This window comes from Pseudonaja textilis, chromosome 2 (genome assembly GCF_049901715.1).
Source record: "Pseudonaja textilis isolate UNSWEBS1 chromosome 2, rPseTex1.2, whole genome shotgun sequence".
Lineage (NCBI taxonomy): Eukaryota > Metazoa > Chordata > Lepidosauria > Squamata > Elapidae > Pseudonaja > Pseudonaja textilis.
The window spans coordinates 74,731,947-74,840,354 of record NC_141991.1 but is presented as its reverse complement, the minus strand read 5'-3'; the positions used below and the strand labels follow the sequence as shown (position 1 = coordinate 74,840,354).

General features: G+C 36.9%; 2 protein-coding genes across 9 annotated transcripts; both read right to left on the bottom strand.

Annotated features, from left to right (window-relative positions):
- Positions 1-18,896: 18,896 nt before the first annotated feature.
- On the bottom strand, positions 18,897-62,626 carry MAPK9 (mitogen-activated protein kinase 9). 8 transcript variants are annotated; one of them, XM_087924332.1, is made up of 13 exons: positions 62,485-62,615; positions 52,284-52,392; positions 44,630-44,800; positions 42,463-42,592; positions 40,221-40,279; positions 37,997-38,135; positions 36,533-36,698; positions 35,042-35,113; positions 30,224-30,406; positions 29,497-29,621; positions 28,955-29,018; positions 28,460-28,531; positions 18,897-26,697 (listed from the first exon to the last, which is right to left on the bottom strand). In XM_087924332.1, the coding sequence occupies exons 3-13, from the start codon at positions 44,749-44,751 to the stop codon at positions 26,555-26,557; spliced, it is 1,275 nt and encodes a 424-aa protein (XP_087780458.1). In that variant the 5' UTR covers positions 44,752-44,800; positions 52,284-52,392; positions 62,485-62,615; the 3' UTR covers positions 18,897-26,554. The 8 variants fall into 8 exon arrangements, with proteins under 8 accessions (XP_087780458.1, XP_087780457.1, XP_026552338.1 ...); XM_087924331.1 differs by having other exon boundaries at positions 52,287-52,392; XM_026696553.2 differs by lacking the exon at positions 35,042-35,113 and adding an exon at positions 34,637-34,708 and having other exon boundaries at positions 18,897-26,702; positions 62,485-62,614.
- Positions 62,627-67,999: 5,373 nt separating this feature from the next.
- Positions 68,000-94,541, bottom strand: GFPT2 (glutamine--fructose-6-phosphate transaminase 2). Its single transcript, XM_026696554.2, has 19 exons — positions 94,303-94,541; positions 87,973-88,080; positions 85,675-85,773; positions 84,232-84,357; positions 83,360-83,418; positions 82,597-82,731; positions 81,922-81,983; positions 81,682-81,761; positions 81,204-81,321; positions 80,468-80,631; positions 78,991-79,086; positions 78,786-78,883; positions 77,620-77,740; positions 76,897-77,054; positions 76,154-76,268; positions 75,458-75,585; positions 74,774-74,941; positions 70,636-70,797; positions 68,000-69,906 (listed from the first exon to the last, which is right to left on the bottom strand). The coding sequence occupies exons 1-19, from the start codon at positions 94,307-94,309 to the stop codon at positions 69,862-69,864; spliced, it is 2,049 nt and encodes a 682-aa protein (XP_026552339.1). The 5' UTR covers positions 94,310-94,541; the 3' UTR covers positions 68,000-69,861.
- Positions 94,542-108,408: the final 13,867 nt, after the last annotated feature.

Genomic DNA, 108,408 nt, shown 5'->3' with positions numbered 1-108,408 from the left:
GACAGGGGGAGAGGGAGAGGGAGAGGGAGGGAGAGAGAGAGAGAGAGAGAGACAGGGGAGAGGGAGAGGGAGAGGGAGGGAGAGCGAGAGACAGAGACAGGGAATGAGGGGAGGGAGAGAGAGAGAGAGAGAGAGAGAGAGAGAGAGAGAGAGAGAGAGAAACAGATAGATCAGAATATTTTAAACACCTGAGGGCAGGACAAGAAGCAATGGATGGAAACTAATCAAGGAGAGAAGAACCTAGAACAAAGGAGAAATTTCCTGACAGTGAGAACAATTAATCAGTGAAACGACTTTGCCTCCAGAAGAGGGTGATCCAACACTGGAAGAGTTTTTAAGGAGAGATTGGACAGCCATTTTTCTGAAATGGTATAGGGTTTCCTGCCTGAGCAGGGTTTGAACTAGAAGACCTATCCTACTCTGTTATTCTGTCATAATTTTTCCATATCAGTCTTCTTAAACATTTAAATATTTATGAAAGGATTTATAATACGGACAGCACATCATAATATTCAGTGGATATATTCTCACATGAAAAAGATCTCTGCTCCCATTTTAAAGACTCAAAGCAGGCTGTGTATTCTAAGGGTAATTTCACAGGAAATTCATATATCTCTTAGACTAATTTCTTCACAAAATAATGCAGCTGTGGTCAATTTGCTTACAAGATTTCCATATTCCATATAGGTTTATTTATTTATAGCCACCTTTATTATTTTACAAATAACTCAAGGCAGCAAACATATCCAATAAACCTTACTTCTATTTTCTCTGCAACAACCCTGTGAGGTAGGCTGGGTAACTGGCCCAAGGTCACACAGCTGACTTTCATGGTTAAGGCAGGACTTCACAGTCTCCTGCTTTCTAGCCCACCGCCTTAACCACCAAACCAAATTGGGTCTCTCTCTATAGAAGGATTTTTCTTCCTTTCCATAACAAAAACATACCAATCATTATGTCATGGTGAAACTAGAAAAACACATTTAGCCAAGGCATATTCTAAAAATAATTTTAAAAACTGTACTGTTGTTAGCAGTGTTGGGATTCAATTTTTTTTTACTGCTGATTCTGTGGGCATGGCTTGGTGGGCATGGCAGGGGATGGATACTGCAAAATCCCCATTCCCTCCCCACCCCACCAACCTGCTTTCCAGCTCCGTTCTCCTGTACAGGGCAACAACAAAAAAGACCCAGCCAATCAGCTGTGACTGAGGAGGCAGAGAATAGATGGGGGCGGAGCCAATCAGAGGTGGTATTTGCAAGTTCTCTGAACTACTCAAATTTCCGCTACCGGTTCTCCAGAACCGGTCAGAACCTTCTGAGTAACACCTCTGCACAGAAGGTCTGATCACAGGGCTAGAAGCAGGGAGAACCTGGAATAGGACACCACAGGAATACAGACTGGAAGCTGAAGTGTAATTTCCAACAAGAAGAGGGATCTGGAGCACAATCAAAATCCCTGCCTCTTTTTCTGCTGCTGCTGGACCACTTTAACATTCTCCCAAGGACAAGCTACAACTCCTTACCTATTGGAGTTAGTCACCAATTGGACTAAGTCAGTCACATCACTTGGAGGAGGTCGCTGACTGTCTGTTGCATCTTGAACTGCTGATGGAGTCTGCTTGTTCTTCCTCTTCAGCATTGCAATCAGAGAAATCCCTAACAACCAGATGTGGTATTCAGCAGGTTCTGACCAATTCTGGAGAACCGGTAGGGGAAACTTTGAGTAGTTCAGAGAACTGGCAAATACCACCTGACTGGCCCCACCCCATCTATTCTCTACCTTCTGAATCCCGGCTGATTGGCTGGGTCTTTTTTTGTTGCCCTGCACAGGAGAACAGAACTGGAAAGCTGGTTAGTGGGGTGGGGTGCGGATGGGGATTTTGCAGTAACCTTCCCCTACCACACCTATCAAGCCACATCCACCAAGCCACACCCACAGAACTGGTAGCAAAAAAATTTGAATTCCACCACTGCTAGCAACAGTACATTTTTTAAAAATTATTGTTAGAATATGCCTTGGCTAAATGTGTTTTTCTAGTTTACTGATTGGATCACAGCAGGGGTGGGATCCGACAGGGTTAACTATCAGTTCGGTGATTTACGAGGTTTGGTGATTTACGATGTGCTTTCCTGCACACTGCCAGTGCGCACCTGTAAATCATCATCAGCAAGCTGCCGTGCAGAGAAGCAGCCTTTGAAAAAGACCTTTTTTCCTGCTTTTTAAACTGCAGCTGTGCCTCGCACAGCAGCTGAAGTTGAAAAAGCAGGAAATAAAAGTCAGGTAAGAGCCCGGGTGAGTGGATGGGCAAAAAGATCAGCAGACATAGAACCAGTTCTATGTCTGCTGCTCTTCAGAGCTACCGGAACTTCCATTACTAAGTGATGCAGTCCTTAAGTGAGTTGTGCCTAATTTTGCACCTTTTTTGTCATCATTGTTAAGTAAACCACTGTGTTCACCTTGCTTCTCCCATTGACCTTACTTGCCGGAAGACCCCTGGGAAGGTTTCAAATGGGGATGACATGACCCTGGGATGTTGCGACTGTAATAAATACATCCTGGTTGCCAAATTTTTATCGTATGATTGCCAGGACACTGCAACGATCATAAGTGTGAGGACCTTTTTCAATATTATCGTAACTTTGAACTATTTTTAAAGAAATGGTTGTAAGTAAGGACAACCTGTAAAATTACGTAGCCCAATTCACTACCCAGTGTTAACGCAAATGGGTTGGGATAACGCAAAAACGCAAAAACACAAAAGCTCTTGTCTTCTCTGGAACAAATTGCTTGTCTTTGGCTTCATCCAGCTGTCCAAGATAGTCACAAACTGGATGGGTTGCAAGAGCAATAGCACTTGGACTTATATACCACTTCACATTGTTTTACAGACCTCTCTAAGCGGTTTACAACAATCTGGATCCTCCTTTTACTGACCTCAGAAGGATGGAAGGCTGAGTCAATCTTGAAACATTCAGAATCCAACTCCTGGAGTGAACATTGAGTTAGCCTGAAATTCTGCATTCTAATCACTGCGCCACCACATCTCAATGGTAATAACTTGCTTTCTCTTGATCATCCAATCCAGGAAAGAAAGTTTGCCACTAGCCTTTTGCTGTTTATGTCATTCGGCACCAGCTCTCTTTTCTTTTTTTTCTTTTTTTGTAAATTTTATTTGAGTTTTCACAAAGAGAAAAAAAAATACAAATAAAACATCTTTTTTGAAAGCAGCATAATCCCAGGTTACATTTCTTCGTACAGACACAAATTCGGGTTCATGCTCATTTTTATATTCTATTCCATATCTTATTACTATTTTACATTTTCTGCATAGCTTCTCCCCTTTTTTAATTTTCTCAGTTTTATTTTAATTATCTCATCTCAATTCAAATCATTGTATTTATATTTTTTGTCTGTCCTGTTTCAATTATTTATTATCTTTTCTCATTAAACAAAATTTCTCCTGTAGTTACTGATTGGAGTATGACGCCTTTATATCTTTTCCCTAAAGTTGTAACATTCAATATAATACATAACTTCCATTCGGATTCTGCTTGGTACATTCTTAAAATACACACAGTATTCTTGAACAAAAAAGAAAGAAAAAATTATAAATGTATATAATTAAAACAACATTCCATTCCAATTCAATTCTATCATTAATATTAATATTCATTAAAGTCTTAACATCATTAACATTACTTTTCAATTAAATATCATACTTCTATGGGAACAATTATAACCTTTACATAGTTAATTCCCACCCCCTCTTCACTTACATTTTATAAAACATTAACTAATTAAAATGTTCCCGTTCCTTCCTAATTCAATTTTCTCATTTATTTTATTTCACTTATTTTATTCACAAACATTTCACTAAATTACACTATTTTATTCCTCATTTTAATCATATGTTGTTTCCAATTTTCTAAAGTTATTTCTATTACTAATAAAACAATACAATCTTATGTACCTTTACAGAATCCCTTTTTCAGTTAGATTTTCATCCATTATCTCTAAATAGGTCCTGTTTCTCTATATCTTGCTCCAGTCCTTTGTAACTTCTTTTCCTTTCCTTCTTCCCTCTCTTCTTCTCTCTCCCCCTTTTACCCCCTTGTCTCTCTACCTCTATTTCTCTCTTCTGTATTCCCCTTTTCTGTTGCTTTCCAGTATTATACTTATTTTTCGAATTATTTTTCTTTTCTTTGGTTTTTTTAAGTCTTAAATTCTCCATTCTCTTTCCCCCCTTTCCTTTTTCTTCCCCACATAGAATTACTTGTTCATCAAAGATGGCTTCTTCTTTGTTCCAGTCTTCTTGTTTTGCAGTCTTTTCCTGTTGTTTCTCATAGTTCCAAATCTCCATTTCTAAGAATTGAAAAATGAAGTCAAAAGAACCTTTCCCTTCTTGTGCATCTTCTTTGTACTTTTTCAGTTCCATTTTCAATTCATCCAGAAGTGGTGCCATTGTATAAATTTTTAAACAACCACCCGATTGATTTTAGTCATTCAAATTTAATAACCAAGAATCCAAAGATCACCAAATAATCCAAATACACACAAGCTGTTTCTTTTTTGCTCTTTTTTTTCACTTTCTCTTCCTGGGGTTACTATTTAGTTGCAAAGTTTCAGTTAAAATGTATCTTTTAGAAGTCTTGTTGAAGTTTTACTTTAGATTCTTTTTAATTCCAGGCAGTCTCCTCCCTCTTCCAGATCCTGCCCTTATTCTTTTTCTCTCCCTTCCTGCTTATGAAAAAGAAAGTTTTTAATGTCCAGAAATCTTTATTATCCCTTTGGCATTTTGTTTTATTTTCAGCTTAATTGCCTATTAATGTCAAAACAGATTTTTCCGATTTCTTATTTAAGTCTCTTAGTTGTCAGTATAGGGAAGGAGAGAGAAGGGAAAAAAAACCAAACCTTTCCCTTTTCCCTTTCCTTCACTGCTTCTGACTTCTCTTTGGGAGCGATGCTATATTTTGTAAGTTTAAATTCCAGGGTACCTTGGTTGTTGCTTTTACAATTTAACCCAGTCAGCCAAAACTTTCACTTCTTATCTTCCTCCTGCACATTCTTTTCTGGTCGAGTTCTCCTTTGTGGTGGCCATTTCTGACCACTGCTGCAACCGCCTTTGGGAAAGGGAGTATTGGCCAGCTGAGGAGGAGAGATGCAGCTCTCCTCGACCCTGCTGGTGGTCTCCCCCCTCTTCACCACCTCTACGGGTTGGCTTAGCTCCAAAATCAGCCAGCTTGGGGTGCTCCAGCAGCGAGCCCAGGCAGAAACAGCATACGATCGCAGATTTCTGTCTGTTGCCGAAGCCCTTCAAACCGGAAGCCCCCACCAGCTCTCTTTTCTTTAGTACTTTGAAACTTGCTAGGTTGTCACGGCAACCATGAAACCCTGGTTTTTTAAGATAGAGCAGCAGATGTTGAAGTCCTTCAGGGCTATCACTGTGGGAATCTTCAACACTAAATCTGAGACAACCTTAATCATGTCAGGCAACAAAACTCCTGGGCAGCAGAAGGAGCTGTAGAACCCCAGCCTGCCCTGAATTTCAAACACAAAGTATAAAACTTCCAAATTTGTATTTGTCCACACCAGCATCCAAGAGATGCCAGAGAAGAAGATGGAAATCCTATGGATAGTAGTGACCTATATACCTGATTCAATATACCACCAATGTCCTAGGTCAGTGGTTGATAACCTTTTTTGGCTCCCGTGCAAATAATAGCACGCTTGCTCACTTGTGCATGCTTGCGTGCTAGCACCCAGAAGGCAATTGTCAACTTCTGTTGGAATACAATGAAACTTTACCAATAAACCACTTTACTCACACCTCTCTCTCTCTTGGCGTGGCCAACTGGATGGAGTTCCAGCTTATCAGCTAATCAACTTCGTGCCTTTCACTTTCGGGTAATCGGCTCTCTTAGACTGTGGCTGGTGGTGCACACTGTGGGGTGGGGTGACACCTGGGGAATATTGTAAACAAGCCTGACAGTCCAGTCAGCTGGCCGCACTGAGAGGGAGAGAGAAAGACACTGTGCCTGGAACCATCAACCTTCCCCGAAACCAGCTTGGCTCAAGATCGCCCAGATTGGTCTGTTCACCCATGGTATGAAAATGTGTTGGGCTTCACTTTGTCACACAGTGAAGCATTCATGGCAGCGCCAATGAAGCCCGATAGCAATGCATGCTGGCCCCTCCATGCCCCTGCGCATGCATGCACCTCCCCTCGTACACTGTGCATCTGCGCATGTGTGTGTGAATCCCCCCTTGTGCACCATGCATCTTTGTGCATGTAAGTGCGTTTCTCCCTCGTGCATGTGTCTGTGCATGCATGCGCATCTCCTGCACAACTCCCTCCACCCCCTGCGCATGCACGCCAGATACCTGACCATACCTGACCAGCTGTTGGGTGGCGGTGCAAGCGTGCATGCGCAGTGGGGCTCTTCCAGGCGACCTCTCGCGTGCTGGGAAAAATGGCTCTGTGTGCCACTTCTGGCACGCGTGGTATAGGTTCGTCTTAGGTGCTTTTTTGGGTGCTGTGCACAGTTCTTTCTATCACATTCTCTCATGCATTTAAATCAACATTCAATTCTTATTCACCAGGGTATTTTTACCTAGTTATTTGCAGAGCAGTGACTGAATGCCTCTAATCTTTATTCATGCCATCATGCATATTTATTAAAGCTAGAACTAAAAACAAGAGATAAATATATGTACATAAAAATATAAATAAATATGCTAAATAAATAAATAAAAAGATCCCCAAAGGTAAATTCTGACCAATATGAATGGACCAAATATGAATTAGATCTGCCTTGTTGAAAGTGCCTACCTTAAAATATATCAGCTCAGTAGTTAAAATGAACTGTCTTGCTACCATATATAACTTATGTCTTGGAAGAGTGCCATGGTATTTTATTGTTTTATTCTTTGCTGGTGAAAATATTTTGGAATTTAAATAGGGAATAGCAGTGAGAAAGACTTAAGTGATTCCAAAGCACACCTCTGCCAATTTGTATCCATTTTAACATGATCCTCTTCACTGAATAGATATAACTGCTCTGGAAAGGTGAGAAGAAATGAATAATTGTAATTATTGCACTATGTGCAGTGTATTGTAAATATCTTCATCGAATGAGACTCGCACACAAAAGGCAGTTTATCTGTGTTCTGGGCTGCAAATCCTGTTCAATTTTCCCTGCTCATATAAGAAGCAGGAGACATAGGACTTGCCTGGTGTTTTAAGGCTTTGGAAGTCCAGCGTAAGCAGATTTTTTACATCATCATAAAATCCCCAAACAACTGCATCTGTCAAAGAAACAGTTGCTTTAAATCTCATCCTTACTGAAAAGAAATGATAGCTGACCTATTTGACTCTGAGTATTAAGCATATCCAAAGAATCCAAGCAGCAGTTTTGGAGTTTGATCTATGTAACATATGGAATATGAAATTATGTCCATCCAGTGCTGCATATTATACAAGTAGACTTTAAATTATAATTGAGCCTACCCATCACAACCATACTTATGAGGGTAATAAAATGGTCAATAGCTCAATTTTTCAACTTTTTTTTTTGCAGTGGTCATTAAACAAACCAATGGTTTGGCTGAAAACTGGAAATAAAAGCTGGTTTTCAGGAAAAACATTGTAAAACACAGTCACATGACAGATGCTCCAAAAGGCCGTAAATGCAGCCTGGTTGCCAAGTGCCCCAAGTGTAGCCATGTGTCTGTGTGGTAGAAACCAACAGAACTTCAAAGATGGGTCTACTTGGAAACCTTTTCTGGACTTTGTGCTTGAGGTGAAAAAAATTAAACTTTGATTTTGGGGTTTACAGATTAAATAGGTTTGTTGTTACAGAAATGGCTAGGTTATATTATTATGTAAAAGTAAAAAGTTGAGGTTTGATGCTATTTTCTTATTCCACTGCTCCTTTTCTTCCTTTTTTCCCTTTGCCCTATACCAAGGGTCTTCAAACTTGGCAAGTTTAAAACTTGTGGACTTCAACTCCCAGAATTCCTGAGCTAACATGACCAGAGGAGGAATTCTGGGAGTTGAAGTCCACAAGTCTTAAAGCTGTCAAGTTTGAAGACCCCTGCTCTATACTTTTCCCTTCCCATTTCCATCCTTTATTTTTCTACTATTTTCTTTTGTATTTTGTATTATAAACTATAAATAATAATATTAAAAAAGAACTTAAAATGTGGGTCATAAATACCTACCAAGTAGGTCTGTCAGGATATCAGTTACTAAGCAACCAGTTGTAAGTCAACGACAACCTATATTGGAAGTAACAGCTGCTGAACATCATCATATTCTTTTAATGATCCCATAATGTCTTGCGGGATGGAGTCTGTGCAACTGAATGGAGCTGAGTGTTTACTGGCCGGATGCCCTTCCTGTCACAAATGCGGAGCCTTGTTCAACAGATATATTCTCTGGATATTTCCAGAGACAGAAATATCTGCCTCTACCTCTACTCCACTCGAAGTTACAAATTACAGATAGTCTAGTTAAAATATATAACACTATTGGAATCTAAGAAAATGTTGTTTGTGGGAGGGATTATTTTGACATTTATTTTCTTTGCTTTGAGTTTAGCTTAACATTTCCTGAGTTCCCCCTCAACAATCCTTTAACTCACACATCAAATGTATTGGTATAAAACACAGACCAACAAAAGTCAAAAAATAACATTATAAGTACAGAATTTCTATTAAAAATATGCACGTCTTTCAGAAATAGTTGTCCATTGTGTTTGATAAAAAATTAGGAAGAGGCAAGATCCATTTTGGTCAGCCATTAGATGAGACCACTACCTACTGCCCACTCCACTTAGATCAGTTGACATTTGGCATAGCTTTTCCTTTAGTAATCCCTTCTACCTCTGCTGAGGCCCTCACTGAAATCAGAGCACAAAGTGAATAGAGCTACAAACATTGCCCAGATTGTTTTTAAGGTGGGCAGCCAGATAAATCTTTAAAGAAATAAATGGGTGATTCTAATCTTCATTCAGCATGCAGATCCCATGGAGACATTCTCATACTAGAAGTAAGAGTAAATTCAGTTATGGAATAACTGGCATGTAACACTGATTGGAGAAATAATTACAATATTAGTTTAAAAAGATTAGCTTGGTTACAATCTGCCAGGCAGATTAAAAATGTAAACAAATAAATGAGATTAAAACAGGCCACCCATTTTTGTTTTCTTTTGTTTTGGGCAGTGTGGATTTCAACTTCAATAGGTTCTCTCCAAAATATTGCATTAGAGCAACCCTACAAACTCATCATAATGAAAACTGTAAGCCCCAAAGGTGCATTTCCAAAAGACAATGACAACTTGAAAACATTTTGTTTCTCATCCTAGAAGCTTCTTCAGTTCTCAGCTTCTTGGATGAAAAGCAAAAAAAAAAAAAAAATCAAGGAAAAAAACAAACAAGAAAGTCCAGTTGCCTTTTGGAAAAGCACCTTTGGGACAACTATGACCTAGATGATTGAGAATCTCCGCAGACAAAACTGTAAGCCAGTGTTACTCTTAGACTTGCATATTTCATCCTGAATAATTTAATATTTAAGCTCTCACAATGGACAAGAATGTCTTTGCTAAATGTCGTAAGAGAAATCACACAGATGTTTATTCTGAAAATCCATAGGTTCAGGTCTCTCTAAGTTTCTCCTCAAGACCAAACCACTGAAATCTAGTAGTTAAATGCTAAGCACATCCTGCTTTAGGAAGGACATGGGCTAAGATTTTTACAGACCTCCAGTACATACAAAACAAGCCATCCATCTCAACATATATTGGGAGGATGTGCAAAAGGTGCTGCACAATTCAGGAAAGGAAGGATGGATCAGCATGGTTCAGGGGTAAGCACCGGAGAGCAATGGGAAAGGTACTTCATGGGATGCGGAAAGTGGTCAGACATGGCACAGGTTGAGGGAGCATGGGGTGTGTGTGTGTGTGTGGCATGGGCCAGGAAGGGTACTTCCCTTCTCTCTCTCTTTCCTCTGAGTGGATTCCTAAAATAACTCTGTAATTAGCTTTCCCTTTGTTGGCATTTCGTCTGTGGACTCCATTTTGTGACATGCTGTAAGTAGCAGAGATTCTCCTATTTGTTCTTTGAATCTTTCTTCACTTCACTCTTGAGATCCTACCTTTGTTTCTGGATGGTAGAAATGGGACATTTTTGTTTACACATACATAACTAAAAGTGTCACAGATCAAGCTTTAAAGGGTTTAAGACAGAAAAGACCAAATAATGATATGATTTTTTTTTTAATAAAGAGAGCAAGTATTGATTTCTTGTCCTTCAGTTTCAATTTTGAAAATAAACTCCAGTAGTGACACCTAGTGGCCACTCCCTAGCCATACAGTTTTCATAGGCTTTGATTTCAAGGTTTTAACAAATTGAAATGGCCGACAAATTGGTTCTTCTGGAGTTTTAGCGGAATGGCATGGTATGAAAGTGTACGTGCCTATTTCATGCTTCTCTGTTGACATTGCATTTCTAGGTTCTTCTTGCCATAAATTGCAAAGGTTTAACTGTGATTCATTTTGCAATAGGTTTCATGTACCATACATTTACAAGGGAGGGAGCAGGATTACATTTTGTGCTCTGCTGAATTCCTGTTTCCCCAGAGATTGAATGAAATGGACATATTTAGCCCTGGGAAGAGAAAAAACTGAGAGGGAAATGATAGCATTCTTCAAATATCTGAAAGAATGTCACACCAAACAAGGTCAAAACTTGTTCCCTATCATTCCAAAATACAAGCTATGGAATAAAAGCCAGGTTATTTAATTTTATAGGAAGACAGATTATAATTATAATTGAGTGTTAGGAGAAATATCCTAACAGTAAGAACAGTGAGTGAACTGATGTATGTGGCAAAATAGAGGCTAGAGGAGCTTTAATCTGGATTCTTCCATTAAGCAGAATATTGTGCATAGTAGTCTAATGTCTCCCTCCAACTTCTGTTATTCTATTTTATTTTGATGTATATTTTTCTCTCTGTTGGAGGGCCTACTTGAATCAATAAACAGAAATGTGTGAGGGAACCCAAGGTATTTAAATGATTTGTTGAATTACAGTTCAATCAAGACATCATTTCAATCATGTAACCCCTTTTTGTGAGTCTAAGGCTATTGTACATGTGTACATATACACCAGTGATGGGATTTAAAAAAATTACTACCGGTTCTGTGGGTGTGGCTTGGTGGGCGTGGTGTGGCTTGGTGGGCGTGGCAGAAGGATGCTTCAAAATCTCCATTCCCACCCTACCAACCTGCTTTCCAGCTCCATTCTCCTGTGCAGGGTAACAAAAGAAGACCCAGCTGAGACTTGGGAGGCAGAGAATAGATGGGGGCAGAGGTGGTATTTGCCGTCAGTATATGTGTGTGTATATCAGAGGTGGTATTTGCCGGTTCTCCGAACTACTCAAAATTTCCGCTACCAGTTCTGCAGAACCGGTCAGAACCTGCTGAATACCACTTCTGATATACACACACATAAAAACACATTACCTGTATATATTAAATCTTCAACCTGTTTTTCCTTAAACAAAATACTATTTAGAGTTATTTAATTGGCAATATAGCCACAGTGGATATTTTTCAGTGTGCTTTCCACAAGCTCTCAAATTTCCAAACATGTCCCTTGCTCAAAAAAGACGCTTCTCCTATTCTTGTCAGGAGCCCACCTATTGGTGCTAATAGACTACAGAAGTATTTTTGAAGGAAGTGATTATTTTTCAGTCTAATTATATTTTAATAGCTAGTTGATACTCTATTTCCTGAAGGTGAAGACTAGAACCTAGCTCCCTTGAGACACAATTTTGATGATCCTAGAAAGATTGGGCAAAGTGAAAACCCAGCCATCTGTTTGACTTTGTAACATTCATTCTATGCATCTGAGAGCACACTAATCTAAACGTTTTGGCTATTGCCACTGCTCACACTCAGATTTACCCTAATTCCCTTCATCAGCAAGAACAAGAGAGGAAATGTATTATGCAGCACATTAATTTCATATTTCTAATATCTGAGTTATGACCTGGTAATATGCTGGTGTGTATTGCTCATGCACTTGTGCACAGATTCACAAGTTGATTCATAAATTGATGAGCTGAATTCCTCCCAAGCCTTTTGCCTCCAAAACTTTAATTCATAAGACGTGAGGATGATATGCCAAAGCCAAACTCTCTGAGTCTGAGGATACCAAATTCACTAAGGATCCAGGGAGTGGCTACCATTAACAGTATCAGAGATATAATACTGATTTCATCATATGTACAACTCTAGAATATGCTCAATCTTGTTCTTTATGTGGACAATATGGTTCTATTTCCTAATACCCCAAATATTGCAGTTGCCAGAAGGACGCCTATTCTGCTTGGTTCAAAAATGACATATTGTACATTTGTCTCTTTCAAGATTCAGTGAATAACATTCACCCATCATTGCATACAGACAACAAGGGAAAGATAATAAAAGGACAGCCTCACTGCTGATACAAATCATGACTGTTTGGTGTGTGGCTTCAGGACACAGAATTCATTTCAGTAGTACATTCTGATTCCACCTTCTTTGCATCTTTCAGGCTCCCAAAAAGCACAATACCCAAATAAGCTGAATGAGGTATTGATGCATTAATACAAATTGTTAAATTTTATGTACACATACCTGTCTGTGTGTACATCTCTGTGCACCCACAAAACGCAGCAAATGTGAAGTTTACATTGGAGCCGGAAAATATTCACTGAAGAGTAAAAATAGGAGACCTCTTACATTTCTCTAGTTTCAATTCTTGAATGGCTGGTATAAGATTCTCCAGTTTTGTTCAAGTGGGAAAGGAAAGAATACTATAGTGAATGATTTACCATAATATTCCTGTCAGCTTGCTAATTACAGGAAAATATAACAAACCTATTTCTTCAATAAACACTATTTTGCTTAAATGAGCAAAACACAGATGGCAAACTGGCAGGCAGGCATGGAACCGTAACAGGTATTTCCTGAGTTTGAAAAAACATGTATCAAAGTACTTTATTTGTATTACTTGGTATTAAACAGATGAGTTATGTGAACTGCGTTGTCCAATAACTTAATAAAGATAGTGGGGAACAAACTTAATAAAAATAGTGAGAAACAAACTTTATCCTATCGTATATTGCTTTCCCTATCTTAATGACCTTTAATTGTATTCTCTAAATTTGTTTATCATCTCAACTACCCTGATGGGAATTGCCATGTAATGATGGCATCAGGTTGGAAATGTTGTGTTGATATCAGCCATTGGTACTGGCATCACTATCTCCCCCGCCCCCGGCATTATTTAGGTTGTTATACCAGTGAATCTAAAGCAGGCTAGATATATTTCTATTGCCTATGTAAAAGGCACAAGGGAACTTGTACACTCCAGTTGTGCTGCTGCTGCTGCTTCACAGCCAAGAATAGCTTGGCAGATATCTGAACAGTAACAATTCATTAAAGAGTGCCACCCACCAGTGTTGGTCACGCTGCATATGAGAAAACAGGGAGGGTAATAAAAGGGTGGTGGCAAATAGACTTAAGCCCTTATTGCAAGAGGATATGGGAAGCGTAGCAATGTGAGGTGTTTCCCACCCAATCCTAACCCTAACCCTTATCCAGAACAAAGTCAGGAGTGAAACACGATCCAGGATCCCATAAAAGTGGATTATTATTTCCAAGCATCTGAGAAGCTTCAGACAGCTGCAGCTGGGGTATGACTTCCATGTCCAGCGTCAAACCAGAAAACAGACAAAATTAAAGGCGACTTCTCACCTAGAAGAAAGCTTCTTGCACTTTTCAAACAAGCTTAAAGACTATCAACAATATTGCTGAGATCTAATCAAATAATTACCTAGATGATACGAAGCTTGGATTAAAACTAAGATTTGGGGTTGTTTTTTTTTTAACCAAGAATAAGCATAAAGAATTTCCAGGGGCTAATAAGACAACAACAAACATTTGAGGGATTGTTGACAGCTTGGAACAAGGCCAGATGAACAACTGTAGCAAGTGCTCCATTTCACACAAAGATGTTTCCACATGTCAAAGTTTCTTGCGGTGCCACTTGGCCCATCTAAAGAAGCAGATGGCCCAACAGAGGGCAGAATATGAAGCTATTGTTTTAAGGTAAATATTCAAGTCCACAATACGTCAACAACTGGGGCTTGGCTTGTTGTATTTATTTATTTATTACATTTATACGACTGCCCATCTCACACAAAACAATTCTCGGCAGCATACAGTAACATGCATTTGGATGGGTTGTGTGTTGCTATTGTTAGAAATGCAGCAAAAATATTGGTTTATGGGAACATTTATAGATTGGTTGGAACAAATAATGATAAATTAGATTAAAATTACCAATATTTGTCCCATATTTTATATACCTCTAGCAATGCATTTTGAAAGACCAGTTAATATGGTTGCACTTTGCATAGTAAGCAGCAAGCTGCAAACAGAAAAATAAATCATGTATAATTTGTATGTATTGAGCGATCACCCTAATTCGCATTTCACAGGGCAGTTTTGTTTTGTTGCCATTTTATTGAACTACAAGTCTTCTAATTGTCGGTACAATGTTTGGGCTATTAGTGTCAGATTCATTTTCTTCCAGTGAATTAGTGAAAATAGTGATTCCAACATATGAGAGTGATAAAGGAGACAAAGATGTGATTAATAGTCTGAGATGTTACTTTTTAGACCAAATTATTACAAGAATGCCTGAGCATCCTTCTTTACCTTGTGGCTCTTGATTTGTATTACTGAGAGTCTAGTATAAAACCTTTCAAGTATTTTCTACTCAGGATAAGCCAAGGAAATGAAGCACTTGTGAAATGCAAAACCACACTGTTTTTATGCCAACAGCCTGGAGCAACAGAATAAAGAAAGGGACATAGAAGTTAAGGATCTACATTCAAAATTGGATCAGCAACGGCAGTGGCATCATTTAGTAGAAACTAAAATATGCAATGCAGAGAGGGCACGCAAGGATGCAGAGAGGAAAAATGAAACTCTTCAGAGAGAAATGGAAGAGTTTTTTTGCACTTTTGGAAAACTAACAAGCGAAGAAAAGTTGCCGGAGCAAATTCATCAAAGTTTTTAGATGCTATCTGATCCTAATTTCATCTGACGAGGAAAAAAATACTATACATGAACTCATGCTCCAAGTACTTAAAAGGTAAAAATACAAATGAAGTTCCTCTCTGTTGTATTTTTTAAAATATTAAATGTCTAGTAAGGTTTTGTTGGAAGAGAATTACATTTTTAAAACGGTCTGGAATGATTTAAGTACTGGAAGAATAATCTAGAGTATGCGTTTATTAAGAATAGAAAAAAGAATTTCTATAGCAAGCCCCATTCTTGCATCCACTGCAAGATAAAAAATGAAAGACTAAGAGTTGCTTTGAATTGGGGAATCCAGTTTGGGATCCTGCAATGAATTCAAACATCTCTCAAGATTCTAATGTGTTGTTAAAATTACTGTTAGACAAGAAAATTAGTGAGAGGACTGTTAGATTCAGAAAGAGGTCTACTAACATGTTTTCTTTTATTCTAGTACTGAAAGTTACCTCAGATGTTTTAACAGGAGGATCCTCAAATTTGTACAATTTAGCTAATTTGATACACAAGATTCAATCAGCCATAGTTTTGCTGAAAAGTAGCTGGAAAGTTTGGCTGCTTTTTTTGTGTAAGATATTTCCTCTCCCACCATGCATTTTACAAGTACAGTTATGGTATCTACTGGGTTACATATTTTGCATCTTGGTAAATGTCTTAAGAAATGTCAAGGTTCAAGGATCAAAACATTGAGGCTCACTCGTAGGAGTCATCATACAATCATGTGGAAAATTTTGAATGAGCCTATTTTTCCAGAACAATTTTCCATTTTGTAATAAAGTCCATCAGCTTTTTGTTCAATGTTCTGTAGATGTCTTTGTAATAGGAAATCTTGGCATAGCAACAAAAAGAGGAAGAAAAAGAAATGTTCTTTTTCTATTATTATTTGAAATACAGATGTTTAATTTTAATGAACATTACCAAAAATATTTATTTTTGAAGTTTCTTTCTGTAGCTTCAGGCCAACAATGTACTTACCTTGGAATCTGTAAATGCATTAAAGTATGTAGATCAAACAGTGTATTCTTTGAAATCATGGAGATACATGTCATGATAAAATACAAATATTTTAAATTTTAAAAAATGTCCCTAATCAATAACCACACTACCAGGTGCTTGTTAACCTTGGCAACCTTAACAGATTGCTATTTGGTGCAATCTGTTTGAGGTTTGTATAATTTTTGTTTTAAGACCAAGGAAGTACTAATACCACTCTATAAAGCCTTAGTAAGACCACACCTAGAGTACTACATCCAGTTTTGTTCACCACATTATAAAAAAGATGTGGAGACTCTAGAAAAAGTACAGAGAGCAACCAGGATGATTAGGGGACTGGAGACTAAAACATACAATGAACGCTTGCAGGAACTGGGCTTGGCTAGTCTAGTAAAGAGAAGGACTAGGAGAGACATGATAGTGGTCTTCCAATATTTGAGAGGCTGCCACAGGGAGGAAGGGGTCAAGCTATTTTCTAAAGCACCTGAAGGCTAGACAAAGAATTCTTCCATCCAAAGAATAATGGATGTAAACTGAACAAGGAGAAACTTTCTGACAGTGAGAACAATCAAGCAATGGAACAGCTTGCCCTCGGAAGTTGTGGGAGCGCCATCAGTTGAGACTTTCAAAAAGAGATTGGACTGCCATTTGTCAGAGATGGTGTAGGGTCTCCCGCTTGGGCGGGGGGTTGGATTAGATGACCTACAAGGTCTCTTCCAACTCTGATTATCTGTTAACAGATCTGTTAACATTTTTAATGCTGATTTTCATTTTTTAATGTCAGTTTTTATATATGTATTCATTTCTGATTATTCTGTATCATCCAGAGACATTTCTTGTGAGATGAGTGGCTATGTAAGTCTGATTAATAAATAGATTACAGCAAGAAGTGCACTGCATTATTAAATATAGTGTCTTGCTGTTTTGTAGGGGATGTGCTTTGAAAATTATTCAGGGGAAATATTTTGGAACATGTGGCTGCAATACCACTTTAAGAGTCCCACTTTTTCAAGATTCCATGAGATGTTGCAAAATGTTTTAATAAGCCGCAGCAGACTCATTAAACCTGCATAACCTTTTCTCAGACTAGAGCAGAAACCTGAAAAAGTATAATAACACTTTACTGTAGAGTGAACATTTTGCAGGTTCTGAAGCACCTTTTTCAAATTATTCTCAAAACATTCCCAAGTCTAACAGAATGCCTTAGTCTGCTTTAATTTCCCTAGAAATAGAATAAAGGGTACAAATTTAAATAAAATAATGGAAAATAATCGTATGACCCCCACCCATTCCAACAATACAGGGTATTTATTTCAAGAGACAGGGACAGATGATATGCATCTTTCATCAACACGTAATTTTTATAGTGGCTTTAAATTTGAATTGAATTCAGTGTGACAAGATTATGGGGAATGGAGGTAGAAATCCAGTTTAAATATATATTACCAACTAACAATTTGACGTCTTTGCCAAAAGTTGAGTTGTGCTTAATTCTTTTGAACTTACCAGAATTCACTTCATTTCTACTTCCCAGCAATTATTTCCTCTTGAAAAAAATCTCACCTAAACATTAAAATGTTTTATTTACCTGTTTCTATATAAAAGTATAGTGCAGTTTTCCATTGTAAGATATACTGTGAAAGAACCATTGCTCCCAATGTGCCCTGCAAGAGCAGTGAAATGTGATCATTGGGTATATACTTCACCTTAAAGGAGAAAGAACTAAAGCTCTCCTTCATTTATATTTCAGTCTAGGGCACACCATGCAACAGTAGGGTTCTAGAAGCAAAATCATTTCTCTTAATTAAGAGAGCAAGATTATTAGCATGATTAGAAGTAGCGCAATGGCTCAGAGGCTAAGGATGCCAAGCTTCTCAGCTGGAAAGTTGACAGCCTGGGTTTGAGGACAGAGTGCCGCTTGACAGAGTAAACTCCTGTTACTTGCCTCAGCTCCTGCCCACCTGACAGTTCAAAAGCATGCAAATGCAATTAGATAAACAGGTACCACTTTGGTGGGAAGTACACCGTAAATAAATAACATAATTATATATAGTATTATAGTGCACTATGTTTATATTATAAATACTAATGCTGGTGTCTTTAAATCTAAGCAGAAAGGTGCACTTAGGTCTCTTTGAAATTAACTTAACCAATCTTTAAGTGGAAATCGATTTCAAGAAAAAAAAAACCTCACTCACAGAACTTTAAACATATGCATTTTTAAAGTTACTGCTCCACTCATAGGCTGTAATTCTGAAGTCGTAATGAAAAACTGTAAACTTAGTAATTTTCTAACTGAAGTTAGTGGAAAACAAATTCATTTGTTAAACTAGGACCTCATGTGACCATGACTTCCTGTGGGCTTTGACTTGGCTTGTGAGAAGGCAGCAAGGAAGTTCTCAAATTGCAATCACATGACCATAGGATGTGGCAATTAAAGATGGGCACTAGCATCCCAATCATGACCACGTGACCACAGAAATGCTACACTGACAGATAATCAGGATTACCATTCATTCAGCACCATCATGTTTGATCAGTCACTGAATGTGCAGTTGTTACATGAGGACCAACTGTATGTGCAACCATATATAAATTCTGACAATAAGGAAAATATGACTTTTATGCACAGGTGTCCGTAAGAACTGGGGCTATAGTTGTACTGCATCAATTGGATTGCATCAATTTAAACTGTAATATGCAAAATGTTATATATGTTTTACCAATAAAGACAAGAGGCATGGATATACTGAGAAGAATTAACATGCTTAAATTTTTTAGAAAAATTACTGGAGTGCAAAAATTGAACAGTAGCATGACAACATGAACATTAAGATTTTAAATAACACAATGTAAATCTTAAACTCATTTTAAACATGTATTTCTTGGCGTTTGAAATAATTCATTTCTTAATTTTAGAACCAATTAAACTTGGGGTTTAATTAAACGTTACTACTTCCAAGGCATTACTTTATTTTTTTTAAATTGTGTAAGTATTGAAATATAGGACCCAAGCTTATCTACAATATCCACAATGAGTTAGTGGCAGTGAAATTCACAATCAGAATTACAATTATAAAAATAAAATATAATTTTATAATTCAAAAATGAGAATGATTTTGTTTTGTTTTGTACATATAAGGAGTAGATGGCTTGCAATTCTTCAATACAAAGTTCTTATCATGAACAGTGCATATAACATGAGATTTGTTACATAATGGCATTAAAAAAGATTCTAAGCAAATTATTTAAACATTTGGCAAATTTTCATGTCCCAACATATAAAATACGACCTCAGAAGTATACATAATGGAAGAAAGACATAAAAAATCAGGGAGTCTTCTGAGATAAATTAATTTGGGGCTCAAGTACTAGACCTGGGAGTCTGTGAAACATACACGAGCTTCAATTAAGTTCCACAAATACATTCATCAACAGGAAGAAATTCCGCTCCAACAGAATTACTAAATGTATATGCCCTGATTAGTTTTATTACAAATTATTTATTTCAACCAGCTTTACAGGCACTATTGATTTTAGATTCATAAAATGTAATCAAGGTTCTTAACATACATTTCTTCACTTCTAGATTTTGTAGCTCGCCTATTATACATAGACCTCATTCCTGCAAAATGTATCTGCACTTGGAAAAAAGTATTTGGCCATTTTAGCAAATAAATAATTTTCAAACTAAAAGGGTCACCAATTCTGTTTTGGAATTCAGAATCTCTAGAGATTCAGACATCATTAACTTGGCAACTTGCAGTACAGCTAGCACAAATTTGTAGACTGCATACATGATTTCCTCCCCTAATTCATGGAGTGCTACATAATGGCCCAAAGATACAGATCAATACTATTATATCCTATTACTTTACCCTTAATCCAACAAACCTTATACTTAATTCCATACATCAAAAGAGCTTTCAAAATAATTTCCCAAGTCCAGCAGTTAGCAAGCGTCTTGTGAAGCTAACAGAGGTCAAAAACATATTTGTGATATGACCTGTGACCTGCCATTCAAAGGAAAAAGAGAGTCAAGGCACACTGGGCACATCCAGGCCTAAATTAGAAATATGATCTAAGCCCTTCTCTCTAAATTTATGTTTTTTTAAAATAAAAATAACCATGTAAACATGATGTAACAGCAACAAAAGACTTCAGCATACCGCGTTGCAGAAAAGGTTTTAGATAGAATGGATCAATGAAGGTGCTACAGGTGTTACAGTTTTTAAACCAACTCTGAACCATAATGTAAACAGACACAGAAGTCATCTGAAAAGTAAACATTTGGATGCATAAATATCCCCTTACAATTACATTTAATTAATGTAATCTCAATTTCTGACAATTTAATCTAAACTAAAACAGCTTTCTTTAAGCCTTTGGCACCCATTATTGGAAGCAGCAGGAAGCACTACTGCCTTCACTTTTAAACCGTGCTGCAGTATTAACAAAAGGCCATTTCATCCATTTTCCTAGTAAGACACACTTTTTGCTTCCTTTGTTGCTGCATCATGAAATGTACCTCTTGGGTTTTTTTAAAAAAAAATGATCTGCACAGACATGTGCCTCTCTTCATATAATTTCATCATAAATATGCAAGTTTGTGTAAAGTCATTTCCTTAAAGCATTTTCCAAACAATCTAGACTCTAATGTTTCTGAACAAAGAAGAGGGCACATACAAAAATAACTTGTAAAACCATTCTATCTCTGCAATGCCATTCACTACTCAGTATATTTAAAATAATATGTAGAGGACAGAAGTTGAACATTTACTAGCCAATTTGCTTCATTCTCCTTTTTTTCAGGTGAGCAGTTAAGTACAGGAAGTACACACATTATGCCTATTAAAACATTTCACAGTAATGTCAGAGCATGCTATAGTAGACAAGTTCATGACAGGATTTTTACAAAAAGACTTGCACATTTACAAATACACACCTAGATTTTGGAAAAGTGACACTGAACTGATTTGAACACATCAAACTACAGGTGACCAAAAGTAGTAATTATATACTATTTGATCTAAATTAGTAAGAAATGACTCTACGGAAATGTAGGATTCACCATCAAAATTATAAGCAAAACATGGGAAACTATCCATGTAACATCCTACTTACATTCTTTTATAGAAAGAAAACCAGTTGTGCAAATGTATGCTTCAGGTTTAGAACTCTGTCTTTATACTTAAAATATTCACTAGTTTTATCTTTTCAACTCAATGAATAAATATTAGAACAGAGTCATACTTAGTCTGGTGATGATATGATGCTAGCCAAACATTAGTTAAGATATGGAAAATGGCCATTGAATCATAATGTCCAATTCATTGTTCCTTCCCTCTCATATTTGGAGTTGTCCATGCTTTTCTTAACAAATTAATGCCATACCCATTGCTCAAAACAATGTTATCAACTGATTTATAACAAGAACATTATCTAGAGTGGCAGAAAATGTTGAATCCACCTTCATTTACCATGTCCTCCAAACAGTTTATAATCTGTTATAAAGCTGTATTGAGCAATGTAGAAGAAAAATATAGCCAAGTGGGGTTAAATGTTTCTCTCTATCACTTAAATTGTGTGTGTGTGTGTATCATTAACAGGGCAGTGATTATTATTAATTCTATGCCATGATTTTTGCAAAGCATGAAAGTAGCTCAACAAAAACATTAATGTTTTATGGCTGCTATAAAAGTTGCACTTAACTGGTTGTCCCAGTGCAACTACAATATATGTACATACAGCCACATTTTTCTGTCTCCTCAGATATATAAAACAAAAAAGCTATAACATATAATTAGAGCAAACATTGTTCCCTGTTAGATAATAATCCACTCATTTTTGCTTTACCCTTTCTTTAGCACATTCTCTCCAAATAAGGATTTAGCCAATGATTATTCTCAGTTTAGTTATAGCCAAGATACTCACTATTCTAATGCCTTCAGAATTCAGAAACAGTTGAATTGTTTCATGGGATATCACTTTTCAAAAAAAAAAAAAAGTTTTGAAGTGAAGAAAAATCAAAGGAAAATTTTCAAGATGGAAAGCATAGAAATTTGAGGACTAATTAATCTATCTAATCTGAACTGGCCTCAAACTATTACAGTACAAACGTTAAAGTCCTATGCATTCATACCATAGAAACAATGGGTATTTCAATTCCAAACCACTCTTTTCTTCTCTAAAAGGAAAATATCCTATATGTGATATGTCTATACCACTGCTTAAGAAATAAGCATCATTATGTCAAGAGTGTGTAAATGCCATTTTTTACTACTGCTGAACAATATATTGCAGAGGCAGACACATTTTTAATATTCAGTGTTCCTATAGATGATGAATACCCATATTTACAAAAAAATAGTCCAAACACAGGATTATTTTCACAGTACTTCTGAAAATACAATGCAAACTCTTAAAGAGTTACATCATGTAACCTTACATTGTTTAGCTTTATTTAAAGTTACATAATTATTATACAATTTCATAATTTCAAACTGATTAAAGCTCTTTTTGGAGGAAAGTAATTTTACAGGAATACATAGGAAAAACCTGTATTGTCAAGCATTTCAGCTTGACAGTTGAAAAGATGCACGAATGTATCACCTCTACCTCCTCCAATCCCATTGTGGAATGACAAAGGCTGCAGAGAAATTCTGATCATCCAGAGAACTTCAGCTAAACTCCCTAACCCCAAATAATTTTCTATGAATGATGTGGTAGTATTTTACATTTGCTGAAAATAGAAAAGGCTATGAAAACAAAGCAATTAGCATGAAGTACTAATAGCTGAAGGGGTCATGCCACACAGCCTGATCAAGATTGTGTATGTGTCCCCTAGTCTTTCTTGGCAACATTTTGGAAATGGTTTACCACTGCCTGCTTCCTAGGGCTGAGAGTTAGTGCTGGCCCAAAGACACTTAGCTGGCTTTGTACTTAAGCTGAAACTAGAACTTACAGTCTCCTGATTTCTAGCCTAGTGCACTACTATACCAACTGGCTTTCTTTATGAAAATTAGCTTGAATTTAAACATTTCAGTTATAACTGACTTGTTCTTTCTTTTCTTTCCTTCTTTGTAACTCTTCCCACCAACCAATCTCTAATCATTTTGTTCCCATCCTTTCTCTTTCTTTCCAGTCTTACTTAGTCCCTTCATCTTATTCTATATCCATCTTATTCTATTGTTGGCTTCTGATGGAATAAAAGGGAAAAATACATCTGTATAGTTGAATGATTCTGTATGCAATGGGGGGCAGGTTGTATGGATCAGCCAATGTTGGTATATGAAGTTGGAGATCAATTAATGTTGTTAACGAGGAACCTAATTTTTACAGGCAATGAGTTTTCATTAGTTATAACTTCAATCAATATACATTTATGTCTTGTCAAACTCCTATCCTTGTCTTCTTTTTGGTTAAATAAAGTACCAACTGGGATCTTGATCCCAAGTGAATTGCAGAGTTTAATCACCCCAGCATAGCTTAAGAAAAACATAACCGTGGATTTATGGTTGTTTGGCAGAATGGGATGAATTCAAAAGCAATCTATCTTTTTAAAATGGGCTAAATGTGATTAAGCCTACAGGGGCTTAACTGATTGCTTTGGGGCACAATATTACATTTCAAAATAGATAGCATTTCCAAATTTCATGCAGGTAAATCAAATGGGTTTTGTGCAAAAGAAGGGGCTACAGAGTTATTTCAAAATAGTTTGATGGAATGCTTAACAACTTTATGAATTAAGCTTTGTTGGATATGTTCTTTGTTGGATATGTTCTTTCACTTCAGTCTTTCTTTTGTTTCCTAAGTTTATTTTAATTAGCAATGAAATATGTTTTATTTTACTCATTAATATTGTCTTCTGAAATACCTTATTAGTGCAAATAATAGATTGTGTCTATACATCATACATTAAGGATAAATATGAACATGGATTATTCTGTTAATTGCTAACATATAAGCTCTCACAGGCATTTCATGTGATCTCATATCTCAAGCAGAATGTTTAAGGAAGGCAATTAATATATTCAGTTGCAATTTAGTAATTAAATTTTATCAAGTGATAAAATTGTATGAATATCTTATAGCCAAAAGATCTGATAGCAAATTCTATCTGGAGAAGTCAGGAGTGTGGGGCTCATTCTGATAGTGTGTTTTGAAGAACCTATTGCTAAAAAATGTTATTTTTAAAAACAATGAATTTATACTGTGATCCTATATCACACTTATTAAACTTAATAGGACTTATTCCCAGTCATATGTTTGCCCTGCTAGTAAAGTGCTGGTGCCCAAATAAAAAGGCAATAATACACAGCAAGCCTTTCCCAATCTCTTCTAAGGGAATCTCCCCTCCCCCAGCCTGGAAATCTGCAATAACTGTAATATCTGGCTTTGATTCACAACTTTGTTTCATCCACCATACCTTCCCTAAAACACAAGGCTCATCTGCCAACCCACTCACATAGTCACCTAAATATTTTCCTGTTAAATCAACTTTGCTCATGTTCAGAGTAGGAAGAAATTGAAGCAAAGCAAATTTCACTCAAGATTTCACTCACCTTTACATATTTCGTACATTACTATAAGTAGTCCTCACATAATGACTATTCAAGATTACACTGTCACTAAATGAATCATAATTATAGTGCAACGTTATGGCTGCTCTGGCACCCCGTCAACTCTGAAGCTGACCTGGTTGAAGCCATTTTTCTCCTGCCTCATACTTGCCGTAAACTTTGAAAGGGGGAAGGGAGTGGGGAAGTAGATAAACCAGGTCCCCATCAAAACAAGAAGCAAGATGACCTGTGGGAACCAAGGTCATCCCAGTAAATGGCAGAGGACTGGCCTAGCAGCCTCCCAGCTACCTTCATTGGATAATGTGACTGGTGACACCTGGGGAGGAAATATTTGCTCTTTTAATTAGGGGAAAAACCATAGGAACTTTTAGAGTTGGGTTTGACTAGCTGTGTCGATATGGTGTGTCCAATAAACATGTTCTTTGGGGAATTTATCTGCCTTGGAGTTCTGCATTACTCAGAACCCTGTCCCCCCCCCAATCATGTGATCAAAATTCAGGCATTTGGCAGCCAACCACATTTATGACTGCACGGTGTCTTGTCAGCCAGGGGGAAAAGAAGATGGCGGAGGTCAACTATGGGTCATGAGGAATAAGTGGAAGTGGTGGAATGCAAGGCAGCCAAAAGAGCCTAGATAAGTGGGTGAGGGGAGTTGAAGCAGAGATTAGCATGGCAGGGCAGGAGAAGTGAGAAGTCCTTGCCTAACACATGCAAGTGAGACTACCAGAACTGCCGTCACTAAATGGTGGAGCCATGTCATGTTTTGCCTAATGACTGCTTCCCTGACCAATGGAAAGCCCAGTCCCAGTTAGTGTTGCTAAGTGAGGATTATCTCTAATTCTTACCTCTGTGTTTTAGCTCTAAAAATGATTCCTTTCACTTTTTATAATGTATTTCAATTTTTCCCATATATGAATTTTTGAAAGTAATTATAAGCTATGTAGTGGTCCCTTAAAACATACCAAAAGCAACTAAAAGTGTATCTATTAAGAGGCTCAAAGTAACCTCCAATATGATGTCAACATCGGATTCTCCATGTTAATACCAGGAAAAGGCAATGAAGATAAAGGTCCTACAAGTGTTTAGTCACTTCTTAAAAATAGGTGCCAACGTTGCTATTTGAAAAAACAAACCCTAACTCTGATAAGTATTAAGACTTCTCTTTACTTATCCCACCTACTCTTTAAAGAAAAGCACTGAAGTAATACATTCAAAAACACATTTAGATGTAAAATGTGAAGCAAAAATTCACAAATTTGCTTCTTCTATGAGAAGGAGTACAATATTATTTGGTGATGGAGAGAAAAAGGCCTCAAGAAAAGAGCGCTATACAGAAAAACAATTGTGTCTATATTATACAGTATTGAGAATACCAGCAAGGTATATTAAGAATGGCATATGACTGTAATTGAATAGTTAAGAAACAGAATATACATTCAACAAGATTTACATCTTCCTTCTTTCCTTCCTTCCTTCCTTCCCTCCGCCCCTTTCTCAAACACACACACATTTCTTTTATAAACATGTTTTTCAAAAATATCTGTGAGAATGCCCATGGATTTGTTTGATCTTGTTATTTTAACTGCTCACCTGATATAGATCAAAACATATTATATTAATGTTTATATTTCATTTGCCTTGACATACAAAGTTGCTTTCACTCTACAATATTAAGCAGACAGTTTTACTGCAACTGAGTAAAATCACAGGCATTATTTTAGAGGAACATGCGGAACATGAAGTTTTCTATTTGGCTCCATGAACTTACAAGCAAGAGGCCCAACAGAAGCAAAGATTCTTTGCTAATCTTAATCTTCAAAGCTGATCACCGACATCCTTCAAGTGTTCCTGTCAAAGCATCAAGGCTGCTGTCCGTGTCTGAAGCCAATGTTTGTTCTGTTGACATGGATGAAATGTCGTTGACTGATGATGACTGAGAAGGGCTGGTATTGCTATTCACTGCTGCATCTGTGCTAAGTAAACCAAGCATAAGAAAATCTGAGGCAAGACATGGTTGAAAGCATAGGTGTTTTATGTGGCATAAAGATATGTGCACCTAAAAACATATGCATGGAAAAGCAATGCCAATTTGAAAATTTTCCCCTTGAAGCTAGTCTGTAAGGTTACAAAACCAGGCAGAATGTAGGGAAGATACACAGTCAATACAGAAACTCATGCACTTTTAATAAATCTTTTGTGAAAGTTTTAAAAAATGAATTTTAAAACAGGTTCACTTATTATCTATATCCTGTCAAAAATTAGCTTTTACTGTCCCTGAAATTATTCCTAGCACTATCTTCTTGACAAGGGATGGTATTCACAGTCTTGAATACCTCAGATGTGTTCTTTCACCTGCGTTTTCCCAAACCCTCTCTCCATATCTGCTCCTCCTAGAAATATAACTAGGAAGAGGGTGCCATTCTCTGATTAGCAGTTTCATGCCATGCAATTCCTGCATATACTGTATAATGCTTATTTATAGTAAATAAAACTAGAAGAGGTAGATTACGTGCAGAATGTGTGGAAAGAACAGATTTCAGTTCTATACAAATAATAAACTTATTTTACAAGGAATGTTTTCAAATATCTAGTTTCATATTAACAGCTCCATTCTCTATGCTTAATTTTCACAAGAAAAATGAAGAGCTGTAGCTATCTACAATGTTGCAAGAAAATCACATTTAGGGCAGTGGAGGGATTCAAATATTGTTGCCACCAGTTTGGTGGGCGTGGCTTGGGTGGCACGCTTTGTGCACATGCACATACTTTGTATACACGCACGTGCCAAACGTGCACTTTTGCAGGTGCAGAGGGGTTTGCACAGGCACAGAGATGTTCTAACTCACCTCCTGCAAGCCTGCAAGATCCCGGTCGCTTCAGCAGCTGCCGCGCAGCACTATTGTGTGCCACGCAAAGCAGCTGCGCTTCAAATTCAGCAGATAAAGGTGAGTATGGGAGCCTGGGCAGGCAGGTGGGCCCAACAGCAGAGGCAACAGAGCAGTGGAGAGAACCGGATTGGTCTCCGCTGCTCATCGCTCCTACCGGCTCTCCAGAACCAGGCAGAACTGGTCGAATACCACCACTGATTTAACATCATGAATTGATAATACATGAATAGTAACACTGTCTGCCAGGACACAGGGCTGTGATTTTCTCAGGACAAGTAATAGCTTGGATAATAATAAGACTTTGCATTTCCAAAATTGATAGAAATAACTATTTTGATTTGTTCCTGAAAGCTAGGTGCAAACTGACACCGATAACACTTAACACCCTCCCTTGGAGTGCAAATCAGGCAGTGTTTTTATTCATCTCTGTCATATACTACAGTTAAGAGAGATTACAGCAGTAAACAGAAAGCAAAGTATTGTTTCCCATCAAAAGCAACGAATCTGCCTTTTCCCCCCAGGAAACTATTTCTGAATAAAGCAGAATTCCCAACCACCAAGCATACATCAAGAATAATTGTTTCAAAGAGAAATAATGTATCTCTCCATCCATATAAAAGTCTTTAACTCTTTACAGCCACCTTTTTTGGGGGGTAATCAAAAAGCTACTGTTTGTTGTCCATATGCTTTTTATCTTGTTTTTAGTCAAATGTGCATATTATCCATTGCAAGATGTATAATTTATTTGGTACATATCCTTTATTAGCAACCATGTATAAAACAAACTACCATAAAAAATTGTAAATGAAAAAAAACAACAATCTATTACATCAATGACTAACCTGAAGGCTGTTCTTTTACCAAACCATTCTTATTTCTTTCTTCCCAATCCATTACTTCCTTATATATTAACTCTGCATACAAAGAAAAGAGATGTGGACATAAGATATAACAATACACTTGTTTCTTATATACCATCATCATCATCATTTTAGCCATTGTCTATCCACTGCAGGATGAAGGCCTCTTCTGCATGTTTCTAACCTACAGAATATGGTCCTGAGCTCTAGAGCTTGTGCAAAATCATTAAAGTTCTAAATTTTATTGCAGACGAAAATGTTTTCATTGTTGATGATGAAAATGACTTGTGACATTTAAATTAAAACAACCCAATCTTAAATATCAATACTGATTGAACAGAATATAAATTTGCTTAGCAGGAACAGACACTGATTTACACAAAAGGGTATATCACTTTATTTCTATTCCAGTTACTTACAGGATATCTGCAAAATATTTTTATCAAAGTTCCTTAATATATTGCAAGTTTTACTTACCTTTCCATTCTTCAATGGCATGTTCCCTTTCTTCCAATTGTGCATCATAGATTTGGGGGGGTGGCTATAAACGGAAAAACAGTGCTGCTTTATCTTTTGATAAATACAACTGCAAATATTACAGTTAAAAATGAAACCATTGCTCATGGAGCTGGGAACAGTATTTTGGTGCACTCTTGAGGTAGTGGGAGTGACTGTGATAATGATATGCCTGTATGTTGTCATCTGAACTGAAATCTATTAAATTTTTAAGTCCAATTCAAGTATTGGAATTAATATTTTTAACAGAGGACTAAAGTCTATCTATCTATAAATGCCCTATATGCAGAACCCTTACCAAATGACTTATCAATGACTTATGAATGTGAAATGCAAGCATCATCTATTTTTACTGCTTTTTCCAATATTAAAATCTTGTAGTGAATTTTAAATTCTTAGTATTAATACTATCTTCAGACGATTTATATGTCATGTAAATTGTAGTAAAATGTTAAATTTATTTATTTGTTATTTTTTAAAAAAAGACCTTCAGGTATACTTACTGCTTCTGCTTCAGCTGGGTCATACCAAACTGTGATATAAGGATGTCGCAAAGCTTCATCTACTGAAATTCGTTTGTCTGGATCTACTACTAGCATTTTTGATAGTAAATCTCTAGCTTGACTTGCTGGAAAACAGGAATTAAAAAACATCTTATAATTAAAATTTTGATGCATAAAGATAAAATTCTGTCTGTCTATCTATCTAACATATTAAAGGCATTTCATTGTTACAGTTAATTTATTCTTTGGTTTGTTTATTAATATAGGTAATAAGAAATATCAGAACTTGGCATATTGATAATATCACTGTGAATATTCACAATATTCACTGATATGAGCACTACTTGTAAATATAATCAGATAATTAAAACCAGATGCCCAATTTCTTACAGCAACTGGTTGAGATGTATCAACTAGAATAAGTAGTGTACTTTTCTTCAACACTTAAACTATCATTCAAAATGCTAAATTTCAAAGTTTGATCTTGGAGCTTGATACCTGAATTTCCATAATTAAATTACTTCATTGGAACTTCAGGCTGATTTAGTTGAAAAAAAAATGAAATAATAAACCAACAATCTCCATTATAAAATCAAATTAGCATGCTAGATTTTGGGTTGCAACCTGACAAATACACATTTCTACAAAAATGTAGCAACAGAACATAAATCCTATATCTTTACTGAAACATATATACATACATAAACTTATCTATACATAAACTTACTTTTTAGTTTATCACGGTCAGACTCTGATGGAAATATCCAGTCTGGAAAGAGTTCTTCAAATTTGATACCTGGATATTTCGGCCTGTTTTCTACATAATTTCGTACAGTGGGCTGTAGTTTTTTCATGAAATCTGCTGATGGTGTACCTAATTGTTCAATAACTTTATTCCACTGATCAATATCTGCAAAAATTTCATTTAGGAAAATAACATATTTTTTTCCTCCAACTTTATATTGTAAATATGTGGAACTTTGCAAAAATTAGCTGCTATTTTAAACAATATCTTTATTTCACAAAATAGATTCGTACAGAAATTGTGATAACAAAACAAAATCTCAAGAACCATTAATTTGGAGGAACAAAGTTCACAAGACTGACTGTGAATAATGTTGCTAAAATTCAGAGGGTAAATGAACTAGGTTTCTTTTTAGTTTCTGTTTCACTCTGAACCCATGCTCTTCAACAGTAGTTCATGATACATTGAATATTTTTAAAATACCTGAAAATCAAATAGTTAAAGCAAACCAAATTATTTACTCTCTCTGTCAACATTGAAATACATTTACAAAAATTTCTAACCTAACTGCATTTATTCACAGAATACAGCCTAGTGTTTTTAATAACTGAATAAGGGGTTAAGTATTTATAATGAGTGTCCTGAAATTAGTTCTCTTTTAAATACTTTTGTGAATAATCTCTAATTCACGCAACAAAATACTTCAAGAGTGCTGTGAAGTAGTTGAAGCATAGTTCTAACTATATGCACTTATGCATTTGCAGACACCTCCCTTGGCATCCAACACTCTTAATGTTCTACACTTATGATACAAAAATGATTTTAATTGGAACAAAATTAAATATAACAGGCAAATATAGGATTTTTTTAAATCTTCCCAATACCTTTTTATACTTTCTAAAAGTAAATGGGTGGATATTTCAGGACTTACCGTCCCTACCTTGAAAGAAGGTGTGAGTATTCGTGTGAGTATCCAGTCTGTTCCAAAATTCCTAATCTACCCCTCTACCCTAAAGGTTTGCTGACTTCATTATAGAGCCTCTTCTTTAAGCAGCACAGCCCAACTGACAAGGAGAACACAATAGCTTTCATGTGCAGTTTAATGTCACTATTTTGGAGAGAAAAATATTGAGATTTGTATTTTCTAGAAGGAAAAGTACAGGTAGTCCTCACTTAACCATTCATTTAGTGGCTGTTAAAGTTATGAGAGCAATGAAAAAAGTGGCAGAAGTTAACAATTGGTCCTCACATTTATGACCATTGCAGTGACCCTATAGTCATATGATCTGGACGCTTGGCAACCAGCTGGTACATGCAAAAGTTGCAGGATCCTGCAGCATTCGTAATTGCTGTTTGTGATTTTCCTAGCCAGTTTTCAACAAGCAAAGTCAATGGGAAGCCGGAAGGAGATTGCAAGTTGCAGTCACATGATGTCTCACTTAATGATTACAAGTGATTCACTTGTGGCAAAAGGGCTGTAAAATTGGGTGTCATCATATGTTGCCTCACTTATCAACTGTACTCCTTAACAATAAATTTTCCACTCCCTGCTGTGATCCTAAGTCAAGGACTACTTGTAAGACAATGCTGACAGCTACTTGAAAATTACAATACGCTGTGCCTTTTATATTTTTATATGTGTGTGTTTGTGTATGTGTGTGTATGTGTGTATTGGAGCTTTCAGTGGATTTGTACAACTAGCTTTACTAATCCTGTTAACTATTCTGATACTTTATTTAACATACTATCAGAATGGCATATATGGTTTCTTCATCTTCCCTTAAGCAGAGAGGTAGAGAGATAGATGTCATTCTTCCATGACTTTCAATTTCTTAGTTTTTCTCTAAAATTTCTCTATTTTCATATTTTATGACCCCGGTGGTATGTTCAGCCACACTGACCACCAGGAGGCAGTAGGTGACCAGTTTCATCCTTATTGGGAACTGTCAGATATAAGCCAGCAGATCTTTCTTTATGGGATTCAAACCTTCTACTGGGATCAGAATTCATAGCCCATTGCACTTTAGATGACTATCTACAAAGCATTAGCTTTAAAAGCTAGCCACATCTTATTTATCATCAGTGTTTCAAAAAGAGATGGGTAGCTATTTAAATCAGCTAGAAAGCTAGACAGAAGATAAAAATATAGACTCTATCAGATTGGCATGTATAATTCACCTTCTCTGTAGCTATTAATATACTATATATAGGATAAGATCTGGCTACATACAACTGAAGATTCTTAGTAGGAATGAAACCAATTACATGTTGCCTCCTGGTAGTTAATATATTTCATATATTGTATATCCTCTCTGCATCTAGCTACCCTAAACATGTGACAATTTTATAAATATAAGATTGTCAGCTTAACAGCTCAAAACGAAGGTTGCTTCTTTGACACATGGTCAGAGTCCCCTTTGGGGAAGGAGACAGGTGGCTATATATATTTTATAAACAAAACCTAGTACTATAAAATATCAAAACGATCAGATACTAAATTATGCAAATAAAGACAGTTTTTCTTCTATAGGTAAATATTTTTATTAAAAAAATTGATCAGTCTGGAGCAAAAAATGTGTATTTGTGTGTATAAACTTATTTAAAATATTAATACAATAATTCTTCATTTTCTTGGCTCTACCCAAGACTATAAAAAAATTCTGTTCAATGATCAATATGAACATAGATACTCACCACTAACATAATTATATCAGATCCTGCAAGGAATCAGTAGGACAGGTAAGGAAATCATTACATCAACTGGACAACCCAACAGAGAAAAAGTACTTAGAAAGTATATTGAAGAAGCATGGATGCAGAGCAAGACGTATAAAGGGGAGGGAAATAAACACAATATAGCAGGCTCACATTATAAAGATAACAATTTTCAACATAAATATGGGAGGAAACTGTTGCATATTTCAAAGGTAATGCTAATTTTTAGAAATCTGTGCCTTTCATGCTGGAGATATGAAGTTATCAAGATAATCTTTCTGGGCTTTTATATTCCATCCATTGTTGGGACTAATCCCATGGCTTTCTCTCTAGGAATAGTATTTCATGATACCTTGAATATTTTTAAAAGCACCTGAAGTTTTTATACTTCTGAAGAACATCAGATTAGGGAATTAACAGCACAGGTAAAGTTAAATTGAACATTCTGCTAGATGATAGGGACGGGAAAGGACACAAATTTGGAGCCACTCTTCTGAATTTAGAAGGTGAGCATTGTAACAATATACTTCCTAGGACAATATACATCCTCCCTCTGCCAAATATAACAAAGGCAAAAAAATAATAATCAGTCACACCTCTTTTAATGACATCACTGCATCCTCCATATATGATCCTCTCGATCAGGACTGTCAAACTCCTGGACCATGGCCAGATGCATCATGCGCTGACCATGCCCGGTTTAGCAAAGAGGAAAAAAGTCCTGATATGTCATGTGATGCTGCCGTGACGACATGAGCTTGACACCCCTGCTCTAGATCAAGAAGGCTAAGTTACAGCCTCCACCCTAAAATGTTACCCACTCTTGACCTAAAATACTAACACATGAAGACCACTGCTTTCTCATCTGTTCCTGTTCAGTCAAAAACAGAAACAACACTTCTGAAGAAACTGCAATTATTTCTGCAAATTACGTTCAATCCAATACAACTTCAGAAATACAAAGTAACAATATGGGTAATAGGTCAGCAAGATTCTCATAACTAAGATATATTTATTGCAGAGTTCTACTAAGCATGAAAGACACATATATGAAGACGGCAAATACGAAAATCAGCATTAACATGAAATTCACAGGAGACACAGCATTCATGAAGAATTGTGTTAGGTTGGTCATAAGGCTTTAGAGAATAAAAGAATACACGGTAGAAATTCAAAAAAATGAAAAATAAAGCTTCCTCTCTTTTATTGAGTTAATAGGTTAATACATAATCAACCATTAAAATACCTAAAATTAAGCATTTGTAATTATACTTTTCTAACCTTCATGCCTTCTTTAGGTATGTAGCAGAATAAGAAGTGACAAGACAAAACCATAGTTGAGTCCATTTCCATCGTGCAGAAAAATGAAAAAAAGCAATCATTTAAATTTTGAGCAACAGTTTGCAGAATTTTCAGTTTAAATAAGTGTGTTGCGTTATTAAAACTGCAAAAATATAAAACTCCTGTAATGGACAACTAATGTTCAAAAATTAAAGTTAATGCAATCAATATGAAAATAAAAGTTTAGCTGTTTGTTAAAACAACAAATTTCACAAATTTGGTTCATACAAGAAAGAACTGTTCCACTGAATATATGGGATTAGCATCTTTTACACCCATAAATCAAATAACTTGTTGCTAAATATGAATTAGGATTCAAAGATTATTAGGGAAGGATACGATCAGTGCCTTGGAATATCACACAACCTTTCACCAATTCTCCCATGATGCAACCAACTGACCAGATATCAACTGAAAGTAAAAGTGAAATGATAAAATTATGAAGTGTTATGAACTAAAGCAGAAAACAAAAAAACATTTTTACATTTAAAACATAACAATGCACAAAGTAAAACAACTAACATGTTTTTGAACAATATGGACAGGAATAATGATCTAATTACAAATTTAAAATACCAGAACATCATTAAAAGTAAATCTTATGTATATATATATATACATATAAAATGGGCATACAAGAAATTTGCTTTACACATACACACGCACAAAAAACACACACACACACACACAAAATCAGGATTATTTTGAATAATCTGAACTCCCTGAAAGAGCTGCAAAGGATACAATCTCTTCCAGGAAACACGACCTTATGGAGGACCATTTCGGCCATTATGCACCCAACAGACCAGATATCCACTATTAAATGTTAAGTATAACGGGGGATAAAAATTAAACATTTTTAAAAAATCTATACATATATTTTCATAAAATAATTGCACTGTGAAGGAGTCATTGACAAATGTACTTCATATATTTGGGGATCAGCCAAGAATTTTAAATGTCAAAAAACACCCAAAGATTTGAGTTTCGGTTTTCTGCAACTATACATGGTAATAATTTTTTTAAGTACCCATATATCCTATATAAATCTATCAATAAAGCCAGCCAACTATGGATAAGCTGTATTTTCAACCAAAATAATGTGAAAGATGCACCACCTGTGGGTAAGTCAATTGTGAAAATTAAAAAACACTTGGCTTATTCACAGGTGGCATATTTTATCATTAAAATTCCAATTGCCATGTAGCAATTCAGGGAATCAATTTTATCATTAACTTTCATTCTGTACTCATGAAGATATTGCAGAAAGTTTCTGTCAACTATCATGTATAGAGTAATCAAGGACAGAAGTCCCACTTTTACTGTAAGCAATCAGCAGGTACTTTCCAGAAAGTGCTGAGAACTAAAGTTGCATAAATGAGCAGCTGGGTCAAGTGTGGAACTGCTACTCACTATAATGTTTTATTATCCCCTGTTACTAAAGCTACTTCCTAGACTAGGCCAAAACATGAGATCCTCTTCATTTCAAGAGGCTATTTGGTATTGATGGCTGAGTTAGTTACAGGGGTGGGATTCTACAAGTTCGCACTTATTCTCTAGAACTGGTTGTTAACATTCTAAGCAGTTCAGAGAACCAGTTGTTAGAAGAAATTACTGGCCTAATCCTGTAAGGAAGGCAGGAAGGAAACATTCTGGTGTTGCTTACAGAAACTGCCTCTCCGTTAACCTTTATTACATTCTTGGCAGGACTAGACTTCCTGTCTCAAGAACATCTCTGGAGTATTTTTCCCCTCCTTTGCTGGTATTTTGCTTGTGTGGAGTGACCATTCAAAGTTACAATGGCACTGAAAAAAGTGACATGACCATTTTCCATACTTACGACTGTTGCAGCATCCCCACAGTCATGAGAGGCCGGGCGAGGAGATGCGTGCCTCAATGTGAGTGGTGTTGAGCTGGCCACACCCAGCCAGACACATGACCAGTAAGCCATGCCCACCAACTAAGCCACACCCACAGAACCAGTTGTTAAAAAATTTGAATCGCACCCCTGGTTAGTTATATCACTTGATATTACATTATGCCATCTCCCTCTTCAAAAGAAAGACCCCTTCTCTGAATAAGCCTAGCCAAACTGACTGAGGTAGTTACCTCACTCGGCAAGAAAACTAAATTACAGTCTGAAACCAGTAAACTTGTGGTAAGACAGTGAAAAAACAGAAAAATTGAACCATTGATCAAGTACTCCAAACATGTCACTTCTATTCTGTAACTTACCATTCTCTTTGTATCCCATGCCAAGAATAACTTCTGGTGCTCTATAATATCGTGTTACTACATATGGGGTCATCATGAAATTAGTACATGCTGTTCTTGCAAGTCCAAAGTCAAGGATTTTGAGAGTACAATCTGATTTTACTACTATATTGCTGGGTTTTAAATCCTAAGGACAAAAACGCATACAGTTAAATGCTGGAAAAGTAGTATAATCCTTAAAAGTCAGCACATTATTAGGCTGCCATACATGACAAGCAAACTAATTGATCAATTAATCACACTGAACAGATGCTGAAAGATTTCACGGATGCTTTCCAGCTGATTGAGAATTCCAATGAACCCTGTTCTCAATTACCTCTATTCAAAAGGTTATTTGGAACTGAAACTTTACTCCCATTTTGCCTTAGAAGTGGCATATTTGCGACAGCTGAAAAAGTGCTTAGACTTCTTTCTAAATTTATCTGGTGTTTATTGTTTACTAATAATACTGACAGTGTGGTCCATACTGAGGAACTCTCAAGTGAACACATTATTTTAAAAATAAATGTAAAAAGTAGAACATCTAGGTGGGCTATAGCCCTTAAATTATTAACCCTAATTCTGAATAAAATGACAGGTAATAGTTAAGAACATGCAGTTTTGGGCAGAGGCTAATTTGAAGAAAAAAAAGACACTCTCTAAATTTCATCTTAAGAATTGGATGCCTTCAGAGAGATGGCTCCTACATCACTACAATCTAAAGGCACCACCATCCTTTTCTACTTAATGGATTCTCCTTTTCTGGAAAAGAAAAAAAAATAACTTAAAGTGAGAAAATATAGAGAGGGGTTGTAGCATATCAAAGACAACAATGTCTAGCTATCTGAACATTTCTGTAAAGCATGGTAAAGCATGGTAATCCCATAATATTAGCCATTATGCATTTAAATGCAGGTATCTAACAATATCATGTTTACATTTCAAATATTTCCACTCCAGGGACATAATAGGAGGCTGGATATATATGACAATTAATGGATCCTTAGGACACAAGGTGGTGCTGCTTGCTATGAAGAAGGACGAAACAGTACAGACTCTCCTTAAAAAGCAAATAATTTGATTCTCATTATATATTTTAATATTATTCCTATAAGCTGTAGAGAGTTCCTTTGGTTTGCAGTGGAACAGAATAAATAAATTGTGCAAAACACCTGTGCATTCTTCATGTCAAAATCCATAGACGAGTATCAAAGCAACAGTATAGCTCTAAAAAATCTTACCCAATTATGTATTTTGATAAAACCATGACAGGTAAGATTCTTAGTAACAATGCATCTAAGTAATCCATTAAAATTAATGTCATTATATACACATTTATTTTTTGCTGAGGTAGATAAATGAACTAGAGAAAGATTTACAGAAGATGTAGATACAACAATGCAAAAGAAAAGTCAATTAATAGTGTGATATAACAGCACTACCTACTCTGTGGATGATACCAGCTGAATGAAGATGTTTGATCCCACACAACATCTGGTATAAAAGATAGGACATTCTTTCATGATCCAGCTCCATATGAATAACTTGGCATAAATTAGCATCCATCAATTCCATAACCAAATACCTGAAATATTTTTTTAAAAGTAATTAACTTTTATTCTATTTCATGCATACACAGTTCAAGTCATCAGTGTATTTTCTTCAATATAAAATAACTCCAGTATAGTAAGTGAGATAACACAGGCTTAAAACTATAGTACAGGTAGTCCTTGCTTAATTAACCATTGGGACTAGCAACTCAATCGCTAAATTATGTGGTCACTAATCACATGACCATGATGGATTTCTGACATCATTTCCCATTCAGTCATTAATACATGAACATAACTTGCAACTTTACTGTTGGCTTCTCCATTCACTTTCCTTATTGGAAACTGGCTTTGAAGCACTATAAATTACAAAAACATGACTGGAAAACACTCTTGACTTCGTAAGCCCCTGCTGATTCTGAAGTGCGTAAATCTTCATCATATGACTACAGGGACCTTGTGATGGTTGTAAGTGTGAGGATTGGTTGTAGAGTTACTTTTTCAGCAGCATAGTAACTTTGAATAGTTGCTCTACAGGATCGTCATTAAGCAAGGACTACCTGCATGTTTATGCGGAAATCATTTTAATCAAGGATTGTCATAGTGTTTAACAGCCAGATATACACCTTTTATTTCATTTTAAAGTCAAATAGAAAGTGCTTAGTATAAATGGAACAAAGAACAGAAAATTACAATTAAAATTAAATAATTGATTAAAGCGTTAAACTTGAAACATTTAAAAGAATTATTAACATTTTCTTCATGGCAACTCTGTTAGGTCAGGTGGGTCAAGAAAGACTAGCCAAAGTCAAACTCAGGCTTGAGAGTAGACTAGCAGCTGGATCTTCCCAGTGCCTATCCAATGTCTTAAATATATGACTCCAGCTCAAAATTTAATAAACCAGGAAAACAAATTGGCAATAAAAGACAGTATTTGTAGCTCAGAGTTGAATGGGGTCCTTGGTGATCTCTGAGCATGGTTGTTTTCTTGTAGTCCAAAACTAAGTAACAATATTCTTCTTCTCTGGAGAACGTTGAGATAATTATTGGAGAGATGCTGTCTGCTGTTACAGATAAATTTATCATTCTTAGTTTCTGTTATATTTGTTCGTATTTTATTGTGGATTTTTATTTTTTATTAATAACTGAGAGTTCTTTGGATTACAACTACAGAAGATCGATCGACCAATTGATTGACTGGCCGGCCGGCAGGCAGGCAGGCTGGCCATCCAACCGACCGACTTTTTAAAATGGCATGTTGTCCACAACGAAGTAGAATATAGTTAAAACAAGAATGTGAACTATATACCAAACAGATTATTGTACCCCAAAAATCATTTCCAATATGCACTTTAATGGGAAAATAACTTGTCTTACTACTATTCTTAGCTGAAATTTATATAGACAGTGAAGAAATCTGGGATACCGCATTTTTTGCTCCATAAGACGTTCCTGACCATAAGACGCACCTAGGTTTAGAGGAGGAAAACAAGAAAAAAAAATCTGCCTCTGCCTCCCAGGACCCATCTGGTATTCATCTGGCTAGTGTCCTTGCAGCAAACAGCCTGCCTCCTCCATGTCTGCTGCTTCTGCAGGAATGCTGGAGCCTTCACCTCCAAGCAGCTGATTGGCAGTTGGATCAGCCTCCCGGCAGTTGGATCAGCTCTTCCAGGAGGCAGGGATTGCTGCTGCTGTTCACCACTGCTGTCGGTCGCACATATTTGCTCCATAAGATGCACAGATATTTCTACCCACTTTTGGGAGCAAAAAAGTGCATCTTATGGAGCAAAAAAATAACAGTATATGGAAAGGCTAAAATATTTCATTTTGCCCAGTCTGTGTTAAAGAAAATTTCTTCAATGTCATTGCAACTTTAAATGGTCACTAAATGAATGGTTCTAAGTCAAAAACTATTTGTATCTTTAACAATTAGGTTTGTTTAGTAAAGATTAAAAATGAACAAATTAGAGAGAGAGAGAGACAGAGATCTATATATATACATTTCTCATACTTACTGAAAGATTATAAATGAAAGATTTGGAAGCATCATATGTTCAGCCTACTGTTGGTCAAAATATATACTTATGAATAAAACAATAAATTAAAAAAAATAAACTTACACATCTTGAAATTCTTCTAATGACTTCTGTGGTGTAAATACATTTAATAGACTAATTATCTGTAAAACCAGAAGTCAGATAGAAATAAACAAAATTAGCACAACCACAAAATTGCACAATGATAATATAATAATCAGATCATCCAGAAACTGTTAATATGAAGCATTCTGGGAGTGCTAAGATCAAAGAATATATAGTACAAAGATTCTAAAATGCTACTGTAAAAATGCAATAATGCAGTAAAACCAAGTCTTATTAGTTTGGAGGAGGTCACAAAACCATAAAGAGCAGTCAAGATGTTATTGTCTAAGCCATTTTAATAAATTTATAGAAATATTGGTTGCAATTTATAATGCAAGCCAGTGAACCATCATTCCACCTTCAGCAATGTTTGGCAACATTAATATATATGGTAAATAGATGTTTATGAAAAATCTGAAACTTTTTTAGTTTTTTCTAATATAATAAGAGATCTGTGTTTCAACAATATTATCTCAATTTCTTATATACAGTTTTATACGGCTGCACTGAGCATATAATTATATCTGACATTTTACGGTTGAAATATATACTAAAGAAAAAAACCCTTTCAAACAGCTTTCAGAGTAGATTTATTACAAAATGAAACAAAAGCTAATGTAAATAAAATTATTTTCAGAACAATATATTCTACACATTTCCCACCTTATAGAAAGCAATTTTTATAATTATCATAATTGGTGAAAAGTTTTAATGCAAATTATTAAGATTCGCTACATGACATTATCTTAGACTGTAATGACAACCAACAGATACATTTACTCCAAAACTGTTATGTAAATGTTTCCAGATATTCTATTAACACTCAAATCTACTAATATTATTAATCATTAAAGTTTTCTGCTCCCCACCCCCTTTTTTTGTGCTTTCAGATAACAGATAATCTGAGTTGGAAGGGACCTTATATAGGTCATCTAGTCCAACCCTCCCCCCAAGTGGGAGACCCTACACCATTTCTGACAAATGGCAGCCCAATCTCTTCTTGAGAGTCTCAAGTGATGATGTTCCCACAACTTCTGAGGGCAATCTGTTCCATTGGTTAATTGTTCTCACTGTCAGAAAGTTTCTCCTTATTTCCAAGTTAAATCTCTCCTTGTTCAGTTTCCATCCAGTTTCCATTATTTCTTGTCTGGCCTTCAGGCGCTTTAGAAAATAACCTGACCCCCTCCTCTCTGTGGCAGCCCCTCAAATATTGGAACACTGCTGTCATGTCTCCCCCCGGTCCTTCTCTTCACTAGACTAGCCATGCCCAGTTCCTGTAACCATTCTTCATATATGTTAGTCTCCAGTCCCCTAATCATCCTGGTTGCTCTTCTCTGTACTCTAGAGTCTCAACATCTTTTTTATAATGTGGTGACCAAAACTGGATGCAGTACTCTAGGAGTGGTCTTACTAAGGGGTTATAGAGTGGTATTAGTACCTCACTTGATCTTGATTGTATCCCTCTGTTAATGCAATTTGGGATTGCATTAGCTTTTTTGACGGCGGCTGCACACTGCTGGCTCATATTTAGCTGGTTGTTCACTAAGATTCCAAGATCCCTCTTACAGTTGCTGCTATTGAGCCTGGTTTCACCCAGTCTATATGGTTTTTCTTAAGTGTAGGACTTTACTTTTCTCTACATTGAATTTCATTTTGTTCATACGGCCCAGTGTTCTAGTCTGTCAAGATACATCTGGATGTTGAGCCTATCTTCTTGGGTTTCATGTCAGAGTTAACTCCTAGCAACTGCATAGACAATCCCTGCAGTTTTTCAAGCAAGTTTTCAGAAGTGGTTTGCCATTGTTTATTTCTATAGTTGAGAGAGAATGACTGGCTCAAGCATTTTATTTTATTAGCCACATATAAAAACTTGCTTGTATAATTTTACACCTCGGTGTAAGCAATCTTTACAAAGGTACAATAAGCTATATGCTATTAAAATGTTAAAATTAATGAAATTAGCAACAATGTAATAGAAGCTGCTGTGCTAATACATCATATCAGTAATTATACTAAATAAGCCTAATGCAAGAAATGGTTGAAAATTCCACAATAAAAACATACGAATATGTTTTTATTGACATTTTTGTTAAGTATTTCTCACATTCCTAGATTCTCCCCCCTCCTCCCTCCATCTACCCATCCACCTCATGATTTGATAGTCATTTTGTTTCAATATACAATACATATTTTCAATATATGCTACATTAAATTTACTCACATTTTTGTGATTCACACACTTTAGTAGCACTAGTTCTCTGTAAGCTCGCTTTGCATGGGTTTGATTCTGGAAAGGGCGACTCAGCTTCTTTACAGCAACATTTATTCCAAGGACAGTATCAAATGCAGCACTGAAACGTTGAAGCAGAAACATTCTAGGTCAGGTTCTTTGAAAACAAGACTAGTGTGTGCTGAAAGCAATGACAACTTGAGCCAACCAGCATTCTGCTCTGAGCAGTGCACATAAAACTCCTGCTTTCCCAACCACTAGGATCATGGCCAGCATACTGTACTGCTAAGCTGAGTGAATGGGTATAGGAGTGAGGAAAGATAAGATTAGCATCCAATGTGTATGCAAAGGGAATTCTACAGGGGTAGGGAGACAAACAAGCATCAATGCAGTTACTGTACAATGATTGACTGGAGCTCCAGAACAAAGCAAGGATTCCCTCCAATGATTGCCCCTATGAATTTTAGAAGTATACCAAGAACTTTCTGGCAAAGGGTTAAACAGTCCCAGATGAGATGGGGACCCTGGATATCCAGTCCCAGAAAACCCACCTACCTATAGCAACTCTTCAACAATAACATTAAAATGTAAGGTGGCAATATATGTCAGATTTTGAAGAGCTTTTCATTGATCCATACATTTCTGCACCCCTGACGCAATGCTATCTGTTCCCTAATCTAAATTCATCTAACAGATAACCAGTGTCTGGAAGAGGTCATCTAGTCCAACCCTCCGCCCAAGTGGGAGATCCTACACCATTTCTGACAAATGGCAGTCCAATCTCTTCTTGAAGGTCTCAAGTGATAGCTCTCCCACAACTTCTGAGGACAAGCTGTTCCATTGGTTGACTGTTCTCACTGTCAGAAAGTTTCTCCTTGTTTCCAGGTTAAATCTCTCCTTGTTCAGTTTACATCCATTATTCCTTGTCTGGCCTACAGGCACTTTAGAAAATAGATTGACCCCTTCCTGTCTGTGGCAGCCCCTCAGATATTGGAAGACTGCTATCATGTCTCCCCTGGTCCTTCTCTTTACTAGATTAGCCAAGCCCAGTTCCTGCAATCATTCATTGTATGTTTTAGGCTCCTGTCCCCTAATCATCCTGGTTGCTCTTCTCTGTACTTTTTCTAGAGTACTACGTTGTTTGTTACCATCTTTAATTTGCTCAAACACCTGAGCTATTATATAAGTCATCTAGCTGTTCCTTAAAGTGAATGCCAAGAGTTAGGATGCTGTTTTGGCTGAGTTATTAAAATATAGTTCTTGCTTAATGACCAGTTGCTTAGCAATTGCTCAAAATTACAACTGATCTTTCCAGAACTATTACAGCCTGTTTTCAAAGTACCAACAGCCACACACAGCTCACAGTTGCATGATCATATTTTGGGTACTTGGCGACCAGCTCATATTTACAACTGTTTGTGGTGTCCATGGACACATGGTTGATTTTCAGATATTTTTGCTGGTTGCTGGTGTTTACTCCCAGTTTCCAACAAAAAACATACACTGGGGAAAATGGACTTGCTTAACTACTATAGCATTCACTTAATGACTGTCGCAAATAAGGTTGTAAAATCAGGTATAGTCACATAGTGACCTGCTTAAGCCACAACTTAAAGATCATAATTCCTAATTCAATTAGAGCTGTAAATTGAGGTTTATCTGTACAGTACTGTACAATTTGGATATGTTTATTTTGGTAGCCTCATAAACATCAGTCATACTTTCCCCGTATCTCTTTAAGCTGAATGACTGTCGTGGTTGGAGGCAGGGAGAGGAGGTTGACACTGGGAAGACCCAGCCACTAACCATCTAACAATTCTTATATATGAAGTATTTAAAATTTGGGTAATTTTAACACTTTACTATTTTACTGTTCCTAGAGGTAGACTGTACTTTAGCAGTTTATATTAGTGTTTGCAAATAAAAGATGAAGACTCTCAAGTCAAGCTTGTTTCCTGAGATTTGATGAACACACTGTAGCAGTTTGCTTGTTAGCAATATCTAACTGTTTTGCCATTGTCAACTGCCAGGTTATTTTTTAAATAATTTAGCCTACTATCCTAGGATTCCTTGGGGGCTCCCCATACAAATAGTCCTACTAAATTTCTTTGGGATTAACCAAGAAAAGATAGGTGCTGCTATTTGTTTGCCTACTCACCAAACAATGCCTTGAGCCCCAGAGCCTATAGGTTTCAATTGCTGGTAGCGTTTTAGTACAGTGAATGTTGAATCTGCAACTTGAACACTGTAAAACTGTGTGTCACATTTATTCTCGCTCATGTTGTTGTGTCATGTAGTCTTTGTCTCAGAATTTGGCAGTTTTCAGGATCTGTGTGAAAATAATTTTTGAAATGTGAAATGTTTTTTAAGATAGATAACCTTTATTGTCACTTTTTACTTGTGACCACATTGGCACACATTAAAAATGAAATTCTGTTGCTGTTCTCAAAAGAAAGTATACATCGACCCATACCCATACATAATTCAGATATACAAAAGAAAGTATACATCTACCCATACCTATACATAATACAGATATATACATGCTAGATACATACATACATACATACATACATACATACATACATATACATCTATCTACACCTGTCTATTTTGAATCCATAGCAGGAGGAGGAAACTTAAGATTCTTCCAAAGGTGCTTTTTCAAGAGGCAGCTGAGAGCTGAAGAAGCTTCTTGGATGAGAAGTGAAACGTCTTCAAAGAAAAACCAAAAAGTCCAGTTGCCTCTTGAAAAAGCACCTTTGGGACAACTATGATCTGAATGACTGAGAATCTCCACAGACAGGAAACTTGAGAGTTCACAAGGTTGATACTATATGGAACAAAACTGTGAATGAATCTGGATGTTCTGCTTCAGATACCATGAAGCCTCCTCCCAGAAGGTAAAAAGGAAAAGAGGTCATGAAGAGGATGTGTAGTGTGCCAAACTATACTATGGACCCTGATATGTCCTGGATAGAAGGAAGTGAACTACCAATTACCTTTTCTGCCATCCTCACCATTTTCTGAACTGCCTTCCTGTCCGAAGCAGTAATGCTTCCAAACCAGGCAGCAATGCCATAGGACAAGATGCTCTCAATTGTCCCTCTATAGAAAGCGGGAAGGACAGGTGTTTTTTTTTTCTTGGCAGAATAGATGAACCTTACTGTAATTGTTATACTGTACTATCCTATGAGTACCTAAGCTCTTCCCTCATTCCATAAATTATAAAACATTACATTATATTGCAGCAAATCATTTGGAGCACTATAATAATGCACTATATGGGTTTTCCTCAGTCAAAACAGTATGCAGAACAGAAACAGAGCCCAGTGAGTGGACAGAAGGTAGTAATCTCCCAGCACACACCTAGTGGCCCAATTGGAGTTACGAGATTGCTGATTTGAAACACATTATCTTAAATTGTCTGTTCCACATAACCTACATTAACGGCATGGAATGGCTTGTTCTAGTACAGTATGTAAAAACATCCCTGTCAAACTAGACCTGTGATAGCAAACCTATGTCATGCGTGCCGGAAGTGGCACACAGAGCCACTTCTGCTGGCATGTGAGAGGTCACCTGAAAGACCCCCACGGCGCATATGCATGTGCCCCCACCAGCCGATTATCGAGTATCTGCCATGCATGCGCAGGGAAAAACACGCACATGGGAGATGTGCACAAAGGAGTGTGGTGCAAGGGGGTACAGAGGCACATGGTGTGCACGCAGGAGGTTGCACGTGCATGCGCAGGGGGGCGTGGGGAGTTGTGTGCCCATTGCATCATGGGTACAGGCACACAAGCATGCGTGCACACTTTTGGTACGCAACGTGCAAAAGGTTTGCCATCACGGCACTAGACTATCTAAACTTATTTTCAGGCTGTCTCATAGTATTCCTACAGTGAAACAGAAGTAGTCATGATGACATGCTCAAGGCAAATAGTAAGTAGGGCAACTTTGTTCCAGGGTAAGAAGTCTATGTGGATGGACGTCTTGCTCCCTAGGCCAAATTACAGTAACTGGTCCAAATGCTGAACAGCTTCCTGTAATTTCAATGGTAGACTTCAAGAAATAACTAATGTAGCTTCAAGAAATGTTTGATGTAGTTACAAAGTATCATTAGTGCCTTAAATTCTATTCTATTGTACACATATTATATGCCAGATATAAGATAAAATAAGATATTATAGATGGATATAATTTGTAGCTAGATGTACTATTTGTTAAGGTTGTGAAAATCTCTGAAGTTACTTAAAAAAGCTTTTTTTAGTTGAATTGTGTCATTCTTAAAAAAGAACAGATAATGAAGAATGTTTAATAAAGTACCATATGGTCTGTTTTTAACAATGCAGTAAATGAATGTAAAGAGTTTGTGCATAAAAATAAATAATAATGACAGAGAAAAGAAGCAAAAATGAAAAAGGTAGAAGTAGCCCTAAAAAGAACGGAGTATAGAATTAATTTATTTTATTTTCAATTACACAAACAAAAAACATCTGTATCATGACTTCTGATTGCTAAAATGTATTACGAAAAGAAAGTTTACAGTTCAGCTTTTTACTCTGAATATTATGCTTTTACCACCAAAAGAAATCTAGAGCTGTAATTATTTTGATAGCTGAAGTATGCAAAAGAGAAAAAAGGTTTTATCATCATTGAAATTTTAGGGCTGTTCATTCAAAAATAATTTTAATTTGTAGAAACAATAGTTATAAAATATAATCCCTCATCAAGCAGCATTAAGAGCTTCATTTTTGAATGAAAAAAATAAAAATCTGTATTAAATATTTGTAGTTAAAATAAAATCTATACTTATAAAGGTAATCCTCTAATCTTGCATTAACAAGCCTGGAAACGAAGAGCAATCACTGAAATCAATTCTTATTGCTCATTGCCATCATTGTTAAGAAAAATGGGTAATAAACCAACATCAAGATTAGTTAATGAAATATTGTTTGGTGATTTTCCTCATTCCTTGAAGAACTTTCAAGCAAAAAAACAATGCCAAATTCAAATTCAGCATTCTCTTCAAAGATGGTAATACATGAAATATAGTGTGGAAACTTTATAATCAGCATGGTCTAATTTTAGTATAGTATAACTGTAGTTCTCAAGTTCCTTTATGAATAATTTAGTATAATGTTGAAATATTTTAAAAATGATTATGAGTTATAATAATAACTTTATTATAATAAAGTTATAATAATATTTATAAATTTTAAATCTCATATTCTTATCCCAAATCTAAGTATTTCCTTGTATTAGAAAATTTTAATATTTTCTAATGGTTAACATTCCCCAATACTCTAGGAAGCCAATTTAGGACAGAAATCCAATATTATCAACAATTTTTATAAGGATAATTTCACATTATTTTATCACAAACAGAAATGCATGATAAATTAATTGAAAATGAATCAATACTTCATTGCTTTTAGGACCATCCAGATTTCTGATATTTCTAGAGAACCTCTTGCTATGGCTCCTAAATAAAACTTGTAAAGTTATTGCTTTGATCTGAAAGCGTATTTGTCCTGAATTACAGTAAATATTAGCAAAAAATAAATAAAAGCAATTCTCTAAACAGCAATACCTCATTAACCTAACCTTTCCAGTTATGTGCTTTATAAACAATATGTAGCAATAATTAACAGAATTTAAAGTAACCATTATATTAAAGCTCAGGTCCAAACTGTCAAAGCATTTTCTTAGGGCAAATAGAACTGCTAGTATTTTTTAATATTAATTATTGCCTTACCAGCACACTGTTCTACAAATGTGTTTCCAATCTCTGGATGCAACATTCTGTTTTTCTCCCAAGTGATGAAAATATTTACAGGAAAAACTGCATGTGAAGAATGTACATATTTCCACTGTATGGACATAAGGAGTTCTCCTGCACATCTCAGATTTATTCCACAGAATGCAAGAGAGAGGATTAAGAAAACTGATCTGCCAGCAATGTCTGTAAACTTGATGGATGGACACAACTGGCTATAAAGGAAGTTTTTCCTTCATAAATAAGTAAGGTTCAGATATATTAAATGAGCAGGAAGAGACTTCTGGGTCTCTACTCTGTTGACAATATTTGCACTGTATGCTATCGTCTAGATCAGGATGGAGAACATTTGAATATACAAATCAAATTACATATACAATTCAATCCCCCAACCTTGCAGAAGAACCATATAAAGTTATCCAATGGTGTAGTAGTATCACTGAGGTGGGATTTATTTACTTTTTCAGTAGTCTTTCGGGGTTCTATTGCTTTTTTATTATGAATCTTTTTATACAGATTTGGTTTTTCCACTCTAAACAACATATAAGTTGTGGGGAGGGGGAATCAACATACAGAAACAATAACATTTCATATTACTATAATTTGGGCAATTAAAGAATATTAAAACTTTGCAATTTCTACTTATTTGAGTTTGGGAAAGCCCCCCAAGCCAAAACTTTGACAACTCTGACACCAAATTTTGATTGTACAATGTTATAACTGGAGGTTACAAGTGCAATAAGAGTTCGTTTAGTGACCAAAATTACAATGACACTGGAAAAAGTGACTTATGACATCTGTGTGACTTTTCACACTTATGATTGTTGCAGTCTCTTCTCAATGTTCAAAATTTGCACAGTTGGCAATTGTCTTATACTTACGATGGTTGCAGTGTCCTGGGGTTATATCATCACCTTTTGCAACCTTCTGACAAGTAAAGTCAATGGGGAAGCCAGATTCACTTAACAACTGCAATTATTCATTTAACAATCGTGTCAAAAAAGGTCTTAATGGGACAAAACTTACTTAACAACTGTCAAACAGAAGCAACAGAAGCAATGTCAAACAGAAGCAACATAAATTTTGGGCTTGACAGTGGTTGCAAATCAAGGACTACCTGTATGATCCACAGGTACAGAAATCCCATGCACTAGTAAAGACAATCTTAGAAGCCCTCACGATTTATAGCATCATGCTCTCATTCCATCACTAGAGGTGTTATTATAAGCTGCCCGTTCCTGATTTAAACTCAAATTCAGAACCAACTGTCCTTAGAAAGCCACTGAATCACAAGGAATACTTTTTAAATATGTTGCTAGCCATAGACCAATTTTTTGTTCTGTAGTAAAGACAATATCTGTATGGTTGGTTGCCAGGTGAGGAAAGAGAAGAGCTCCTCTGATGTAACTTTGCAACTCTGAACTGGCATCCACTCAGGCAAAAGAGATAGATTTCCACTGATCCTCCTGAATTCATGGATGTGTTCCTTGATGGGTCGTCCTCCCTGCTTTAGGTTGCTGAGCTCATCTTCCACGTAGAGATCCTCCTTTGCCTTCTCAAATCTTGCCTCAAGCAGTCGTAGGGAGTCATCTACATCCTACAGTTGGGGGGGGGGGCTTCCTCTTGTGGAGGGTTGCTAGCCATCCTCTTGCTTCTCCCACTAGCCCCTCAGAAATAGTATTCACCATGGCTCTGGGGGATAGGTAGAAATGTCCATGGTGTTCTAGGTGGATCTCAGTTGAATCAAGGAATAGAGCTAGCTGGTCTGGGTCCCCATCAAATTTCTCCTTGAACCGGGGCAGTTCATTGAGTACTGCTCTTCCCTCCTCCTGTCGCCTTCTGTAAGCCTGCACTTGAGGTGGCTGGCCTTCTTCCTCAGCTCTAATTTGCACAGGGGAGGGGACTGCGTGCTGTGTGGAGGAGGCACTGGCTGCACCTTTGGAGAAGGAGGGCTGTGGTCTCGCCTGCTTCTCCTCACTTCAAAGGGCTCTGTAAAAACTCCCCTCTGTTTTGGGCAGCGTGATGGGCCGTCATCCCGAATGGTGGCTCAGTCAAATTCCTCCCTCAGTTGCTCCATGGGTCTCCCCTGGGATTCCGTCAGGGACTTTGGGGCCCTGGTCTGTGCCCAGTCCCACATCCAATCCACTCTTCCCAGTTCACTCAAGGGCCTTCTCCCTTTTGGGGCCTGGGGTGGGGAAATTCAGCCTCAGAGGCTTTAGGAATTTTCTTTTTCCACCAGTACTTATCTGGTTTTCTTTCCTCCGTTGGAGCAGGTTTCTCCGCTTCAGAATTCAAGGGGGCTGACCTCCAGCTTTAATTATGCTATCAGCTTCTGTTTGCTTCAGGCTGGAGGTCAAGTCTGTTTCTCCTTCTGATAGCCTGCCCTCTGCCATGGCTGCCTGAGTTTCTCTCCACACACCCCAGAAGTTGGGGAGCGATTGAAGAAGCCTGGCCCCAGGGCCCCAGTAATACTGATTTATTATGAGAGTTGGCATGCTGTCAGGATTCCAGCAATCACCCTAATTAAATCATGATTCTCGAGCCAAACTTCAAAAAAACTTCAAAGGATTTATTAGAGGCGACATACTGGCATTGCCCTGTATGAAACCAATTCTGGCATACGTAATTTACAGTCATCTGTGACACTGTTTCCCCCCTCCCCTATGGGTGCCTCATAAACCAGATTCTCCAATTAAGCATGTTCACGGCCTGGGTGTCATCAATCACATTCTCTAATTAAATATATCCACAGGCAAAAGCCCTGGTAATTCAGTTACAATCTTTTAAAGTAAGTGTTGGAATGTACTTTCAATTTCAAACTGCTGCACTGCTCTTCTAGATTTTCTCCCCCCCCCCTCCTTTTTTATGGCAACTATGAAAACAGGCATAGGAATGTTTTATGAGTTAACAGCAACCATTGTGTTGAAACAACTGTTTTGCATGCCTTCAATGGTATTCTATGCACATTGGCAGAAGACAATTCTTTGAAATTATGTATTCAGGCAAAGGAAAGTAGTCTATCTTCATGCTTAGATTGGAATACTGAAGTACAGCAACTTGCTGTTCTGTGTCGTACTACTTTCCTCCAGTTATCAATTTATGTAGCTCCATAAACCAAAATAATGTCAAAGAAATCTTATATAACAAAAAGAAATGTTATAAATATTAATATAAAAATAGAAAGTTTTATTTCATATACCATGTAAAGTCTTAATGGCTGTATTTTCTAGGGTACTAACAAATGTGTGTATTTAAAAGTCTAATTAGCAATGAAATGTTTGGTAAGCAAGTCACTAATATTTTAAGAGGGAATATGCTTACAGATATGCAGAAAGCAAGAGAGATATCGCATGGACTCAACGCTTTAAAAATTATTGTTTTCAAACTAATGGCTAGTTTGAAATAACAGACTAGTTACTGTAATTGGGCATATCTACAAAAGGATGCTTTGCTTCAGGTGTCAAGTTTCAAGAAAAACACCCCCTTGGACCTGCTTTGCTAAGCAACAGGAACCCTTCATTTTTAAGAGAAGAGAAAAGCAGCCTTCCTCAGTATTCTCTAGCACTTGTAAAATTAAAAAAAGCCTTCTACAAACAACTGCACAAAAGCCTTTTCTGGATTGGGTGAGCGATACAGGCTCCTGCTTTTGAATATACTGGAGAATGCTAAGAGTAGGTAAGCTGCAAAAAAACCCTTTCCTTTTAGCAGTTAGCTGTAGTAGATGAAAAGATTACTATGCTTTATTTCACAGATGTTGCAACTTTGCAGAAGAAAAAAGCATAAAGAAATTTTAAGATGCTAAGAAGTATTCCAAGGTAAAAATTACTTCTTCCTTATCTTGCTAGAATCATATCTTTCCTTTGCAGCATGAAACAGTTTATTGACATAAATATGTATATCATGTATATATCCATGTATTATAGTTCAGAGCACTAATTTTTTTAGTAGAGAGGATGTTTTAGAACCTAAAAGTAGTTAATTATGTGCATTCTACCTCTTTGAAAATGTGTATTGCAAGGCATATGCTTACCACTTTTTTTTTTTTTGCTATTTTGAATATTAGGCCTGAAATTGTGATGGTCAAGCTTCAAGAATTCAGGTCTGTAATGTCCAAGCATCCAAAGCTGAAACAGGTAGCTCTGAAAGAACCAAGAAGAAAATTGAAAACAAGGGAATAAATGTGCAAGCAAACAGCTATTTTTAAATGTGATTTTCCCCTAACCATCAGCATGCTCCATCTGTCAATATCAAGAACATATCGTGTGTATTGTTTTCTATGCAATGAACAGATGCCAAGATACTGTTTGTATTCCTTCCTGTTTTCCATCAACCAGCTTCCTGTATATGCTGTACACTTTTCTACTACAATTGAATATGGACAAATAATTTTTTAATATCACTGACGTAAATTTGAATTGTACGCATAACTACATTCGTATCAACCTCAGAAATTTTGTGATTCCATTTTTCTCACTTTAAAAATTACATTTTAATATTTTTGGCAATTCAAAAGTATAGTATGTAAAGAAATTAAATCAAGAACCATGTCTTATATTAACAGGACATAATAACAGTATGCAGTTCTTATTATTTTTGTTAAATAGTCTAGGAAACTTCAAAGCAAAATCTTCTAATAGTGACTAAACTACAAACTACAGCTGGTCATGTATTAATCAAATAATGACTAAATCAAAAGTAAAGTACTGTTCCACGGCAAATGTATCAAATAGCTACTGTCACAAATCTATTGTGAAAACAACAGACTGTTAGTTTATTTTATGAAATATAATAAAAATCTTTATATGTTGATATGTACATTTACCTAGTAAAAACAACTTTTCTATTTTATGGGAAAACCTTTCCCAAATAGCAAAACATATTGAAGCCTATTTAAAAGACTGAAATCTTTCAATTTATAATGTATAAGAAGTAAAACAATGTGAGAATGATGAATATATGCATAGAGCTTGCTGTATTCCTTTTTGGGAATATGGGAAACCAAGGAACGGAACAAGAAATAATCAGCAAAATAAATTAAAGGCAAAAACTAATACATAAGAGAAATATAGTCCAAAGTTTACATGCTATTTATAACATTTCCCCAAATTTTTCCAATCTAACAGATCATCCTTGCTCCATCCTGTTCATACACAACTTCATACCTTATCATTGTTAAGCTTATCATCAACGTTTGTTTCCTCTCTGTAACCCTTTTCCTTCATATATTTGTTTTACAATTTGATTCTCATTGATCAATCTACTTCAATTTACTTCTGTACGTGATACAGTTTTGTATTTGATTTACAACAGTATTTAAAATTTGTGTGGTAATGTTAGCTTTACCACACAAAAAATCCAAGCACTCTATTCTACTACATTCAACTCAGCTTTATATTTCTCCTGAGATAACTACACTGACACACCCAATACAGAATGAACAAAACCAGGGTTTTTTTGTACATAGACACTTTTGCTACTTTTGACAAATATTCTTCACAACAAATTATATGCAATCTATTTATAAATATCAGCATTGTACACATAAATTATATCTGCAGCCCAATCCCCATCTTTAATTTCCATTTTCTATGAAGGTACACAAATTCATCTACTTGCTCTAGTTTTCATACGTATGTATCTTAAAAGCATCCGCTCCTCCTTAATTGTCATATCTATCATGATCTTCTATATATGTAAATTTCAGATCCAAATTCTTCATATTACTATGCCCTCTGCCTAATGTATATAACCTCCTCATTTAGCAACTGCATTCCATTCCAATGATTGTTGTTCAGTGATCACTAAGTGAATCAAAATACTGTTTATTCAGTAAATGACCAGCAAAGTTTGAAAAAAAATACATCAAAGTAAAATAAAATAGATGAGATAAAATATTAGTGTAACAAAGATAAAATAACAAAAATGTAGCATACACTACTAAAAATAAACCTAAGTGACAATAAAACAGAAGTTGTCATTTCTGAGACAGTTATATTTATTTTAATCAGGGCAACATGGAATTTGACTGCTACACATGAGAAAATGTCCTGGAAATTTAGATATTAAAGGCAGAATATAAGCAAACCTGACACTCCTGTGGAATTTACAATGTAATAACACAGGTGATCAAAATGGTTTTGATCTTCTTGTCACCACAGGGACAGTCAAATGCTCAGTTAATGGGATTTTGGAATATCTGCCTCGCAGCAGCACAGATGGTAAAATGTTATTCTGGCATTGAAAAATGCTATCCTCAGCTTGGGAAAAAAGTTAGACTTTGCTGATTCTTAAATGCCCTCATTAATCTAATTTCTGCCATGTTGGAGCAACCTATTAAGTCCAGCCTGAAATCCATATTCCTGATCACTGAGAGAAAAAGAGAGATACTGTGAAGAACACTGGTTGCTGCCATCTCATTCAGATAAAGATACATTATCCTATGCCTGAACTCTTTTGTTTCCTCACGGAATAGACATGATAGCTTGTTTAAGCTCTCATTTTCCTGAGCTGTTCCCCCTCACATAGGGAGTATAGCACTTTAAAAATGCTATTATTTAGAAGTTCAGTTCTATGCCTTAATTAGTTGATTAGACACCTTAGTTTTTTGATGCTGCTGCCAGAAGCTGACCAGAACTTAAATAGCTTTACACTGAAGGCTTTTGTTATAAGGGGCATAACATTTACTCTTAGTTTGCATCAGTTGGAAAATTATTTTTTACCATCATATTTTTGAATGGTCTCTAACCAAGGTGGTCACTAAATGAGGAGTGGATGTACTGCAAATTATTCACATACAAAAGTGTACACACATTCATATCTACAGAAAACACATCTCCTTACTCAATGTTGAACTATGTATTGTGCATTTTATTCCATTTCATCACATGCTTTACTTCTATCATTCATGTCTTTCAACATGCAATAAGCATTCAACAACCAACTTGCAAATTGCATTCACATTACATAGCTGAAGCCAACATGCACTTTTCCTATATCAACAAACATACAACAAACTTTTTCATAACTATACATTTTTCAGTGCTATGTATTACCCCTTTTAGGAACAATAAGAACAAAAATACAAGGCCACAGTATTAACAATTGTCTGCCTCTAATGCAGAGAATATTAACCTTGATATTAGCAGTCTACAGTATATTCTTATAGTATCAAATCAGTATTTTAATCTTACTTTCTATTAAAATTAGAAAAAAAACTGTTAACATTACTAGATGTTGAACTGAGTTGTAAATCTAGGCTTAATTTTTTAATGTTCATATGGCAGATAGTTCTCAACTTACAACTAGTCATTTAATGCCTTCAAAGTCATGAGAATTTAAAAATCTACTTATAACATATCCTCAAAGTTACGCTGGCACAGAATCACGTGGTCCCATGTCAGGCACTAGACAACTGGTTGCAATGTCCCATGCTCATGTGACTATGATTTGCAAAGTTTCTTTTTTGCCAATTTCAGTGACTAAGAACAGAAGAAAAAGTATAATAAACTTTAAAAGTAGCAAGTCTATAAGATCATAGAAGATAAGGATGCTTCAGATCTCTGCTCTGATGCAACAATACCTAATTAGACCTTTTCTGTTGCTCTGCCTGACCTTTAAAATAATGATGATCCTCTTAGTCTTCTGTAGAGCTTTAAAGATCTGGCTTTTCTCCTCCAATGAATCCGTACTGTGAACATGTATTCCCCCCATTTTATTGTTCTTTTTCTGATATTTAGAATATCAGAATCATCAACTTAAATAAATGACTCCAACAAATAAAAAATAGGAGATAAAAATCTCTGTTACATAATTAATCTTACTTCCAACTGAACTATTTAACATATCAATAGTCTATACTAATTTAAAAGACAGCTATAAATCTCACACAAGTGACTCCAAATATTGCCAGGCAGAGCCTATTGCATTAAACAATTAATACAGCTTCAATGGTTAATTCCTAACCTTTTTCTATTGATATGTATTTTAAATAACACTTCATAGGCACAAAAGAGAGATGGGATAGTGGCTACACAAAAGAAAGTTAGGCAGAAGTTTTCTTGAAAGTTAAGCCTGTCAAAATTAATGAATTTCCTAAATGAATATGTGGGGGAGTCTGTCACCGAATAGTGAGATTTATCTCATTATACACTGCTCAAAAAAATAAAGGGAACACAAAAATAAGACATCCTAGATCTGAATGAAATATTCTTATTAAATACTTCGTTCATTACGAAGTTGAATGTGCTGACAACAAAATCACACAAAAATTATCAATGGAAATCAAATTTAGCAACCCATGGAGGTCTGGATTTAGAGTTACACTCAAAATTAAAGTGGAAAAAAACACTACAGGCTGATCCAACTTTGATGTAATGTCCTTAAAACAAGTCAAAATGAGGCTCAGTAGCGTGTGTGGCCTCCACGTGCCTGTATGACCTCCCTACAACGCCTGAGCATGTTCCTGATGAGGTGGCTGATGGTCTCCTGAGGGATCTCCTCCCACACCTGGACTAAAGCATCCCCCAACACCTGGACAGTCTGTGGTGCAACGTGGCGTTGGTGGATGGAGACATGATGTCCCAGATGTGCTCAATTGGATTCAGGTCTGGGGAACGGGCAGGCCAGTCCATAGCATCAATGCCTTCATCTTGCAGGAACTGCTGACACACTCCAGCCACATGAGGTCTAGCATTGTCTTGCATTAGGAGGAACCCAGGGCCAACCACACCAGCATATGGTCTCACAAGGGGTCTGAGGATCTCATCTCGGTACCTAATGGCAGTCAGGCTACCTCTGGAGAGCACAGGGAGGGATGTGAGGCCCCCTAAAGAAATGCCACCCCACACCATTACTGACCCACTGCCAAACCGGTCATGCTGGAGGATGTTGCAGGCAGCAGAACATTCTCCATGGCGTCTCCAGACTCTGTCACATCTGTCACATGTGCTCAGTGTGAAGAGCGCCAGTGGCGAATTTGCCAATCTTGGTGTTCTCTGGCAAATGCCAAATGTGCTGCACGGTGTTGGGCTGTAAGCACAACCACCTGTGGACATTGGGCCCTCATACCACCCTCATGGAGTCTGTTTCTGACCATTTGAGCAGCCACATGCACATTTGTGGCCCACTGGAGGTCATTTTGCAGGGATCTGGCAGTGCTCCTCCTGTCCCTCCTTGCACAACAGCAGAGGTAGCTGTCCTGATGCTGGGTTGTTGCCCTCCTACAGCCTCCTCCATGTCTCCTGATGTGGCCTGTCTCCTGGTAGCGCCTCCATGCTCTGGACACTACGTTGACAGACACAGCAAACCTTGCCACAGCTCGCATTGATGTGTCACCCTGGATGAGCTGCACTACCTGAGCCACTTGAGTGGGTTGTAGACTCCGTCTCATACTACCACTAGAGTGAAAGCACTGCCAGCATTCAGAAGTGACCAAACCATCAACCACAGGAACTGAGAAGTGGTCTGTGGTCACCCCCTGCAGAACCACTCCTTTATTGGGGATGTCTTGCTAACTGCCTATGCTTTCCACCTGTTGTCTATTCCATTTGCACAACAGCATGTGAAATTGATTGTCAGTGTTGCTACCTAAGTGGACAGTTTGATTTCACAGAAGTGTGATTCACTTGGAGTACATTGTGTTGTTTAAGTGTTCCCTTTATTTTTTTGAGCAGTGTAGTATAGCATAAATACTACTTTATTAATGAACTAACATTTAATATAAAACAGCACTTCAAGATAAAGTAGATTAATATATTTTTTATCCAAGAATACTGAAAAAGATGCTAGTATTCTTTTGTTTTTGTGAGAGGTTTTGTATGTTTTTATATGAATGGAAAGCCCTTGCACATAACTGGAAGCATGGAAATATATCAGCTTACATTATTTTTTCACATTTTTAAAAAATAGTGCTCTAGAGAAATAAAAATAATTGTGATATGTCTATACTGCATGCCCAAAGGCTCTCAGCATATTTTCTTTTCTTTTATATCCCCAATGTTTTACACTATTCTTGTTTTTCAAAATTATTTGCTTGGCCTGCTATTTGATTCTGAAAGGGCTCTTTACAAAGCAGGAAAATGAGAGCTCTTCCTCTCTCTCCTCTGTGCCAAACTAGAGAGGACACTGAATACACAGGTATTTGAAAAGGCTATTTAATACTGCCCCTTTTATTAGAAAGGAAACCCAGTGGTGAGAAGAGGTAATCAAATAATAATTAGCAATTGTTCCTCCTTTTCTCTGTCCCACAGCTGATGCTGAAAGAAAACAAGAAACCAGGAAGTCTCCAGCTCCTCCCCTAATATAACAGTTTGTTAGTGAAAATGAAAAAGAAGTGTGGAAACAAGAGAGGGCAGCACCAGCTTTTATTCTTTCTTTCTTCCTTGGCCTCTGTGGGTAGTGCAGGGAGGAAAGGAATCTGCTGAGAAAAGGACAAAAATCTCAGGCCACCATCACCCTCCATGCTAAGCAGCAGAGAGGGTTTGAATATATTAGAAATATGCCTTATACTGAGTCAGAGTATTGGTCCAATTAATTCCAACACTGAACATATCAACAGAAAGCAATTTTTAGTGGTTTAAAGGAGTGCTTTTCATCTTACCTGACTGAAAATGTTCCAATGTAGTTAATATAGTCAACAACTGAACTATTATCCCCACTCCATCCAACTCAGTATAATTGAGCATTGTAGCCTAAGTTGCTTGCCTCCCCTGATGTTACCACATGTTTCTTCAACAATATCAGAAATTCCGAACCAGTATCAGAAAATATAGTAAATTGGCTCAGCCTGGACTAAATCCATTGCAAGACTTGCATGGTTCTTCACCTGCTATTTGCCCTTCCCAAGGAAGGCAAACCTCACTGGTTGGTTTTGGTGTGAACCAGTCACCAATGCCTGACTTTTCCTTTTAGCAATTACTCCCGCCTCAATAGCTCCTGTTTCTTTTGATTCCCCCAAAATTTGTACAAACAAATGACTTTACTTCCCCTTCACAACTATCTTCTCTGACATTAACACAGACACTTCTTTTTTCTTCTTCTTATAGTATCATCATAACTCTGAGGATACAATTCAGTTAGTCCTCGCTTATGACCATAACTGGGACCAGTAACTCCCTTGCAAGCAATGCGGTCATTATGTAAGATATTACATGACTGTGACTTGTGATTTTACTGCTGTCTTCTCCACTGACTCTGCTTGTAATCGTAAATGCTCACCAGATGTGAAGCACTCAAATCTTGATCATCGGACCATGGGGATGAGTTTATAAAATTCATAAAATTACTTTTTCAGCACTATAATTTTGAATGGTCACTAAACAGAGCAATCAAAGCAATAGAGAAGTTGGTTTTCTTTCATTCCTATCTTTCTCAGTAAGATAATAGAAACTCTATCAGGAAACAACGCACGGTTCAGCTTCACAACATTAAAGCAGCTCATTCCTTGGATGCAATTTAATTGGGGGATAAAGAGAGGGAAAAATAAATAAATAAAATAACAACAGGGTGTGTCAAATATATATTGGAAATGTAATCAATGTGAAGATACTTTTTACCATCTTTGGTGGACATGCAAGACATCTATGAAATATAGGTTCAGATATATATTAAGATAATTCTTAAAATAAATGTACAATTGAAATCAGGGGGATTTTCTTTTAGGTTTGATAAATAGAAATGGGATTTTGTTTTTAAATATGACAACAACAGCAAGACTTTTGTATGCAGAGTGATAGAGAAACTTACAAATTCCCACAATAGAAGAATGAATGATAAGGTTAATGGAGTTGGCAAAGATGGAAAAACTGATTGCTTTCATTAAAGAAGATTTAGTCTAACTTTGTTTTTACTTGAAAACCTCATGGATTTTTTTGCTTGAAACAGAAATAATTATAAGATGTAGAAGTATAAGACGTAAAAGGGGGGCGGTGCTCAATTTTTTAAAAGAGCTTTAGATAGAAAGGTACATTATGGGACTTTCACCTTTACTTTAAGGACACCAAAAACAAAAAAAGCAGCTACACTCACATTATTAACCTAAATACTACTCTGATCCTCAAATAAGATTGGGTTCAATCAAGTGAATCCTTCATAAAATCTAGGTTGCTCTTAAAATCAGATATAATATATTCTTATTGTTGCATTGGCCAAGTCATAGAATGCAAAGTAGCATACTATATAAAGAAGAAAAGCTGAAGGATTGCATAGAAGAAGTGACAACAGCTTTAACACATATTTTTCCTGAATAGCATAGTTTTGGGAATGAGTGTTAAGAAAAGCATGTTAATTACAGGAAAAAAAATACCTTATCCTACCAATTCCTCATGCTCATGTTTTCTGAGTTCTGTTCCTTCAGATAACAGCAACATCAGTATATTTTGTTCACTCACTCACCGTTCCTCTTATTAATGGGTGAAGCAACAGGATTGTGACAGGAACACCATTCTCTACCACATAAATCTGGACTCCTACACTTCTGGGTAGCAAAATGGTACAGCTACTGTCAGTAAACTGAATTTTCTCGGAGGGCAAGTAACTTGTCAGAGGCCTGTAATCTAGCAATTTCCTGAGATTTTCTGGACAGGAAAAGCTATGTAATCATGGTTGCTGCTGTCTAATTTCTCGCTTGCCAACTTAGCTTCACATTTTGGGCAATATATGCAGATGTTTAAAAGGGACACTGAGAATGAGTCAACCCCCAAAATAAGGTAACTTTCCAGTTTCCTTAATATGCAGAACAAAGAAGAGCAAACAAATAAGAGAGGCGTTATCAAGAGAAGACTTTATTTGGAGGAGGAACAGTCAACCTTCTTTCCCTTGGTGATAATGGACCCCTGAAGTGATTAAGTGTAATCTTCCCAACACCATTCAAAATGATAGTACATCTGAATATATAGATAGTAAGTGACACCATCCTTCTGAGATTTCCCTGTATGCTGTCTAGGTAAAGAGAGAAACGACAACTGCTCTTGCTTTCTCAATGGGCAGAACTGAGGTCAGCCCTCCTTTTCCTGTTATAACCAAAGCTGCACCCTTTAAAAGACAGGAACAGGAGTTACTGCTGCTTTTGCTTACCTATTCCTTAACTCTTATAAGCAATAAAATGTTTGGGAAAACTAAAAAGAAAAAAAATCTCACCTTGGAGAGAGAGGACATTATGGGGAGGATTTCCTGCCAAGAGGTCCCTCACCCTGCCGTTTGTTTCTACTATCGAAAATTTAAAAAGGAAATAAGATGAGATTCTATTCACTGTGTACATCTCTCTCTTCTATGATTGGTTCAGAGTGGAAGAGATGATGGCTTGAAATATGTTTGACCTCTCATGTAGTTCAGTTATCAGTTTATTTTTTTTCTCTCTCTAAGGTGACCCTTGGCAGAATAGAAACCTGTCAGTTCAAAAGCATGGCTTCTTGATATGATATAAATAAAACCATCCCCAACTCAAGACTTGGAAATGATTTACCTCGCCATGCCTTTTCTGCACAAGATCCTGCTCTGTGAGGCTGAAAAGGGTTAACAGAAAAACATGGGTGCAAAGGAATGACTTTTCCTGCTTGGCCCTCACGATTCTGAAATCATTTGCCCCCAAAAGTTGTTCAACCCCTCTGTAATGCCTCTGAGGGTAGATCGGAGTGATCTACCCTCCGATCAATCACTCCAGTTGACAGACAGAGCAGCAGCAGCCACCAACACCCCTCGGACGAGCTGCCAATAGCAAAAGGAAAGGACACAGCGCCAAGGGAGAGGCAGGGATGTAGACCGAACCGGGCGTTAACATATGCTCGTCCGTACCGAGACAAGGGCTCGGGTCCAGTCGGGCCGACGATGCCTGACGGCTCCTTCAGACGGCCAGGACTGGGGCTCTGTCCCCACGGACCCGAGTACCCGAGTTTGCTTCACCCGTGACGGGCTCTGCGCAAGGGCGACCGAGGGCCCCCTTTCCAGACACCAGAGCGCAGAAGAGGCGCGCCGCGGCAACAGGGCGGGGGGAGCGCAAGGGCAGGAAGCCGCCTTGGGAGCCCCAAGCGGAGCCTCTGCTGTACCCGCGCCCAGCCAAGGAGGCCAAAGGGGCGACGCGATGCCGGGAAAACTTTCCAGGCAAACCGCCGGGTGGGGGATGGGGGGCGCTAAAGCCCTAGAGGGGCGCTGCTCCTGCCACTGTCATCGCTAAACCCCCTCGGCCGCCCCGCCTTGCCCGCCCCGCGGAGAGCCTCACCCCTCCGCTCCCGCCTCACCTCCTCTGGTGCCCCCGGGCGAGCCGCTTCGCGTCTTTATCGAGCTCTCGTACACTCTCGAGCCGCAATGGCCTCCCTCAGCGCCTCACAGGCCGCACCAGAACCAGGCATGCTGACGATTGGCCGTGCCACCCAATCGGCGCGGAGGTTCGGCGAGTGTCTACCAACCAGCTTTCGGAGGCGAGTCCGAAGACCACTATATAAAGTAGGCGCGACAGGCGCCTTCTTCTTAAGAGGGCGGGGGGCGGGGGGGGGGATTTGCTCCTGAGGGCCGAAGTGATTTGAGACTGGGAGGCTGAAATGCCACACGTCTTGTGCGTGACTTTGGCGAAGACGAGTTTTCTGATTCGGTTGCTCGGTTTGAAAGTACATCATGACTAATGTCCGATCCCCGGTAATCGTCCACTTTTCACAACAACAGAAACGGTACATACCAGCATAAGAGTACAGGAAAAATTGCTCTGTTCTTAATGCACTAATTTAGCTTAATTATGGCATGAGGTAGGGTAAATGCCAGTAGGATGGGCAGAAATAGCTATTGTGAACTACTGTATTTACCTGTAGTTTTCTCATACCCCCTTTTCTGTTAAGATATAATACTTCTAAACTGATATACTCGGGTCAGGTTCACATAATAGTCTAGATTAAAATGTGATTGGATATATATACACACACACAGAGAGAGATATTTGTTTTCTTAAGTTTTCGCGGGTACTTACATGTATGGCATTCGGCTTTGTTCGGGTATTTTCCCATGTCATTGTAGTTGTGCTTTTAAAGTTGTAGCAACCTTTTGGCAGAATCTCACACAGATGAACACTATACAGAAGCCTGATGATGGCAGATGAGATTCTGCCGAAACGTTGATACAACTTTAAAAGCACAACTACAATGACATGGGAAAATACCTGAACAAAGCTGAATGCCATACATACATACATACATACATACATACATACATACATACATACGTGTGTGTGTGTGTGTATCCATTTCATGTATTCATAACCATGTTTATATTTATACCTGTTATCAAATAATCGCTTGACAAATAAATAAAAAATATTGTGATATAGTGTGCTATCTAATGACACGTGTCATTGAAAAATGTTGGCATATATACCTCTTTTTAGGAATTACCCAAATGTCCCTGAAGTGTTGCCCAATTAAGTATTTTGATCATTAGACATTCTTTTTATTTATTTATTTTCCCACTTATCTTACATACAATAATCCTGGGTGGTTTATAGCAAAAATTTAAAAAAGAAACATGAATTCAAACAAAGGAGGGAGGATTTAGCCCATGCAACTATATAGCTGCCTTCAGTTGAACTCCCATGTTTTTGCTTCAACATTTGGCAAGAGTCTATTGTACCAAACCCACATCTTCAAAACCATGAATACAAAATCAAGGCTGCCTTACTCGGAACATCACAAGAGGTATTTGCTGCAGGCACACTTTATCTCCTTACTCGTCATTTATGTACAACAAAATACAAACTAAGAATGTAACTCCATGAGAAATTTATCCCTTTGGTATGCTTAATGCTACCTTTAAAAGCAAATAATAAAGGCATCTGATGTGCTACGGACAGTAGAGTGCTTTTTGCCAGCACTTGAAGCCCCTAGTTTCCCTCTGACAGTGCCACCTCTACATTTGGCTACCTGGCAGTGGGCACAACATATTCTTGGCAAGTAAGGCAATGGTTATTTGGTATCTTTTTCTTACTACAACAAGGACCTTCTGTCTGTACCACCCTGACCTCTACACAGGCAAATGATTGGTCTTAGAAAGAACAGCTATCTCATCTGATTGTTCATCTGCTCATCCTATTGCTCACTCCCTAGAGAATAAACATTAGGTAATGGCTACTTCTCTCTTGAAATTCTCATTTGTCTTCTTTTACTTCAGAGCCTCTCCTTCTCTACAGACAAGGCAATGGAAACTATTGTGCCTCCCAGAACATGTTTGATGTGGGGAATAAAAGGTGGTCTTCCCTGACATGAGGCAGTAAGGGAAGGAATAAATGAAAATGAGCAAGTACAATATGGTTGCTCATTTGAATAACAGTCATAATCTCTTCTGATCCCATACCCTCTTCCTAGTTGGTATGAAGAATTAGGCTAGCTATTGCACTACTCTGAAACAGGTTGCTTAAGAGAGATAGGAATAACCACTTTCCTCAGTTATGCTAAGAAGCTGCAGGATTTAATAGATGAGAGGTGAGACTTCAGAAGATTCTTGCATTGGAAATCTCTGTACCTCCTCCCCCCCCCCCAAAAAATATTTAAGTTTCAGGGTTGGAAGAGGGATTGATTTGTTTTAATTATGGGTATTTATTTGCCCAGTACCAAGGTGGTGCTGTTGTGTATGGTTTTTGAAATGTGGGTTGAAGTTTATACACTTCATAGAAAAGTATAGATACGTACATTTTTATAAAAGGACTACTGAGATCCAAGAATGTCTTTGGGAAGATCTAGTGAAATGATAGAAAATACAAATTGGTGGTAAAGGAGATTCAGAGAAAGAATGATAGAGATCGTACGGATACAAAACTGTTACACTGCTCTATTGTACTCTATTTAAAATACCTTCATTCTTTCCTTCCTTCCTTCCTTCCCTCCTTCCTTCCTTTCCCAGAGGAAGTGGCTGATTAAGATAGCATTTGGGCAGAAAGATTTTCAGCAGCTGTTTTAGTGGCTTTTCAAAAATAATGATTGTCTAGTCCAAATATTTGAAACCAGACTGTTCTTTAGGCTGGTGGCATCATTTTTGTTAACAAGGAGAGAATGAAAGGAAATGTCTGTGAGATATTCTTGTACAGTAAAAGTTGCCTCAGGGAACACTGTAAGAAAATCCTTAATCTCCCACTTACAAGTGTACTTTAACAGCTAGACTTTCAGGGTCTACCCCCCAGCTGCTTTACTTCCCACATATATAAGTTAATTTTTTTTTTTTAAAAAGCAACCTACCTTCTGATTGGGGCTGTTAAGTTCTTGGTCTTGATTGTTGGTGCCTGCCAAGGTGTGCTTTTTATTATTTTATTTTTAAGGTGCATTTCTACAGGCTATGGAGGGTCATCTTTTCAAAGGCAAGGATGTTGGTCATCCTTGACTCAAAGCCAAATATGAAAATCTATCAAACTTTTCTGTTTTTCTGTTGTAAATGATGAAAACAGTAGGCGGTTTGCAACCTAATGTCATGGGCACCAGTATATTCAGGAGTACTTCCTGCAGTCCCCACTACATATTGCAGAGAACTGTTGGTTTACGGTAGCCCAAAATTAGGAGATGCCTCATAGCACCTTTTCTGATTAACACATTTTTTAAACAGAATTACCAAGTTGCAAGGGACCTTGGAGGTCTTCTAGTCCAACCCCTTCTAGTCCAAAGCCTATACTATTTCAGACAAATTTATTAAAAGGCATTGTTTCCTCAAATTTTAGTTCACTTCATCAGATTTATGCAGTAGTTGATTTTAAAAGGATATCAACAAAACTTGGGAGAGAAATTGTGATTATACAGGTTACATGTGAGACACATTACAAGTATCACCTCTCTTACTTAAGACCTAGCCCAGGAGATAGACTTCAAGGTCACTATTTAATAATAAAACTCGTCAGCCTTATCCATGCTGGCATGAATAGTCAATACCCCAGAAGATAGGCTGAAGATACAGAAGGATCTTGACATACTTGAACACTGGGCTCTATCTAACCAAATGAAATTCAATAGTGAGGAAAGTAGTTACATTTAGACAAGAAAAACCAAATGCACAGGTATAAACAGGTGGCACCATGCTCAGTTATAGTAACAGAGAGAGGAATCTTGGAGTCCCACTGGACTCCAAATATGAGTCACTTAAATGAGTCAGCAATGTGCTGCAGCTGCCAAAAAAACCCAATGCATTAAGGCTGCATTAACAGGCACAGAATCAAGATCATGTGAAGTGTTAATACCTCTTTATAATGCCTTGGAATACACACTTGGAATACTGCATCCAGTTTTGGTTACCACGATATTAAGATGTTGAGACTAAGAGTGCAGAGAAGAGCAACAAAGATGATTAGGGGACTCGAGGCTAAAACATATGAAGAATGGTTGCAGGATGAGTTTGGCTAGTTTAATGAAAAGAAAGATTAGGGGTGATTCCAATATCGTAGGGGCTGCACCAAAGAAGACAGGGTCAACCTATCAAAAGCACCTGAAGGCAGGACAAGAAGCAATGGGTGGAAACTAATCAATGAGAGAACCAGCCTAGAACTAAGAAATTTCCTGACAATTGATCAGCGGAACAAGTTGCCTCTAGAATTTGGGGCTTCTCCATCTACTGGGGATTTTTAATTAGAGATTGGACAAGTATTTATCTGAAATTGTATACGGATTCCTTGAGCAGGGGTTTGGAGTAGACCTCCCAGGTCCCTTCCGGCTGTGTTATGCTGCTATCTCAGGTCTTAACACAATGGGATTTTAACAGATTATACATACCAATCAATGAGTATTTGCAATGCCTCTAGTGTGCAACCTGCATCTGTATCACCACTGTTTCTCTGCCTACATGCTCCCGGTGGATACCTTTTTTTTAAAACAAGAACCAATTAGGTGTAGTCATTAAGATACTAAACTAGAAACTGGGAGACTGGGTGTTCTAGTCCTCCCTTATGCATCAAAGGCAATCAGGTAATTTTGGGCCAGTCATTCTCTCTTAGCCCAACCTACCTCAAGGAGTTTTTGTGGGGGGACATAGGATTTGTATGTTGCTTTGAATTGCACAAAATAAAGATGGGATATAAATCTAATTAGCAACAAAGCTACATCAGTTCAACCACTCCAGACATTTGATTATGTCAGTTACAACTCGCTAAAGGGTATGTTAATGAAACGGGTGCATTGGAAAGGTACCAGACTCATTTTTAATCCCTATTTAATCCCTATAAAGACTTGTCCTAAAGTGGGAAGTTAATATGAAACAAACAAAAATGTCAGTCTCTAGCATCATCTATATTGCATTTATAAAGTATTTCAGCCTGAAACACATCCCTATATATATTTTTATATGATACAGTTTAAAATTGTGTGTACGTGCCCAGGTGGAACAGAAGGTAGGGCAATGGAAGCATCCTGGCAAGTCAAGAGCAACAGGAGGGATCAAAATAATCAATTCCACCTCTAATAAATGGGATTTTTCCACCTGACTAAATTAAAAGTATAGCAAGTCCTCAACACCACATGCATCTATGAGAACAGTCTCATTCTCTATTCTATGAACACCTGAAGGCCTATGTCCTTCCAAGACCCTTAGATACAGGACTCAGACCCTAACTAGAATCCCACTGGGGATTGGGGTTTGCGTTCTTTCCAACAGTTTTCCCAAATTTTTGCTTACAATCTGCCACTGACTCCAGATTTTAAAAATCAAGCGTGATCCATTCTGCTTAGTCACAGAATATTGTAGACAGCTTTTGTACGTAACCGTTCTAATAAAAAAAAAATCAGATGCAGCAAAATCAAGACATTTCTGTAATCAACGATTTCTTTAATTTGCATAGCGTTTTGATGGTATGATAGTTAAGTAAAAACGGTCACAAAATATGCAGTACATTTATAGGGTTAAATACAACTATTCAAGAAAATATAGTCTGAGGCACGTATAATGTATTTTATCTAAACACAACAGTTCAACAGAAATACAATCAACTTTAAATGATGTTTGAGAAGTTTTCATTCACAGCAGTACAGAAATATAAAAAGTCAGATAAATGCAATAGAAATTCAGTTAAAAATACAACTGCCCAAAGTAAAATAATTAATATACAAGTGACTGCATTCACATGTTATGTTTAAATCAGATTTATTTGTGGTCTTTGAACATTTCTGCTTGGCTCACCTATAGCTTCCAACTCTGGTTCGTAAGCAGGCAGAACATCAGATTTCCTGATTTAGTTATATTAACCAAACCACAGAATGGGATTTTATGGTTGTTTGAGCTGCTTTGGCAGGAGGTCAGGCGAGAGTGAGTGCCTCATTTATTTTGTCTTAATGAGATGTGTAAATGTAACAAATTAATACACTTAATTAACAAGGATTAATTCATAGGCATTATCTACTAGTAGAGGTAACCCATATGCTAAATAACTTAAATGCTATACATGTGTATAAATACTTTGTATTTAAAAGTAAGACAACAATTGTATGTACATGTACCCAAAAGCAAATCTTACCAATTCCATAAGGACTTGGTTTGAGTAAACATGTATAGCATCAGGCTGCTTGTAGTGTTGATTTATTCACAGTAACTCAGAAAAAAAGCTATATACATATATTGCACAGTTGTAAAAAACACTATTCATTAAACATCTGTAAACAGTTTTTTTCTTTCTTTGGCAATTTGATTATTTCAGTAATGCTACAAGCAAGAGCACTTAGTAAGGTATATAACAAATATTTAAAGGCACATTAAGCAGTTTTCTCCCAAAAAAGTAAGGACATCTTTCCAAATATTTTCTAGTTAACAATATGCTGGTTATTGGTTCATTTCTCTCATGTCAAAAAAGTTCACAGTAAAAAAAGTTACAGTTTAAAGTGAAGGGTCAGAATTATTAGAATACTTGCTTAAAACCCAATATCTCAGACAAAAAATAATCATAGGTTGTCCTGTGATTTCTTTCTCTACCATTTCCTAAGCATCCTATTACATAAAGGATGGGGCTGTCTGTAGCAATGGTAGATGTACACATATATTTTATATGGATGGTTGTGCCTTTATTTCTAAAGCTGTTTGCATGTTTTTTTGGTCTCTTTAATAATATGTGCGTTTTGCCTGTGTTCTTGTGGACAAACTTTCTGGAAAGAAGGATTGTATATGCTTTGCTTCTAGATTGCTCCATTTTTTTAAAAAAAAAAAAGTACATAAGATTTTGGGATTTTTGTTAAGGTGTTAAGGCTTTTCCTAATGATATTTTACTGAGCTTCATTAGTTTCCCTTCTGAGAAATTGCTATTGATCTTTTAGGAAAATGAGATGTTTGGTCTCTGCCTTACACACAAAGAACTCACCTTCGAAAGAAGAATGTTAACAGGAAAATTAAGGATTTGGGAAAGAAAAGCATTTATCCTGATGAATGGTATCTTTTAAAACTACTCTTAAATTGCACTGACAAAAATCAAAAATAAACCAAGAGTCCAAGTTTAGACATAACAAGTTGATTAAAATAAATCAGGATTTGAAAATCAATTTCAGATCATGGCTTCAAACTGCAAAGAAACAGCCATGATTTGTTACGTGGTGAATTTAGTCACTGAAACCAGCCAAAGTTAGGTTAAACAAACCCTAACTTAGCATCAGGAAATTATCATGCTATATTTTATAACATAATCCTTATTCTACAGTCACAGATTTAGCCAAATTTCTTGGGAAATCCACCTGGAAAAAAGAAAAAAAAGATTATCATACCACAACAGAAATTATCCCATTTAAAAGGAACATAAAGGAAAATAAAATATCCTAATGGCACTATGCCTTCCCAAACTATGTAAATATATGTCAAAACTACTAATATCCTTAGGTAGCTGGTTTGACTTCTGCTTGATTCTAACTTTTCTTTGTTTCATTTCATTTGTACCATGATCCCAGACCCTACATTCTTTGTCATCATTTCATGTGTTTGTAATCTTTTTACATGCTAAGAAAATGACAACATCTACAGCATGGGGTCAAACTCACGGCCCACAGCCCAGATGTGTCACATGGCTGGCCTGGCCCCGCCCAGTTTAGCGAAGGGGGAAAAAGTCCCAATACATCACATGATGCTGCCAGGATGATATGAGTTTAACACCCCTGATCTACAGTATTTAACAGTGGTGATTCTGCAAATAATCTCACCATAATCACTGCTTGGCTCTTATTCCTACATTTTGGATAACAGGAATCACACACCAAGCAACATGTGTGGTTCTATCTTTAATGAAGTTTGGTTCAAGTTAAAAGATGCCTAAATACCAATCATTTCTTAATCTTTATAGAGACCACAATTATTAATAGCTATTTGTTTAAATCCTATCACTCATTCTTGTGACCAATTTGTGAAGAAACTAGGAAGTATCCAACTGTGCTTTGCTTTAATTAGAATGACTAAATATGGAAGTAACTTACATCATATCCTCTGAGAACAGCCAGGTGGAACGAAAGCAGCTGTAGAGGGATCACACTCAAGACTCCCTGTAGACAATCAACTGTCTGTGGCAACTCAATTGTTTTGTAAGCAAATTTTGAGCTCTCCGTATCTTCTCTAGAACATAAAATAATAGGGCGGCCCTAAGAAAGAAGTAGTATGGATTAATATTAATGATTAACCAATTATTGATTATATATAGATTTGCTGTATTTTGCAAACATTTTCCAATATGCAGGTTATTTTTAGTATTTTATTTATTTATTTATTTTTATGCTGTCCATCTCACCTATAATATTTAAATTAGGTTTTTATCTTTGTAAGTCACCCAGAGTCACTCAGAGTGAGTTGGCCATATACATTTTCATAAATAAATAAATGGAGCAAGAACATTAATAAAACAACATTGAAAATTCCATTGCATTCAACTAAAAGAATGCATATAGGTAGTGATAATTTTGGCTTCAATCTAAAATGCAATAGTCTAAATGTTTTAGTATCATTACTGGTAAATGTTAGAGCTGCATTAACCCGATATAATATTACATGTAGTCCTCATGCTATGACAGAAATTGGGACCCGGATTGCCATCCCTAGGTGATGCAATTCCAAAGTGCAATGTTGACTGCATCGATTAGTGATAGCAATCCTGACAGCCCCAAATGGCAAGATCCTCAGGTAAGGAGCTTGGGGTGCCACATTGGGGTGGGGAAGGACGGGGAAGGCTTGGGAGGCCTCATGCAAATCAAGGAAGGCCAGGGAGAACTTAAAAGTCTCAGTGTAAGCTTCACAAGAGCTAAGGGGAAGCTGAAGCAATTTACCAGAATGACTTGAGATTTTTCTTGCCAGGTTCTCCATCTATTTTGTTTGTGGGAAGCTGGTAGGAAAAGTCCCAAATGGTAGTCACATGATCTTGGGATGTCATAATTTTGAGCTGGACACCCAAACACCTGGATTGCAATTACTTGATTGTTGGGGTGCTACAACAGCTGAAACTTCAGACAATGCTTGTACATCCATTTTTTTCAAAGTTTGTTGTAATGTTGAATTGAATGAATGGACATAAGCCAAGGAGTGTATCACTACTTTAACAAACAGGAAACATTGTACTTCAAAAAAAAAACCTTTTTTGTCTTCACTTGCCCCCAAGCTCCCAGCAAATTACAATTTTTAGAAAACTAAAAGCATGTATCTAGCAAATATGGCAAATTAAAACTGTATAATGGACCATATAAAAGTCCAGAGATATTACATGCTCAATTTATTTAAAACTAGAACCTGGAGAGAAAAGAGAATTCCCAGTAAACGCTACAGAATGCACTGCTACTGAAAGAGCAAAAAAGGAGAATCATAACATTCAAGAAATGCAACATCTCACTTTTTCTAAGAGGAATAAGTAAATTTAATGATGGAGTGGTAGTGACTGAGATCTTCTTAACTATAACTTTATGGATAATGTGGAGCAAATGGGAATATTTTCCCCATTTTCTCTTGTAACGCTAATTTGAAATCACTCATTCAGAACAGATAAAATCCTCATTCAATTGGCTACTTATGAAATGACCAAATATGCCAGCTAAGTCAGCTGACTTCAAAAAGAGATTGTATCCATTATCTATGAATTAATTATTATATTAATTATTAAAAGCTGTTTTAATAAAAACAATTTCACTGTGTCCACTATCAAAGGCATACCAGTCAAGGAAACAAGAAAAGCCCTTTGGCTAGTTCCAAACTCTGTAACTCTATCATGAAGAGAGATCAAATTAGCTTCACTTCTTTTTCTTTGACAGCTATTGACTTACAACTTTGGCTGTTAGGATGTCCTTAAGAGGTATCTCCTTTGACTAAAATTCTGTTCTTGGTAAGTTCATCGATATATCTATCTACATAGTTCCCTGAAACAATATACAAGTAGTTTGCTATTGTCTTTTTGAGAATATTTTTTCAACTTTTTGATTTAGTTAGCAGCACTGAAATCCCCATATTCTAGCTAATTGTAGATGACCGAAACAATAACAAAGGATGGTTTTTTTTCTTTTAATGGGGGTTTATCTTGTTTTTATATTACAAGAGTGGTAAAGAGAATAATTAGGTTTTTTATACTTCTGTTATAAAAATATAAATCCCTGGAAAAACAGCATCAGAATACACTGCTAGCAACTCCTTGCCAGTTAGAACTAATTAGAATTTGAAGATTTTATGGATTTAAGAGTCGATAATATGTCTTCTTCAAAAGATAGTTTTTACAAAATTGTCTTTTCTCTCCCACTCTTTACCTCTAAACTCTAAGCAGTTTACCTAGCTTTGAAGAATCTATTTCAGCTGAAAATTACACATTCCCAGTGATCTATCTCCCAGATCACAATAGTATGACATAATTATACTGTTCTTAATATATTATTAAATTATTAATATTGTACACATTGGGTCTCATAACCTTAGTGACTCAAATAATGTTTATAAAATTAAAACATGTAAGAAGGCTTGACAGGATTAATTCTATACTTGAAATAGCAAACTCTGAACTCACAAACCCTCTATTTGCTTTGTCTCAATTAATTTTAGTAAAAATTTACTTTGTCTGCTTTTGGAGTCAAATATGTTATACCCTGAAATTTAGACAAAACTCAGGTCCAGAAACTTTGGTTTTAAATCCTAAGACTGCTAAACCAGGGTTTTGATAAATAAGGAATTTTTGTACAATACTCTATCAGATGTTTACAATGTTTATACTTATGCAGTGTTTAATCTCCCCTAGTTGCCAGATATATATAGTTCAGGCCTTCAGTAATACATTTTATTTAAAATATAAAGTTTTTTCTGAGAACTAAGAAGATTTACAGTGTAGTCAGGGGTGGGATTCAAATTTCTTAACAACCAGTTCTGGGAGTGTGGCCTAATTTGTGGGTGTGCCTTGGTGATCATGTGACTGGGTGGCATGGCTTGCTGATTGGGCACGGCTTGGTGATCATTTGACTGGATGAGCATGGCTTGTACATAATTATTATAAATATTGATGTAAATATTGATTTTTTTATGAAAAAAAAGCAACTTTTACCCCAAAGCAGGCAGGCAAATTGAGTTGTTCACAGAATCACAGATTAACTTAGATATTATCTATCTGCAATCAATTACCTGAGTCTGCACTGAAAAGCTACAGTCCTAAGGAAGGTTCGGCTCTGCTTTTAGATTAGCTAGAAAGCAAGAAATCCAAGGATTTCCTGTTTCTAGCTAATCTAAATCTCCTGGCAGAGCAGAACAGCTGGTGGTGGTGGGGGTGGGTGGGAGGAAAAATAGCAACTTACCAAACCAGGTAAGTTGGATGGCTCACATGCCAGGTAGGGAGTGAGTGGGCGGAGAGGGGCAGGGCCAGCCAGTGGTGTGATTTGCCGGTTCTCTGAATTGTGGACAATCGTGTGTAGTGTTTGCAAGAAATCATCAGCTGTGCTGCCTGGACAGTTGACAAGTACTGCGCTCAGGTGCACGGCGTTTGAAAATCCTTGTTTCCTGCTTTTTAGACCTCAGCTGTGCCGCGCAAAGCAGCTGAGGAGGGAAAAGCAGGGAACAAAGGACACCCTAGAGCCTGGGCAGGCGGGTGGGCCAGTTTGGTGTCAGCTGCTCTTCGCAGCTACAGGTTCTATAGAACCGGGTCGAACCGGTAGCATCCCATCCCTGAGTGTAGAATTGTTTGATGCAAGTATTAAGGTTTGTAATGCCTCATTCTTCAAATAATCTTTCAAATTTCAAATGATGAGCTTTATTTCAGTCTATAGATATTCCCCGATGATCTTGTTCGTGTAAGTTCAATATTATTTAGGTCTTTGCTTAGAGCAAATTCTCATCTAGAAAGCTTTACAAGTCTCAGTAGACTTCTTAAGAATTCTAGAATTTCTTAATAATTGATAATATAACATCTTAATAATTCCAGAGTTGACATCTGTTAGAGGCAAGCAAAAGCATTCCTGTTTAGACAGGCTTTTGACCCTGCATGTTATTCCTGCTGAAATAGGATACATAAATAATATACTTCATTAATATATATTCTTTGTTGTATTTTATTCTTTCAACAAATGTACACATTAATCATAAAAATGAAATGCAAATTACAGTGTTTACCTGTCGGGCAGTGACCTGCTGTAAAGCATTCTGGCACTTGGTAAAGCAGGGATCCTTCATAATTATCATAATAACAGGCATTTGTTTATCTATAAGAGCCAGTGGTCCATGCTTCAGTTCCCCAGCCAGGATGCCTTCAGAATGCATATATGTAATCTCTTTGATTTTCTGCAAACCAAATGAAAGACATTCACAAAGGACAAAATAATAATGCATTCTGTTGCTGATAACAATTAAACACACATAAATGGCACCAAAGTCCGAACCCCAAAGCTGCTTTTTGCATGTCCCAATTTTAATTAGTGATCATTGCTATGATATGCAATTTTTGGAATTGCCTAGTACATTCTTATTCTTAAATTCAAGCTAACATCAAATATGTGTTGAGTCTAAAATGGAGAATCCCAAGTAATAACCATCCATTAAAACATTAATCATGTATCCTTTCAGTACACTTTAAAATTTATTCTACGGATTTCTCTCTACATTTCAAGTTTAACGAACAGACTTTGCAAAGCATCAATAGTTTTGTATAAATTGGGGCTGTAGATGTGTTGGTGAGCAAATAATTCCTGACCTGAAACACGTATCAATCTTTTTATTTTCTCCAAAGCACTATTTAGAAATATTCTTTACATATAAGTTAGTTGTACTTTTGAAAAACTCAAAGTTACGGATTCATACCAGTGCCCCTTCCAAGCAAGTGGCATAATTATATCCACGACCCATAACCAAAAGTGATCGTTGTTTATATAGTTCAAGCGCCAGATCATGTATTTTCTCATCCAAAGACAGTACTTCTTTAATCATCTCTGCCAACAAATTAAAACTGAGAATTAATTTCATTCTTGCAATACTATCAAATTTCAAAATATTTCAAAATACTAAAATTGAAGATTTAGACAGACTACATCAATTAATTCATCTGCTTTACAGTATAAAACATACTATTTTACCCTTTGATAGCACCTAATATTTTTTCCTGAAATTTTATATTGATACTAGTTTTAACAGCTCTTTATCCTGAACCCTTGAATAGTTTTTGATCTTCACTAAAGACTCACATTTGAAAAAGAGAGAGAGATTAATTTAAAAAGCAGAACTCTTAGCTTCATGTACATAAATGTAAATTTCCCTTCTATTAACAGTACATCCCAGATTTACCTTCAAAGCATGATTCTATTTTTTACAACTGAAATCCAGTTTTGTTCTCCTATCTTTTTCTCAGCAGAGAAATTAAGTGCAAGCAAATAATAAGAATCCTATACCTTTCAAATACCTTTTGAAATACCTTTTAAAATTACAAAACCAAAAATTGATTTACAAGTTCATGACTTTTCACCTTTTCACAACAAATTTTAATTCCCCATTTGAACATACCAGGCAATGACTTTAAACTACTTATGATCTCCTGTCTTCTTTTTTGCAAGGATATCCTGTCTTCTGACATCATCAGACCAAACAGCACGAGAGAAACGAACTGGCTGGTATAAGCCTGAAGATTTAAAAAAAAAACCTTTATTTGGTTGTGTAGTGTATGATCCTGTTAGTATCTGCTTTGGTGAAACAAGAAGGACAACAGTACAACACTATGGATTATCAGATCCTGGCTCAGTCACTCATATCCATAGGTAAAGCTGCAGAAGGGATGCTTTGAAATCCTGGATAGTCTCTATACAGGGGTGTCAAACTCAAGGCCAGTGAGGTGCTTAGACCTGGTCTATGGGGCTGCCCTGGAAAAAGCGAAGGACTGTTCCGTGGTGGCTCTGCCAGCAAAAACAGAACTCAGGGGGAAACACACGCGCCCCGCAAGCTCAGTTTTCTCTGGTCTGCAGGACTGCAGGAGGCCGCTGAGGCTAAACATGGGCAGGCTGAGTGACATCAAGCTGGCCATGCCTACTCTTGCCACAACCACATACACCCCACCCTGAGGTCAAGCACAACCCTGATGCGGCCCTCAATGAAATAGAGTTTGACACCCCTGCTCTATAGTATAGATAGTATTGAGTTTCTTGCAACACAATGCTTTCTTAACAAGGTAGATACTTTACTGCTGTTCCAGGCAATACCAAGGCTATGATTTGGTCCAAAAGAGAAGGTCAAATACAAAAAAAGAAACTTACTTTTGTACTTGCAACGCCAATTTCAGGTCCTGCATTGATATGCACACCACAATCTGTGTCTCTGGATATTGAACTTCCCACCGTGTTTGTGATGCCAACAGTCAAAGCTCGACGATTCTTACAATACTGTAAAGCCATCAGTGTATCAGCAGTTTCTCCTTTAACACATTATGACAATGACATTATTACAGATTAAGAACGGCAGTTGAATTTAGAATGGTCTGACCTGCTCTATTCATCATGATACTGAATAACTTTCCTGTCTTGTGAACTTGCCAAAGTGTTATGTTTCTTGGCTGTTTTAAATAGGAAGTAAGAATTATCCTCAAAATATTTAAAAATGACTGCCATCCATCTGTTTAGCTTTAGTAGGATATAAAATATCAGAGAATATTCCTCAAGTCAGGAGAAGATTTGTGTTTTAGAGTGCAAAATCAAATCTTAAATTGGCTCCAGAAATAGTAGTAGTATTTTCTTTAAAATACAAACAGTTTTGAAAAACTGCCAGATGCAGTTTCTGAGACACTCAGTGGAAAGCCCATTACACCAATAATAAAAATCAACATGAATTATAGTAACAAGATCTTCCTCTTGCATGTAATGTAAATACAATTAAAAGCTTGCAATCAGGAATCTTGGTATAAATTAAGGCAATAATATATACGAAAAGGCACATTTGTCAAATTCCCAATATTTCCCAAATTAAAATGTAAGGCAATTTACCTGACTGGCTGATAAAAAAGCACACATCATCTCGAAATACAGGGGTATTCCGATCCAGAAAATCACTAGCCAGTTCCACCATGACAGGTAGCTCAGTCAGTTCTTCCAATACTTGTCGTGTCTGAATAAACATAAAAACAATGTATCTGGCTTTAATTCTTTTTTGACATCATGTGAGATTGGCATATTAGCCGAGTGAAGCAAATTAATTAATTTTGAGGAATAATGCAAATTACTATTTTAATTCACATTAAAGTGTTCACGATGAAACAGACTCAACCCAGGTTGGCAAACAGATGAGATAGGCCTGTATACATACACTCTGCTTATTTATTCAACTATATGCTGAATATATTCCTTGGGTTATGACAGGAATTTGGATCATTAGTCAAGAAATATAACACAGACCAGCATTTTAGAACACCCTTGAAGCATTATATATCCAGGATGTGGCTGCACCTACAAAGATCAGAATCATGTAGATTTGTAATAGTTTATGGAAACAATATTTGCATTTTGGAGATGCAGAATGGTAAGAGTTTCAACACTTTTGAACTCTGAAGGTGAGGAAGACTCCTGGGAATACCACAGGTAGGCAAGAAAACAAACAAAAGGCCAAATCAAATCAAGCCAGAGTTTTCACTCAAGATACAAATGGCCAGGTATAAAATTATCATACTTGTGACACTTTGTGCAAAGACATCATTCTCTGGAGAAGTTTACAATAAGGGTTCCTTGGTGCTTTCTAAGCTTGGTTGTTTTCTTGCAGATGTTTCATTATCCAAACTTCAATGCTAGACTAGTTTAGATGTTACCTAGTTTAGGTAATGAAACTTCTCCAAGAAAACTACCAAGCTCAGAGAGCACCCAGGACTCCTGAGCTACAAATATTCTCCTTTATCAAGTTTACAATGCTGGAAAAGATGGAATGAAAGAGAAAGAGGATAACGGGTAACAGGTGGATAGATTCAATTGCACTGATGATATAATCGTGCACTATTGGAAAATCTGAAGGACTAAGCTGGAATCAACATCAACCCAATCAAAGAAATTCATAGTTCTCTTGAGTAATATCCCTCCCAAAGCTTGCTCTTTAAAAGATAGAAAACTCCTATAAACATACAATGAAGAAATGTATTACATATGTTGAAATATTTTAAACTTACAGCCACAGCAGCATGATAACTGGTTCCACATCCAATAATTATTAATCGATGACATCTTCTGATTTCTTTCAAGTGATCTTTCAAGCCACCTAAAAGAACTATCATTTCCACAAAACAGAAATGATATGAAGACTTTAGTTCCGGGCAAATTCCTATCAGACATTAATGGTAACATTAATAGAACTAGAATTTTCCTCGAATTTACCTTTGTTGGTTTCAAAGTTCACTCGTCCTCTCATAGTATTGAAAACAGATTCTGGTTGTTCAAATATTTCCTTCTGCATGAAAGCACTGAAATTTCCTGTTGTTGTCATTTGAATAAAAAGGGTCTGTTAATGTTACTATTTAGTCAAGGATGGTATTTACAGCAAAATATGGCAGTTTCAGTCATAAGCCAAATTGCTTACACTTGGTTAAAGGAATGCCCATGTGACTGATGAGAGTCCTCTTTGGGCCCCTTTTGGCTATTATATTACCGAACAAAAGTTGTACTCCCAAGAATTAGATTTTTAGTAACGTTTAATTTTCAGGACCAGTTAGAGGGTTTTGTTCATTAATAATGTAGATCAGATAAAGAAGACTGAAAATATTTTTTTAAACGTATTCTACTTACAAGCTTAACAGAGCCTGGAATTTCCATTATATATCATGACAGTCAAACTACCCAAATGAGCAGCCCCATTTTATGATATATGACATATTTTGTGGCAGTCGTAAATGCCAGTTTATAGCAAAAAAAGCCATAACTCATAGCCTTATGACTGTGGGACATTGCAAACAGCTCTAAATACAGGCGAGTTGCTGAACATCTCAAATACAAACATTCTATAGTGGGGGCAGGTCTGTTGTAACTTCAAATTCAGATCATAAGTACCTTTTGGAGAATTCGTTGTAATTTCATTGCAGACTCACTAAGTGACTGATGATAAGTCAAGGATCTATCTCTAGCACTACCATGGCTTACCTCATTTTATGGCATTTCAAAATGATATTGTTTATATTTAAACATGACCTTGTATGTATAAAAAGGTCTTATAAAATACTATATAGCCTTTTTTTAGTTTTATAATAGCAATACATAGACTATATTGGTGTTCCTATAAATCTCCAATGCCAGATAGGTAGAATATAAATGGTTTCAATGTTTATTTTTTATATTTATATACTGTTCAATCCCAACAGATTCCAGATGATACACAGAAGCCTTAATAACTTTACAACAAATATTAACACGAAACAGTACCTAGGAGGTCTTCCAGAATAACTCCCGTTGGAAGAAGGTCCATGAAAAAAAAAATCTTTTAAGCCCTTCCAAAAATGGGAAGGGTAGTGAAAAGTGTATTTCCTGAAGGATGAATTATACAGTTGGCGCTAACTCCATAAAGTCCATCCTTCTAACTTCTCACAGCCTCCTCGTGTAGATGAAATCCTTAACAGACCTGTTCTAGGTTGCTCTAGACAGGCATGGCAGAATTATGTTGTAAAGGCAAGATGTTAACTTATTATTATATTTGTTAAATTTATTTGCCAACTATTTCGTCATGGAGCTATAGAACTTGATAAGTCAGAACTAACACTTTCAGTACTTTCCCCCAATCAGTCAATTCCTTTTTTGTGGCTAAATCTGCACCTGAACTCTCATGGAAAAAGATTAAGTTGACACTAGGAACTGCTGGGCTTACCCTTCATGATTTGCTGCAGCTCCATTTGCAAAGTTTGAATGGCTCGAGATGGGTCATCGGTAGCGGCACGTTTTAGCCGATGAATGGAAAGCTTTCCATCAGCCACTGCTGCAATGTCATCATCTTCCAGAAAAATAACTCTGTTTGTGTGCTCAATTATGGCACTGCCAAAATAAATAAATAAATAAAAATCCAGGTAAGGTGTGAACATTCAAGTGCAACAAAGCTTTGTTCTGCGGGTGTAGATAAGAGCTATAAATAACCAGAAACATGAATTATGCATCATCCAGTCCTTGACTGCAGCACATGCATGTCAAGTCATAGATCATCTGCACAATCTAAAGAATCTGGAATCTGCATATAGCTACCAGGAACAGTTGTATTCATTATTATTATATTATTGACATTCCCATATACTATGTCTGACCATGCTGAACACACTTTTAAGAATTACCATTTAGATTTAGAACCAAAGGCTATTTCTCCTTGGATATGAGCCAGAAGCATTTCACCTGTTTTTCCAGAATTATTTTGTGCCACTGGTTAACTAAGAATCAGAACCTACAGCAGCTTTACAAAACAGCTTTAAAATTATTTATTGTTGACAAACAATTGGCTTGAGCTAAGGACCCCTCCTCAAACAATGAAATACCCTTATCGCCCAGAGGAATGAGCATCATTGGGTTGGCGTGCTTCGCACAATCCTGCTAAAGCTACACGTCATTATGTCTGTTACCTTGCATCCGAAGCAAAGAAAAATTCAACTGCTTTATCACCCACAGCGTGAAGGCAGGTTGAACTGTCCAGTCTTTTCATTTGAGTTTTGCATATATTCTTTACATTTTCTATATTACCTGTCAATGAAAAAACATGCACGTGTAACATCTTTAAATCAGCAGAGTACCCAAATTCATCAGAGCTGAAATCAGATTATTGAACTTCATGAATTATACCAGAATCATTACTACCTTATTAAAATTACTAAGAAAATGAGGCAAGAATGTTATGCATACACACACCATTTTAATTTCAATGTATAAATTTAACATTTTGCAAAATTTTGAAGTAAGGGTTTATTTAATATATATAATATTTTAGTATCATGGATTTGTAGTTAATGGACTGATAAGAATGAATTCTGGCCAATATAATCAGTTCTTTCTCCCCCACAACCCTCCCAAAATACCAGGATGGTAGTACTTATAGCAACTTACATGTTCGATATAAAATGGGGATTTGTTCTGTGGAGAGCTTAGATTCACTACGAACTCCAATAAGCAGAGGACTCCCCCTCCTGACAAGTGATAAAACAACAATGAAAGTGGTTATATTCATTTTAAGAAATATATTCAAGTATTTTTGCTTCAATGAAGGATCTAAATCTTGGGTGTAAGCTCTGTGCTGATATATATTTATCAAGCATCATAGCTCAATTTATAGTTTAATTTACTTACCTGGTAGCAACAGCTTCCCCTGGATAATGGATACTTTTGAATACCAGCGCAAATGCACCTTCCTACATAAGAGGAACATTAATATTAAAAAAGGAATGAATGGGATGCATATCAAAATTATCTAAAGAATCAGTAAGATAATATATTAGTCAAAATTCCCTTTTCATATATTTCATGATCCCTAATAAGGGAGTAAATTAAAAAAGCAGCAAATACACTTCATTCACTGACAATGTAGGGGGACAATTCCCAATTAACTCCATCAGATATATATCTGATGATGAACATATCAGCTTCCTGATTTATCAGTGGGAATACTTGTAATTTTAATTCATATCCAGCTGTAGAATCCATATATTGAGTGGTTATTTATTAGGTGGTTATTTCAAGACTGCAGCCTGACCCTTGATATCAGATTGGTAATTCTAAACGAAAACAATTGTAGGTTCTAGGAATGCATCTGGAATTCATTTGAGTTTATGTCTCCCTTTTCACCTATGTTCTGGACAAGCAAATGTTTTTGTGAAAAAGAAAATATAGCAAGGCATTTTGAAAAGGATCATCTCTTTCAAAACACACCCAACAACTTCATTTTGTTAAACTCGGTAGGTGAAGGCTAATTCAATACTATGTAAACATTACCAATGCTAGGAAATAAGAGAATCTCCCACTCACCAACTGTTGAATGACTCTCTCAACCAAGACAGAAAAATTCACATCTTCAGTTTCTTTATTATCATATACATATTTGATTAATTTTGCAATTGTTTCAGTGTCTGTTTCAGATTCAAATTCATACCCTTTTGTCTCCTAGAATGTTTAAAACAAGCATTAGATCCGAGTTTCCTACCTCAGGCTATTTTCATTCCTAGCATCAAGGGACATCTAATGCCTTGATCACTACTGCTCTAGTTCCAACACCCCAGTATGATCACATTCACAAGACAGATTTTATTTATTTAGATTTTTATTTATTAGGACTTTATTAAACATGCCATGGAAACAGCATGAAATTAATGTTGTCTCATAACAATATAGAATCACAAGATTAATTCCTGCCAGAAACAACACTGTTATTCTCTAGCTCAGTGTTAGCCATTTTAACATCTTTAACGTCTCACACTTAGCCATTTTAACATCTGAGCTGGGGGATTCTGGAATCTGAACTCCACACATCTTAAAGTTGCCAAGGTTGAGATATTCTGCTCTAGCTGATATCCATACTGGCCCGTGCTAACACTGGGATCACATAGGAAGGGAGAGAAAAAACTGAAAACAAACCATTCTCTTTCTAAGGGGGCACTGAATCTGTAACTCGTCATCTGGCATTAAATATAATAGTAGGCAAGGACAGATCTCTCTAAAGAACTAAAGCTTTACTTCTACGTATAAAAATAAGTCTGGAGTGACACAGTTTTATGATATGCTGTCAGCTTACCAAAAACTTCCGAAGGTCTTTGTAATTTGTAATGATTCCATTATGGATAACAACAAATTCTGAAAGGAATATATATGGAAATAAATAAGAGCAAACAATGACACTTTAATTCAAAAAGTGGATCGAAGCTGTATATTTATTAAATTGGCCCTTGTAAAGTAGAATTCTAGTTTTCTGTTCTTTCAAGCCAACACATCATGGCCAGTTTGTTCTCTTTCAAAGAGACAATGAACAGCCAGTTCCCAGAGTTGCCAGATGAACTGCTGAGCAGCTGCAGGGAGAGGCAGCTGCAATACCCAGTAACCAGGTCTCATAAAATGAGGAGTCTGAGCTGCTACCCTCTCCTAGGCCAAGGGCTTGTCAGGCGATGAGCAGAGCAAAGGCATTCTGCAAGGCTCCTTGCCCTTCTAAATGAGAAACACTGGACTGCTTTCGACTTGGGACTCTCTCACGGCATGGTTGCTTGACTTTGGGTGATTTTTCTAGTGTGCATGCCTGTGTGCGTATGCGCATTTGCACTCACATTTCTTTTCCTGCTCATTTGCTTCAGAAACTTCTGCATAAAGTTTGCAACCACCTTTCTGTGTTTGTGAATGCACAGCTTGAGATAGATCACAATGGATGTCAAGTGGTATAACTAAACCAGTAAAGTTTTGGTTTAAAAATTAGAGGATGTTGGTTGTTTGGAGAATAGTGTTCTAATGCCAGCAGATTTGACTCCTTTTCTTTCATGTGTCAGGAATATTACACATGCAAAATTGGTTTATGAATCACCTATCTCATTTAACATACACTAATATGCGATAGCGATTGGTTGGTTTCAACAACTACATCTAAGGAATTCTGTTCCCCCCCCCCCAGAAGTTACCTACCATTACTTCTATCTGATCGTTGGGGATGACTGTTGACAGCATTTGGTACTCCGTGAGTAGCCCACCGAGTGTGAGCAATGCCAAAATGTGTGTCAAAATCTGCCTTTAAATCCAAGCCTTCTTGCTCTGTACAGGAAAAATGTATAATAATTTATATTCAAAATGAAACGCAATTCTAAATTTCCAGCTTTTCAATAATGGTTTGTGGCTACAAAGTTGGGGTTTTTTTGCATTACGACCATCATCAAGCCCAGAATTACAGTTGTAAGTCATTGTGGTAGTTAAGTAGGTACTATGTGTTTGCACCCAATTTTCTTACCTTTTTCGTGATGGTCATTAAACACTGTGGCCATCAAGCAAACACAGTAGTTGTTAAGCAAATCCATTTTATCCAATGGGCAGGTTTTGCCAGAAACCATAAGTAAATGCCAGAAACTGGCAAAAAAGATAAAAATTGTTGTCACATGGTCATAGGCCATTACAAATGGCCCTTGAACTGGTTGCCAAACATCCAAAATCCAATCATGTGACTGCGGTGTGTGAATGTGTGCAGTTGCCGGAACTTTAAAATTGGTTCATAAGTATCTTTTGGGGGAGGGTCAATTGTTATTTTGAACAGTCATTAAGTGACTGGTTATTAAGTGAGGACTAGAAGCAAAGAAGTATGTTCTAACAGTATCACAAACACTACTTTAAACATATTTGATGCAGAAATCATCATACACAAACGCACACACAGTTAATTTCTCAGTACAAAATACATCACTTCCAACGTTGAGCAAATTCAAAATCCAGATGAAAATATCTAACACTGCATGAAAGTCAGTAATCATTTTTGATTTGTTTATATTTTGGTGAAAGAATCTGCTTTAAAGACTTTTTATTAAATTATAGCCAAAAATGATTTAATGTTTTGTTAATGACATACATAACTTGAATTGCTTGTTTTTTTTTTCTTATGACTTCTGTTACAGTTAATTAGATCTCAAATGAAAATATTATTTACATCATCCTCATGTAATAACTGGTAGATTTACTTCACAAAGTAGAAAGTCTTTCCTAGGATATTCTTATACCTGTCAGAGGTTAGATTCAACATGACATTGAAATATTAGTGAAAGGCTTGGCTTGTGGGATGTACTACTGCATGTACACATAATTCATATTGAATATTGCTCCACAATCTCATATTGTATCATAACTACCATTATATACACATGAATAAAACTTACAGAGGAAAGGTAGTAAAAATGTTCAGAAATCATTTGAGAGTAAAATGTAGAATTAAGACAGATGTAATTTTTTGTTTAAGAAAATGTAATTGTAATCCCATCAATTGGTGATTAATAGTACTTCTTAGTACTATTAGTACTTCTAAATAAACCTGCTATATTAAAGATTGGCCATAAATATAACAAAATGCAGATGTTGTGTTATACTTACTTTGCAATTCCTCATCAAGAGCCTTTACTTTTCCTTTTTTTTTCACCAATTTGATGTACCGTTCTTTATCTTTATTATTATTCCCATCAATTGCAATACCTGTAATATAGAATATATCTTATTGTATACTATTCCTGATTATTTAACTTACTGTGCACATATGCTTAAGCAGAATATCAGGATTTTTTTTTTCAGCAGATGAGATATTTTGATTTATATTTTAATGAGAGGTTTTGTCTTGAAAATCCTTTTATAAAAAGATAACCATAAAAGTATTTAACATTTTGCTAAGGTTTCAAAACTTGCCTTGCCTGGTTTTCCTTTTATATCTGATTAAAATTGCTATTGATTGATCATGCAAGTTAGTGTTGACTCATAGCATTTCTATTAATTATGTGTAAGTCATTTTCAATTTAAGTCATCACATACAGTTTGTCTCCATAATGATGTATTCCTAGCCTGTTCTTTCAAGTCTCAGCTCATCACTACTGTTGCTGAGTCTGTCCATCTTGCTCCTATGCATCCTCTTCCTTTCTTTCCTTCCACTTTTCCCAGTTTTTCACGGAGCTGGGTCTTTGCATAATACGTCAGAAACAGGAAAGACTGATCATTTGCACTTCTAGTGAAAGCACTAGGTTGATTTATTTGATGATCCACCAGTTTGTTGTCTTGGGTGTTCATACTATTTTCTAACACCAAACTTCAAAGGTGTTTGTACTCTTTCTATCCTGTTTCTTTTTATCCTTTTTCTTCAAGCCTAACTTCCACTTTCATGGAGGATCATGGGGAATGTTAGACTTGCACATCATGGCATTTGAATATCTTTTCCATTATCGCTACTCTACCAAATGTATTTCTTGACTGTCTGTTCCTTTTCTACAAAGATATCCTTTGATAGCTTCACTGATAATTCTAAAGCTGGTTGCCCTACCTTTTGCCATTTATAGTCTGCTTTATATTTAATTTTAGTCCCCATTTTTTTCATTGTGCTCTTTGACCTTAGTACTAAGGGCTTGCAGATTCTTTGCATTTTTGGCTATCAGGGTAGTGTCATCAACGTAGCACAAATTATTGATGTTTCTTTCCCCCCAGTTTTAAAACCATACGCTTATTCTTCCAATCCAGCTTTCCTTAGTATGTTGTCAGCATTCCAAGTAATGCACCATTGAAAGGAGAACTCCGACGCAGGTAGATTCCTCAAAGAACAATTTATTGGATACACCATATTGGCACAACTGGCAAAAACAGACTCTGAAAGTTCCCACAGCTTTCACCTAATTAAAAAGTAAAAGATCCCCCTTCCCCCCAGGTCACATTGTCCAATAGTGGTGATGGCAGGTTGCCTGGTTACTCTGCTCCTCCTCTTCTCAGCCACCGATTGGAATGATCTTGGTTCCCACAAGAAAACTTATTTTGAAGGCAAAGCCGAGCTATGTACTTTTCCCCCTCCCTTTCTCCCCCTCTGCCTTGTGGCAACCATGAAGCCTCAAAGATGGCCTCAGCCAAGTTCGCTTCAGGGTTGACATATGTATTCCATATATAGATTGAAAAAATAAGGGGAGAGAGTGCAGCTCTGTCACACACTCCTCTGCCAAATTAGGCCCAGTCTATTTCATCATGTTCTCTCCATACTGTGGTTTCCTGACTTGTAAGTTGACTGAACCTGTTTTAAGTGACCCTATAGGTTGAAGTTATTACAAAAAAAATAAATACAATTCTATTTAAGATTGTCTTGTAAGTTTATTTGTATCTCACGTCAGTGGTTCAGCAGTTTATTTTTAAACATTATCCAAGAACCAAAGATATCTCACAAAATGAAACTAACATTGATTTTGCCTATTACAAGTCTCTGATTGCTTTAATTATAAACTCCTGCAGGAAGAGAAAAGTGAAAGTGCATGTAACTCATTGTAAGAATTCTTCAGAAATCTGACTCTGTGTGACGCAAACACAGCTCATGTACGCTTCCACTTCTTCAATTATTAAATTAATATGAAATGAGGATAGAATTCTTCCTATGGAAAAGACAGAAATGATTTGTCTTCCTTACAGTGGGCATCACACATTGAAATAACACATGGCTTGTTTTTAACACTGTTAAATAAGCCGCAATAAGTTCACACATCACAATAAACTACAAGCTACAGTATGTAAGACATTGTGGCTGGGTTAATTATAATATGGAGGCCCTGTCAATATCTAGTCTATTCAGAGATGACTTCTAACATGCTTTTCGAAAAGCAATAGAAGCAATATAAGACAACAATTGTCAGGGTCCATGAAAGACATTTTACGCACCTGCAGAATCATACCCTCTGTATTCCAGCCTTTGCAATCCTTTTATCAGTGTTTCAAATATCTCTTTCCTTGTCCGAGGTACTTTGTAGTTCAAATAAGCAAAGATACCTGTTTGAAGAGAGGAGCAGTGAAAAAAACACACTTAATGCTAATGTTTAGCCATTCATAAGTTTGATAAAATTTCCGTCTTGCCCCATTATCCCAGTTTATAGTACAAGTAGTCCTTGACTTATGACCCCATTTGATTCCCAAATTTCCATAGCAAAGCAAGACACTTAAGTGGGTTTTGACCCAGTTTGCCATTTTTTCTTGCTGCACTTGTTAAGCAAATCATGGCAGTTGTTAAGTTAGTTGTTAAATGAATCAGGCTTTCCCATTGACTTTGCTTGTCAGAAAGCCTCAAAAGGTGATCACATGAACTCCAGGACACTGCAACTTTCTTAAGTAGTTGCCAAGTTATCTCTCTCTCTCTCTCCCCCCCCCTCCCCTCCCCCCATGTGAATAAGTTTACCAACTGAGATAAAACCTATTGGTTATTTTATCATGATGGTGTTTCTTGCAAAGATAGGTTTATGACTTACTTGCGGTACATAGTTTTACTAATAAAAAGAATAATTAAAATACTGTTGCCTGATATTTGTAGCTATTTAAATGTTGACACTTATTTGATTATAGTTGACCAATTTATTTTGGTTGACTGCTTATTTCTGATTTAGCTCATTTAAAATAAGAGAACATGACTCTTTTACTAATCAGGTTTTGAGCTACAGATGGCAAAATGTATTATCTAGCACCATAAAGTTGTATTTTTGGAACCACAGTTAAGCAGCTATTATTCTCTGCCTTCCCAAAAATAAGATTTACAAATCTAAGTCAGAATTTAGCCAAGAACTGATCTGGGGAACTCTAGATTATAGCTAGTATTTCACAAATCTACTAAGGAGACTTCTAGTAAAACTTATTAAATGCTGTTTGTGGCATGAATCACAACAGAAACAGTTGCCCCCGATCCAGCACGAAAAATCTCGAGGCTAGGGCTGTTAATAATTTTCTCATGGACTCAGCTCAAGTTATTTTCTATTTTTCCAGAGCAATATTTAAAATATTTCTAACACTTTTGCACAGTCTCAGTATTTATAAATCAGCAGTTTATATCCTCAAAAGACAGACATGTACATGTATACATATATGCATATGTACACATATAAAAGATCTAACAGAGTCCTCATTTGAGGCAATATTTTTATGCTTTGGTCGCTCCAGGAAAGGCCTTTTTGAGGGATCTATCCACAATGGAAGCAGTGTGCTAAGCTCGGTAAAGATTCCTTGTTTATACTGAATTCTAGCAATGCTCCTATTTAAGCATACAAAGAGACTCAGAGGCCACTAGAGACTTTTCATTGAAAATGATAGCAACAGTCTAGACTGCCAAAGAATATATTAGAGCTATTTGAGCTTAAGGAAAGAAAGTTTGGTTTCAACATATACATCCTGTCATACCTCCCATTAACCACATTGACGGTTCACTTTCAAAATATAAAGGCCACAATCCAACACAAAGTTAAAATTCAGACCGCAGGACTTATAGGTTCTTAAGTCCATGGTTCAATAGTAGGTGTGATCAATAGCATTCCCCTTCTCATTTTCCTCCTATAAACAAATGGGCCTCTCTTGTTTTAGTGCTGCTCAGGCTGGTTTAGAAATAGCTTGGATTGTACAATAAATCCAAGAGATAAAATTGGATAGCTTGGATCGTACAATGAAATTCCAAGAGATAAAAAAAACCACAACCTGAACAGTCTAAATTCACAAGGAATAAACTCCTGTATTATATTTTGCATTTTTCCTTACTGAAATGAAAGTCACAAATGTTAATCATAGTTGAAAATACCCTATTGTCTTCCCTAACACAAATGATCTTTTTTTTCTTGCAATTTTATTTGGAAATTGATATACTGTGTCAATTTTTTGTTTAGTTTTAAGCACCTTTTAAATGCTATTATTTTTATAAGCAATAACATTACTATTAGAAACGCTTAAAAATAAATACCTTTAAAAGATATACAGTTTTAAATAAATGTGCAGACTAGAAAAAAAATTCTAAAAATCTTTGTGGCAGTGTAAATAGGTATCATTTTATTGTGACACAAACTAGCTATGGCAAATGCACAAACATGAATAACATTATCCAGTACAAACATTATCCAATCGATAAACTTCTATTGTTAACCAGACCACTTCCCCTTTGACCTTATAATCTTTTCTCTTCAGCATGTTATTTTCATTATTCAAGAGATAAGAAAAGGCTTTAAGTACTTCTGCTTACAGAAGACCTAATCATTGGGCTTGATAAAAACCAAAATGAACAGAGTTGTTTTAAAATGATTGCACAGAAATAATGTCACAGGAAAGGCCCTTAGACTCCAGAAATGAATGAAGCACCTCTGCTGTGACACTTTAAAAAATAGTTCAAGCAGGGAGTTTAGCTAGGAGTTATACAAGCTAACCTTTGTTTTTGTGATTCCCCCTTTAATATCCTAAAAAGACTTTGAAGCTCTTGGTTCCTTTTTCAGGAATGCAACTGGTTGGTAACTGAGTGGGGAAATTCCACAAGAATGTCAATGCTTATTTAACCAAAATCAAGCTAGGATTTTTATATTTTATTCATAACAAGTAAGCTCAGGAGCCCTTCCCTTATCTTTGTTGCTTGGGTATGTACTGAAGCCTTTTCAAACAAATTGCCTTTCAGATGTGTTATGGACTGAAACTCTCAGAATTTCTCAAGTATTGTCGATACTGATTAGGAATCTTAGGTGTTTTAATCCAAGCTAATCTAGGAAATGCCATATTAGGGGGAAATTATGCATTACTCACTATGTTAAAGTTCACCTTGTCACCAAGAAATCTACTTTCCATGATGAAGACAATATGCTAAGTGGATTCATCTCTGGCTATAATTAGCTTTTATTGTAACTATTTTGGTTCCTCTTTCCTCTTAAGAAATACACCATTTTTAAAATGAATTTCCTCCTCTATTCTACAGTGATCCTATATTCACATGCAGTTAACTAGTCAAATTCCTCAACCTACAAATGTGAAATGTACCTATTGACCATCTTTAGGCAGAAAAATATCCTTTAAAACAGTTGAAAGACACCACAAAAAGAATCCGTCCCAACTATAATTGGTCAAGAAGGCACTCTTCTCCTTCAAAGGTGTACAAGGTTGGAAATGGAGGGCCATGCTCAGCACCTTGAACTTTTGGAGGAAGTTCAGGATATACATCTAATAAATAATTTAATAGCGGCCAACTTTGTAACCCTAGGTACTGATAAATTGCTATCAGCTATGCGCATTGATTAGAGTAGCTGGGAATAATAGCATTATAGGGCACCCACATCTAGGGATCCTGTTGATGTGGAATTCTGGAAGTGGTAGCTCCAAAACATCTAGGGATCCTTTGGTCGGAGAAGATTGTACCAGCATTAAACTTTAAGGTTTTTTGCTTAACTGAGCACTATAGTTCTAATGTGCTAGAAATCCCTCCATGTAAAATAATGTACTTAGAAACCTAAGCTTTTTTCTCAATGACCTCACAGGTAAGATAATTAAACTCACTGATATTTCTACATATGGAGTAAAAGATTGGCACAAAAAAGGTCAGCCTGGCTTATTATTTATGATGCTAATTATACACAACTAGATTGCTATGTATAACAACATATGGAAAAATGAAACACCAGATATATTTTACATTTTTTACATAGCTTTTGTTTGGGTGGAGATATTTTAAAGAGATTTTCATCCCAAAGTAGAAAGCTTCCTTTCACCACTTCCGGCAACATTTTTAGAACAGAGTTCTGATTTATATCTTATTTTATCTCACCAAACTTTTCTACAACATCAATAATGGAAAGTGCTTTGAAATCACATCAAACCTTGACCTAGTATTCTGACTCAGCCATATAATAGCTTGATTAGCATTTGGTTGAGCAATGGAACATTCCTAATTCTGAGTTAAAGCACAGATGTCTCACTTTAGATAAAGTGATTTCAGTATGTTTGTTGATAGGTCTTAAATGAGTAACCAAGGGTATCACAAGATATTCCTTATCAGCTTGAACATAATAAACTAATTCTGAACAATTTAGAGGAACTAGGTTTTCTGGAACAAAATAATCTTTTAGAACTTAAAAGTCATTAATTGCCCACCTTGCAAAGAAAATACATGGCTTAATTGTTTGGAAAGAAGCTGATTCTAATATACAAATTTAAAACAAGTTTCATTTGATTTTTCTCCGTCCAAAACCTTATTTATGGTTCAGTTGTATAATCCATACCTACTCACTGTCAAACAATCCATTTTATTATATTTATGGATATTTCCCGTTTTTCTCTATATTATGCCACTGTCATAGCTTTGTCTTTTTTGGATGTTTAAAAGTGCATTGCAAGGAATCGGGACACCACCACTCCACCCCAGCTTAATAAATGCAGAGAAACTGCACATGGGAACAGCTTTATCTGCACTTACAGAAACCACAGCCCTATGCATGTGTAGGACAAACACAGTTTTCAAATTTGAAAAGGGCTTATACTGTTGTTTCTGGTAAAATGCAATTTGAGTGAAAGTTCACTTATCTCAGCCTGAGGACCTATTTGTCATTAATACACGGCAGTCCAGAAAGGAAACTACATACTTGAACGGTCCCAACAAGCAATACTGTCCCAAAAATTCCTGAAACTAAACTCTCATGGTAGTAGTTTTACTTCTTTGTTATGCAAGAATAATTTTAAATGTGTACTTTGCTGATGATCCAATACAAAGCTTTTTTTTAAATAAGTAGAAGTATTCCCCAAGTATGGCATATGGTAAATAAATCAATAATTCACCAAGTAGTATTCCCCAAGTATGGAAAGTTGGAAGAATTATTCTTCTGGGTTCAGTTCCAAGTGGGGAAAAAGACACTGGAAACATGGAGGCTGTTCGGAAAGATGGTTTAATGGTGGACAGGACCACATGGCTTGGAGCTCCAAAGTGAAAAGGATGGTCACATGCTTCAAGGTGAAGGAAAAGAAAAGGAAGGGCTGAGATGCTGAGAGTGCCTGGTTTTATACCCTCTGTTGAGATTTGAATTTGAACTTGTGTTCTGATTGGTTGTCAGACTCCCATGGGGACATGCAGGGGCAACTCTGTAAGGCTGTCCTGAGTTCCAGGCTTGGTTGCAGTTTGCTGGGTGATGATGTAATAAAAAAGGGCTTTGGGCAATTGCTAGAGCTTTACCTGGAGATCTTTGTTATGTAAAAAATTCTGGTCCAGGCCTTAATGGCCCACCCATTAACAAAGGTGGGGTGAGCTTCTACTTCTGAGGTGAGTTTCTGCTTCTGAGTTTCTACTCTTTTTAGGGGAAATATTCTGCCATTTTAATATTTCTTAGGCTATTTCAATTTTCTAGGAGAGACGTGCTAATTTCCTACAGGAACTTGGAGAAGGAAAATTAAAAAAGAACCTTGAATGAAAATTTTAGCAGCTAGCAAATAGCCCTGAAGGAGCCCTTTTGCTTGTCCACATTCACTTTCATTAAAGATTGATCCTGCTGATAATCAGCAATTAGATTTTCTACAGTATCCATTGACTCAGTCACATTTCTACAAGAAAGCAGCTCCTTCTTGTCCCGACTTGTTTTCATGCCCTCACCATGTATCTCTCTCTCTCCCCTTGAGAAGATGCCTCAACCCAATGAGCCATGAGGCCAAACTTGAGTTTGACTTAAAACTGCGGTACTCCATCCAAAACTAAAGGAGGAGGTGGATGCTGGAGGAGCGAAGCTAAGTAAGCACGTGGTCAGGTCGTCCCATTCCAATGGCCACCCGCGGGAAGGAGGGGCAGTGGAAGGAAGAAAGAAAGGAAAAGGGGAAGGGGAAAAGGAATAGAAATGGAAGCGTGGCTTAGAAGCACGTCTCCTCCTGTGCCTTTTTAAGGGCGGTGGGGAGGGAGAAAGAGTTGGAAGGGGTAAAAGCATTCCGCTTCCATGTCCTTCCCGAGCTGCCGGGCAAAAGGCAGCAGTGTTTCCCCCTAAAGAAGAAGAATTGATCTTACTCTTGGTTTGGAACCGCGGGGCTATTTCAGGGCAGACGTTCTTCCGCCCCTTCTCCTTCTCCCTCCTTCTCCCTCTCCCCCTACAAGTGTAGGACGACTACACTCCTCCTGCTTTGGGCCCGCATGTGCAAACACACCCCCCCCCAGCACCACCACTTCGGCCGCTCGAACTGCGCGGAGAAGCTGGCACCCAGCCAACTCGGCTCCCTCCCCTCCCCTGCCTCACTCACCGCACATGGTTAGTCTCCGATCCCGCACGCAGCCCCGTCCTGTCGCCCGGGATGCCTGGAAGCCCCGCACTGGTCCCTGTCACCGCCTCTTTCTCTCTCGCCTGCCGCTTTAATAACGTGCCTTGGACCCAACCCCCTTGGGTGGTGGTTCATTGGCTGAGAGAGGGAGCGCGGGGAGATGGGGCGGGGGTGGGAGGAAGGCTGCTTCCCATCTTCTTGCTGACTTCAGCCGTCAGCCTGACTCACGAGGTGGAACCAAGACGGGTGGGTGGGTGGGTGGGAACGAGACTGGGAGGTCGAAGGAAAGGAGGGAATTTTTATTATTATTATTTTGTCCCCGAGAGGAGCCGCCTACGTCCCGGGATGGGGGGTGGGGTGGGGGCCCTCCGGTTTGCCTCCAGATGTTCCTGAACTCCAACTCCCAGCAACCCACAACCAGCGTGGTCAACGAGAGGTGGAGTTTTGGCATACCTAGAGGTTCCTCCTCCCTAATTAGCGTCTGAAGTGTAGCAAATGGTCTTCGTCGTCGTCTTCTTCTTCATCATCATCATCATCATCATCTCCACCCCGATGAATCGATCGGCTTCATAATAAGCATTGTCCATCCTTCGGCTCCCACAATACTTCTGGGCGTGGGGTGGGGGTGAGGTGGGGGGAGAAGGGGTATTAAAGTCCAATGCATCAGGAGGAAACCTTTTTTTAAATCTTTCTTCCAAGAGATTATGTGCTACTGTTTATCAAAACAATCCAATAGGGCAAATTATAGAAAGCTTTGAAATCTAATCAGACCATTGTTCCAGCTCACTGGATTTCAAACGGTGTTGTTTTCCCAACCGAATTGATGGAAGACAGAAATGGCACCTGTGGGCAAAGGTATGGGCCTCTTTTCTCATAGAAAACCCATTAGCTTCTGGCACCAGGAAAAGACAAAAGATTTAAAGATGCAAGTACTGTTGCGTAACTTTTGTGGACTACAGACATGATCACAAGCATGGGGTAACGACCTACAAACAAGGGGAGGAATAATAATAGGAAAAGTCAGAGAGAAAAACAGCATAATGGTCATTCTAGTATTGGGTGTGACTTAACTTTTTTTTTTTTGCATGGGTGAGCTAATACCAGTTGTGCAATCAAAAATATTGCCTCTGTTTAACGCTTGAAAAACTTGTTGGGTCTTCAGGTGTCACAAGAATTTCTGTGATCCTTTTTTTTGTCTTTTGGGATGTTCACTGCCCAGACAACTTGGAAGCAATGTCTGCTGATCCTATTTAACTGACTGCTGGAACTTTCAATCTACTTAAACTCTACCTAATTATGCAGGAAACTATATACCCATTGCATTTTGAAACATTTCTTATGAGAGCAAATAAGAGTTCAAAGGATTTCCACTTCAAGCCTAGAATACCTGTCTTCATGATGATTTCATTCAAGTAAGTTTCATGAGTTCCTGCAGGAGCATTTCTACAGGCATATTCTATTTATGGTATTTCTAACTGACCAAATTCTTGAATCACTCATACAAATGAGAGAAACTGCATGTTTAATATTCGTTTTACATATCAGCAATATTGCTTTTCTGATTCTCAAAAGACAGTTTGCTACCTCAGCATAAAGGGATGGCCTTCCACTTGGATAAAGTCCTAAATGCATAATTTATTTAATTATATTTTTGTTTATATTGATATTTTTATCTATTCCTGTCCACTCGCTTGTGCAAGATATAATATCATTTGAATTTATTAATGGACGATAGGCAATCATTTTAGACATCAGCAAATTGAAAGGGACTGGACTGAACACTTTCAATCAGAAAATCATATTACATTCAGGATATGAAATTATGAAGAAGTAATACCATCGCATTAATAGTCAGGAAAGATGCAGTATAAAAAAAGCCAGTACTTGGGTACAATATGGTCAATAACTAAATAAGTTTAAATATACTTTGTAGATAATCTTCAAATGTGACATTTGTCTAAGTTCATATGTTCCAATCACCGATGCAGAAAAAGAAGAGGTTGATGAGTTTTATTTGAGTCTTCATTCACAAACAGCAGATCTTGTTTTCACATTTTGCTGATACTAGAGAGTATCAACAAAATGTGCAAGCAAGATGTGCTGTTTGTGAATAAAGATTCAAATGCCAAGGTTAAAAATAGTAAGGAGGAAAATGTCATTGGATTGTATGACCTAGGAAAAGGGGTGGGGCCTAACCCCAGGGCTGCAGACCAGTACTGGTCGGTGGCCTGAACTAGGCCGTGCAAATGATAGAAGCCCCATCTGCACATACATGGGATGCAGACATGCATACCCATCTGTGGAAAACATGCTCTCCATGAAACCTGGCTCCCAAAAGGTTGGCAGCCACTGGCCTAGGAAACTGAAATGAAGCTGGAGAATAAAATTTCAGGAGAATCTCTCTAGTACTAAAAAATGAAGCCAGAAATCAATACTCCAATTATTAGTGTGTTGGAAGGTTACCAAAATCAATGGGACAACTACAGAAACATGGGAAACAATGTTAGAAAACCAGAGGGATCAGGCTGGGAACAGATCATTCTGGAAAGTTTTATCTATGTAGATATTTATTTAATCATATTCGTGTAGTTGCCCTTCTCACATAATGACACTAGGGGACATACACTATGATCAAAATATATAAAAACCATTAAAACAACCAATTTAAATTAAAATATAAACAAGTAAAAAGTAGAAAAAGAAAATGATGGCAAAATAGAATGTATTCTATTAATTATATGTTCATCTAACAGACCCTATTCCATCATGGGATTCCCTAGCTAGTTGAAAAGACCATTTTAAGGGCCCACATGATTGGGACCAGCATCACCTCCCAGGAAATGATTTTATCATAGAGAGACCATAGCAGAAAGACTTTCTTCCTAGGCCCTGCCCAACAAACTCTATGGCTGATAGGATCCAGAATATGATTCTCCAACTGTATAACCACCTGATAGCACATCATTAATCAAAATCACTCCCAAAACCCTATTGCATCTGTTTCAAGTTACTGGGAATAATATTGTGAATAAGCCAAAGAGTATAGACAAGGTAATTAACTTTCTCCTATGGCTTTCCCTTCATCTCTTTTCAGTGGACAAACATCTTCTAGTCAAGATACTCTAGCACGAATGGGAGTAGCATGACTTCTGTGCACCTGGTTCAATCCCATAGAGTTGGAAAACTGAAATTGACAGATGAACAGCAAAAGCCTGTTATTTTCTGGTCACTGCATCATCAAAGGTCAGGTTGCTGCCTCTAAAAGTAAACAGACCCACAGATAAAATTTCAGAATACAACTGAAAAAGCATTTAAAAACAATATTGCATCATGAAGTCCACTCTTTTTAATCTATTAATTTATTTACATAATATATGTTCCCTATCTCCCAGGACTCTGAACAGTTTTCAGTAATAAAAAGTTAATGAGTATGAAAAATAAAATTAGAACTCTGCTTTCTGTCCTTTTACCTTAAAAGGTAAAAAGGGTCTAAAAATATGGAGTGTGGAAGTTGATACCATAGGAAACTCAGAAAACAAAAGTGCTGAATGAGAGGACAACGACTCAGAGAGAAATACATACAATACACATTTCTCAAAACCCTCCTGGCAATTACCTTGTTGCTTCCAAGGAAATGGATGATAAAGATTTTACAAACATTGATTGTGTTAGATAGCGTAGGTTAAGAGGGAAAATATTGTTTTTATTATCAGTATATTTTATATTTAATAAATTTGGGGTTGTCAACGTATGACTATCCTGTAATAAATTGTAAGTAAGAACAAGAGCAGTATAATATCATGTTTGGGGACAATATGAGTTGCTAATGGATTTTGCATATGCATCTGGTTGACCATTGTAGATTCAGTCAGAATGTCTGGCTCAATGGGCTTTTTGTCCTGATCCAACTTTATTCATCTTGCATTCTCTGAATAGTTTTCAATGAAAGAACATCCGGTGTGTGTGTGTCAGTATATTGCAGATAGCTCTTAACTAATGGGATGCAAGCAACAGTATGTTGGCAGTCTCTAGATTGGAGATCCTATCTTGCATAGACATTTATAGGGTTGCTAAGTGAATGACTTGGCTTTGGCTGGGCTTATGGCATACTGGTTCAAAAATTGGCCAAACTGGAGATATTGTTATTATTGTTAGCAGGAAATGTGGTATCTGGCATTGGTATGACTAGGGCTAGTATCTATTTTACTAAAAAGGGATGTATGAAAGCTTCAATTGTCCATAGCCATGTCTTTTCAGTTGATATTTTTTAGTTTGCGTTTTTGTACACATTTTTTAACATTGTAGAAACAGTGCTTTTTTCTTTTCTTTCTTTTCTTTCTACAATTGCATGGCTATTAGACTAATAATAGTAATAAAAATGACAATGAATGCTATTTCAGATGTTAGACAATAGAAACTGGGAACATATACTTTGCCAGGGATATGTATGAAAATAGAAATCCACAAATTGATCATAACTGCATGTTATCCTTCAGGGAATAGTGGTAATCAAAGGACCAGAGGTGCATTTTAGGTAAAATAGTACAACCAATTGTCAATGCACAAGAAAACAATATTCTGCCTGCCACTTATTGTGGGGAGGGGGAACAAAGAGGGCTGTGGACTTTAAGGAAAACTGTATCACTGCTCTCCATTTTAGTATATTCCCAAGGACTCCTACCTCCTGGGAGGAAGAAACCTTCCTCATTGACCTTTAGTGCCTCCCAGCTAACCCAAACTTGCCAGTGGGTATCCAAGTCCCTTACTCATTCTTCCCTCACAAGTCACTGGCATTAAGAGATTTCAAATTTTGGCCCCAGCTCCTTACCCAATTGGAAACAGAAACCAGAGGGAAGTGGGAAAGGGGATAGGGATCTGTCCTTGCAATCTTCCTTTCTGCGATGCAATGTGGAAATTTCTGGAAGTGTGGTGGTCTTGAGGCGGCCACATCTTTGCCAAATTTTAATCCAACATCCATTTGAGGTGTGTTGATTCAAAAATTGTTGCTCTGTGATGCACTATTCCACACAATTGAGCTACAAAGTATTAAACAAGGCACAACAGTTTTTGAAGTATATAGATAGAGTAACTATATGCACTTCTCCAGTATTCTAAAGGGGATGTTTGAAAAATAAAGCTTAGTAGAATGATGAAACTACAGAATCTATGGATAAAGGGGAAAAAAAGGCTTTCAAAGGAATGGTTACTGTAGAAAGAAAGGCTAAGATATTGTATGAGAGGCATAGAAAGAAAAAAAAGCTGAAAAGAATGTAGTCCAAGAGAACAAGGAATAGTTAGATTAAAAAAGAGAAAGAAATGAATTACGATGGAAATAAATAGTTTCTGAGGAGTGGGGTGAAGAAGGTTAACCAAGCAAATGGAAATGAGCAAATGGAAATGAAAAATAAAAGTTATGAAATTATTTGGAATGAAAGTGAAGTGAGGGATTGCTGAAATGAGCTTTTTGGTGATTGAAACGGGAATGATAGTAATATGTTGAAATGAACTGAACTGAAATGAATGCTATAAATGCTGGTGTCCCCCCCAAAAAAAAATAGATGAAAGGGAAGTAAGAAATTGAAAAATTGTGAGTATGCATTGTAGATTATGTTACTGAATAATTGTTAAAATATAGGCTGTGATATGCTTATGGGTGGCTATGCAATTTATTTAAAATGAATGTGAAGACTGCCTCTGGGCCTGTCAATTGAATAAACATTATTCTTCCTCTGTACAAAAGGACAAGAACAAAAAAATGAAAGGAGGTTATATGCACAGGAATTCAATCAAATGCTTATTGAAAGGGTAATAGCTATGATCAAAATGTTGGAAGCTATCAGGCTTCTCTCAATAACATTAAAAACAGAAGCAAGCATTATCAGGCATTCAAGGGTGCAAATGTCTTATAAGATTTATGATAACAAAACTAATGAAGCCATTATGAAAGAATTCTAGCAATTGCTATCTATTAAAAATGAGCTCTCTTAATAATGAAATCAAGGCTCAGTTTCTGCCTATTTTTGTGCTCTTGTGAATGGTGCAAAAGGCTTGAAAATCACTTTTATTTGAGGAATGGAGTTACCTGGTTTCAAACATTTTGCCTCTAATGCTGTGAAACCTGGTTCTCACAGCAGTTTTCTGCCAGACAGTGGATGTGCTCACCAATTGTTAAGAGTCACTGAGAACTTTATTAATGTTGAATAGGGAAATGTTTTAAGTGTAGGATAAAATTACTTGGCTTCAGTTCTGGAATGTTTTACGAAATATGAACTAAAACTTGAGTATACAATGAAAGTAAAGCATATCTGCTGTTTGAATGATTTTTTTAAAGGACTATCAATTGCAAGAGGAATGGAATTCCCATGATTAACGTCTAAGCCTAAATGAGGAAAGAAAAATAGCAGGTTACATCCCACTCTCTCTGTAAATTTCCAGAAAACTCTTGGTTGGCATTTTTAAAGAGAAAGGAGGGTGATCTGTATAGAAATTATTGGATTCAGATTTATCTGTTTCTTCTTAGTCTTTCTATTATTCCTGGGAATGGTAGTGCCAGTCAGGTAATAACTTGATTTAGCATAATATGTATTTAGCATAATATGTATTTAGCATATAATATAGGTCTAGGATGTAGTGGGAAATATTTCATTGCCTTTTTCTTACATAAGTTGAAGAGAATATTCTCTAAGACCCCACCTTTTTAAGGGTTCTCCTTTTTTTGCATTCATATTGATAAAATCAAAATTACTTAAAATGTAGCATGTAAGAACTAATTTTAAGAATCTTCTACTAAAACATTAATTACATCGAGTTAAGGTCTTAATGAAACATTTGGTAGTTTTTATTATATAGTTTTTAAGTAAAGAAAAAACTGACCCATCTGTTCATGATCTCTTATAAAAGGAAGTAATTTTTTAAATGTTACCTTTCATTATTTAAAACATTTAAAATTACATTGGATTAAGGAATTACCTTGCAAATAGTTTATTTTCTTAATTACAGAAGTAAGACTGTGTTTGATAAGTAGCTAATATAATGGAAACAACACTTTCATGTTAAAATAAATTTTAATCATTTCGTTTCAATGCCTTCTAAAACAAAAGGACTAAAATGGCGACTTCATTACCAAAACATAGTATCATGACATAACAACATAATATGGCAGCCACTTTGGTCTAGTGCAGTGATGGCTAACCTTTTTGTTGTTGCTTGCCGAAAGTGTGTGCACTCATAATTCAATGCATGTGTGACCCCCCGCCCCCTTTGCATGCACGTGTGACCCTCCCCCTGTGAGCCCTGTGCCTCTGCTCATGCATGTGCATCTCCGGCGTGCATCCCGCCCTCCCGTGCATGCACGGCAGATACCCAACTATCAGCAGGCTGGTGGGAGATGCGCACTCATGCGCAATGGACCTGATCTGGGGTGAGGGCTCACATGATGTCAGAGATGGCTCTATACCATTTCTGGCACACGTGTCATAGGTTTGCCATCACAGGCCTAGTGGGTAAGGCACCAGGCTAGAAACCAGGAAACCGAATTCTAGTCCCACCTTAGCCATGTCAGCCTGATGGGTGATTTGAGCCAATTACTCTCTCTCAACCTCATAGGAGTGTTGTTGTGGAGAAAATAGGAGAAAATAATATTTTGTGTGTTTACCACCTTGAATTATTTATTAAAATAAAGGTGGAAAATAAATAAATAAATCTGGATTATGCAGAAGCAATACAATACTGCATGCAAATCTTTTTAACACAGTAATTTTTACTGCCCTTGCTCTGCACACTCTTATTGTTGGTGTCACAAGTAATAACTGGTTAAGAGAAACAGATTTTGAAGATGGCTGAAGAATTATAATAATTTTGGTTTATAATTTATCTTTGCCTGAAATAAAAACAGTATTAAAATAAGCAATAAAGAGATAAATTTAAACATGTTTAAAGGATAAATAACATTACACATTACTTGCACACAAAATAATCATAAAACTTGTGAAAAATTCTAAAAGCTAAACTGGAAATAAATATATTAGTGATTTTTTTGGGGAACAACATAAGTCCTTTTTGCTTACCAAAAGCAATCCTCTGGAAGTGAGATCCTCTTAAGGTGTAAATAATTCTATAACATATTCTATATATATAATTCTATAATATATCAGACAGTGTCTCAGATAGCTGAGTATTCAGCTGTCAAATGTGTTTAAATCTTAACACTGACATCTTCAGCTGAACTCAGAAAGCATAGACAGGCAACACTCACTGGTTCAGCAATACTCTGCTGCACCTCTGAGGAAAATAGCAGTTTCACCTTGAAATGCTTCTAGTTATGATAAATTGCTTCTGGAAATTACCAGTCTGTCACTGAAATGTCATGGTTAGAAGGTTTGATATAGTCTAAAGAGCAAACTGCTATGGCATTTTTTATTGCATCCTGTTCCCAAATTGGTGAACTTTTTACATCTTTCTCCAAAAAGAAAAAAGGCAATCAGATGAGTTCATAGTACCATGCATTGTGTAATTGCTACATTTTGCACCAATGATCTTAGGCTGTAAACAGAACGTGTATTATTGTTCTCATATTCAATTCATTCAGAAATAGCAACATAACATGACAAACAATGTAACATGACATACAATGTAACATAGCACACCATGTACCCTAACATAAAATACAAGTAACGTAGCGTGGCGTAATGCAACAAACATAACATAACATATATAAATATAAATATAAATATAAATAACTTTCCCCATTATCAGCTGGTCACAGACAATTATTTATTCCTTTCCTGGAACAGCTAAGGAAGAAAATAGGAAGGCTAATGGATTTCATGGGGAAGCCCTGTGAAATGACATTCAACTGCTGCTTTGTTAATGGAATGTAATAGCCTGCAATTTTAAATATTCATTGAAACAAATTGATATTTACCCTATGATTTCACTTTTATGTTTGTTTGTTTTTAAAAAAACAACAACTTTTTTTTTCAAAAACAGAGGTTAAAACATTGAACTTCTATACTATGAAGCAATTTGGAATACTATTAATAATAATATGAAGAGCACTTTAATGTAATTTGAAAATACATATGCATATGTATTTCCAAATTCCAAATATACATATGATACAGTAGAAATTAGTGTATAGTATAAAATAGTCTACCTAAGTAATAATATATATACAGTGCATACCCATGCACACACATACAGTATATACGTACATACATACAGTACTACTTAGGTAAACTATTACTATACAGATAGTCCTCAGTTATTGATGGTAATCAGGATTGGAATTTCCATTGTTAAGCAATATTGTCATACAGGTCATTGTCACATGGTTGCATCACTTAGTGACAGCAATCTCAGCAGTCCTTGCAACTTCTTACTAGTTTCCAACAAGCAAAGTCCATGGGAAGTTTTAAAGTGGCTTTCAGGCAAATAAGAATGGGTGGCTATAGAAATTGAATTAAGTGAATAAAAAGGAATAAGTGGCTGCAACGGGATAGGGGATAGGGCATGTGAAAGTTCTGTCCAGAGCAGCCTGAGTGCAGAGGGGCTTGAGGTGGCTGCTGTGGGGTAGGAGAGGGTATGTGAGGGATCCATGCAATGCAAGTATAGCAAGGTGCTGCAAAGTGGGGGAAGGTGTGTGAGGGTATATGAGGGCTGTTGCACCATGAGCATCACTAAGCTTGGGTTGGCTTGGCTTATGCTGGGTGCAAGTGATCAACCTGAGCAGCTTGCAACTTTGTTGGCAGCTGCTTCCCCATTGACATGGCTTGCAGGAAGCCAGCAGGAAAGGTTGAAAACTTTTTCAGCACCATCATAAGTTTGAAAGCTTGCTGAACAAGTGATTGCTATCTGAGGACTGCTATCTGAGGACTCTAATACATTAGTCTGGAATGAATTAGAATTAAAATGGACTATAATAAGCATGGTTTTATGTGTTGGCACTGCAGTTGTGTGGTTTTGCGCGATAACCATTAAACTGATGCCAACATTATGGTTCATCCTAAAAACATTTAAGCCAATATAATTGCATGAAAATTCCTGAAGGCAAAAAGAAAAGAAAAAGATCTGCTAACCCTCTCCTTCCAACATCCTTAAACAACATAACTTATGTCTGTGCTAGCTAGGAATTGTGGGAGTTAGCAAATTATACAACTGCAGGATTAATTGGGAGAGACTATGGTAGTGAATAGGCATTGGAAGATACCCAGCCGGTTTGCCTGGCTATCACATATGTAAAACAAATTAAGATAAAACAGATTTAAGAATGATCTGCCAAAATGCAATGGTCAAAGGTGTCAGGCAGTCATCTATGTGCTAAGTTCTTTTCCAGTGACTTCCCTTAAAAGGATTCACACATTTCCTTACACAGGATAACACTTGTGTAGTTTGCAGGGTATGTTAAAATGTGACAAATAATTTTCCTTGAGCAAAAGAGGCAAAACAAACAGTGATGGGTGTTATCTGCTAAAGATTCAATTTGCAGAAAACAACATTTATTAGGAAAGGTTAGGTAATGGTATAAATTGCCAACAGTAACTTTTTATCACTGGCACTAAATACTAGGCTTGATATCCATGTACCATGGATTACATGCTGTTTCTTTTATGAAATGTGGGATGAGGCAAGTATACGTTCCTTCCAACCCAAATAAATTTGCCAGACCTTCCATCATACAACCAATGGAATGATAGCCTAATTATTTGTAGTGGGGAAGGGAGAAGGTTCATATATTAGCTAACCTCTCTAGGAATAAACAAGACTGATAATTAAACCTCTTCCTCCTCCCCATCAATACCATTGCCAAAACATCAGCATCCCTTTTGAAGGCCAAAGATGACGCACAGATATTCCTTAGCACATTTCCCTCTAACCTTCTGCCATTTAATTGGCTCACTATACACCAGGGAATGGGAAGGGCAGATGACGGAAGAGGGTGGTGGTAATGGAAACTTGAAGGAAGTAGTTGCTCCAGCTGCTGCCCTTCCAAAATGTTAAGCTTGTTGTTTGTCTATCAACGGCCTACTTTGTTTTGAGAAGTATGAAAAACAACATGTTCTTATCATCCCCCCCAAGTTGGTTTCTAAAATGTCCTTTTAAAAAAACTAACTCTGGAGGAAATGCTTTGATTATTCCATCCCCACAGATTAATGCTTGTAAATGTACCTACCTACCTACCTATATACATATACATATACAGTATGTATGGATCGTGTAATTTACTTTCCAACCTTTGTTGTAGGGACCAAGTTCTTTTGCAACAACAGGTAGTCCTCACTTAGCGGCCACAACTGGGACTGGTAACTGTTGCTAAGCACCATGGTTGCTAAGTGAGCCATTGCACGATCATGACAGACTCACCATGTTTCTGATCATTCAGAGGTTAAGTGAGTCACTATGGGTTTTTATTTAGTGAGATATCACATGGCCATGAATTACAATTTTGCTGACAGGTTCTACATTAACTTGGGTTGTCAGGAGCCAGTTGTGAATCATGAAAATGGCAATCATGTAACCACGGAGATGCTGTGACAATTGTAAACACCTACTGTTTGCAAAGAGCCTAGATGTCAATTATGTAATTGCAGGGATGCGGTGGCAGTCATAAATACAATGACTGCTCATTACTTTTCCAGGACAGTCATTAAATTAGGTCTACCTATACTCACTTATATTCAGAATGGAAATGCTACTATTTATTATACATATGCTACAGAAATTAACACAAAGCGGAAGCACAACACAAAACATGTGATATAAAATGGCTTCAACAACTTGAATTGAGTACATTTTAGATCCTGTCCATCTTAACAGAAGGAATGGTGGCCCTTAAAACACCTTACAGACAATATTACATACAGGTGAAACTTGAACAATTAGAATATCGTGTAAAAGTTCATTTATTTCAGTAATGCAACTTCAAGCGTGATGTGTCATAATTCAGATGATTATGGCTTACAGCTCATGAAAACCCCAAATCCACAATCTCAGAAAAGTAGAATATTGTGAAAAGGTTCAATATTCTAGGCTCAAAGTGTCCCACTCTAATCAGCTAATTAAGCCATAACACCTGCAAAGGGTTCCTGAGCCTTTAAATGGTCTCTCAGTCTGGTTCAGTAGGAATCACAATCATGGGAAAGACTGCTGACCTGACAGTTGTGCAGAAAACCAGCATTGACACCCTCCATAAGGAGAGGAAAGCCTCAAAAGGTAATTGCAAAAGAAGTTGGATGTTCCTAAAGTGCTGTATCAAAGCACATTAAGAGAAAGTTATGTGGAAGGGAAAAGTGTGGAAGAAAAAGGTGCACAAGGAGCAGAGATGACCGCAGCCTGGAGAGGATTGTCAGGAAAAGGCCATTCAAAAGTGTTGGGGACTTTCACAAGGAGTGGACTGAGGCTGGAGTCAGTGCATCAAGAGCCATCACACAGAGACAGATCCTGGACATGGGCTTCAAATGTCATATTCCTCTTGTCAAGCTGCTCCTGAACAACAAACAACATCAGAAGCGTCTTACCTGGGCTAAAGAAAAACAGAACTGGTCTGTTGCTCAGTGGTCCAAAGTCCTCTTTTCTGATGAGAGCAACTTTTGCATCTCATTTGGAAACCAAGGACCCAGAGTCTGGAGGAAGAATGGAGAGGCACACACTGCAAGATGCTTGAAGTCCAGTGTGAAGTTTCCACAGTCTGTTGATTTGGGGAGCCACGTCATCTGCTGGTGTTGGTCCACTGTGCTTCATTAAGTCCAGGGTCAACACAGCCATCTACCAGGAGATTTTGGAACACTTCATGCTTCCTTTCACAGACAAGCTTTATGGGGATGCTGACTTCATTTTCCAGCAGGACTTGGCACCTGCCCATTCTGCCAAAAGCATCAAAACCTGGTTCAATGACTGTGGGATTACTGTGCTTGATTGTCCAGCAAACTCGCCTGACCTGAACCCCATAGAGAATCTGTGGGGCATTGCCAAGAGAAAGATGAGAGACATGAGATTGAACAATGCAGAAGAGCTGAAGGCCACTATTGAAGCATCCTGGTCTTCCATGACACCTCAGCAGTGCCACAGGCTGATAGCTTCCATGCCACACCGCATTGAGGCAGTAATTGCTGCAAAAGGGGCCCAAACCAAGTACTGAGTACATATGCATGCTTATACTTTTCAGAGGTCCGATATTGTTCTATGTACAATCCTTGTTTTATTGATTGCATGTAATATTCTAATTTTCTGAGATTGTGGATTTGGGGTTTTCATGAGCTGTAAGCCATCATCATCACAATTAAGACAAATCACAGCTTGAACTATCTTGTATTGCATGTAATGAGTCTATCTCATATATTAGTTTCACCTTTTAAGTTGCATTACTGAAATAAATGAACTTTTGCACGATATTCTAATTTTTCGAGTTTCACGTGTACAGTACAGGTAGTCCTTGAGCTATGACCACAAAGGAGCCCAAAATTTCTATGGCTAAGCAAGATAGTTGTTACGTGAATTTTGCCCTATTTTGTGACCTACCTTGCACCAGTAGTTAAGTGAATCACTACAGTTGTTAAGTTAGTAAAATGGTTCTTAAGTGATTCTGGATTCCCCATTGACTCTGCTTGTCAGAATGTCACAAAAGGTGATCACATGACCTTGGGAGACTGCAACTCTTATAAATGCATGTCACTTATCAAGCGTCTGAATTTTGATCATATGATCACAGGGATACGGCAATGGTCATACATAGGAAAAATAGTCATGTCCCTTTTTTCAATGCTATGATAACTTCAAGCAGTCACCAAATGAATTGTAGATAAATCGACTGTTGAAGAATGGATTTTGAAACTGACTGAATTAGCAGAGATGGCAAAAATTAGTTGCTTTGATTAGTAGTAATGGACTAGACAGCTTTGTAAGACTTTCTCTGTGTTAAATAGAAATAACAGATGGTTAACAAAGGGGATTCGAAGATTAGCATAATGTTTAGCTTAACCTGTTGACTGCTGTTCCTTCTTTCTTTATAGCAATAGCGCTTAGAATTATACACCACTTTATAGTGCTTTACAGCCCCCTCTAAGTGATTTACAGAGCCAGCCTATTGCCCCC

Excerpts from the sequence above, each read along its gene's own strand:
- MAPK9 (XM_087924330.1), bottom strand. The coding sequence starts at position 44,751 with ATGAGCGAGAATAAATGTGACACACAGTTTTACAGTGTTCAAGTTGCA. Across the intron at positions 30,407-34,636 it reads GATATTCCAAGGCACTGATC|ATATTGATCAGTGGAATAAA; the intron begins GTATCCTTCCCT and ends AAATTTTTGCAG. Across the intron at positions 29,019-29,496 it reads ACCCAGCTGAAGCAGAAGCA|CCACCCCCCCAAATCTATGA; the intron begins GTAAGTATACCT and ends TTCCGTTTATAG.
- GFPT2 (XM_026696554.2), bottom strand. Across the intron at positions 75,586-76,153 it reads TAGTTTAAAGTCATTGCCTG|AGATGATTAAAGAAGTACTG; the intron begins GTATGTTCAAAT and ends ATTTGTTGGCAG. Across the intron at positions 74,942-75,457 it reads CTTGCTTGGAAGGGGCACTG|AAAATCAAAGAGATTACATA; the intron begins GTATGAATCCGT and ends TTTGGTTTGCAG.